Genomic DNA, 144,179 nt, shown 5'->3' on the forward strand with positions numbered 1-144,179 from the left:
TTTAATTCTAGTTTGTTTCTGTACAACGAAATCAAAAAATGCAAGCCTCTTTAATATATAATAATCACCATATCCGTCATTCTATCCTAAGCCTTGGTTAGGGGTTTGGATAAATGATTGATTTCTATAAGATTTAAAATCGTGATAATCAGTTTATAGTAGTCCGACATTTTGCCTTGGCTAACCATTTACCTACCAGCATTTTTGATATGAGATTGGTGCCTGGTGATATCACCAAGCACCAATCTCTAGCCTTATCATTGTCACCGGTAGCTTTATAAGTGCCTAGTGATGTCACCAGGCACTGATAGCTTTAACTGGTGACATCACCAGGTACCGGTCTCTATCGGTGCCTGGTGATGTCTCATGATATTCTAAAACACCGGGTTATTAGTTTAAACAAGATAAGAAATAGTCACAAAAGTTCATTTTAACTGACTTCAATAAATGGGCAAGTATTTACTCTAGGCAATAAAAAATTATGTATTTACTGCAGCATAACATGGTCGTTAATGTTATCGATACCGGACTGGTAGCTGTGAGCTTCATTCAGCCAGCCTACCTTGGAAATGTTCTGGTGAAATACAATCTCCGTTTCTATGGTACCAACTCCGAGTACGGGGAGATGTTAAACTCTACTTACACATATGAACATGAAACAGCAGGAGAAGTGAAATTTCTAATGGCTCTTGCTCCTGATTACTTTTACAGACTAGAAGTAAGTCAAGTATACAAGCAAGTCAAGTATATAAGTAATTCAAGTACATAAGTAAGTCACGTTTATGAGTAAGGAAAGTATATAAGTAAGTCAAGTATATAAGTAAGTCAAGTATATAAGTAAGTCAAGTATATAAGTAGGTCATGTATATAAGTAAATCAAGTATATAAGTAAATCAAGTATGTGAGTAAATCAAGTATATAAGTAAATCAAGTATATAAGTATATCAAGTATATAAGTAAGTCAAGTATATAAGTAAGTCAAGTATATAAGTAAATCAAGTATATAAGTAAATCAAGTATGTGAGTAAATCAAGTATATACATGTAAGTAAGTCAAGTATATAAGTAAGTCAAGTATATAAGAACCAATGTATGTTTTCAGTATTTTTGGCCTCGTACACTAAGGAAATTCACATCTTGAAAAATATTTAACACCAGCAGATAAAGTTAAAGCTGACGAAAAGCATAAACACACCTAAGCAATAGTTTTTTTATTGGAACTTTTTTTCTTAATTACTAAAATATCATGTTCCCACAACTTTTTACGTACTTGCCAAATGTGGTCTGGCTATTATATTATATAATTTTATATATGAGCTTACAAATTACTTAAAGGAAATGCGCCTGCCATAAAATAACAGTAGTTATTATTAGTCAAATATTGTATAGTATAATTTATTGCATGTACTCTAAAAATAAAAATCATTATGCTTAAAATACTCTCTAGATCTTGAAAATATTAACTTTCTAGGTTCAATTTAAGTTCATTATCAGTCAGCTAGGTTTGCTTTGATATATTTGTTAAAGTGAATGCAATAAAAAATTAGATTATGAAGTGGTAAATAATTACACCAACAATATTGGATATGAAACTTTTTGTTTTAATGCAAGCTTCGAATTTAGACTACCAATGATTTATTATGTGATTGTTTTAGCGTACTTTTATAACCCCTGTCATTTCATTATTTAAATAAACAAAACCTATTATTCAAGCAATAAAGAAAATAAGAATAGCAGAAATCATTTTTAATTTATGGAAAACATTTGCTGGAGTTGAGAAAATGCATAAAAATTGACTGTGGTTCTAGTTATTGGTCCGAAATCCCAGATTTTGCATCTGCAGGCACACTTAGAAAATAAACTTGCTCTAGTTTATCTATCAAACTGCTATCAGCTTTAGATGAGGTCTGAACAAAGTGGAGTTGAGAACAAACTACAAGCAGATGGGATAGCAGAATTTTACCTTCCAGCAGGAGAGCCTCAACTAAGGGAAAACTTCAGCCTGGAAGATTCTAAGCCGGAAATAATGTATAACAGTGCAATTCACTCAGCTTTGTGAGTATAATTCAGCTCAAAATAGTAAATTAAAGTGATGCAATTTTTATAGCACAATATGAGCATATTTATTAATTTACGTTCAATAACTAATAGTTTTTTTGGAATATAGTGATGACATTTAATTTTATGTGGTTCTATAATAATTATTCACATGAGATCCTTTTGGAGAGTAGAAGGTTTATGAAAAACAATAAAGCATTGTTTAGGTTTCCTTCTCGAAATCTATTGCAGCCTTCACTTGTTTTTACGTTTTAATTTGCAGGCTTTAGCTCATAGAAACTACTTGAAAAAATCTAAATTCATAGCAGGTGGTGATAGAAAAATTAGCTTAACAAAAGTGAGCTTCAATTATAACGGAATTAACGCAAAGTTACTGAGCTGAAATTTTTATTTTTAAACAAAAACTTAAGTCAGTAAATCTCCTTTTTTTGCAGAGCATTTGATGTTGTTATTCCTGAAGTTTATTCAGATGAGGCTGGAAAAATTCGCAAGTATTCTGTCATAGTTTGTGAGCTTAATCCTTTTGTCGATGACAGGTACTACAATTCAAAGCTCCAACGAAATCTCTTATCGTATGCAGAGGTAGGTTTTAGTCTTTTGAGAAAATTATGGTAGGCTTGTTAATACACTGGTAACGGAGGGAACGTATAGTTGACCTGGCTGATTATATTAATATTATACTCACAATTATGTGTTTTATGTTGCCTTTCAATGGGTTTGATTTTAATTGCACACGAATGACATACTGATTTATTTCAGTGAAATACTGATACCTTATGAGTAATAATTGAACAAGCTTCGTGAATTGTATTAGATACCAGAGTCATGAGTTAAGCTTAGTTTAATAAGCCTTTGAATTTCACTCTTTGCTAGAGTCTGAATATACCACTAAAATTCATATTAAGTTAGTTGGTTTAAAACACTTCGCTCAAGTTAATAAGTGCTCTGAAAGTTTGTTAACCCTATCACCAAGGTAGTAAATATTTTATTACTTCCCATTATTGACAATGGTGAGAGTAAGAGATGAGATTAGAAATGACAGATGAAATTAAGATTCGTCTCATAGATTTTTGCGATAAAATTATCTACTGGCTTATAGGAAAATGGATTGTCAGAATTTTTGCCTGTCTGACCTTTTACAAAATTTAATGAAGTGTTATCGACCCTTACATCAAACTTTAAATTTTAAATATTTATCAAAAAATCTTATTAATAAAATTTTTATTAGTACTAAATGATTTTACCACAAGCTTCCCTAATGAGATAGTTGGGTGTGGTGGTTATGAAGAAGACTTTCTGTATCCTGTAGCGTATTTGTCAATTTTAGTCTCAAGTCTCTTCTCTCTTCTAAGCTCATTTTGTTTCTCTGTATGTTCAAAAACTCAGTAACATGACTAAAAATAGCCCTCAGCATATCAGAATTTAAAAATGTCAATAAACACGGATCAACAATTTAGCAGTCTTGCATATTCTTTGCAGTTACTTCACTGCTCCACATTTCATGAAAGCTTTTAGCATTGAAACTAGATTTTGTCTCTAAATCCATGCTTAGTTTTGGCAATTTCTCCTGTGAAGTTAGATCTAAATCTATAGGTTTCATGGTAAAATTAAAAGTGAAACCTAACCAGTTGGGTGCTTTAGTTTTTACAGTATTACTAAAATGCACTTTGCTGTTTTACAAGCTTTCAAAATGACTCGTATATGTCAACAAGTCAGTTTCAGAAACAATTCCTTCAAGCTCTTGTTTCAATGCTTTTTGATTAGACAAGTATTAAAAGTTTCATCATCAAAAAAATATTTGATCAATCATTTTCTTGAAATTCAAATAAAATAGTTTATTCTTGAATCAAAATTACATTTCTCCATCGTAATCTGTTTTGCACATCAATTACATGTAGCTTGGAGAATAAATCCATCGTATAAAACAGGGGAAGTCTATGTAATTACACTTTTTTTGCAAGTAATAGTTTAATTTACTCAAAATATGTAAAAACTCAGAATATGTTTCAAAATATCAACAAGCTTTTGAAGACAAAGTTCCTTTAAAAGCTATCACACTTCTGTGTGTAAAAACAGCTGTTTAAAGTTGTCATCATTTGTCTCACACAATTCTGCAAAAAAGCTCGAGCAAAGAAGGTAAATTTATTTTATTGATTGTCTAGCTGAATGCCCAGCGTTGCCTGGGTAATTAGAAAGTCGTTGCACAGAAAATGATTTATATTTTACAAATAACAACAGTTATCATTCAAACTTTACAATTTCATATCACGAGAAGAGTGTTTTGTGTAGTTCAAATAAATTGAGAGAAAAACTAAAACAACTGTAAAGGTGTTTAAATGTAAATGTGAAATAATTAGCAATTTAAGTAATGACTAAATAAAACCTGTTTTGCTACGATTACGATGAAAAGTTATTTGAAAAGTAATTATGATGAAAAGTAATTAATTTGATGAAAAGTAACTATATAACTGATACAAACTGAGAAAACAAAATAAAAATCAATAATATGGTGAATTAGTAATAGCATTCGGTGCACAGAAGTGTGTGCATAAAAAAGTTTACTGTTGCATTAGAAGCTACCCATTAAAACTTTGAAATACAATGACACCGGTACCTCTCGATACTAGTGCAAAGGTAAAAATGAGATATCGGACTGTCTTTGTCTGATACTTTGCCTGACCGAATGAAGAGAAAATGTAGAGGCCATTACTACTCAAGATAATAAAACTGTCCACGTGAAAAGCATTTAGTATTTACAGATTTAGCCACCAAACCTTATAGGAAAAACCGGAAATCGATGTGAAATTGAAATGGCATATTTAAAAATAACAAAAAAATTAGGTAATAAGTAGTGGTACGGAAAAAAACTTTTTAAAAAGATTTCTAAAGAAAAACAAACGCAAAAGGTAATAGTTGTCAATAATAAAAAGTACATGTTTAGTTTAGTGTGTGCGATCATAATAAGGCTACATAAAGGGTTTGAAAGTTAAGAACAGCTTAGCTTTGGGATTACGCCCAATATTAGTAAACTTGCAATTTGAATGACGCGAGTTCAAATTCAATACGAAGGTAATTTATGCTAAACCTTTATCCCTATACCTGGACAAACGACAGACAGACAAACTTTGAAATTTGCATACATGTATGTTGAATGCAAACTCCCAGCAATCAAGAAGTTCCAAACTTAGGTTATTTGCAACTATATGCTCCCTATAAAAAATTCGATGAGCAACAATGGTACCAGGAATGTTCCGTATCAGTAGGGCTGAGAAGCCTCTGTACTAATTCAGAGCTTGTGCATCATCAAAAGCTGCAGCAGATATATTGTTGAGTAAAATGTTATGCATTTCATAATACTCTATCAGCGTTCTGAAAATTGTCTTGTCTCTAAAATCTGTTTTTGAAAGCTGGTAAAGTAAGAGCTCAGTTTTTTTACTCAAGTAGCTCACATTAGCCATAAGAATGCTATCAGATCCAAATTTTGAACAATTTGTTAACATATTTGAACTGGATTAGTTCTGAAGTGGCAAAAAAGAAGAAAGTGTATATTATTTGTCATTCTATCAATACATCGTTGAATTTTATTATTATCACTTTGTAATAGACATTTCAACATTAGATCAGAATTTTTTTCATAACTATTTTCATGGTTTTTTTAACGCAAGCATAATAATTTCCTCTCAAATGTATGGGTTATTCTTTGCAATTACATGTCAGAAAGAGAGAGGAAGGGAGAGAGGGAGAGAAGGAGAGAGGGGAGAGGGAAAGAAGAAGGAAGGGAGAAGGAAGGGAGAGGGAAGGGAGAGGGAAGGGAGAGGGAAGGGAGAGGGAGAGAAAGAGAGAGGGAGGGAGGGAAAGAGGGAGAGAGATAGAAAAAGGGAGAGAGAGAGGGAGAAAAGAGAGAGAGAGAGAGAAAGAGAGGGGAAGAGGGAGAGAGGGAGAAAGGGAAAGAGAGAGAAAAAGGGAGAGAGGGGGAGAGGGAGAAAGGGAAAAAGAGACAGAGGGAGAGATGGAGAAAAGAACATAGAGAGAGAGAGATGTTGTATGAAGTAATTGAGCGTCGCCTTTTTCCTAGTTTTTTTCAGTGACTTAAAATAATGTACACTTTTATCTTTTTTATCTGGATAAAGTTGCAAATATCACAGGATCACAGAATATTTTCTCACACATTAGACGCATAGGTAAAGCTTCATTTGCAAAGCTAAAAATACATGTAAATTCCAGTTTTAAATATTCTTAAGGATATTGATGACATTTTTACGCGAAGTCTGGAAGAGTAATCATGGCTGAGTGGAATTTTAATTAACTTTTGGAAGAACACTTCACAGTACTTGTATAAAACTTAAGACAGCAGTACTAGTATTGTATATGTAATGATTAAGGCAAGACGATGTTACGTATTAACAGGTTTGGTACGATTGGTCTAATACTGATTGGTCCAAATTCAATTAGTCTAATAGATCTATTTGTTCAAAGACATTTAGTCTGCAATCGATTCGTCCAATTTTGTCTGATGATTAGTTTAAAATTGAGCTAAACACAATAATATAAATACAAAAACTTAAATTCGAGACTTTTATTTAATACACATAAGTTGAAATAGCAGATCAATCCTACAATTCAACGAGTTGGTTTATAGGAACTAGTTTTGGACTAATTGCCGTTAGACCAGCTCATTTGAGAAAAGGCAGAGGGTCGCTTTTCTGTGGGTGAAAAGCATTTCACAAATTTTCATTTTTCAAGTGGTGTTTAGATTTGCAAACAATCATAAAGACAATATAAAGACTGCAACAATAACAGCAAGTACATAAGACAAAATATATATTTACTTGCAGAAATTACTTAATATTTATTGCTGTTGCCATTTCTTGTTGCGAACACTGAAAAGCAAAGTTTATTTCTCAATGTAGGCCGCAAAGCAAAAAATGCTGTCTTGTAAACCCCCTACCCAAATTGACTCATTTTAGACACTTAGTAATACATTGAACCTGTGAAATGTTTTATCCAACCCCTGGCGTCAAAATCAACTAAGTTGAGAACCTGGTTTCAGAAAATAAATTTGTAGTTTGGAATTTGGAATTTGTGATGGCAATCAGTAGTCTGTTTCAGTAAATTATAATTCAACTTTGGTACTTGGTATAAAATATTTTTGTATTATGGTTTTATGTTTTATTTTTCTTGCTAAATTTGTTTGAGTGTTTTGTGTGGTAACCTGCATAATTTATAAAGAGGTTATCAGAGACATTTGTGCTGCTAAACAAGGTAAATATTTGCAATACCGCGTTATAGGAACATGTGCTTATAAATTTAATGTTGATTCTATATTAAGCAGATTTGAAAACAAAATATCTTTAATTTTTAAGGTTTGACTGTAGGCAGTGATGGTGCTTGCATCTAGTGTCCGCATTCAAAGCTATTTAATAATGTTCAAATAAGGAAGTAAGGTGGACCATTTCTTGCTAATTTTAGCAGTATTATTTTTAAAGTGGTCAAGTTAAGCGCCAACCAGAAGTGTTGAACAAATTAAAAGTAATAATAAATAAGGGCATTAAACTCAATTTTATATTATTATACATTTTGGCAATAATATATATTAAAAAGTTGTAATTAGTTATATACAGCTCTCTGGCAACTACTACGAAATGTAAAAAGTAGCTATATAAATATTCACCATGCCTCTTGCATTAAGGAACATTAATGAAACTAAAGAGTAATCATTCTAAACTTTTGCTGGTAAATTGAAACAGTTTGTAAAGGATCTACAGTTACCCTTTTACTGTTCTCTTAAAACCATCTGCTTCGTTTGAATACAAACTATAGATTTATAATAAATAAATTGTGCAGTCAATGTATGGGCATATACAACAACTTTTTTCTGTGAGATTTTTCTGTGCTTTGGTCTGCTGATGACAAGTTTTCTTTTTTATAACAAGAAGCTCTCTCCTGTCTTTGTGGAGTTGGCCAATACTCATAGTGCCGGCTACTAGTTGGTCGGTGAATCACTCGGCCAGGCCAGTTCTTTCTTCTTTCCGTACAGTAGGACTGAGCCATTTTACTCTTGACTCATCTCATTGCCAGCCGGGCAATGCTGTAGCCAGCGAGCTGGTTTTTTGGCCCTACTCTCAGGCTTTTATAAGGCGTTGCCCATTTCAGAAAACGCAGAGAATTTCAGAGAATTTCTCCTATTCCATACAGGGAATAATAGGAATACACATATGCTCATCTTATACTGTAATAAGAGGTCAAGCCGATTCAATATTATTGGCTGCTCACTTCACATTTTATCAGGCAGAGTCAAAATTAGAACCTTGGTCAATCAAGCCAAAAAAAATGTAAAATTCATTTCACTAGACGGAAAGTTTATGGTTCTATTTAGTGGAGTAGCTTCAATACCCATAGTTTTGTTACTTTGCATTCTGCAGGCACAGAGTAATTCACGCAGTGTTTGGCATCCTTATGAAGCATTTGAACCGTGTAATATATTTTCTAACATGGAGCTGTGCGATGTGAATGGAGAAATCCTGATACAGAAGCCTTTAATAAACATTACCTCGTATCTGAAGAGAAGCCGCCGCCAACAGCCAGGTAAGCTTCATGGTGCAAAAGCTTTGCAAACCCAATCCTATCAAACTTAAAAATGAACTGACACAAAATTTTAATGATTTTTGTCAGAAACTGGCAAAATTTTCACTAGTCTGCAATTTTTTTTGAGTTTTGAGGTGATCTGACATCCAATATGTTTTACGACTAACATCAACAAATCTTTATTAGTGCCAATATGACATCTACATGAATACACTGCATTTCCATGATCTGCATAATTCGCAAACTAGAGCCAATCCCCAAGTTATCTGCGTCATGAAAACAGCATAAATCCGCAAGCTAAGCGAGTTTTGCGATCCGCAAAACTTTATCGAATCCATCGTGCTTGCGAATCATGGAAACGGTACTTGCGATTAATGCACATTAGAATATCGATGACTATTACGTTAAAAACATTTTCACGCTTCAGTCGTCTTTATTTCGATTTCAGCAGTCTCAAAGCGCCAACGTTCCGACCGATCGCTGCTAAGCTAAGCGTGACAAGAATGCTTAGCTATTTATAAAGTCATTAATTAGGCTAATACTTGACCTATGGGGTCAAATACTGGTGTTAAATCTGCATCGCCAGGTGTTCATTGAAACACTCAATTGCTAAGTAACTCAACTTGCGGATCGTTCGAATTATGTGAATCATGCAGATTATGCGAATTATGCGAGTCACGGAAACATAGTGATAGTTGCAAAGAGATCGACACAATAGAGAAGCATAACGTTGCAACTAAAACGCAATAATCGATATCAACTATAGCAATGCTAGTAACTAGTGACGTCATTTAACACATATTTTTCATCTGAGCGTTTTAACCGCCATCGAGTTTTGTAGATTGTAATTTTTCAGCATTCTTGCAGTCAGAAATATAAAAAATAATCGCAAATAATAGAAAACTGCTGATACTTTCTGATGCAAGTTCATATTTAGTTAAACACAATTTATGTGCACAGGAGCCTTTTAAAGAATTGTTTTGCTTTGAGCTATAACTATGAATTTATGCAACTACAGTTTTATTTAATTATTTTTTCATAAACAGTTCAAAACTTGACCAAGTATCAAAGCATAATTGTATAACCTTACAATGCCAATAACGCTTTATGGGGGTATCTTTTACATAAACATGTGAGCACTGTTTTGTAGATGAGATGACGGATGACCTGTTTCAAAAGGCAAAACTCACTATTGGAGAAAAACCGTAAGTTTTGCTTGTGCCAGCAACTGCCAAGTTTAAGTTGTTCATGCCTATTTGTTTATTTTTGAAGCCAACACTTAACGTCCTTCTCCTTAACGTCCAATACATTCTTTTGGTTTTTTCTTGTATTATTCTTTTCTGTTTTGTGTTTATAGTTTTTTCAGCACATCAGTTGTGGCATATCATTTTTTTATTAGTTTTTTTAGTTTGGAAAATACTTTTTCATGTGTTTCTTTTCATTCCAGTCACTCTATTGAAAACATACCAATTGTAATTAAATATGTTTTGTCTTTATCTGAATTTCTGATTTTCACTTTATCTGTTCTAGTTCCTTTTGACAACCTTTCAATCAAGCACACTGTTGCATTAAACCTTTGATTGACTGCTTTTTATACTTTTGCTACCTTTTGCAGATTTTTAGCATGATCATCAATAAGTTTATTTTGTCTTTGATTCATTAGATTTCTACACCCCTTTTGATAGTTTTGTGTTTTTTCTATAAAGCGTAGATGTCCCTACTTTAGCTAAAACTTCCTACCAATATCTGTCATGTCAAAACAGCCAGTGCCTCCTAATTACAGTTCAATTATTTATTATGTTTTTACACATCCATCCAAAAATACAAATCTTACTATTTTGTCACTCACTTTCTTGTTGCACCTGATCAATAAAGCATTACTTCATACTTTTTTTTCAATTTTAGTCTCTTAGTCTATGATAATTTTCAAGTGTCTTTTTGTGGACCCAAGCACTTCTTGTTTATCAGATTCATTTCTGTGATAAAATGTGTCAAAATTTTTACTTCCTCCAACTGTTTGAGTGCAGAGCTCAATTTTTTTCAGCTTCTTGAGTAAATGATAAGGCATGCCTTTAGCTTAGTATGACGCTGATTTCCTACTGACTTTTAGAGTACGTTTATTTAGTAGTTTCCTATCACACTGCCTTGGCCTTGGCCTTAGCCATCCTTTTTATGTAATTTTGAGAATTTTTTAAAGCTAAGTTCTGCTTCTTTTTTTAAATATTTGTACTGGGTCATTAAGATAACTCTTTATTTTGTTGTCATCTGCGAATAGGAGACATACAGTAAATCTCCAAAATGTTTGTATTAAGTTCAATTAGGATATCTCTTAAAAGGTAATATTTTAGTTTCAGATTAACCCAAGGCTATGCCTTCATGCATGGTTCTTATCGTTTATCTTTGGTTTAAAAAAGTGTACTGGTAAAATTTAAGTTTTTATTTTTCTTTTTTTGAATCAAATACTTCATGTCTCTGACAAAGATGTCTTTTTCTTTTTTCTCACAGCAATTTATGGTTTGCAATATAATATAGTGATGGCTTGAAGATATTAAAATATTATGTGCTTTTCATTCATATTTATTTTTTAATTTAATTTTTAAAATTAATTTTTGATTACATCAAACTTTTAGAGCTTATAGCTATTTATGTTGAATTTTTTGTAAATTGCACTTGTTAGTTGTTGCTATGGATAATACTGCATTGTTGTTGTTTCTGTTGTTGTTTAAATTACTCTTATCTCACACTTTATTTGATTTTTTGCAGCGCTAGCGTGTGTCGCCAAGCAAAAGAAAAATGCAATGGAGCTTTGAGACCAAACAAGTACTACTGTGTAAAAGTCCGTGCATACACTTCTGGTGACTGGTTTGATTCTCCTTGCTCTAGCATTATAAGAACAGGTAAAACAGCTATTCTTGTAGCTTTTTTATAACTTTATCACATTTTTTCATATATTAAACCTACTTACTAACGCATGATCTTATTCATTTATAAATTTATACTCTTGCTCAATTGTCTATGTTCATATCTACTCATCGATAGTTTACCTATTTATCTGATCAGTGATCTACTGAATAAGTGATTTTCTCTTTACCAATCATAGAGTTGTAATCTCTACAATTCATGTGTTTACTAACTAGCATATACTACTACTCTCTCACCAACACCTATCTACTAACTCACTAATTTATTAACTACTAACTTGTCATTCTCACTCAGTAATTTATCTATGAAGTTAAGTTAGAGAATGTTCAAGCTACTACAGTTGTTGTCTCCTCATACAAGTTGAACAAATTCAAACCTTTAACTGAAGACATACATGTGTAGATAGCTTTAAAGCATAAGAAATCTTATATTTAAACTTTGCGCAGTTTCTGCTAATTATAAATAAAAGCTGTTTTGTAGTTATAAAGTATCATTTGAGATTGAAATTCAATCTTTACAGATTTTAGCGCAGACCAGAATCAAGCCATTGACTCGCCTAATTACTGAAGTATTGTAACAAAGAGGCATAGCTTATATTTTAGTATCTATTTGGTTAGCATAATTATTAAAAAAATTGGAAAAAGATATTTGGTAGCAACGCATCAGTAACCAACCCATAAGCCGATTAAGGCTAGCAAACGCAATAGCTTTACAACCAGCCTTACATCTGGTTGTAAGGCCATAGCCTTTGCCATAGCGTTACAACCAGATGTAAGGCTTGATAACAAATGGTTCTGTAAATGGCCATATTTGTTTTAGGCTATGCGTTTGAGCTCAAGCTTGAAGAGGTTATGCCAGTGTTAGTGTCTTTGGTACCATTTGGCTGCTTCCTCCTTGTTGTCACTTATATTCTCAAGAAGAGGGGTAATCTCAGGCTAGTAAGAGCATCATCTACCAGCACTAGGTACAGAGCCAACCCAAGAATGGTTCGTCTAGTTATGACTATTTCAGTCTCTTCTGGTTGTCAGTTACGCCAAGTTAAAAAATTGCGTTTTTTCATAAATATTATGTTTTTATGGTTAAGAGTTTACTAAAACATCTAAAATGTATGTTTGTTTAAAACACAAAGATAACTTTATTGATAAATTATCTAAATCATAATAATAACACTGACTTATTTTTTGTTGTTGTAGAACTAAGAAAATGCTTGAAATTATTACTATAATTGTTTTTTAAATTGACAGCACAGTTTGGTATTTTTTGTTATTTCATCACACAGATACAAAATTTTTTGCATTTGACAAATAACTCTTTTTGTGTTAGTCCAATGTGTTATAACTTGCAGTTGCTTTCAGATACTAAATTGCGACTATTTACATCTATTTGGTTAATTTTGTTACAGGCCTTAGCCTTTGAAAGAATTTATAAGAAACATAGTTGTTACTATGGCGCTATAGTAATACTTGACCTTGGTTATTGCGGTGACCTATATGACTGTAGTTTTACTAATTGACACACAAACTTTAGAACTGTTATTGAATAATTGCGATATTATGAACACATAAGCACCATCTATATATATATAAACCCTAAAATCTGTCATTCGGCATTTTCAGCTATAGCTGTTAAAATCTAGGAATAAAAAATCTGCATCATGGTGGATTTGATCTCGAAACCTCTCGTTCACCAGGCAGCAACCTAACCAATTAAGCTACACAATATGCAACAGGCAATATTAGCCTAATCTCGGCAATCTGTGTTAAAATAAGCATAGCTCACTGTGTTACGTTACGCAATGTCACCAAAGCTTGATCTCACGGCTCTTATTAGTAAGTTTAGCAATACGGATAGTAGCATACTCAAATTAGTCACTGGCAATGTGCAAGACTAATAGTAAGTGGCAGCCAACTACATTTCTGCCATAGTTTATAAGCTGTATTAATACCCGTGCAACGCAGGACATTCAGCCATCTCATTAATAGTTGTAAGCATCCTGGTTCCGTTTTACAAGGTTCAATTATAATAGTAACAAGGCCAGACATATTCAAGTGTTAAAATTAAAAACCAGCACCATTGCACATTGTAAAAGACTGTATTTATTAACTTCAGGATATACCTGCTGTACAAACAATGTTGAAGGAGGTTGAACTGTGCGCTACTATTGAACAAAATATGAGTTGCTGAGTAGTCTTAAAAATTAAGCGTAGCATTAGTGGTCAAAGGCCTTTAAGTAATAACTTAGTATGACAGGGTCAGACTTTATTTTTGTTTAGTAGTATATGTGTTAGACAACAAACTTGCCAGAAACAAGGAGCCAATTAACACTCATCGATTTTTACTATAATAAATCCAAGAGTTTGTTGATCTGTTGTCCATATGTCCAGGTATAGCATTAACGTTATAGAAACTAAAACACCAATTTGCACTGGTGTTTAACTTGGAAGCACAGGTTTTTGCATACACGCAATCTAGAGACTATGCCAAGCAGCCACCTTTCTATACCGTAAAATATTTGTGTACATACTTATTACACTTGCCAGTTTATAATGGTCATTGTTTAAAACACTCACGTTTCAGCTATACACTTGAAGATCATGAAATTTGCATGCTTCTCCCTTCAGTAGCACACTTGAGCTACTAGAAAAAAAATTGTGCCTAGACTTACCCAAAATGCTATACATATTAAGTGTATACAACATAAGACAAATTAAGCTTATAGTCCACACAGAAATAAACAAACACCTTCATTTAAAAGTTAGAATGGTGAATGTTGTGTGAATTGATTAAAAATAAAATTTTCGTTGCAAAAACTTTTATTTATTACCTGTGCAACGCCGGACATTCATCGAGTCTTTACTATAATAAAAGCCATGTCTGTCTGTCTGTCTGTCTGTCTGAAGTCATATTTTGAGGTTGGGAAAAAAGATTGCTTTCAATAAGATTCAAACTCAAAACTTTTGTCTTTATAGACCAATGCTCTAGCCACCTTCGTACATCTCTGAATAATTGTGTACATACTTATAACACTTAAAAATCTCTCACTGCAAGTGGTGTTCCTGGGTACTAGTATTATACAAATTATGGTTTTGCTAAAACTGGAATAGTTAAGTTTTGTTTTATTTGGTTTATAGTTTGGTAGGCATCTGACTTACTGGGCGCATTTGTATTCATTGTAGCTGATTGCTACAGCCTTTGATATAATGAAAAACTATATAAAATATCCTATCATCATTACTTATCAAAAGCTATTAGCTTCTGCTGTTCTCCATTAGTACTACAGATTGATTAAATTTCTAAATTTTACAGGGTAATCATGCTATCCTCCCAACTTTTGTCCACAAAGTAAAATCTCATGCTAGTGAATCGAAGAAATCAAACAGCGGCTTGTAAGTATTATGAATTTTAGAACATTTTTTTGCTAGCTTTTCAACACCATGCTAATATTTTATCTAGATAACTTCAGCGTAAAATATAATGAACTCATTTTATTCAGGTCTACATGACAACAATCCAGCAAGAGAGCACCAAGCGCATTATATTTCACCATTCCACATAATGGTTTATTGCATAATAATAGAAAGTTACAGAGTAAATGCAGGACAATTGAATAGGATAATAGTGTGTCATCGAAATCAGTCTGGACAGTGAGTTAAACCTGGTTTCTGTGTCGACTGCCCGACGCCAGCAGTAATCTCGAGCAGCAAAACACTTGCAGGGCTAGGCTCGGCGGCTTCTGTTTACCTAAAGCTGCATCACTAATGATCGCATACAAAACCTTTTTATAACAAAAGCTTTATAGTTGCCTATTAATAAATATTTCTCGTTTGTTGTCTGCTCTTGCAATAGCATTACAACGAATTCTTGTCCTATTAAAACATTGAAAATTTAAGAAAAATTATAAGTTGCATGTTTAATTTTTTTGAATTTTACTAAAGGTTCTTGTATGTATTAGAATAAGCAGAAAAAAAATGGTATTTCAGCATGTTTAAAATGTCAAAACAGCTCTATGCTTTTTTAAGCTGTACAGCAGTAGACTAAAATGTTCAGCAGTAAGTTGCAGTGCATAGCAGTAAGTTACAATGTATAGCAACGAATTACAATTTATAGCAGTAAGTTACAATATATAGCAAGAGTTACAATCTGTAGCAGTAAGGTACATTCTAGTCGGTAGCAGATAAATAATGCAGTCTGTAAAATACACACAAAAGGGAAATTTAGAACAATTTTTTATAAAGAAATGTATACAAAGTGGTCGTTTTGATGCAATGATTGCAAAGTTTCAACAAGTCGACCAGATTTTCATACCATTGTTATGAATGTTCAATACTAACCATAATTCTATTTGTTTTCTTTTGTACAAATTGCTAGTTCTGTTACTGTTAGCCTATAATGAGCTAACAGAAACCAAACAGGTAACCACAAATATTTATTTTACAACAGCGCAAAGTAAAAATATTAAACTATTTGAACCAAAGTTGCTAGTAATATGGTTTAAAATTAGCTATTTTTACAGGTTGAAGAATACTACACTTGCAGGAGGGGACAGTGCAAAAGGTATTGTGTTTAAACTTTAAATATACATTGCTTTTAAACTCGGTTAAAATAATTTTGCGCGGTGATATACTTATGTAAAGAAACAAAACACAAAAGTTGAATATTGTATAGGTTTGCCTCGCAAAAGCTTTTCAATCTTCCTTATAATAAAATTAATGTTGCGTTCATCTATCCCAAGCCATGGTTGTGGTTTGAATAAAATATTGCTATAAATGGAATTTGAACTCACAAAGTTCAGAATGAAATACCAATACCCTAACGCTTCCTCAGTAACAGTACCAGTTCAAAATATCTGTACAGATAATCATTATCTGTGCTTTATCAGCACACCAGATGATCGCTCATGGTCTCTTCCTCTAACTTCACTTGGCTAAACTAAATAAATAAATAAATTTAAAAAGTCACAAATAAGTGAAAGGAATGCTTTATGTTACAGACTTTAGTAGCAACTGTCGTGGAAGTAAACCATCAAGAGTGGTCAGTGGTTAACAGGTTAATAACAAAATCATATTATTAAATCCATACATAAAACATTGATACAATTCAATAACAATAAACACATCAATAACAACAAAAAAGTAGGAGAATTTGTGATAATAGGTGATTATAATCATCACTCAATAATAAACAGCAAAAAACAGTGATAATATAAATAAGGGACACAATTGTGATTAAATATTTACAACAGCAATAGTAAGAGTAAGTCTAGAAATATATGTACATGTAAATAACGTGAATATCGATAAAAAGGCAAATCGATGAATGATGCGTATACTCAACATTATCAGTTGCGCTTTTGCTCATGCGCTCGACAATGTGCAAGTTTTTGAATGCTGTTCAAATTTAAAACTGATTAAAAACCTTTAAAGCTACAACAAATTGCAACCCAGGCTATAAAATCATTGTTGGGTAATTGCTTGCAATTACCCAACAATGATTTTAGTCATTTTCACACATGTAAAGTTCTCACATTCATTTTCTGCGGTCCTAATTCAATAAGAAATGATTGCTCAAAAACATTCTAAACAAAGTTGCATATTACTTTTGTAAAATTAGCATATGTCTATGCGGTGCACTTTGTGCTATTAAATCTATTGTTTAATTTATTTTGTTACTAGAGTTTATTCAAAACCATTTCTAGTTTCAACACTCAAGCTATGGTCATCATACTACATGGCAATAAAAATAGATTATTCAGTTAAGACGTACTGTTAACAGGTAACACTGATGCGTTCAAGATTATATATCTAAAGTTTGATATTGATCTTGTAGACATGAGCGTAAGTGAAAGTAGGAGACCAACAAAAAACTTACTACACCACTGCGACATATCTCAAACACATATCGAAGAATTTGTAAAAACAACATCTATAAAAGTAAGCCTCGAGCCTCACATGCTCGCTAATTTAACTTCGGTTGCTGTGCTAGCCGGCATTGCCCGGGTATTAAAAATCAGCTTATAAACAATAAGAGGCAATGAGAGTTGTCCGTCACTTGCTATTAGCCTGACATATTGCTAATGAATAATTTGCGTAAGCTTACTAATAAGAGCTATCTCATGATTACTTATGCATATCTTCATTTTGTAAAATTTTTACCGGATTAGTTGCAGTTTCGAAGCCTTAGCTTAAGGTCTATGTTGCTGTGCTACATGGCAGTGTTAAAGTGTAATATCAAATATGTGTAACAAACTTTGCCCAAAAGAGATGCTGTACGCTAACTAAACATTGTCAAACTTTTCTCAAAGTAGGATGATCTTGGAATAGGAACTGTTTTTGTCACAATTGCATTTTATAAGCCAACTAATCAATTAATCAATACAAGTTAAGTATGCATTGTGTCCATTAATGAAAAATTTTGAATGCTCATTTGAATGTGCATTAAATTAAACCATATTAAACTTTTTGTTTGGTAAATTATTAAAAACTTACATTTAACAAACTTCAGGCTTTTATTGCAAAAATATTACTTACTAATTTTCAGTTCAAACATTTCAGGTTTTATAGCTGTAGTTTTATGTTAATAAATCTTTATCCCCGTAAGAGATCAATTAGCTATATTCGATAATTGTGCTATAAAATAAGTATTTAGTAAACAACTACGCGCTTGATCGCATATAAGAAATATTTCTGCATAGGACGCACCCCCAATTGCGGCAAGTCATCAAAAGAAAAAAGTATTCATAAAGTTTTTAAACATATTCAAATAGGTTATTACAGAATCATAAACTTTAGCTACTCATTTTGAATGATTATGGAAACAATTTGGGAAAGGAGAAAAAATGATGCATACAGAAACATTACTATTGTCAAAGTTATGAATATACAATGATGAAACATAAAATACCTTAATAATTGAGTATAGAAACAGAAAACTATGTCATCAAATTTGATTTGTCTTCAAAACCAAAAAATTCTTCGACATCTTCATCACCAGAATGCTGTCACTCTCCATTTTCATCATCATCACAATTTTCTTTTTTTGTTTCTTATGATGTATTTGTTTGCAGCCACCAAGAACACACCATTTTTTTTTGTATTTCAGTCAGTATAATTTCAGCAAAATAACCATGCACTATTTTCTACATGCATATTCACTGCGGTAAATCTAGTAAATAAAACGCTTTAGCTGTAACAGTTTCAGTCTCGTTGAACGTTAAGCTATACTAAGACATCTGTTTGACATTTCTAGTTAGAGTTTTAGCCAAAATTCTCAAACTTTGAGCCTGTATAGTATGTACAAGAGACGCAAGGGATTTTAAAGCTTTTTCTCAATAAAAAGTACATCTTACAGTACCTCAAATCTGGCAATTAGGAATTAAACTTTACATGGTACTTGGTAGTTTCATATTTCAGCCGATTTACTAGATAGTAAAAAGTAACTAAAGGTTGAGGTAAAATATTTTTTAGGTAGTCTTGTAATAATTTTTTAAGTATTCAATTGTCAGCTGAGTAATAAATATTAGTGTTTACAAAGGTTTATTTTAAAACTACATAGGAGAAAAATAAAGTTAATACAGAAATCTAAATAAATTTGTACAACAGTACAACATTAGATTGTACAGCCGTAAAGTACAACATAGATGTTTTGTGTTTTCATACTCCTATGTAGCTAATATTCTACACACTAATTGCATAACATGTGAAAATTAGGACCCGTGCGCATTATCGCTCAAATCAGCGTTTAGCTCTGCAATGGATCTCAACGAATAGCTGTATTGACGTCATCACTATGAGTGACTATGACACGCTACGAGCAATTAACTGCCCGTGGGTCCTTTTGTTATCTTTTAATTATCGGATTATGAACAAAGCTTGTCGCCATGATTGCGAATATGAATTAACATCAATCTTCACAAATGTTGAAATTAAATTTGATGCAGTCAACGAACAGCCAATCAAGATGCTAACAATAGCGATCATCGGTGTCAAAATCCAACATGTTGAAATTTCATCGTTTCGTCGCTAGCAACGATTATGTTTGCAGCTTGTCGCAAAATGACGTCAGAGTAGCCCCTTTTTGTTATCAATCGCACAGCTAATCGTCAATTTGAGCGATAGTGTGAACAAGCCTATTTTCTGTTAGTGCGCTTTGGTTTATAGGTTGACAACGATAGAAAGTTTTTGGCTATGTGTTGACTCGTTACCATTAAAATTTTAGCATCAACCAAAGAAGCAGACCAAACATTTTGCAATGAAAAACCTGCAATCAGCATCAAATGAAGACAGCAAAAAGTTTAGCTCAGGTAACTACCATGTCAATTCTTCAAGCTTTCACCAAACTGGAAAAGAGTCAGCATCTAAGGTTGAAGCTGGAGGAATGTCAACTAAAGGGCATGGCAATGCAGCGTTATCGACAGCTAAGAAGAAAAAGAGGCACTCATCTACACCCAAGCATATCGATGGTCGAAGGTCTACAGCACACGAAACCAAAACTAATATTTATCATGAACCACCCAGGGCTGCAAATAGTGTTCCAACAAATAATTTTCCAAACGAAAGCAAAAAAACCGAAATGGTCAATATTGACTCAGCGCAACCTGTTGCTATAACAATCACAGGAACTGGAATGAACATTATTCATTTTGTGCCTGCATTAGAACAAAATGGGCCTTATCCAAAAGTATGAACGACTATTGAACCATAGTATTACTTGAGCAATGTTGTTGTTTCTCTGATGCAACTAAATGCAAAGATGGTTTGTCATTTTCTTGATCCAAAATGAACACACACAAAATGTTTTAAGCTAACTCAATGATGCTGGCAGCTGTTGGCAGGTGATGATAATTGTTCTAATTTGGTTTTTTTAGTTTAGTAATGCTTAGTTCATTTTATGTTTCCACATACTTCTCTGTTGTAGTGTACTATATCTACTTTTATTGTCTCTACTCTTTTATCTCAGTTGTTCAGATTCGCACAATTTCAGATTGTGTGAATCTGAACAACCTTTGCTGAAACAACATAAAGATATTGTACACAAATCTTTGTGATTTTCTATTTTAACCACACCCAGCTTGAAATATCAGTAAAAACAAATTAGAAACCACTTTCTACAACAAAATACACCTTTGGTCAAGTATAGATTACTCTATAACCTGTCAGTTGCAATCAAATAAAATCCATAGGTTCAATGAAAACTAGATTTTTCTGTTCTATAAATTACAAAGTTGCTAGTAGAAATTGTTAGTAACAGTTATTAGACGCAGTTGTTACTGGCAGTTGTCAGTAAAAGCTGTCAGTAGCAGTAGTTAGCAACAGTTACTGGTAGCATTTGTTAGTAGAAGTTGGTTGAAGCTGTCACTCTAGTAACAGCGATTCCAAAGGTTTCTGATGCATTCATAAGTATAACACCTGCAGGCCTTCCTAATAATTGCAGATCCTTGACATGAGCAGTAAGGGCCTCCATTACACATTCTAGTAAGGGTCTGTTGTCCTGTAAGTAAATCAATGCGAATATGAGACTATCGATAAATCTTTATTATTAGATTTATTGATACCAGAAGGAAAAACTTAACAAAGCCAAATATAAAGAGGCTAAAATATAATAATCCTTGAAAGTTGTTGGTGAGCAGCATTGACATATTTACCCTAGGACACTTATATTTCGCTAGTATTTAGTTTCGTGAGTAGCTCACAGAGTAAAATTTCGAAGCAACTTAATTTCGCAGCTCTGATGAGTGCGAAAATATAGTGATGTGAAAATAAATGCAGTGGAACAAACATAATTAGATTCCTCAGGTTCAGTTCACCGATAAAAAAAAATTCAATTTGCGACTAGTTTGTAATTGTGAACCGCAGGTAGAATGGTGTGGGCAAGGTCGATAATGCAATTTGATCGCTTGCTGCCATTTGTTTCTTGGACTATCAACAGGCCCGTTTTCACTGGGGCAGCTGGCCGGCTGAACCGCCCCAACTTTTTGAGAATTTTTTACGGTAAGTACAGTCCAACTCGGATAACTCGCCCTCAGATAAAATGTAACATTTCATCTCAAACACAAAGTTAACTCAAACGGATTTGTTTGGTCAGTTCCAATGCAATGATAAATTGCTTCAGATAACTCGACCTCAACATCATTTATTCGAAAAGTTATTTGCCCAACGGCCATGGACACGGTTTTTATCGCTGTAGAATATCACTTCATTCCAAGCCATAGAGACAAACATCAACTTTTAGTAGTTCTTAGGCGTCATTATTATCATCATCAGAGGCAAAATATTTTTGTTAACGACTTTTATAAAGGTTTGCAGAAGATAAGTTTTATCAAACACCCGCTTGGCCATGTCCCATCGAAAGCGTAAAAGCCTCCCAATGAACTTAAAATAAAATCCACAAAATTGATCTTTGTTAAAACGCTAAAAAAAAGATGTCTTTTTTCTGAGCGTTTTAAACATGCAATAAATAGGCAAAACATGACCGTTAACTGCGGTCATGTTTTGCCTATTTTAATTTAAAAACGTCTCGTCAGTCACATCACTTAAAACAAAACAAATCTAAAAAAATTACAAGTTATTGAAGAGGTGTCAGTGGTGAATCCAAACCTTTCCAGAGCCATGCTGCTTGTGTAGTACTGTGAGTGTCAGTGTGTCTTATTTTCTTTCAACACACAGTGCTCACTGCATCGATTGATGTTCCCAGCAAACGATAATGCTACTGATGCATGTGCATTGACATCAAATTCCTATCATTATAAATCATTCTTAATGGGAAAATAATCATAATTAATTGCAAAATAATAACGTAATAAATTTTGACAGTCAAATTATTTCGTTGGTTTATATTTTAACGATGCTATAGTGGTCGTTAAAAACGTTAAAATAAATGTCGTTATAAAATTCCATTCTACAGCATCAATGAACAAAGCTATTTAGTTTCGCTTTTTCGCTCGTTTGCTATGATAGTTTAGTTTTGCACATGAAACTTTCGCGAGAGGATGACACCGCGAAAACGCGAAAGTTAGATGCCACGAATACATAAGTGTCCTAGGGTAGCTCTAGAGATCTGGTGAACCTGTATCAAAGATCATCAGCAGGTTATCACAAGTTATTTTTCAGGTTAATGGACACACAGACTTGAGGTTTCAACTTAAAAGCTGCTATACATACCATGAAATCTCAAATTACCTTCCTACTGTTTTGGTAAACCTTTCTATTGCCTATATAACGCTGACTTGTAGTCTTGCTTGGACCCTACCCCAATGAAGGTATAGCGTAGGTAGTTATTAAAATTTAATCTCATATGTGTCTTGAACTTGTAAAATTTTGCTTGGTAGGCCACCAATCTACCACATGCACTAATCAACTGCTTGGGAAAATGTTAAATAATATTTACTATAATAAGATCGATGTTCTGTGAAGTTGAAAATGCTTGTTTGAGAAAGAGTTGCAAGTGCAGACCGCCAGAGATCCATGCATTACCGACACTTTATTTCATAAGTCCAGCTGTGGTAGAAAGCAGCAAAACACTAACACCTAGTGTTCCAGCTAAGAGGTCTTTAATTAGCCGCATACGTGATTAGTCGAGTGATGGGAAACTACCTACTCCACTGAGTACAATTGGCAGGGTGATAGCACAGCTGTAGCAGGTTAAAGGTGAAAACACACTAGGCGATATTTAGTGCGATATTACGCCGCGTGGCGCTAATCTGGGCTACAACTCACGCACCGAGCTCAGGCAGAGCGATAACGCTGGACTTTCTCTACATAACGTTTTTGCTAGCGAGATGCATTTCGATTGGTTGGTTTTTACTAGAATGTAATTTTATTATGAGTAATTAATTCTTATCAATGTTCACCCTCGTACAGCAGCGACAATTTGATATTTTGGTTACAATTGAAACATCATCGGAATGAACACTGAATTGGTAAAAAATTTAATAAAAGCATTCCCAGTCCTGTACGACATAACACACAAAAATTACAAAAAAAATCATTGCAAAACCAACATTTGGAGTCAATCGATGTGCAGGTTGACCATCTTGAGATTGGTAAATATTTAATATATTAAATATAAAAAAGTACTATAAAGTAAACTATATATAAATATTATAAATTATTACTGTTAAAATACAGGAATCGGGTTTTCTGATGTCTTCTTGTAGTGTACAACCCGTGAAATTGAAATAGGCCTAATAACTAAAGTGAAAGTTGTTTACGTCGTTGCCATTATGATTTACTTAAAAATTTATTAATAATTCTGAAGAAACTAATAATACAAAACTTTATTGGCAGTTTGTGAGAGTGCCCACTATATCATTTGCTGAGGAATCGCTCAAGTGTATCTAGGCACACGCCAGCGATATCTCATCCTTTTTCATGGCGCACGCGACAAAATTGCCTAGTGTGTTTGGACCTTAAGGTTGACTTGCAACAAAATTCACATTACCACTATTTGATATGAAAAGATTCACTATGTCTTACTATGTTGTGTTGTAGGTGCAAAGTATGTGGAAAGGTGATTACAAGCTCTTAAAAGCTCAAAAACGAACAGAAAAACGCAGCCACACGAGACCGCCGTAGTTTGGATTCCCTTTCCAAAACGGCTCAAACGTGATGTCGCTGTGAGAGATGGTTTCTGTTTACACTTTCTTGCAACCTTATTCGTCAAAATATTTTCACAAATATACTTCACGCATTCAATAAAACTATGTCTATTGTTTTTACGCGTCTGTTTTATCGTCATTGTAATGCTGTCACTTTTAGCACTGATATCTTATAACTTACCGTAAAAAATAGTTAAACTTTTTAACCTTAACTCGAAAGAGTACATATCATTGTCTGATAATCATGCCGAGCCTGTTGGTCACCTGTGATAATCGAAAAGTGCTGCAAAAATTATTTGCAAAGTATTGGGTCACATGATCAGATTACGACTTGACAATTGAATAATGCCGAAACAAAACTGTAAAGTAGCGAACATTTATATTTGATACGGGGTCTTCGGTAAAACCCGAAGTGTTTGTCAAAAACTAGTGCTACGATAAGTTTTATATTGAGCTCTCTATTGGCCTTTCAATTCACGTGAGAACATACGTGACAAGACGATAACCAAATTTCGTGGTTACGTCATCGAAATAAAGAGATTCCAATCTACGGCGGCTTTTCGTTTTTGAGCTTTTAAGAGCTTGTAATCACATTTCCACATATTTGGCACTTTCTACACAACAGAGTAAGACATGGTGAATCTTTTGATACCAAATAACTGTAATGTAAATTTTGTTGCAAGTCAGCCTTTAAGAACACCAAAGCTAGCACGGCTGAGACCATCTGAGACAAAGTCAGCTCTGCTAACGATCCTATAACCAATGCTATAACTGGCTCCGCTAAAGACAGGCATATTATCTCTTGCTGGTAAACATATTACTGAAGCGAGTCACCTGCCCACGACCAATAGATCTTGAAGGGGCGGAGCTTAACCAGCCAGAAGCATATATAACTCCAGATGAGACAAGGAAAGCAGAGCACCTAGAGGTCCCCACGCTGTGCTGCTACTTATATGTTTATTGCATATTCAATTGTACCCACATGTACGGTATTTGTGAAATACATATTCTCAATACCTTTTACTCAAGTAGTTTACTTCTTGGAGAACAAGTAGAAAAACTCAATCGGTACCTTTACACAAATACAAGCAATGTTGAGCTCAATTGGCAATCTTACAACTTTTACTTTGCATATAAATGCATCCAAATCTATCTGATTAGAAACTCCAAAATACTCTTTCGCATACATTAAAGACAATTACCTTTAATGAACATGTTTTTGAGTTTCTCTGTGAAAGCAGTTTAGCTATATGCATTTAACATGAAAAAACCTGAGCAACACAAGGCTTACTACTAGCAGGTTTGAAAAACTTTAAGGAATGGTAAACACAAATTAAAAACGATGCTAAGACTTTTTACTTGCAACTTTAAGAGCTTGATATATAATGATTAAGCAGCTGGTTGTCTGACGGTTGCGTATATGACTTGACTTGCAATAATAGTTTTCAAGTTCAATCTCCAGTGTTAGATGCAAGAGTCTTTTGCGTTTTTTTTATAGAAAATGTTTATGTTCGAGCTATTATGAGTCCTTGTTGATCTGCATAGACAATTTAAGGTATCGACCCCAGTATTGCAAAATGAATAGTCTAGCTGTCTCATGATGTCATGATTTATCTGCATAACTTACCAAAACAGCAAGGCCCCTCGTTTATAATCTCCCAAGTACACCCAGGCTGGGCACCTGGATATTCTCTCCAAAGCTCCAAGTTCAGCTGAGGAAGGCTTGAACATTCAACCCTGGTTGCGCCCATTCTTTTGAAAGTACATAGAAAAGACATTATCTATTAAACATTGACAGCAATCCAGACACTAGATAGCATACATGAAGGCTGGTTCACCTTATATCAGTGTATGTAGGAGTTGTCCTTTTGGCGTTCACCGTCAATTATATGCACCGTTAACCGATGGCATCGACAAAGCAGTGTCGATAAAAGCTTGCAGCTGTCAAACTTCCCTGATAGTTTGCCAAGCAGCAACGACAGCCTGGGCAATGTGCACCGTTTTGGTGATGGCGATTCGCTGTCTAGGATGACGTAATTTATTTACATTTATAATAGTTGCTGCAGGAACAGTATTTGATTCGATCACACAGAAACAAAAAGGCTTTTTTGAGAAAATTAAAAAGAAAAATGAGAACATTACTATGCTGACTATTTGCTGATGCAAGCACGGATAAGTTTGTGATAGTTTGACTATTGTTATTACCGACTACCACCATAATATTGTGGCACCAACACTGAAATGAAGTGTGAACCATCCTTTAAGCAAGAAGCGCTAACTTTACTATTATATTTGGCCTTTCTATAGACTTTTAGCGAAGGCCTTTTGTAAAACCATTACAATGCAAGCCTTCAACTTGGTTCAGTTGCAGGGTTGTGACACATTGGAACTGCATTGCACCATGGCAGAGCGGTACACAGTAAATTTGTAGTGCCTTACAAATTCCTAATATGCAGTAGAGATTTGCTGCTAATGCAAGTTGTCTACTGAAATCTACCGCACAATGACTGTCATGACTCATAACCTGACACCCAGCAGTTCATGCATTCTGCGAATTCGCATTCTTCAACATTTGAAACTGCATGTGTACGGCAAGTGTGCATTAGTATTAAGTTGATACTGTAGATCAACTGACACTACTGGTTTTCCAAACTCATGTACTGCATTGTGCAAAATGGTCAGACACTTTGTCTAGCAAGATCATGAACTTGTGCTCCAATTCCCCATATTATTTCAGATAAAGGGAGTCTGGCATTACCACCCTTCCTAATAACGGAATTGGTGTCTTTGTGTTGCATTTTAATTAAGATTATCTACTAAAACCATAATATATTTTCATTTCAATCATATGCAACATACTAATTATGATCAAATTGTTTACCCATTCATACACAATTTTGAACGGTATTCCCATCTTGCAATTGTGTTTGTGTTGCAATCAAATCAACCCAATACTTGATTTTGTGAAGAGTTTTCACAAAATGTGCTGTGCATTTATGTGCAGATGTAATGCAAAATTACTGCAACTGCAGTGCATTTTACATCAGAATATCAGTGAGTAATTATCAATGCACAGTTAAAAATTTTCCATAATGGCTACAACACTGCTCAGCTGTTAGCAATGTTAGAACAAAATATTAGTTGACATATTTTTAGTATGTTTAGATGTTTTTCTGCTTTTTACTTGGACAAAAATTATTAGCTATGATCTTGCTGCTAACTAGACATCCGCTCTGTATGACATTAGCTACTGAGCAGACAATCTTACTTGTTGTGTACGCATTTAAAAAACTGTTTGTTTTTTAAAGCAAAAGATTATGCAAATTTAAACAATAATAAATAAAATTCCAAAATTACACTTCACTATTTTGAATTTAAAAAAAGTTAAGAATGCTACTTTTTGTATTATCATGCTTTGTTATGTTTTATGTTTTTCAATATAACTGCACTAGAAATGGTCATGTATTCTGATTTATATCTTACGGTTGTGCAAGTGATTCTTATTCGTTTATATGAAAGAATAAAGGTATAAAATAAAGTAATAAAAGAGGAGACATAACTCTTAATTTGCTAAATGTCAAATGTGTCTGTTTGTTAGCATTTTGTTTGCTTTTAAAAAGGAAGGACTTACTTTCCAGGAATAAGGAAGGCACTGGAGCTTGTGGTCTCTGCAGCAGTGGCATCACACAACAGCTTGTTGTACTTGTATCCTTTAATTGTCTCAATTTGTGCTACAAAAAATAAAAGTTGGTGGTGAGTAAGAAAATTATATCTATACGGAAAAAAAGAGTTGTGCATAAAATACAATAACTGTAGAAACCTTATTCAAAAAGCTCTACTTGACGACTGCAATCAAACAGCCAGTTTGACCTACACCCGGGCTCAGAGCAACTGCCTCTATTTTAATAAATATATCTTGTACATGCTACTGAAAATGTTAGAGCAAGAAGTTTTATTTGAAAGCTAATTTTAAAAGCATTAAAATCATGTAAAAATGTTGTAATCATGTTTTTAGAAACTTATTTAGCATTTTTTGAAAAGTTATTAACCGGTCGTAAATAAAATGCTAACACATGGTAGTGGGAAAAAAGTTTAGGATGAGCGCAATTTTACGGTTTTGAGGTTTTAGTTTCAACAGATATTTTTGACAAGCATTTGAGAGAGTGAAACCAAAATGCTGTTTCGTGTAACAAGTCACAAAAAGATTACCATTTTTCTATCATTTGAATTTAGTTGCCACTTGTTTTAATTAGAATGAGTGTTGAAAATGTAATTTGAATTTTTAAAAATCTATTCACTTCAATTTTAAGAAAGATTATGTTATCTAGAACTGTTGCAAAGCAATTAGGTATAGTTGCAGTATTGAGTGAGGCAAGCTCCTACAAACAGATCTACAAAGCATGCCTACTTGCAAGGGTGAAATTCTGTGGCGAGTTTCTAAAAACTAACAAAATATTACTATTTTATAGATAGGCCTGCATCTAGTTTAAAAGTTTAGCAAAATCAATCAAATTAGTTTACAGGTGAATTGTGATAAACTGTGAGAAACTGTCAGTAATAATGAATTGGAACACATCTCTTTTGAAATAAAGGTATAACTCACAAGGACCGACAGATTATACAGCGTGTTGTTAGGAGATGTTATTTAGGCTGGCAAACATAGAAGACGCAACTGTGGTATTGTTGAAGCACAACAGAAAAGAGACAGCAGACATACAGCAATTGTTTATCATATTTTATTTTAGGTTTACATGTGTTAATTTTAAGGTATCTGATGTTTGTATGAATTTTGTAATTATTCATTATTTTGTAAAATTTTATTTTGCAATGTTGATAAAATTTAGTTATGTTTTGCATGCTCACAACGAGCACCAATAACATCGCTAGATTTTGGACTAGCCAAAGAATTGAACCAATCCCATCAGCAAAGTATATTTTAGGAGGGAGATTCTCAGTGCTCCTTGCATACGCCAATGTTCCCTGCATATCAGCATTGTCTTCTAACATGATAGTTTTGCGTTCCCTCTTAGGGCAACAACTGTAGATCCTTAATCCTAAAACTGGTAGACCCTGTATACCAGCTTCTCCTTCAACCTTTCATGCTTGCAGCACAAAAAACTTTGCTCACAGAATCACAAGATAAAATAACAAGTTTGATTAAATGTTGTTGAATGTTATATTTGTATTTAAATGACTCGCCGTTGTGAATATCGTTTTATTTGTATCTTGCAACTATAAATATTATGGACTGATATATATACCCATTTTGACCGGTACCACCTCTGAATGTTTATGTACAATACAAACTATTGAATTCTCAACACCATATTATGCTCATTTCTTGGAGAATACCCTGATAGAGTTGTTAATGTTCATGACTATAGCATGTTCCTTTCAATAGCAGTTGTGATAAAACTAGTGCTTACGTAGATTATTAATGTTTCCGAGCCCGTGACTAAGGTTTGTTATGAACAGAGAAATTTCAGACTAAAAAGTGGTCTAATGACAAATAATATTTAAAAAAGTGAACCTTGAATTGAGCGAAAAGTTGATTAGCTCAAAATATGTCATAAAATTAAGTTTCGTAGCATAAAGTTTGCTAAAAACAACTCTGATAATTGCGGAAAAAATCTTTGAATTGATTTACAACTCCTTTTTGTTATAATTTTTTTAATGTCTGTTTGGGGTTAATAATAATTTTAACAATTTTTATTGCTTAATGCCACTCTCAATACAAATTACTACTGAATTTTTCAAAAAAAACTCACTTTGACTAACTTTTTAAGCTAAAAAATGATGCAATATTCAATATCTTCTGAAAATCGCAAACTGAAAACATGTTGTTTTTGCATTTTGCATGAACTAATCATCACAAGTTCAGAAAACTTCAAAGTTTATCACAAAATTACTTACATGCTTTGTAATTAAGTAACAATACTGTAAAATATTAAACCTAAACCAATAGAATAAAAGCAACTACTAAAATGTAAAAAATTAAGAAAAGGCAAAAAAACCTTCAATGATTATTTAGGTAAAGAGTATTTCTCACTTCTATTAGGTACCAAGAATCAAACTGAACTATCTCTGTTGCGGATATGTAAAGATAGTTGAATTATCTATCCAATTAGATCTGCTAACTATCACATAATGCTGCTCAGCAGCCTTTATAGTTGTACCTCGAGAAAGTCCATTATCAAGGCTTTCAAAGAAAAGTCTATCTCCATCCCTTATTCTTGAGAATCCATCAGCAATGATAAGGGCAAACAACTCTCCGACAATAGCTCCTTCTTTGGGGATCTCTGTTACTCCTGATACAAATATAAATGAATTTAGGCTAGTGTGAGTCTTTTAGAAGGTAGCAGCTATTATCAGACAGTAGGTGCTTTAATCTTTGTGACTTTAACAATTTGTGAATTTTTGCAAATTTTTCAATTTACTTTTTTGTTGTTTGTAAAAACAGTCGACATGCTTTCTTAATTTTTTTGTATTTTTGCGTTTGTATTAAAACCATTATACATAATTTTAAATTTAATAACTGTGAGGTTACATAAATTGTTGCTAACAAACATAGGATTAAAAGTTCTACTAAAAATATTTTTAGGGTTCCCGCATTCATTTAGGCAAAAACAGCCACTTTAAGAGCTACATATGCTAATTACCAAGAATCATGAGAATAGAATCTTACCAGCTATATAGAGTTCAACGTCAGCAACAGTTGAGTAAACCTGCCGCAGAGCATCAATAACCTCTTGTGGATGTGTTTCACGCAGGTCATCAAAGGTTTGAGGAACACTCAATCCATAGTACTGCCTAATTAGCAAAAAGGCATTAAGAAAAAGATAATGATGCTACACATAAAATGACAAATTGATGAGGGCGGTTTGCAGAAAGTGTGAAAGTTTGTTGTCTGTCTGACTACTTACTCAAAAGAAATAATGCAAGGTTTTGCAAGTCATCTTATGAGAGCTGCTGTTTCAACCGATGAATATTGTCAAAATTGGCTGTTAATTCTGCAGAACCTTGTATTCAGAGCTAATGGTATTTTTGTGTTTTTTTAATAAGGAGTGTACTACTGACAACTTTTAAGAATGATAGTTTTCTTCTATTTAATTAATATGTTCTACTAAGCCTTAACAAATAACTAAACAGCTTTAAAAAAGATTTCTTTATTCATAACCTTGCCAGTATATTCTAGCCAAAGACATATGACCCGCATTTAAGTGCCCGAAGAGCTAAACGTGTTTCTAGATATTTACTGTTTAAAAACTCAAATCATATCGCCAATCTGCCTGACCAACTATTATATTCCAATTTTTCCCAAAAGACCACCCCACTTCATACCAGACGCAACCACTTTGCTAAAGTACATTATAGAACCGCGTTGTGCGAACGAATAGCATTTTCTTTCAATACACATAATTTACTGTTTTTGGTTTTGTTTCAGTCTAATTTGCTTTAAGCAGCATTGACTGGTGTAAATAATGTTACTATCTATATATCTATATATTTATCTATATATCTATTTATCTATTTATTTATTTATCTATTTATCTATATATTTATCTATATATCTATTTATCTATTTATTTATTTATCTATTTATTTATTTATCTATTTATCGATTTATCTATCTATTTATTTATTTATTTGTTTATCTATTTATCTATTTATTTATTAATCTATTTATCTATTTATCTAATTATCTATTTATCTGTTTATCTATTCTATATTTATCTATTTATCTATTTATTTATTAATCTATTTATCTATTTATTTATTTGTTTATTTATCTATTTATCTATTTATTTATCTATTTAGTTATTTATCTATTTACTTATTATTTATTTATCTATTTATCTATTTATCTATTTATTTATCTATTTATCTATTTATTTATTTATTTATCTATTTATCTATTTACTTACTTATTTATCTATTTATTTATCTATTTATTTATTTATTTATCTATTTATTTATTTATCTATCTATTTATTTATTTATCTATTTATTTATCTATTTATTTATCTATTTATTTATTTATCTGTTTATCTATTTATTTATCTATTTATTTATTTATTTATCTATTTATTTATCTATTTATCTATTTATTTATCTATTTATTTATCTATTTATTTATTTAAAAGCTGCTTTACTGCCTCTTAAGAATACTCCAGTGTGATTAACTATATTTATTCACTGAGATCTGAGTTTAAATTAAACCTAACCTCAAGATGTTTGTAATTTTTCTGTGATACAGAAAAAAACTAACTTATAATGCATTAGTATTGTTTAGTTATTCATATAGTGAGTGTTTGGGCTAGTATTTTGTTTCTACCAGGCTATTTTAGCTATTCACAAGCATATCCTTTATCTTAATGATCTGTCAAGCAACAGCTTGCATAGTCTGAAAACTGTTTTTATAGCATTATTATTTACATTAGTAACACAGTGGAATTCATTTAGCAACTTTTTTTTAGTTTTCAATGGTGTTTGTATAATATCTTAGGCATTGTCCTAAACTTTTCACAAATTCTTCCTCATTTAATAAGCTGTTTCTTTTGTCCTTTCCTCCTTAATATGATAGAATACTCGAGATAGAGAGAAACTTTCCATGCACAGTTAATAGCTTTCTAACAGCTATATGTGCTTCTTCTATGGCATCTTTTCTTTTCTGTTTAATATGAACATAATCCGTACCACTCACCACTAGTGAGAACTAGAGAATAAAATTATAAGCAAGTCTATATCTAGTCTATATAGTATCAATGTCTGGCATTAATTTTAAGAAGCTATGGATGTTTTCATATATGTATATGTAGATAGAAACTGGCTAATCAATTTAAAATTGATTAGTAATTGATTAGTGAAGTTGATTAGTGAAATTGATTGATTGATTGTTGACTATTTATCTGCTCTGCAATTTTTGCTGTTTAAAACTTATTTCACAGCTCACTATGTGTTTCCAGCAAAAGAAAATAATATTTTTCAGTATAAAATAAGGACTCGCTCTGAATTCATGCCGTACTGGTAAAGGGTAGTCAATAACCGACAGCACCGACATTTCATCGACATTGTGCCAACAGCAGTTTATTTGACTGAGTTGCTAGTACTCTAGTTGATTTGAAATTGTTTCATAATTTCATAAATAAATAGACCTTAAATTAGCGGTTGTTTTGTTGAGCAAGTATTTTCTGTTTGTAGCTTGGCTGCTATTTGTCAATAATTATTTTTGTTAGCATTGCATGCATCATAACCAAACATTCTATCTTATAAGTTCAATTTTTATGATTTTTTAGTGAAACCAATTTATTCACACATTAAAAAGCACTAAATTGATAATATTCATTTTAAAGGTGATTTAATTCATAAGTTATTTTGAGGCATGGATTTTATAACGGTTGAAATAACATGCTAGAGTCAGCGGAAATGGGTAAAAGTAGACAATGCAGCAACTGAAGCTAACCATGCAACTGCAAAAAAAACTAGTTTCGTGGCACCCCTGAGCACTATGAAAAATCTTCATTTGTAATAACAATACACATAATAATTCCGTGTTATGGCATGGTGGCTGAGCGACACAGTGCTTGGCTGAGATTTGGAATATTCTAGTTCGATTTCAGTGTGATGCAATCTAATATCTACTACTTTCAGTATGACTTCAGATAGACAGACAGACACAGCACTTATTTATTGGATTTCCATGCTTTGAATTAATTCGGAATTTTTTATGAATTTGACACGATTTTGTGTCGCTAAATTTGTGCCAAGGCACTCGACGTGAGAAACTTACTTTTCGTCACAGAAACCCTCTCTGTGGATGAATTAGAATTGATAATACCCGGCTAAGCTTTTCCCAGGAGAGGTGAAAAATTAAGCGCATTTCATCACACCACCACGCAGGTCTCTTCTAACTGCTAGAGCAAATGATGGGTTGCTCATACGATGATAACGTCATACGACGATAATGCGGTGATTACCTTCTTATATATTTTTTACTTTATTCATTAAATAACTGAACCTACTGATTGTGATCAAGTATCCTGGCTGAGTTAGTGCAACGAATGTACAAAAATTGAATTGAAAAGTGACCCAGGCCCGAAAGTGAGTCTACTGTAACAAGTTCTGGTTTAAGGAATGCGTCGTGAATTTTGAAAAGATTGATATCGAGCAACTTTAAATCATTGGAACGATTGGGTACGAATTCGTTGGCAGAGATCAACTATGAATTCATTAAAAACCTGAAAACCAGTAATTATGATAAAGGTTGCTAACCCTATAGGGTGCTAGTTTATTTTAATGGGACTTACCTGTAGGCAACATATGGTGGAAAACCGTGGTCTCGTCCTCGATTGATATTTAAGGCAACAATGTCCAACCTTGCAGCGAACAGGGAGTTTCTCATCTAAAAGCAAAAATTGAGCAATACCATGCAGAGAGGAATAACAATAGTTTTCCAAATACATGTAGGCAACAAAAAGTATGTATTCTCGCAAATACCGGTCGTAATAACAGATATGGCATGCATTTGAATGACACATTGATTTAATGTAAATTCATTTAAAGTTTGAAAGTATTTACGTTGTTTATAAGACAAATGTGACAAACAAACCGCAGATGGGAAGTTTCTATCTACAAGCCACGGAACATCTTTTTGAAGACCTCGTAGGAACTGTTGGTAACCTAAAAGATGCATTCATTTTGCACAAAACCTTGAAGTGAACTACACCGACCTTGCCCAAAGAGCAAACTTTAAACATATTAACATAGATGTACACAAATTAGGTTTGAAATACTCTATCAATCACTCTCAGGAAGAACCTACTAATTTGGTACAAAGACAGAAAAGTATAATGTTTTTCTGATGTTTTTTTTTTTGCGTTGCCGCCGTTTAAAAATTGGATTATGCCATGGTTTTTTTGCAGTAAAAAATGTAATGAAATCTATTGGCTTTACTCATACCCTAGGACACTTATGTATTCGCTCAATTAACTTTCGTGTTGTCGTGGAGTCGTCCTCTCGCAAAAATTTCATGAGCGAAACTAAACTATCATAACAAACGAGCGAAAACGCGGAATTAAATAGCTTTGTTCATTGATACTTGATAGTCTAAGAAACAAATAGCAGCAAGCAATCAAATTGCGTTATCTATCTTGGCCACACAATTCTATCTGCGGTTTACAATTACAAACTAGTCCCAAATTGAAAAAAAATTTCTTACCTGTGAACCTAACCTGAGGAATCTAATTATGTTTGTTCCACTGCATTTATTTTCGCATCACTATATTTTCGCACTCATCAGAGCTGTGAAATTAAGTTGCAGCAAAATTTTACTCTGTATGCTACTCATGAAACTAAATACTAGCGAAAGATAAGTGTCCTACAGTAAACGAAATTGGCTGCATGACTCCCTAACATTCATTTTTTCATATTCAAAACATAAAGCAGCAAAATCTATGGTATATCAGATGAATTTCAAAAATATTTTTTTCACAGGTGAACTCCAAGGCCATCTCACAGTAAGAGCTTAAATAAGCTCATACAAAAGCAACCAATTTTTCGAGCGTGGATGAAGCACAATAACATATTGCCAGCCTAAAAAGATGAGCCTGCATATAAATTTATTTCTTTATTTACAGGCAATCCTTTATATTTAATATTCAAGCAAAACTGTAGTTTCTTTCTGTTTCTGTCAATTATAGGGCTTGTGTAAATATATAAAAATTTCTTATTTGTATCCAAAAAATTTTTATAAATAAAGGTGTAAAAGCTATTCATAGCACACCGCAATAACCAAATATCTTCTCACCTCCATCATAGAGAAGGTCAACTTTATTAAAGTTTTCAATCAAGCTTACAAAGTCTTCTGTTCCATCATCTTTTACTGTACTAAAGAATCCACCAACAGTGGAGTGTCCAAATCTGTAAGCTGCATGTGCTAGCTCATTTCTGCAAAAGTACAAGTGCTTGCGTTATACGTAGTTTTATAAAAGAAACATGCTCACATATATATTATTTTAGGTGTATTAAAATAATATATATGTGAGCATATGTAATTCCCCATCAGTTAATTCATTGAAGTTTTGAATACTAAAATTGCCATGTAGACCCTAGTAAAACGGCTATAACCCTCAAAGAATTTCTACTCACAGAACCGAAGGATTGACATTTTTGTTGTAGCCTCGATATCTATCGAGCTGATAGTGGTATATAACGTCGGTCCCCAGTACTATTGGTAGATATTCATAGTAATGAATGCTGCTCTCAATGCCTGTTATAATCCGTCTTGTTTCCTACAAATACAGAAACAGCTTTATATCCCATTTATTAAGAGTAATACACTTGGTAAAGTGGCGACTCCTATAAACAGCTTTTAGCAGAAAATATTATTTGCAGTGAGGTAAATTTTTTATTAAATTACAATTATTTATAATACTTATATACAACAACAATTAATATAGAATTTGTAACAATTTATAATTTTTAATTTATAGTTATAATTTATAATAGTTTACTATTCTAATTTATGATTATATTTTATAGTAATTTATAATTGTAATAAATGATTAGATTTTTTAATTTATAGTAGTTTACATATATTAATAATATATATATATATAATATGATATATATTTATGTTATCCATAATTAGATTATTACCATAGTTAAACCATGTTTAAAATTTAGATTAAAAATCTGAGGATTATTTACTTCATTAGTGATTTATGGCTTCTACAACGATTTTAAGGAACTTATTTGGAAAAATTCTAATTTATTGTAAAGGTTGTAGTTGTTGTAATAAGTGTTAAAAAAGTCATTTCTATCAGCTGAAATTGCAGCAAAAAACTTGTGTAAAACCAATAATAAATGCTGAATGAATCGCTGATTGTGTAAGTGCCTACCTGGAAAAGTCGTTCATTGTCCCAGTGAGGGTTGATAGTGCTCAACTCCTCAGCTATCCGGTTGTGTTTAACAAGGAAGGCAGCATGGGTTGATGCAAGGTTAGCTAAAAAAGTGATTATTCTTTTGTCTTTATGAACATGTATTAGTTGGCAAAATTGTTCAACTCTCCATATGTAGGACTTAGAGTCTGACCTTGATGTTAAGTTTGAGCTTTATTTACTAGAAATCAGGCTAAAACTGATTGAATTTATTGACCATTAGTAGAACTTTAGAATGTAGCTAGCAGTAAGCCAGCTGTTGCCCGAGATTTTTTCATGTTTCATTTAAATTGCTACACAGCTTTCACAGCAACAATCTTCGAAAAGCTTCACTGAAAATAATTGTGATGGTGCATGTTTTAGTTTTTAATCAGATGGATAGTTGAAATCTGTTGAAAGTTTGCTCTGGTGTTTGCACAGGTTAGTGAGAGACTGGGAAAATAGTTCATTTATTAAACTTTCAATAAAGGTCTGTTTAAAAAAATTACTTTTGGTTACTTACGAGTTACGTTAATTCTTGTGTCACCTCCAAGAAATGGACATCTGTTAACAGCCTGTGAAGCAACAGGGCAGTTGCTCTGGTCAGGTGGTGGTAGCACCATACCGTTAACTGTCTGCGTTTTCATTTTACCACCACTAGAAGCTCTGAGTTTATTTTGTTCTTCTTTAGAGCTGCCGTAAACAGCTGAACCATCAAAGACATGAGTGATGGTATTAATCTGCTGCCTTTGTCCTGTATCAAACATAATTAGTTTTAAGTTATATTTAAATTAATAGCCTTAGCTCCAATGGATTTGCGGTTTGTATTGACAAAAACTTTTCAGAACTGTGGTTAACCTACTCCGTATGTTTCAGCAAGTAAGCAAGTATGTAAATAATCAGTTTTTTAATTTTTTAAGAGATCTGTTTTTGTAGCAAAAAATGCTATATGCATATGGTTGCATAATGATACCTCCAATTTGTGTAACTAACCTTGAAAGCAAAGTCAACACTTTTATGGCTTCAAACTCTCAATGAAACCGAGGTTTATATCAAGCCAAAAATTCATCTAAAAGTTTGTCATTAATTTCATATTCTAGTGCAAGGAACCAAAATTAGAAAAATTCACAATGCTTCAGAATAAATGAAATAGACATGCTGTAGTTGTCAAATTGCTTCAGCGGTATTTAATTGAAGAAAATAATTTTAAAAGGTTTAAAGCTATTTCAGTTTTGGCAACGTTAAACCATTTAATTCATTTAGTTTCCTTATCTAGCAGTTCAACAAAAACAGCTACTGTAGGAGTTTTCCATTTACAAATGCATTGACAATGCTCACCAAAATAACAGTCATGCAGCGGTGCAGACCTGGAGCGTCTTTGTGTCATACAGAGGTATCCTCCATAGTGCGCATCATCTGATGTCTCTATCTGCATGCATACGTCCTTTTTAGTCTCTCTGAGTTCCTGTCTGATGGCTTCTAGATCTTCCTCGGTAGGTTCTACCGCTGTCCCATGTCTGGCAGCAAAAATCTGGTCTGGACAGCAAGCTGTTTCTGCTATAAAAATGTAAAAGCATATTCTTAAGGCGAGTGTTCTACAAGAACAATCCTACCTGCAAGTTGGATGATGCATTACTAAATACAGAAACATTGCATTAAGCTTATAAGTGGAAGCGCTTCAAAGATGAAGCTTGCAACTTACAACACAATTGATTGTAAGTTATATTTATGGTTATTGGAATCTGGTCCAGTTATTGTTATTGAACGCGTTATTGAACATTACTAGAGAAAGTACTTGTTGCTACTTGACAGGTTCGTACCCCACAGATAAAATTAAATTCAGTTAGAATTGTTCTTCTGATTTCAAGTATTTCGGTATTTGGGTAAACTTAAAATACTAATTATACTTTTGAATACAATAATATAATATAATATAATTATACTATTGAATACTAAATTGTAAATTGTCTTACATAACAAAAATGATTTTAAACTTGTTCTCTTTGACAAAAGTATCTACCATAAAGACTAGTGTCTAGACGTAAAAGCAGCTACCATCAATTTAACAACATGTTAGTAGGATCTAAAAACTGTTTGATCAGTTATCCGTAAGTTTGTTTAAATTATACTGTAAGTGAAAAGCTGTAGCTATTTGTAGCTATTTGTAGCTATTTGTAGCTATTTGTAGCTATTTGTAGCTAGCTCGAATTTTGTTTACGATCTGATAACCTCTAGGTATGCGTTTAAGAAGCTGAATTCAAATATCTGCATGGTTCCAAAGAAATCGCCAAAGCTTTAACATTAAACATTTCAGCCCCCCTGTTGAAGGCACAGAGCCTATTCATGCAAAATTCGAATGAAAACCGGCTAAAAAATATTGAAGCTTTTATGCGAACTAACAGAAACACACAATGACAAATTGGCATTTCTTAATATAAATTATAGTATGCAGTTCACTTAAATGCTTCTATAGTTTTCCTTTCAATTCTTCAATATTGTATTCACACCGGGATTAACTAGCGCCACACATGCTTAGCTTCCCACACAAAACTGCTAAGCTAAAAACAGAAGTTGTTACTAATCATGCTTAACAAGGTCTGTCATTAGCATTTATCAGCAAAACCTATTTGCAATCGACATCGGTTGGCTTTAGTAACAGTTACCTTCTAGAACACTTTTTTGCAGCTGTCATTAAAGTCTTAAGTTTGCGTTTACAGTAACCAATCACCTACCCTCAACATCTGAAATGTGGGTGAACTCATGAGCTGAAAATTGACCCCACTGCATAATCTCTGAATTCAACCCTTCAAAGTTGAGTATAACATTGGTAGTTGTGACTGTTGTAGAGATTGTTCTTGGCGAGGTCAAAGGGCGATGAGAAGAGTGTTCAAGCTGCCTGATCTCCCCAGCACCTTTGATAAAAACATCCGATAATGTCATTTTATTATAAGTAAACATTCAAGAAGCTGTAGCAATATTTAAACACTTTTTGATTCAAAATTAGCCAATGTTTAAAGTAAATGTTTATTACTGCACACCTATGATACATACAACATAAAGTTGAAAAAATTATTTATTATTCATGTGGCAGATTAGAAGAATTGCCAGCATTCACAGTCATATATTCTCTTAAATAGTCAACGATACTGCAGACTGCATTGCTAAGTAAGTTTTCTCTTGTTCTCCAAATACCAAAAGGGCAGCATGTTCAGTTTGTTACCAAGAGGCTGAAGATAGCAGTGTCAAATTGCAGCTTTTATTAATGTAGTAAAATGAACTTTTGAGTATTTCCTTCTTAGCAATAGCGAAAACATACTCACAAAACTTTAATTATGTAAAAATCATCAATTTGGAAGACCTTAAAATGTCTATATAGATAGTAGATCTCAGTATATAGATCACAGCTGCAGATCTCTTATATAATTACTAATAGACGACTCTAACAGTTCACCAGTTTCTACTTTGTTTACAGAGATTTAATTCAGCGCTAAACTGTTGAACTTGTATTCTCATTAAATTTTCAAAAAACTTAAAGTAGCCATTTCAGTTATAACAATTAAAATAAGTATATAATTAGTGTATATTTGTGTATATTAATGTACAATAAATAATAATAAGTAATTATTACTTTTTATAGACAAGTATACATTGACAGTTGTGTTGTGAGTCTGAATGATTTGTTGTCAATACAAACATAATTTATTTACAAAATTGTAAAACTAAGAGCCTTATTAACAAAAATGTTCTTGTGACAATTGTCAAAATTGTCACTGTAATAGATTATATTTCACATATGCTTCTCCTTAGCAGGTCCTAAAGCAATAGTTTGTTTTACAGTCTTTTTATTACAAAATGTGTCAGGTCAGTCTAGTTTGTAGTCAAGGAATCTGCTTGTCTATTACCATCTATGATATGCTGATGCACAGCCTGATTCACTCCTGTATTCTTAGCTATTGACTTTGGCTGTCATACTACCTATTATGTCTATTATCCAGTAATTTTAGCCATAGTAGTTTCCTTTTTTGATACCATTTATAATAGGTAATGTATCCTTAGAAAGTACTAGTAGGTTATTTTTGTATTATATAGTTTAACAGAATTGCAGGTATATTACAGGAAAAGTAGTAGGCTGAGAGTCTTAATTTCTGAAGGCAATGTGCATTTTAGGAGGCATTTTAAGTGGTTGATATGACAACCTATTTGTTTACTACAAAATTCTTGGTAACACAGTCTATTTGAGAAACAGATGTAGGCCAGCCCATTGCCTTTTTGTTGTAGAATGAACTAGATACTGCCAGGTTTTGCACAATGTGCTTGCCTATTTGATTTGCTAATATAACCAACTATTTGTTGACAACATAATTGCTAGTAGCACATCTTATTTGACTAGTAAAAATAGGCTCATTTCAATTTTGCCGAAGAAGAGACTAATGTTTCACAGTTGAAACTTTTTAACAGCATGTGTTTCATATACATAACAACCAAATTCATCGATAGAATTAGCCATAAGAGTTTTCTGCTCTGAGAGCGCTTATAATCGATAGTGTAACAGATTTTTTAAAGATGTACTACCAAGTTATTCTTTTTCATTTTTAGCAGTTTTGAAATTAGGTGTTTAACACCACTGTATGAATCTTGCATAATAAATGAAAATCTATCCATACATAGTCTAAGAGAGAACTTAATTTCAGTAAGCACTACACTCACTAATTGAAATTGTTAAGAGCTTAGTTGTTGACGACTGAGTTGCTGGTAACGCAGTCTATTTAGTAATAGAAATAGACTGTGTTACCAGACTGCTGATCACCTTTTTGTTGTAGGATGGTCTTTCTTAATCTTTGATGTATCTTTACTATAATAATTCTTTTTTTATTTGATTTGTGATTTATTTTCATCAACAAAAATAGTTAATCAAAAGAAAAAGCTGGAAGAGTGATGAAGCCCAAAATACGCAATAGCATAGCTAGTCGTGGCACTGGGCTTGCCTGTGAGCCGTGTTTGTCTGTCTGTCCAAAACCACTCAGAGAGTGTTAGAAAAAAGATTGCCTGGCATAGAAATGTCACTCAGATAATCTATTTGGTAGTCACGCACACTATTAATTGCACTATTGATTACCTAACGAAATCACGTTATAATTGTGCACATACTGTTTACATATGCCATGCACATGCACATTACATTACCATGCACATTACTTTCCGTATACTAGGTAGTATTCAGGAACGTTTGCTCTAGCCTCCTTGTTTTATTTAATTAGGCCCCCTTTTTTTTAAATAATCACAACTGACAGTTTTTTATAATTGTTATAAATCATTATATCAACTCTACTTACTCTAAATATTTTGCCCATTAGATTCAATTAGACTATACTTGATATTAGAACATCGAAAAAGCTAATAGAATTTGACTCTGGTCAGTAGCAACTTGCTGAGTTAAAACAAAACAATCCAATAAAATGATAGCTACAACTAATAGTACACACCATCTTGATAAGCGGGAGGCAATATCCTGGTGTATGGTGTTCCAACCATACCCCATGTTTTTCTCCCCTCTTTCAGGTTAGTGCAACGAGCTGTTGGTTCTCTGAAGCTGGTGTTGCAGAAAATCTCATTGGCATCATCATACTCGCAGGATGAGAAAAATTCCGCATCAACACGCAACTTGCTCTGTAGCATCTCTGTAAAAACGAGAAACACTGAAATGAAAAATTAAAACATAAAAATTTTAGCCATAAAGATAAAAATTGGATGTTGTCACAAGTTCAGCTAGATATCAATAACTGATAATCACAATAATATTTACTACTTAAATCACCTTAATTTAGAAATTTGGTTTTACTGGGCTCGTATGTTGCATCACTTGGGGATATTTAATTAATGTTTAAACTAAAAACTTAATTTTTGAAAATACGACTAAAGTGTATATCTCTAATAAGAATTAAATTTTTTTCTCAAAAAAATTGTGTTCAAAATAATAAAATTTTAAACCATAATTTAGCTACAGTTTGTCACAGTCGGTTTCATTTTCCTTACAGTGTTTGTAGCTGCCATAAAATAAAACTGTATGCAGAAACCAGTTATTACCTGGGCTTATTGAGTTGAGATCTTCTTCAAAGTATCTTGAACTGTCAAATCCAGTCCTGCAATCAGCTAGACTTGTGTTTAAGGCTTTCAAAATTGCACAGTAAGTATAGTTTTACACATTTTGTGTAAAAAAAAGCTCTTCGTAATATTTGAATAATATTGCTCTTACGGCAATTTATAGGGAAGCTTTTTTCACACTCATCATAGTAGCAATTATTGTGTAAATTATAAAGAGCTCAACCAGTAAAATGTGTAGAGAATATTTTAAACAATATATAGAGAAATTTAGTTAGCTTAGTAAATAAGTAAATCTGTATGTAATGTTTTGTTACTATTGTCTAAGGATAAGAGATGCTTGTTTGTAACTTTAAGCCATTCAAGGTTGTTATTCTTAGCATGATATGTTACATTGGTTTTTAGTAACATGCCGATTAAGCAAAAATATGACAACTCCAATATAATTTTAATAATTTTTCTATTAGGTGTCAGTGTTAACCGATTGTTAACCTTTTATAAACTAACAGTTTTTAGTACACCAAAATGTACGTAATGCTGATTTTGCTTGAAACTAGTTTCTCAAAAATCTATAATCTATTATCTAAAAACTCCAAAACTTAATTATTATCTTTACTTGAGTTGTTGATAGTTGTCTCCACCATGCTTTGACAACTTCATGTTAAATATTTCAATAATATTTTTGATTCAGTTTCAAAATTACTGTTGTTACCATTTTTAGCCAAAGTTGTCATACTGCAAATAAAAAATTTTTTTTTAAATATTTAAAAAAAATTATGAGAAAGCTCAATATTGAAATAATAATATGTGAGAGACGTTTAGAATATATTAAAAACACAATTCAAGCTATAAAACTTGCACTTAACAAAGTTACTGTAAAATATGAAAATAAAAAATATATATTAAACTAGAAAATAAATGTTTAAACTTCTGCATTACTAAGTATTAAATCTTTAATAAATGCAAAATTCAAATGCAAAACTCCAGCTGATCTGTTGTTAATTAAGCCAGAATGATTTCCCACTAAAACTAACATCATCACCGCTGTATGAACTGAGGGTATGGGTTCTGTAGTGTATGCAAGTGCAGCCTGAATGCTGTACCTGATCGGATAAATTTAAAACGTCTTGTCTAAATCGTCCAACTGCAAAGTGGCTTTTAAAAATTTTTTTAATTTTTTACTTCAGTCTATAACACTAGGATTCTTCATAAAGTTTTAAAAGAGTTATTTTTTTGGGATTTGAACCACTTCAATTCAATGTTGTTAGTCAAACATTGAAGATATAATAAACTACAGTATAGTGATTAAGGTGAATACATACCACTTTGAGGGAACATCCTGTAAAAGAGATAAAACATACTAAATTGTATTATTCTGCAAACTATAAAATCTTAAACAGAATGTTGAATATTTCAAAAGATAAAAACTTTTTGATTATTCTATTCTGAAAAACCAATGCAAGAGTGTTCATAGTAAGTACGTGAACATAGTCTTAAAATAACAACTTAATTATTAGTTTTGAAAGCTATAATATTCTTTGTATAATTTTGTGCCTAAACTTCAAGTGTAGCTGCAATGCTAAATAAACAAACTAATAATATAACATACAAATGGGGATAAATAGCAGAGAAAATTTACACACATTAATATTATTCTAAAGCCTCAAAACTTTGCTAATCATCAGTAATATTAGCTTGAGTTGTGAAAGTAATGAAGACATTTACCTTTATGTTTAGGGCGAGAACAGCAGAGGTCATTATTAACAACCTAAAACAATTAAATGTACAGTGCGAGAACAGCAGAGGTCATTATTACCAACCTAAAACAATTCAATGTTTAGGGCGAGAACAGCAGAGGTCATTATTACCAGCCTAAAACAATTAAACGTCTACCAAACATTTCAATAATTCTAACTAAATAGTAGAATGTTGTCATAAATAAATTTAAAATCATATTTTCTGTAAGCTTGCCATAATATCATAAGCTTACTACCAAATCTCAACTTACCATTGCAAGATGCGCCATGTATAATTGGCCATGTTTACTCAAGCTATTTGCCCCGCTGTTCGATATTCAATAAAGTATCAAGCCTTCTTCAGCTTATATATGAAGTCAGAAAAGAAGTATGCCACTTGACCTGATTCTACGCTAAGAAAAGGTTGGATCTAATCCGTTGCTATAGAACCACATCACATTTTTATGGTACTTACCCCCTCAGCAGCTTACTAATAAGTCCAAAATAAAAATACATGTAGATATTGTGCAGTTTAGGCTGAGCTTATCTTAGTTAGGTTTCACATGCTTTTGAATACTTACGGCTAGGTTTTTAACACATTAAGATGTTAAGAAGAAACTAGAGAGGCTACAGTATATTTATTTGGTGACAGAATAACCTCAGGCACAGAACAGAAAAAAAGAACAACGTCAAGTGTAATGCCAGTCTTTAAATAAAATTAGAAAAGGCTCCAGACCAATTGTGCAAGCTTTTGTAAAAAAATAAAGCTATGGGTTACATTGTATTATGTAGTAGATTTTAGACAAGCAATAAATGCCGCTCTTGTTTTTATGCACAGCTTTTTAAACAGAAAGTGCAAGAATATGTATTACTATAAAAAGAATTGGCAAGCAAATATTTATACAAACACTTTCGATATCATTTCATCCAGTTTATTGTCATTGCGGTTAAATGTAGAGGTATTTTTTTATTTCAGTAACAAAGTGAAGGGGTATAGACAACTGGCTAGCATGTTTCTAAAACTATGCGTGTGCAACACTTCGGGTTTGGTATTTGAGTGCGTAGAGGACTGCTAGATTATTTGCGGTTCACCTTTTACCAAGTCTAAATACTATGTTGAAATTTTTTTTAAATAGATGTGTTTTAGCCGTAGATATAGTAAACCCTAAATATGCGAATAATCAAAATAAATGAGGCCTATAATTAGCATGACGCAACGTCATGGTGATGTGTAACGTGAATCAGCTGATCTATGAACTCCTATTGACTTAACACTAAAACCTGCACAATTATTCCATAGTTTGTGCATGTGAGACTGCATATTTTATTGAAAATAAATAAAACTTATATAGGCCTAATGACTTTGGATGAGAAAGGCAAGAATCTTACACACATGGTAATGAATAATACCAATGATTTAGAAGCTTCTATATCATTGATAATACAAAGAGTGACCAAATAGAAATTAAACTAATAACAAACTAATGAATCAAATGAGATTTAGAAGCAGTTAAGTGGGACCACTGTGTTAAACACCCATTAGACATGACTGAAAATAACTAGACAAGATAGTTTTTGTCTAAGGTTGGTTGAACTAGATTCCTGCTTTGAAGCAGCATAGTTTATTCTGATTTTAATATAACGATTTACTATAGTTTTGAGTAGACTGTTGGCATGCACTGTGCATCTAAAACCTTGATTGAGGTTATGTAATAAGACATATGTGTTATTGTCTGTGATGTTACTTGTTTAAAAGCTCTCTGTGGGATATCATAGCTCTCCATGTGTGAACGTAAGCACTTTTCTGCAGCAATACGTATTCGGCCTATCTATGGTGTCACAAATCCTCCTCAGTTTTTAACTGAGATTAGGGTTGTGTCATCACTACTTCTACTTCCAACTATTTCTACATCGGTCAAGAACTTGATACAGTCATCACATTTGAGTTAGAAAAAATTCCTCATCACCGAACTCCTCATCTTCACCTTCCTCAGCCTTTGTCTCTTCCTTCTTCTTTCTAACCAGAGAATGTAGCAGGAGTTGGCCGGTTTTTTCAGCCCTGCACACATCCAGATCAATACAGTTAGCATTGGGACTTGGTGTGATATCTGCTTTTATGAGCAGTGCTTGAAGTGCAGATCTAAAGCACTACATATCCAGGTTATTGTTATAGCCACCCTACCTTTTTCATGATAGATCGTATAGTGGAAAACATAGTCTTAATGTGATCTTGGTTGATCTTAAAGGTTAAGAAGTAGTTGATGTAAGGGTAGTTGCTGAAAAGACAGTGAGCAATGTCATGTACGTATTTGGCTGCTGACTCAAAACCAATGATAAAAGTTTTCCTAATATTTTTCACTAGCAGCTTTTCGCTTGGTGCCTTTAATTGGCATAGATAGCTTATGATATTGTTGAGAACTTCTTGTTTTGAGTTGAAGTTCTGTCTTGTTATGGGCAATTCAGGATATACCTGGGGTGTTGTAGTCGCTTCTGATGACATTTCACTGAGAATTTGGTCTTGCTGTTACGTTTATGACTTGAAAACTAGTATGACAACCATGCTTTTACTGCTAAACTCATTGCTTAATAGAAGGCTCTGAAGCTGTGATGCACATCACTGCGACGTAACGTCGTGAAAACAACAGCCAATTATAGACCTTACTTTTGCTCCATTGTAATGATAACTATTCGCCAATCTAGGGTTTACTATATCTATGGTTTTAGCAGACAAATGCTTTTTGTATTAACTTCAAATTGTGTTGCTCATCAATTGTAGTAGCTATCAATGGAATACAAGAACAATTTGTAAATGACGTATTGAAGCAATACAGAATTTTTTGCTCAATTACTTTTTTAAAGTAATGACTCAAACTGATTATGCTTGTCTACATAGAATAAAACCAGATAAACTGTCACATACCTGTTTTCAAAATCAAATTTTGTCGTAATCAAAGATATTTGTAGCTGATAAAGCAATTTTCGCACTTGTAATCTGCAGTCAAAATATTTGGACATTTAACTCAACAAACTAAAGATGTATTTCAAACTAAAAAATCAGTTCGTTCTGCTTGATGTTTTAAAAGCAAACTTGAATTACTTACTCAAAGTGCTGAAAATATATACTGGGGATATCTAGTTAACAATAGAGTTATCTTGTTCATAACTTGGTACTGACTTATGTTTCCAAGCTGTACTGAGACTACAATAGAGTTATATTGTTCATCCCCAAGTATGGACATATGTTTCCAAGACGTACTGAAGCTGTCTAGGTAGCAATAAAGTTATCTTTTTTATACCTTGGTATTGATGCATGTTTCCAAGAATATCATAACTGGGTCAAGAAGTTCTCTAAAGTGTAGGGCACCATAAAATTATAACAACACTTAATGAATATTCAAAGGTTATGAAGTATCATAAAATTATTGCAACAGCTCTGCTTCTTTGAGAACGAAGCTCATCTAAACACAGAAGATAAATTTGTTTCCCCGATATTCCGATTTAGCATGGTTAATAGTTTTTAACCTTAAACAGATGTTACTTTTAAAGATGAGCAAAGCGGTCATAGATTATTTCTGCTATAATTCAGTTTTAGACAACTAGTGTCCTATTTTTCTTTGCAAAAAGGTAGCATTTATTACACAGTTTTACTTGCTGGTGTTTGCTGGGCGCACTTTCTTGTTAAGGTATCAGAAAAGGTCAAAAGTTCAGTGCATTGAATAAGTGTGAAAAATAGAATGTGCAGCAGCATCCTTGTATTTCCTCATCAGGTCAGCCTTTGCTAAACTCTGCACAAGAATATTTTATTTTATATTTACGATATTTAAAAGGTTGGTGATTGTTCTTGCATTTGACAATGCTTATTAACTTGCTTTTAGTGTTAACACGTTCAAGTCTGGTCGCTTTTGTACAATCCTCCCCCCAGTGGCTGGCCGCTTCTGAGGTTTTCTATTTATATAATATGTCTACCATAATGCTAGTAAAGCTGGGTATGAGCACACCATTGTGAAACTGAGAACGTGATCTTTCATATCATACTAAATATGTGTTTATTCTAATGAATCTAATTTATGTAACTTTAGGACAAAGAATGCCTTTTCGAACCAAAAATGATAATTTTCGTAAACAGAGTACAAGGTATTGTTTATTGCAGTAAATACTTTGATTGTATTTTATTTACTTTTATTTATGTCTGACATGACATATTGTTATTTTGCGTTGAGCCTATGATAAGGCAAAAACAGTCAACACATAATAGTCTGTTTTAGAATTGCTCTCGCTTATTTCCGGTTCGTGGTGATCAACATCATTCATATCCATAGGCATTTCACTATCTGATTTGGATCAATCACCAACTCTCCTATCTGCTTCGTTATTGTAATCTAATACAATTATAATGGTTTTGTAGCTATTATTTATAAATTTATGAATAGCCCACAGCTTGCTTCCAAAATCGGCCGGTTGGGGCAGAAGTGGATTGGAAAAGGAGGAATATCCCCCCACACCCCACCCCTTCAATCACCTCACCCCTTCAATCCCCCACACCCCACCCTTTCCATCTTTTCATACTCCAGACCTGCCCTCTCCAACAGAGAAAAGGGGTGGGAAATATTTGCAAGTAGAATGCAAAATATCCTATTTTGCAGCAGTATACCCTATAGAAGCAGTTTTAGAACTAGTCTAGTAATCTACTACTATTAGTCAGTAGTCACTTACATACCCAATAATAGTTTGGCCAAAGCAACCAATCATATAAGAAGTGAGTGTGACCAAAGATTGGACTAACAAGATGAGTTACAACAATCAGGAGTCTATCAGTGAGTAACTCTAAATCACCCATTAGTCAAGCCATGTCTTGACAAACTAAATAAAGTGAAATTGCACTGACATCTTTTACTCACTCAAGCTGTGATTTTAATCTACTGTGACTAATTCTGAGAGTATTTTCAATTTTACTCACCTTCCTCATCGTCAGAGTCATCTACATCTACTTCACTATCACTTTCATTTACCAACTCATCAACAATTGCAGCTATTTCTTTGATGTAGACAAAATCCTACCAGTTTTCTCAAACTTTTAAAAAATTGAGAAAGTTACAATTCTGATATGGCCTGAGGCTTTTGCAAATATTTCCAGTTTCATTTAACATATTGGCAAAATTCTTTTTTGTATGCAAAGCTAAAACTCACGGCTATCAGAATATTGGCAATATTAGCTTATCCGAGGTCAAGAACTAATACCATGAACTAACATAACCTAACAAAACTAACATAACATAACGGTCAAATTAATTCGATGTCAGCCACTTGGAGAGGGCAACTCCAATCGAGATAATTCGATGTCAGTCTTGAAAGGGTTAACCGAGATGATCTATTCTATAACAGAAAGTTGCAGATATACACTATAATATTCTGACCCATCGCCATTCGTCCCATTAAAGGTTTGCAGAACTTACCTCATCGACTTCTTTTGATATACTTGGCTAGAGCGTGGCGACAGTCTGCTTCAAATTTTAGTCAGCCACAGCAGTTTCTTTTCATATTCATTTTGCTAAATTGATTTGCACTGGCTTACTGAAGACCTTTCTTGAGCACCCTCAAGCGTGTAAACAATTGCCTTCTACCCTGAAGCTAATAAAACTATCGGCACAGTTTGGCTAGCCAGCTTGAAGCAATGTTATGACCCAATACCAATATTTTTACAATTTTCTTTTCAATACAAAGTATTCAAAGCCACTCACACGTTTTGGTACTACAGGAACTAACACCGTTTGACTTCAGACCTGCGGTTGTGTTTACTAAAATGAGATCATAAGGCCAAAGCAATCGCTAAAGCATCAGATCAAATAATATTTGTTAGCATACAATAGAAACACAAGAGAAGTATTGTATGCAGTACTGTACTTAGTAATGATTTAATGAAGGCTAGGTGAAGCCATTTTTGCACACCCATGACATCAGCTTGTGGTTTAGCTCCAGGATCTCTTAAGCTTATCAACGTGTTTGAAAAGTTTGTCAATGAGTTGAATAACTTTGTACTATTTGCTAGTCTGTGTAGAAGTTTTTTTTGTGCATTAATAATATGGTCAGAGATAATTCTAAGATGCTGCTAAGTTGGAGTCATTTTTAAACATATTTCGATGATAGTTTTTGGAATGTCAGTAAAAACTAATATGAACTCTAGGTTTACTTCTTGTTTGGTTTATTTGCATTGATCATAAACAATCTGAAATTAGTAACAACAAAAAAGAAAAAAATACATATAGAAATATTTTATCAATCAAGACTATTAACCCAAAATGCTGTGAAAGAATCACTAAAAATAATGATATCGTAGCAAAGTTTTTGTGCCAGTTATAATAGCATTGAGCAGAATGACAGCTTTTTCAACCTACTCTCATTTTATGCTCTGTCAATATTTACTATAATAAAAGACCAGCCGAATGCCTAGAGTGGCTAATAAAATAATTATGTAATGACTTTGAGTAATTTACCCGGAAAGCTAAATCTTTGCTAAAACAAATCCAACAATTTGGGTCAGCTTAACAATCATTACCCGTAACAGTCAGCAGTGCTAATTATTAACCTCAAGCAAGTGCTTTAGAAGCATGAGTATCTTAACCAATGCAATGACTATTTGCTCAATTAATCCATTGTAGTCTGTGTAGCTTAAATGGTCAAGTTTGTCATGAAGACTCTCGTATAGATTAACTAGTTAATATTGGTCTGTTGCAGAGCTCATGGTACCAGAGTCTTCAAAGCCTTGTTTATGAAACAAGAGCTCTAGGAGCATCTCTATTCTTTACATATTCTGGTGAGAAAATGCCATACCTTGAGCTATGGGTACTAAGTTGTAAACAGTCACTCAAGTTGAAGTAGCTGTACACTAAACTTGATATCTCACGATGGCCTCGTCTAAATGACACTCTTCTCAAATTCTTCAGCGTATTGAGATGCTAAATTGTACTTTACAGATCAAACGAATTTGTCTGCAGTCTAGTTAGAAGATGGTCTCTGCCTTTAGGTACCTGATGACGTGCTTAATGATGACCATCATTTGATAATAATGATGATAACTATTATTTCACAATAGTTGGCTCAAGATACTTGACCTATTTGGGTCGATTTGTTTTTCCTTTGGCAATGCGCTTATTTGTTAGGTCAGGCTCTGCGATATCAACCTGCTTTTGGTAATACACGTAACCCGGTATTACATGTGCATGGGCCTGGTAGATGACAACTAAAACTTTCAACCTTCATACAAATGAAGAAGAAAAAATAAGCTCAGCAAATAACCTGTCGGAATGCTCCCTGATACAACACCATCATATTGCTCAACTCATATCTAAGGCAAAAAATTAATACTTGCTATTGTCCAATTATAAGTCAGTATTCTGTGCAGTCATTGTACAATCATTCAATCGAATTTTATATTTACATGTTTATGTACATTGATTTTGTTCACTCGCATTAGTATATAGATTATCTTGAGTTTGTTCGTTAATGCAGCAATACGAAATTGTGCAGGCTAGAGTTTAACATCAGTTGTTCAAAAGTATCAGTTGATGTTTACTTAAATTTCCATTTTTTGACAGAAATGCACAGATCGTCACCTGATGTGACCATTAAGTATCGTCACCTGATGTGATGCTGTTCTAACATCTCATTGGTTTGTTTGGTCATTCTGCAAAAAGTGTAGGCGGAACTCACTTTTCCCATTTTAATACTTTATGGCAGAGAAACCACTCAGAATATGCTAGTTCCTTCCTCCAACATATAAACTGACTAGAGCTGACACACGATCGTCAATAGCAGTGAGCAGTCAATACAGCAAATGACACTCAGAGCTCGCTTTACGCTCAGGATTGGTGGAGGATTGTCAGGATTGTTCAGCTAGCATTGTTCCTTCTCATCTTGGTTTGGGTTAGAACACAGCATGATGTGGAAATCCTTGCGGTTCATACTATAGAACTGGTTCCTATGAGTGTGATCTCACCTTAAAGGTTGACTTGCAACAAAATTCACATTACAGTTATTTTGTATCAAAAGGTTCACCATGTCTTACTCTGCTGTGTTGTAGGTGCAAAATAGGTGGAAATGTGACTACAAGCTTTCAAAAACGAACAGTTGATTGCAGCCATCACGAAACCGCTGTAGATCGGAATCAGTTTATTTCTCTGACGTAGTCATTTCATTTGGTTATTGTTTTGACACGTGATGTTCTCATGTGAATAGAAAGGCCAATAAAAGGCTCAATATAAATCTTCTCGTAGCACTAGTTTATAACACACACTTCGGGTTTTACCGAAGGCCCCGTATCAAATATAGATGCTCACTACTTTACAGTTTTGTTTCGGCTTGGTCTAATCGTCTAGTGGTAATCTGATCATTTGACCCATACTTCCTGCCAAACAGCGCGAATAATTTCTGCAGCATTTTTCGACTATTACAGGCAACCAACAGGCTTGTTATGTTAATCAGACAATGATATGTACTCCTTCAAGCTAAGGTTAAAAAATTAAACCAATTTTTCCGGTAGGTTATAAGATATCAGTACTGAAAGTGACAGGATAACAATGACGAAGAACATTAGACATGGTTTTATTGGATCCGTGAAGTACAGTATAGCTGTGAAAATATTTCAATGAAAGAGGTTGCATGAAAGTGTAAACAGAAGCCATCTTGTACAACAACTACCATTTGAGCCATTTTGAAAAGAGATTCTTATCTACAGCAGTTTTGTGATGGCTGTGATTAACTGTTCATTTTGGATACTTACAAGGCAATTACTTTGATAATTTTAAGAGCCTGTAATAACATTTTACATATATTGCACCCACAACATAGCAGAGTAAGACATGGTGAATCTTTTGATGTCAATAGCTGTATGTGAGATTTGCTGAGAAAAACAAAGATGGAGCCAGTCTTATTTGTTACAATTAACTAGTTCATTCCAGTGCAACAATTAAATTCAACACAACCGTAATTTTATGATGTTGTTTTAGCAAAACAAACATTTAAAAAAAATTTACTGAAACAATAACTAACTAAGTTTAAAACATTACTTTAAAACTTTTGATGACAAACACTAATCAAGTAGCTAGCAAGGGAGACAAATCTTTTAGTAGCAACAATTTTCAATTTACTTCCATTATGCGTTGCTTTGGGTGTGCATTTTGAACATACTTCCGCCTAAATGATTGTTTTAGGAACATCCACCACTGAAAATAATCTTTCAATGGAAAGATTTGTCAAACCATATTTTGTTAAAAAAATGTTTCTATTGTTAATCATTATTGATAGAAATAATTACAGCATTACCATTTTAAATGTCACTTTGAAAATACTTGGTAAAATTGGTTTCAACAAATTTTATTGACCGATAAATTAGTTTGCTAATTCAATGTTTATAAATAACCCAACCGAGTCAGAGTTAACAAATCAATAGCCAAGTAGGTAAGCACCATTTCATTAAACTGGTTGAAGACAAACACTAATTAAGTAAGTGGCAAGGGAGACAAATCTTCATCAAGTAACATTCTTCTCTCTGTATTGTCTAATATACCTATAGGTATAGTCTTTTTCAGGTATTTTGGCATGTTTTGTATGCTTACTAATGTGCACAATCGAGTTTGGGGCAATACTCTAACTAAAAGTGGTGATTAAAATAATGTATTGAGCAACATGTTTCAATTATTACTCATCCTAATAAAGATTACCGATTTGATTTAATTAATTTATTGAATTGATTAATGAATTAATAACTATTTGAATTAACTTTTTACTTAATCGTAATAATGCTTGAGAAGTAGGCCCTATACTAGTTTTTATGAGTGTTTTCAGTAAGACTAGGAACGCATAAAGGAAAGACAATCAATTGTTTTTCCTTCCATATGACATAATTAATAATGCGAGTGACTAAACTGGTAGAGCGGAACCTGAATACACAACAAATCTGCTTATTCCAGTGCGGATGCACTAAAACTAATTGTGTGATAGAAGTTGAAGGAACTGCACAGGATGAGAGTTGCTCCTCAGTTATCTAGTTGTACAAAAACAGCATCACTTTTACATCGAAAACAAAAGACTAGCAATAACTAAAAAAGGAAACCTAAAGCTACCACTGAGTATCTCAATGGTAGCTTTAGGTATTAGTAGCTCAATGAGTCAATCTCACCAATGAGATTAACTAAAATCAGTCATGTTCGGTATTTGGGGATTGTGCATACACACCAATCCACACTAACAAAAATAGGACACCCTGGTTATCCCAGTAGGAATAGTATCAGGGTGCTGGAAGTGTCAGACTCCAAGGAAATCCACCTTCATGATCATGGATTTCACCCTACTCGTTCCAAAGCATTACAGCTGGTGAAGCGGAACCTGATTAGACAACAAATCTGCTTATTCCAGTGCGGATGCACTAAAACTAATTATATTTACTCTAATTTAAAGTTAAATAATTAAATTTACACTTCTGTTAAAATAAGTTGTAAATTGGAACTAACAAATAATATTAGATTTGATAATAGTCAACGCTATTAAAGCTAAAATGTATCTTAAAATTCTGGTATCTCGGAGGAGATAATTACCAAATATTTCCGCATCATTTGAGAACATGAACCAAGCATCAAGTAATGGCTTACAAGCAAAAGCTATGTACCGAATCCATGATCTGTTTTCCTTATTGCCAGTGCAAGTACATAAGTCAAGTACATAAGTTAATTCAAGGCGCAAAATTCAAAGTTTATTCGCCTTATTTATGGTTTAGAAAAGAGAGTTAATCTGTCTATAAATAAACAGCCTACATTCTGTTAAAGACAGTTATCACATTTCTTTTTTCCTTTTGCCTCTTCTTCTCCTCATTTTATTTAATTATTAGCCTAAAAATCTCCTTCTCTCGCTCTTTCTCACTCTTTCTTTTTTTCTCCCTTTTTTTCCTATTTTTCCTTTTATTTCATCTTTACCGCTCTCACTGATTATATTTATTTATTTTATTCTCTCATTCTCTTTCTATTTTTCCTGATCACATATTTCCTCAATTCTTTCTTCTTCTCTTTTTAGCATATTCAACAGAAGACATTGGCTGCAAGACATAAACAGGTCATATTCAACAGAAGACATTGGCTGCAAGACATAAACAGGTCATATTCAACAGAAGACATTGGCTGCAAGACATAAACAGGTCATATTCAACAGAAGACATTGGCTGCAAGACATAAACAGGTCATATTCAACAGAAGACATTGGCTGCAAGACATAAACAGGTCATATTCAGCAGAAGACATTGGCTGCAAGACATAAACAGGTCATAATCAACAGAAGACATTGGCTGCAAGACATAAACAGGTCATATTCAACAGAAGACATTAGCTGCAAGACACAAACAGGTCATGATAAGGGCTCACAAATACTAATGTGATATACACATAAAAATAATACCATTTGTAGTTTCGCATTACGCTAAATTCAATCATAAAATCAGTCTAAAATTGATTTATGTATGTTTACATCTTTAATTCTGTAATTCATTGTCTGTATTAATTTGTTGGACAATGCAGAGCAACATCAACTTCATTAAAGTAATATTCCAGAGGAGCGTGTCAACTGATTATAGGACATCAGTAGGCAATAGATATGCACAAGGATTGTGTGCATTAAAACCTTCTCAAGTATAGCAAAGATGTTCATAGCCAGAATTTAATTTCCTTCTAATCTATGCGTGAAAAGATTTCCTTCTAATCTATCAAAAAAGCCTTCCTTTTTTGTAAGTTCATGTTTTGTTTTTTGTTAATACACTGTACGTGTAAACATTAGATGTTTACTTATTTGGGTCTTTGTGACATTATAATTCAAAGATGTTGGTAAGATAACTCCAGAGGACCTGGCCTACTGTGAGAAAATCTAATGGTAGAGTTCAACTAAATCAAAACTGGTAGCCATTTTATAAACTCAATTTTGGTTGGCACTACCTAGGCATTGATAAGATATTTTATTTAATGGCAAACAATTTTCCCACGACCAAACAAGAGCGAAGCGATTTGTTGGGAGATTTATGATAAATGCACATGTGCACACAACTCCTAAAAATTATTTATTAACCGCCGTCGCAAACCCTTGCACTAAAATCTCATCAACAAATTTAACCATTTTTGTGTAGAGTCGTTTAAATATACTAACGATACAAAACACATACAAACCTTTTTAAATATGTTACCAAGTCTTTGAAAGATTATTGCAAAACCCTGAAACTAACTCATCTGATCGGATTATACATAAATAGACAGATTAATTTGGCCAAAACTTGCCCCAAAACGCTTGAAAAGCTTGGTTTATTAATAGTTATGACCGCCATACGATACGCCAATAAGGCCGTGCGACAGATAGTAGAACTATTTACCAGTGCGTATTTCACGAGAAAAACGTGCTCATTTCACCAGTCTATGGCATTGTTTAATTGCCAAGAAGGTTTGTGTAAATAACGTAGACTGCTTGAGGCGTAAACCAATTTACAGGTACGAAAATGTGGTACACAGTTTATCAGCCTACGTTTTTGTCCAATTACCGAAGGTTTTTCAAATTATCTAGAACATCAGCCAGATTTCTTTACATCTTATCTACAAGGTAGGGCGTTGCTACAATGCCCCTTTATGACAAGAATATTTCTTTATTTCACTCCAGTCAGTATCGTATAGTGCCCTATACGACACTGACTCCAGGTTGCATAAAACTTCCAGACGCGTGAATGCCAACACTTGCTTTCTGTTACATATCGCTGTCAAAACCATTCTACATTTACAACACAACCAACTTTCAAACTGTATATTACACGGCAGCTTGCCGTTTCACTTTTAATTTTGCATTTCAGAGATATAATAAACATATTTCATTATTGCTGTTGTTAGTTAAATTACGTACAACAGTTTAGGTCTACAGCTTGAATTAATATTTATTTTAACCAACAACCAACTTTCAAATTGTATATTACACGGCAGCTTGCCATTTTACTTTTAATATTGCGTTTCAATATAATAAGAGATAAATAATAAACATATTTCATTATTGCTGTTGTTAAATTACATACAGTAGGTTAGGTCTACAGCTTGAATTAATATTTATTTTATTATTGTAAAACATAAGTTTGAGTAAATCAAATCATAAATCAATGACTTACATTACTTTTTAACAACTTTGCTAGGGATCTCATCACTCGATTAGCTATCAATGACCAATTCTTACAACGCAAAAGAGAGGAGACTAGAGTGCACGACCTGTATACGTACTTATAACAGATATTGTAATATCAACAATTTACCAATTACTCGTATACCTGGTTTCAACCCAACTTTACCTCCAAAATAAATTGTTAGTTGTGCCTTTTTTGAGTCGTGCTCCCTCAAATTTATTTTATATCATCTCAAACAAGTCTCATTTACACCATACTCAGTCAATTCCTGATGAGAACTACTGTTTCAACAACCAACAGTGCCCTTTCTTTTTTCCGTTATTACTTTGGTCGTGGGCTGTATGACAGTGGAACTTCTAGTATATTATAAATTTGTTTTAAAAAAACCTTTTTTAATATTTAAAGGTTGACTTGCAACAAAATTCCCATTACAGTTATTTAGTATTAAAAGATTTACCATGTCTTACTCTGTTGTGTTGTAGGTGCCAAATATGTGGAAATGTGATTACAAGCTCTTAAAAGCTCAAAAACGAAAAGCCGCCGTAGATTGGAATCTCTTTATTTCTCTGACGTAGTCATGAAATTTATTTATTGTCTTGTCATGTGATGTTCTCACGTGAGTAGAAAGGCCAATAAAAAGCTCAATATATAACTTATCGTAACAATGTTTTATGACAAACACTTCGGGTTTTACCAAAGACCCCGTATCAAATATAGATGCTTGCTACTTTACAGTTTTGTTTTGGTTCGGTCTAATTGGTAAGTCGTAATCTGATCATGTGACCCAATACTTTGCAAATAATTTTTGCAGCACTTTTCGATTATCACAGGTGACCAACAGGCTCGTCGTGATTATCAGACAATGATATGTACTCCTTCGAGGTAAGGCTAAAAAATTAAACAATTTTTTACGTTAAGTTATAAGATATCACTGCTAAAAGTGACAGCATTACAATGACGATAAAATAGACGCGTAAGAGCAATAGACATGGTTTTATTCAATGCGTAAAGCATATTTGTGAAAATATTTCAACGAATAAGGTTGCATGAAAGTGTAAACAGAAACCATCTACCACAACTACATCACATTTGAGCCGTTTTGGAAAGATAATCCAAATTACGGCGGTCTCGTGTGGCTGCGATTAACTGTTCGTTTTTTAACTTTTAAGAGCTTGTAATCACATTCCCACATATTTGGCACCTACAACACAACAGAGTAAGACATGGTGAATCTTATGATACCAAATAACTGTAATGTGAATTTTGAAGCAAGTCAACCTTTAAGGCTTATAAATGAGCTTGCTTCATAGCTGCTCAAAATAGTGTTGGCATGACTTCTATATAACAAACTATAAGCATTATAGTCACCTTTATCTTCATCATTATTGTTATTATTTTGCTTAATGTTAGCATTAATTTTGTAAAAATGAAGTTTGTAAATTTAGCTTTGTCTATTTTATTAATCTGGTAATATAACAATAACAACGGAGTCTCTAAGAACAGCCAACTAATAAAAGTTAGCACGAGCATAAATATGAAGTTTTCTTAGAGTCTATAGAAACATTTAGTTACAATGATTTTAGTTTATTCTGTACTTGTATGTAGATTATTAATGCACAACCATAAAAAAAACTTTATTTTCTCCGGTGATTGTTAAAACTGTTGCATTCAATATTCAGCTGTTAACGCTTGTACCTTACTCCAGCGATTGTAGTTACTATGAATGTGTCAAGCATTGCATTGAGGAGTCTAGCATCTGCTCCAAGTTTATTCTAACAGCTGACCTAGAAACCACAAATAAGTTAAAAAACAGCAATGTGAAAGCAATTAGCAGACTAATTCTCAGCATTTGGTTAAACAATATTAACTGTGAGTATGTGGGACAGCTGGCATCAAGGTCATAAGCAAAACATCAGCACAGTTGGCCGTCATCATCCAATGTATAATCATCTGCAAATTATAAACAGCATTTTAACACACCTTAAATAGATAGCATTTAAAACATGCCTCGGTTCTCGCTTAGGATGCAGAACTGATTTGCAGCCAGAGGTTTGGTAAAATGTCAGCGACCATCACATTGGTTGAGAAGTAGTGCATGGTAATAATATTGTCCATGATAGCTTGTTGAACACTGGTACTTAATGTGAACTTGCTTTGTCTTAGCATGAAGTGCAGGATTTTGAATGATTGCTGTAGTGCTTTGATTGCAAAGGTAGTAGGACTGGCACATTTCCCTTTTGAGGTCGTACAGCAATTACTTCCTCCATGCTCAGCACACCTTGAGTAGCATCACTTAAAGCAATGTGCAGCAGACGTTCATATAAACGTATACATCCTTCAATGCAGTACTTAATTTCAATATGCTTTGTTGTAGCATGAAGTGCAAGATTTTTAATTATTGCTATAGTGCTTTGATTGCCTTCCATAAAGGTAGTAGGACTGGCACATTCCCCTTTTGAGGTCGTACATCAATTACTTCCTACATGCTCAGCACACCTTGAGTAACAGCACTAAAAGCAATGTGCAGCAGACGCTCATATAAACGTATACGTCCTTCAATAAAAATTTAGCTTAATCTAAAAAATTTTTGTTAAGTTTTTGCATCATGTTTTGTAAATAATTTCAAATAATGTGAGGTGTCAAGTCATTGCAAGTCCTTAAATTGGATTTAAATAATGAGAGTCTTACAGCTAGCCGTGAAAGTATCGTTTTCTCTCTGCCACATTTGAGAGAGAAAACAGCATATAGGGAGGGGTCTCTCAAAAATATATACAGTAAAAGTTTTAATAATGTATACCTTCTATAACATAAATTCAAAATAACCTAAAAAATTTATGTAGAGTAATTGTTTAGTACTATATTAAAAGTTTCATATAAAGTAAAGCGTGAAATTGTGGCAAGTTTGAAATTCTATTTAAATAGCGCTCTTCTCATGGCTAGTCTTAAAGATATCATTTTTTCCTTGCCTCACTTGATAGAGAAAACGATGTACAGTGAAACTTTGTGATACGAATTAATTTGTTACCGTTTTGGCATCTTATGGCAAAAATGTCGTATAGAGGGGTATAAAAACCCGTAGAATATATCTAATGAAGACCCCCCTGGCGAAACAGTGAAATTCTATATACTTACTGCACATATTAAAAATTAGTAGCAAAATAGTATGTTAACCTTAGGAACTATAGTTACCTACAGTAAATTTAGTGTATTTAGTATATTGAGTGGTTATGATCTGAAATAAAATGTAGCATTACATTGTACTAAGTACAGTATGCACAGTAGAGAGTTCTTACCTTTGAAACAGACGTATAACATAAGCGCTGAATTTAACTAAATGAATTTAGCTTACTAAGCACATACTTGAAGCTAAGTTTCAGTATGTATTTTACAAAACTAAACTGTAATTTTGTCATCGTCTAAAACTGGATCACCTAACTGTTTCCGATTTCATTTTTGCTATAACTTAGAACGAATAACGAGAGCAAGCATCTTATCTCTTTCAAGCACTGTGGGAGGGGTTTTGACGAATAGCATATCAGCATTTTCGTTATTTCGACGGAATGAGCACACTGACTGCCAAATCTGAATTTTGCAAAAAAGATTTGTTGATGTCATATGACGGAAAAAATGTTGTATTGCGGAGACAAGAAACACCGTTTTCTACATCATGAGGCCAAAAGACGTATAGTAGGGTAATTGTAACCCGAGGTGCCCTGTGTATGGTTATATCTATTATGTATACTAGTACCCTGGCAGTCTATTTCCCCATGTGAAATTGCCAGATGTGTCAATAAAACACAGATAATAAGTAATGAGTAAAGTATAGTAAAGTATCAGCGCAATTATTTGGTGTATGCGTTGAAGTGTCGGTCTATCGATATGAATGTCACAAGTTGGAGTATCATCGAAAGCTATTTATTATCAAAGTCTAGAATCCTTTTTAATGGATAGACGGATAAACAAATAGTCACTGCTTTGATTATAGTAAAATTATGGTTTTGTGTTACTTCATTTGAGACATGTAAAACATTTTCATGGTTTTCCTTTCTCAAAATAGACCTTGCTGACCTTGCTGTCTAGAATAAAATGAACACTTGAGGTAAATTAACGTTGAAGGTGTGCATTCTCCTTAACTTTAATAAAATCAATTTAAAAATGCCATTGCAAGTGTGAGCTCCCATTAGTTTAACGTAAATTTATCGTAATCATGAACTCTAAGCCAAGTTTACGTGATAAAACAGAGAAAAGTTGCTGACACAAATCGATAATGCAACAGTTAATGTACAATCATTAAATTAAAAATGTAAGTCTAGTATTTTTTTCTTTTTTAAAGCACCATAGGGGTGAGTTTGAGAAGATTTTGGAACGAATTATGCAATTAAAATGCATTTTAAAGTTCATATAATGTAAAAACCAAAAGAACAAATGTTTTATATTGTAGGAGTATCTACTGTAGTAATATTCTGGTAGTTTAATAGGCCAAGAGAGGTCTTTAGGTGTGTGCCAATAAAGCTCAGGTAATAAGTAGCTGCACAAGTATTCAGAAACACCAAAAGGTGGTCTATTGGTGTAGGTGTTAGAGTGTTGGTCTACCAAGTGATGTTTCATTCTAACCTTTAATCCTAGCTCTCGATAAATGGACTAACAGACAGACCTCGCTTTTATTATAGTAAAGATGCATTTTTGTTTTACTTTATTGTTAGACTGGCATGAACAATTTTTCTTCTTCGCTGCATTGACGTTGATGTGTAGAAAAAAATAAAAGAACTGATGTAAATTGACTTTGAATGTTTGCGCCTCTCTTTAATTAGCGCGAGTTAACATGATTGTGGCGACTAAACCAAGTGGAAGTGATAAGAAAAGAGCAAAGATGTCGATACGAATCAATAATCAATAATACCACAATAACTGTACATTCGTTAAATTAAAAATTAAGTTTTTTTTTTCCTATTTGAGTTGCCAAATGGGTGCGTTTGGGGAAGATTTTGAAACGGGTTAGGCAATGTACAAGCATTTTACTGTTTGTATAACATAAAAACCTTATACTTTAAACTTTCTTTGAACGGATTATTTATGTTATAGGAGCGTCTACTGTATTATTCTGCTTCAGCAGTCGATAGCACTGCTACAGTATATTTCTTACTTCTCAACTGACAGCACCTGCTCCAATAAGCACTGCATATCCTGATGTTGATTTTCTATCAGAGTGTCAGAGATATCACCTGCCCAGAGTGTCAGAAACATCACCCACCCAGTCCGTCAGAGATATCACCTACCCAATCAGTGTCAGAGATATCACCTACCCAATCAGTGTCAGAGATATCACTTACTCAATCTGCGTCTGAGTGAGAAACCATATCATTTACATCTTCAGTTGGTGTGTAACGGATGCGTAAGTTTCTTATGGTTTTTAAGTATCACAATATTGTCTTCCAGGCTATAGCTAGTAGTGTTTACTTAGCTTTGATGAAAATCTGGCAACTGAGCTTAATGCTTGAGATATTTCTGATCTGGTTTCTCCAAACAAGAACGAAACTTCCCACTGCTCACTAATACATGTTTTGATCTACAGTTTGTTCAGAGTCAATTGATCTCTCAAACTTAGCACACACTTGATAGGAGTGGTCACTGGATTGCAATTTCCCATGTCATAATTCATTAGCACTTTACCCAAGCCAGGTAAAGCTACCAGGCACCAGCTGCAACCCAAGCCAACTGTGCCATCTTACTAAGAAGGCAAGATTAGATGTTATTAGTTGTCACTGTAGCAAGCAAATCACCGTGGCTAAGCAGTATATTACCTCCAATTATTAGCAAATATATAATTCTTTTTAGAACGCTGCTCTTCTTCCAGATAACAGTTAATAAGGTTAACAAGACATACACTTCTCACCCATACATACCTGTACATATGTATGTATTTTGATATGTTGTAAAAGTGATTATTTATCACCAAACATAATCAGTTATTTATTAAAAAGCATATATTTTATGTGCAAGTAGAGTCAACTAGTAGTAGAACTAGTAAAGGCTTGTTATGTTGTATAAGTTGCAGGTTTGAGTGAACTCTCCAAAAAGTCAGCAAAATATTTAATGTGATGACAATATCAGTAAGCTAAAAATATTTCTATAAGGTTGCATTTTTTTATGATTAAACTGAAGAATTGACTGAGTCAGTACAAAACAAGCTCAACTACTGATTTTTACATAAGTGAACATTCAAATAACCAGCATCCCAAGACTTCTGCAGCCATATAATATGCTCGTATGTGACCTTTACTGTAATAAGGGCTGTACCCATCCAACCATTTGTAGCTATTTTAAGAGCATTAGGAGAAATGATTGCCTCAAATGGAAATCAAACCCTGACCATCAGATTATAAAGTGAGCACGCTACCATCACATCGCTATGAGTTAATTATGGGTATAATGACTACACATGATGGTCTCTCACACCCACGAGATTACTAGCATACTAGTTGTCATAAAACATAATTACCTTCGTATGAAAAACAACTGCATTTACATAGTTTAATGGCTGTAGTCTGCAGACAGTGCATAACACAAGAAATCTACCAAGCAAGTTAGATTCTAAGTGGTGCTGGCCATAACAGCTAGCTACAAAGATTTCTTTTTAATTTTTTCTGTCTTTTGGTTGCAAAAGGAAAAGTTTATCATTTTTGCGCTGAAAAAAGTTTTTCCTTTTCTCTTGCCCATTATTGCTTTCTATGATCGGCACAGTCTCTGTTCTGTCTCTAGGAGGCTCTTTGGTTGACTCCAACTTTCGTCGATTTTCTCTTTGCTGCTGTCGATTCTCATCTTCAGATTTTGTCTTTGATTTTCTAATTTTTCCTACATATGGACCCCAGAAGCCACCATTTTTGCTTGGGTTACACCTAAAAAAGAGACAAGTAGTCAATTACGGTTAAAGTTCAGACATGAAAATTTCGCGATATGAAGTTGAGATCGAGAATAAATTGGTTATTTCAACAGAACTGATTGACATGATTGAGAATTTTATCGATTATCGGTTGATAGCAAACCTGCTTTTTATCGATTTAGTAGTATCATTTCTGGTACAGTTCAATGTATTCATATGTTGGTCTATTGCTATGCTAGGCAGGATTTTTAGGTGGTGAAAATTCATGGTTGTGACCTTAACAAAAAATCTTAGCCGCTCATTGATGATTATACTTACTGATGCCAAGATGTAAAATGCATTGCAGTTACAGTGAATATTTTTTTGAACATGTATGTACCGTACTTTCGGACTGCTAACCGCACACCTATGTAAACCGCATCTGCTTTATTTAAAAAAAACAATATTAAAACAATAATAAAACAAGAGTGCTAAGAGTGCAACAGCCATGTCGTATAACTAAATTTTATATTTTTACTACTGCGCAGTATACAGTGTACACACAGTACAACTATTTTCTAATACACAGAAAATAGCATATGTGCAGTGGGAGTATCACCTACTGCAGTATACAGTGCTCAATGTAGTGGGAGTGTTGCTAGCTCGCATTATGTTGGAGCCATTTCATTACACTGTATTTACATGCAAAGCATATTTTGTGAAAAATCCTAACAGAACCAGTATTGAGTTGAATTTGGTGCAACTACAAATTAATTGCAAGATTTGAATGCAGCTCAAACTGGAGTATGTGCGGGCAAACTTGATCCCAAACAGCATGTTGTATATAATGCAGATGCGAATCTATTATGGTTTATATACAATGTTAAAGAGAATACAATACAAAGACCCCAATTTTATCAGAATGGTTATAATGCCTGACTCCCTACTCTGAAATGATATATGTGTTAGAGCAAACGTTCTTGAGCTTGCTACACATAGCATCTACAATTTTGTACAAAACAGTACAAATGCTTAGAAAGCCAGCAGTGTCAGTTGATCCACACTATCAAACTTATACTTTAGAACAGTTGCAGTGCACATTCAGTTTCTTGTTTTGATGAATGCTCATTCACAGCGTACATGAATTGTTGGGCTTCAGGTGATGTGTCATAGAATTAAATGCCTAGTAGATCACAGCAGACAATTTGCAGTAAGAGCTCAGTTTCTGTGGCAGTAAATTTCTACTGCGCATTTGAAAGTTGTAATGTATTGCAGAATTACTGCTTACTGCTCTGTAATAATGCAAAGCAGTTCTAATTGTATCATGACCCTGACAATTTAAGGCAGATATCTAATTAATTCACTGAATTAATGATGAGCATGTTCAACAAAGTTTTGTAGCTTCAGCATATTCAAGGGAATAAAATAAGATACAATATAGTGCACCATGTTTTAGTTGTTCTCAGTGCTGCAGTGTTAGCTCCGAGTCTTGAGTCATATATATAATGATAGATGATATCCAATAAATAAATGCCGATTATGATGTACGTATATAGGCTGTTAGGAGGCTTCCTGTTAGGAGGCTTCCTGTTAAGAGGCTTCCTGTTCTGCATTAGGAATTCTTACCACAGTGGAAGTCAATGAGCACTAAGCAGTAAGAGTTAGGTCTGCTAGTCGAGTTAACAAATTATCAGACAAGGATTCATTAAGTGCGAGCTTAGAATGTTCTGTCCAACAGCTGCCTTTTTATTTTTATTATGCATTTACAGAAAACTCACCTTCTGTCATAAGGAGGGTTGTAAGCAGAAACAGAAGTATTTTGGTAAGCTGATAATTTTGCGAGTAGGTTAGCAGCAAGGTCTGGCATCATGTCAACAAAGTTTAACGTCTCCGCTCGGTCGAGGTTTATGTTATACAGAAAAACCGTTTCATTGAGCGCAGCTTTACGGTTTGTGATTCCTTCAGCAATTGAGTTGTCTACAAAGAAATCTGACTGACTAGCTTTAGTTTTATATTATATTAGTATACTAATAGTTTATAAAATAACAATATTCACATTATTAAATGTATGGTAGACACTTTTTGAGCCTAACAGTTTGCCCTGTGTTAGTCTTTTTTTTGTCTGTGTTATGCATATCAGTATTAAGTTGATACATTACATGCCATTGCGCTATCCAGACTCTGGGTTTTCCAGAAAGTTCAAACCTGGAACTGTTTGATTAATTTTTACAATTATTTTCTAATTCATATTTAGTGTTTTTTGAAGGGCGTATACATACAATGTATATGACGAATGTTTCTTACTGTCTCAGCAAATCAACTCATGTTAAAAACAGATCATTACTTGAGGGAAGGCTTTATGTCTTCAGAACAAGAACTTAGTAGAACTCAAGTACTAAAGCCTAACAGCCTCAAAGCACCTTTAAAACTGTTTTTTTTTGTGATTCTCGAGCTAAAAACGTTATTTTATACTCTTTAGAGTTGTATAAGACACTGTTAAAACATTTAATACTTGTTAACAGTTGAGCAAATGTTAAAACAGTTTGCTCTGTTTCTATAGCAGTAAATTTCTACTTCTTATTTGAAAGATGTAACATATTGAAAAATTACTGTGCACTGCTTTGCAATAATGCAGAGCAGTTCTAATGTATCATGACCCTGACAAATTTAAAGCAGATATCTAATTTATCCACTGAATTAATGACGGTTAAACACTAATAACAGTTAAAACACTTTGAACTATACAGACAACATTGACATTTTAAAACATTTCCAGTTAATGATTTATCTTGAAAAAAATAAGGCATAAGTTTAGTATTTAGATAAAATATTGTGAAATTCAAGAGGGTACAGGAGCATGAGTTGAAAGCACCAGTATACCGCTTACATATCATTTTAAAAAAGTTTCATGTTAATATTGGGAAATACCCGTTTAGGCCTACATGTCTTGCTTGCACAACGGCCTTACCTTAATTTATTGTGATGCTGAAAGAAATCAAACCAGGTTTCATTTGATGAGATTGAAACTTTGTTTTTTTTTACACTGCACTCTGAGCTATAGCAATACTGGGATGAACTATAAACAACATCAATGCTTTATATACGTGTATGTGGTTCATCAGAAATTATTATCGAAGCAACTATCAGGCTGAATTTGTCGCTGAAGACTAATTGAGAGGCAATGATAATGCTAATGAATGGCTATTTGTTGCAGGGACTGCATGTAATCAGATAAAAAGTAACTGTCAGTGGGTGATAGATTAACCGCTCAAAACGTATTGGAAGTGTGTCTATCTATCTATCTATCTATTTCTCAAAGTTTGTTTTCTGTGTATTCGTGTATCTGTGTATCCGTGTATATTGTGTATGTCCAACTATAGCTATTAAAATCTTGGATTTAAAATTTTGCAATCTGATGGATTGGAACTCACGGATATTGCTCCGACAAGTTTACAATCCAGACACTCTTTCAATGAGCTATACAAGGCATAATGATCTAAGTCTTTATCATATATTGTATGCACACGCTACTTGCGTCCATGCGTTACGATGCCCCTGTTATGAAATATTGTGGACCCAAGTACATGTATATGCAACACTATGCTTTTTCGTGTTTTCCTAAACTTCTATTTTTGGTTTTTCATGAGGTTCAATTGCTGCATTGCGGTCAAGGTTGAATCTTTTCACACGGATAATTGTACTATTTTTGTATGAAGAGCCTCGACAATCTCTCTCCATTCGGTGAGACAAAGATCGCTCGATATCTCATTTTTACATTTGTACCAGTATCGAGAAGTACCGGTAACATCCTATTCAAAGTTTTGATGGATATCTTCTGTTGGAACATTAACCTTTTTTTAGTAACACATTAACACACACACGCACGCGCGCACACACACCACACACACACCACACACACACCACACCACACACCACACACCACACACCACACACCACACACCACACACCACACACCACACACCACACACCACACACCACACACCACACACCACACACCACACACCACACACCACACACCACACACCACACACCACACACCACACACCACACACCACACACCACACACCACACACCACACACCACACACCACACACCACACACCACACACCACACACCACACACCACACACCACACACCACACACCACACACCACACACCACACACCACACACCACACACCACATACCACACACCACACACCACACACCACACACCACACACCACACACCACACACCACACACCACACACCACACACCACACACCACACACCACACACCACACACCACACACCACACACCACACACCACACACCACACACCACACCACACACACACCACACCACACACACTTCTATACTACAATTTTCAGGATTTTATTTTGTTTTCTTAGTCCGTATTAATTGTATCATTACCGAACCATCTTTTATTGTAATCGTAGCAAAACAGACTTAATTTCGCTATTTTTGGCTAACTATTTCCCGTTTACATTTAAACCCTTTCTTTCATAGTTGTTTTATTTTTTTTAATTTATTTCACCAACGCAAAACATTTTCCTCATGATATGAAGTTTGAACGTTACAGTTGTTTGAAAAAGTTGGAAAATCTTTACAAGTGTTTTTATTGCTTCACTTAATTTATTTCAACTACACAAAACCCTTTTCTCATAAAATAAAGTTTAAAAGTTAGAATGGCAAATGTTGTTATATGTTAAATACAAATCAATTTTTTGTCTAAAGAGTTTTTTATTCCCCGATCAACACCGAGTAATACAGCTAGTATATATATAAATCTCAGTGTTGGTCTTTTGGACATTTGGTTTTTTTGTTACACCCTGTGCCCAGTTTTAGCAATTAAAATCTAGCCGTAAAAAATCTGTTTGACACTGGATTTGATCTCAGAACCTCCAGATCTAGAGGCAGCGAATTTAACCATTGATTAAGCTACATTGGGCAAATAGTCATTACAATGGTTAATATACTCACTCTTAAAGTCCTTGCAACCGATTAACAACTAGCACTGTTGACCATTATGCGTAACGATTGTTAAACTGGCTCAAAACGCAAGTATTGTTTTAGTAAAGATTTTAGTGACGATCTATCTTTCCAGGTAAATTACTTAAATTCATTAGGTAACGATTCTATTACTCATGCAACACCTGGCTAGTAGTAAATATTTTTGTTGTTTGCAATTTCGATCCTAATTTTGAACAATGTTGTAGACTAACAACTATGCGCTTTAATAACACATTATTGTTGCAAAGTTTTTTAGTAACTAAACAATGCAAGTTTTGCATTTATCACTTTGTTGACATGCAATAATATACATAAAGTTCATTATTTCAAATGGGCTTTACAGCATTATCTATGCTAGTTCAAACTGTTTAAGGAAGAATCTTACAAAGAGAATAGTCCTGGGAGGGAGACGGCACCCAAAGGTGGTAGCCTGGGTCCCCTGTGAGTAACTTCCAGTTCTGCCATCGAATGCCAGCTTGAATACGAGTATCAAATACAGTGCTTTGACTTCTTGGATGGGAGGACACTTCTAGTTCATCCATGTTGAGCAGAATTTCCTGTGAAAGTAACAATAAAATTCATTGCAGTATGTGGCACTCACGCTTGTTGCATCGCATTTGTATCTATCGGAGTGTAGATGAAAGAAATGTCACAAAATATTATTTAAAATTCTAAGAAACAAAAATTCACACTTATTTTTATAACAACTAAGATTAAATTTAGATTTGTTTCCTCTATTAACTAATTAGAGCTGCGATATTACATTGCAGCCCAGCCAATTACATATGCAATTACCATGCAGCAGCTTATATCAGATGACATGGCAAAAGATAAACGTCAAACTGTTTTATTATTACTATTATTATCATTGGATCAACAAAAATATTTTAGCTAGCTTGGTTAATAACCCAAAATGACTGTCTTGTCATGATATTTGACCAACATTATACATAAAAATCTTGTTTGTATAATATGGCCTTTTTCAATTACTAATCCTAGCTGTTAATTCTAGCTGTTAATCCTAGCTGTTTGTAAAACCGCCTCAAGTACAAAACCTCAAGGCTATTTTTGCTGCATATATTATTATTAAAGGTCAAAGTTCAGATTGTACAACCAACTATGTTATCTTCAGAATTTATTGATGTGGTGCTAGAGCAGCATCCTCATAAAAAGGCTCTTAGTTAAATGTGCATTGGTAAAGCTCATAGCATTTTTCTTATTGTTGTTAATCTATTTATAAAAAAACAAAGAAGTCAAAGACATTTAAAATGCCGATGATTTGGAGTTTCACACCTTTTATTCCAGATTTGAAGTGTATATTTTTTATCTGTTTCTGCAGTAAAGTTATAGGATTAGGATAAATACCGTAGAAAAGTTTTTTCTGCAGGTAGATTTTAAGAAGGCAGGTCATGCTAGAAAATCTAGAATCTTAAAGGTTGACTCAAAACAAAACTTACATTACGGTTATTTGGTATCAAAAGGTTCACTATTTCGTACTCTGTTGTGTTGTATAAGTTCAAAATATGTGGAAATGTGATTATAAGCTCTTAAAAGCTAAAAAACGAACAGTGTATTGCAGCCATCGCAAAAACAACTGTAAGTTGGAATCCTTCTCAAAGCGGCTCAAATGTGATGTAGTTGAACACAATGTGCTTCTGTTTACACTTTCATGCAACTTCATTCGTCAAAATATTTTCACAAATAAACTCCACGTCTTCAATAAAACCATGTCTATCGTCCTTACGCGTCTATTTCATTAGCACTGTAATGCTATCTTTTTGAGCACTGATATCTCAAAACCTAGCCTAAAAATCAGTTTAATTTTTTAACCTTTCTTCGAGAGGTGCATATCATCCTCTGATAAACATGGGGAGCCTGTTAGTCACCTGTGATAGTCGTAAAATGCTTCAGAATTTTTTTGGCGAGAAATATGGGTCACATGATCCGATTATGGCTAGATGATTAGACCAAGCTAAAACTGGACTGTAAAGTAGCGAGCATCTATATTTGATAAAAGCTTTCCTGTAAAACCTGAAGTGTTTGTCATAAGCTAGTGCTACGAGACATTTTATATTGAGCCTTTTATTGGCCTTTCGTTTCACGTGATAACATCACATGTCAAAACATTAACCACGTCGAGTTAACTACATCATCAAAATAAGAGATTCAAAACCTATGGTCCTTTTTGTGATGACTGTTCGGTTTTTAGCTTTTAACAGCTTGCAATCATATTTCTACATAATTTGAAACTGCTACACAGCAAAGTAGGACATGGTGAACCTTTTGATACTAAATAACCATGTTGTAAACTTTGTTGCAAGTCAACCGTTAAAGTGAAAACACAAAAACAACTTGATTACAGCTCATCAATGCTTGGCTTGTTAAATTAAATAACAAAAAGTATAAACCATCATTTTTAAAACTTTTCTGCTTGACTAAATACGCCATAAATGGCTTTTTGCATTCTAGTTGCTTTTGAGTATTGCTGTTAGCCAACAAACTTACTTCTTTGTCCGCAAATAAATATTTTGTACAGCCACAATCTGACTGCTTTGTTAGACAGAGGCAGACACATTCCGTAAAACTTTCCAGTACATGTATTTGAATGCCACCTCTAATAGAGCGCCACCATAGGAGAAGTGTTGAAAAGTACAACACCACTCTTTAGTTAAATGTCACCTCTATTTGACTGCCGCTTTGACAATATTTTAGCTTTATGAACCCATAATAGAAAGTAATCAGTAAAAAGGTGTCCACAAAATAGTACTAATAATGATTAATAATGTTATAATAACTATAACAATACTAACAATAATTATAATAATAATTTTGTTTTTGCTGTGGTGGTTGCCATGGTTTCAGTGACGATATATCTGAGAACATTGATTGGTGCAATACTCAGAACTACACTCCGATTTGAAGTCATTAAGGTCTAAATTATATCCATTGTCTTCAGATTCGTTCATGATTTGGTTAAGAATCTTACCTGAAGACTTTGAAGCATTTTGATGAATGATGAGAATACTCTTTAGAAACACAGTATGATGTAATAGCAGCCATTGTTATGGCATGTCAATGTCCGTATTTTAACTCCAAAGCTTTAGGGTTTTATATTTGACACTTTAAAAGCAACAACATTGAAATAATTAATAGCTTCATCTGGCTATAGTAGCAGTTCCTTGTTTAACTCGGTCTAATACTTAGATGTGAATGGATAGCAATTTAATAAAAATGCTGAAGCTGACATCATTAATGTCGCTCTGCCCTTGAAAAGTACAGCGCCACCCTCTATTTGAACGTCACCTCCATTAAAACGCCACTATGAATAAAGAATTAAAAAATACCGCGATGTTTCATGCGAATAGAAGTTTAACGGTAATTACAGATAAAGTTCTTGCTAAAGGAGATATAAATGTAAAAGCCAATAGTGCATAGACTGTCACAAATGAACATGTAAGCACAGAATAATAAGGAATCATGCAGTTCTGGATGCACAAGAAAGCATTCAAGTCGACATGCAGAGAAACATGCATACTAAATCAATTTGAGACAAGCAAACAGACCTCCCTAGGGCTAGAGGTCCCAGAATTAATAGAGGGCCACTGGTTTACACCATCTATATCTAGTTGGGATTCATCTCCTCCTGCGAGATGAATTAGAGTTGGCATCCAATCAGTGATGTGTATCAACTCTTCGCTGACTGCTCCACTGCGAGAGAGCACAGGCCCAGACACAAATCCAACACCTTTTACGCCTGAACAATCAAAGTAGCACTTATTAATGGCAAGATGAATACTCAGTGTTGCCCGGGTAATAAAACAGTCTTTCCCCAGAAAATTTATTTTTATTTAACATATATAGCATTTATCATCATAACTTTCAAACTTCATATCATGAAAGGAGCATTTTGTGCAATTAAAATAAATTAAGATAAAAATTAGAACAACCGTAAAGGTGTTTAAATGTGAAATAATTAGCAAGTACTAGCTAGAGAAAGTATGATTTGTTACAATGATTACCATGAAAAGTGAATCGATACTGATACAAATAAAACTAGCTGATAAGTCAAAATATAAATTGTGAACATGTTGAATTGATAATAAGAAAAAGTACATAGAACTGCGTGTATAAAAAGGGTTACTGTAGCTGCAGAAGCTACCCATCAAACTTTTGATTACGACTATATTGGTACCTCTCAATAGTTGATACTGTCACAAGCGTAAAATTGAGATCAAAATTAAATACATCAGTGAAGCGCACGAGGGTATTTTATTTGACCAAACTGAAAGAGAATGTAGAGACATTTCTTACTCGAAAATGTCTATGTGAATATTTTTAGTTATACAATTGTTAGCGATTACCCTTTGTAATAATCAAAAATTGAACATTGCAGCTGTACTGATACATTTGCATTGTTGTAGAACATTTGATGTTGAATGGCACAATTGAAAATTACAAATAAAGAAAAATAATGATGATTTTTTAATTGACTTTTTTAAAAAGTTTTAAAAGAAGAACAAACGCAAAAGATAATGTTAATTCATAATTAATTGTACATATTTAGTTATAATCACAATAAGGAGACCGTAGTTAAGCTAAATAAAATAAGAACAGCTTAGTCTGCGTATTGCATACTTGTAATTGTAACCATCGCAAGTTCAATGCCAAGGTTTTAATCGCTAAAGCTGGACACATTGACGACAGAAAACAAAAGACAGACATTAAGATTTATATAACTGGTTTTCTAGGGAGTTCATGCAGAGTAAACACTATTAGAGCATTTTTAGAACATGGGCATTTTTATCATAGCTGTAAACAGTGGAAAATTCCACTATATTTATAGTCTGCTGTATAGATTTGGAGTTGCACACCTTTAACTCAAGATCTTAGCAAGAGTGTATAACTTTTCTTCTAATCCCGCGGTAAAGTTATTGGTTTAAGATAAATTAGAAATCGTTTTTTGCAGATAAATTCTAAGAAAGTAGCGCATTTATAATATACGACATAGATTATAAAATTCTACGACGTAGATTATAGAACTTTGATCTTGAAATCTTGAAACCTTCCTTTTGAATTAAAGTGGTTCGTAAAAGATTGCTATTCACTGGACTCGAACCCATGCCCATCAGTTTTTTTGACTAACACTTGTAGAATGAAGTAAGATCATAATGAGTGATAATACACAGTTTGTAATGCAAAAGAACAAGAGCACACAACTACCAGCTCAACTCAACCTATTCAAACGAGCACTGATTACTTTACGTTGTGCTTGACGTAATGCATTGCGTCAAGCCTGACCCTGTATTAAGGAAAAGCAACAAGCAATAAATGTCACATATACAATTGTGAAAAGCCTTCATATGTACAATATAAACTATTCAACAACACTCTACCACTTGTGCCAGCCAACCACATGCAAACTTAGACAAAAATGTTTAATATAATAAAACGATGTTCCGTGTTGTTAACATATTCTCGGGTGAGAATATGCAATACTACTACTACTGCTACTGCTACTGCTACTGCTACTACTACTACTACTACTACTCCAAGCAATACCAGGCCCAATCGACAATCTTAAAGCTTTCACTAATGGTATAAATAGGCCACAGTCTATTTGGTTAAAAACTCAAGCATTCGTCTTCGTATGCATTAAGGATAATTGCCCTCAATTAACGGGTTCATAAAGTTTTGTCATGAAACAATTAGTGTTAAAAGTGGTGAATAACCCGAATATCGACAGGCTTAATGCTAGTTATAGCATTTACACGAAGCTGAATATGCGGTAAATGTAAACTATAGTCACCAGTGCTTGCGCTATTTTAATTTAAAATGAGACGAGACAGACTTTTACCTAATCACATTATATATTCTCTTCTCATTGCATTTAATATGCCTCATTTGGTATTCACTCAATTAGCAGGATCAGAATGACGTAAACTATGCGCCTTAATAGACTGAATACTTGCCTGCCTCAAACTGAGTGTTTTTGTTGCCACGGAGAGGGTAGTTACTAGAACCTGCCCCAGCCTGTCCTCCATTATCTGTACTAAAGACTATAACAGAGTTATCATAAACTCCGGCATCTTTCAGAGCTTGCACCACTCTACCAACTCCTTCATCCAATGCTACAAAATGTCACAGCTTAAGTAACAGTCACCTTCTACCCACAAATATCCTTGTGAATAAATGGTTGTTATATATCTATATACATGTACATATAACTTTTTGCAGTAATAAACTCAATGTGTTTGAAAAGTATGTTGCGGGCTGACTGCCCTAAAGTCGTTAATACATGTATTATTATTAATAATATTATTATACTCGTTACTATTAAAAAATAAATTAGTATTGGTGATATTAATTTACTTATGCTGAGGTCAGTTCAAATTATATGACATCAGCTATAGTTTTCTTCATGTTAAATGCTTTTATTTAGGTCATAGCCTAAATAAAGTCATATATCAAGGTTCTCTAATAGGTTATAGAGGTTTGGCCAAAAAGCTAAACATTAGCGGCCATGTAAAACATATGATCAAACGCTGAAATGCATATAGTCTATTTGAATATTTTGAAAAATACTTTTTATTTTTAGTTAAATATCAAAAGTCAGAACTACTTTCACTTATAAAGGTAACAAAATCACCAATTCTAGTTTAGGGTTAGCTTGGGAAGCCCAAGCTTTGTCTAGGTAGGTCTTGATAAATTATTGGTCAAAATATATTACAAGTAAATAGCAGGCAATACTAAGACATATAGCCATAGACGTAGCAATGCAAGTAAATAGCAGGCAATACTAAGACATATAGCCATAGACATAGCAATGCAAGTTATGTTTGATACTAAGACATATAGCCATAGACATAGCAATGCAAGTTAAGTTTTGATTGAGAATTTACCTGAAATTATGACAAAGTTCACTTTTCTAGGTTTTCTCAATGACTTGTTGCTTAAAAACTATATAGCGGACAGCGCTGGAAACATATTTGAACAGGTGACAGAATAAGTGAATAATTTCCAACTTATTTCTATTATAAAACAATTTTAGTTCTGATCAAAAAAAGATGTACAACTTTTAAACTCTGAAAATCTCTTGAAGCATTTCAGTAGAAATGAACTCCATAACAGGAAACACAAAAATTCTGTATATCTAAATCTCCCGTAATAAAACACAAAATACTAAAACATTTACTTGTGACTAGATATTGCCATAAGGTATTACACTCTATCTCGGTAGCAGTGTAAATTTCATTAAAAATTAATTTGACTCAAAAGAAGTGATAGTTTCAGGGTAATGGTAAGAGTGTCTGGTTTAGTCTGAAAACAATTTCTAAAGAAAAAGAATCATTATTTGCCAACCTGCAACCATTCCAGCCAAACGTCTCCTGTTTTTATCGGGAATATGCCGATACATAGCCTCATAATTAGCAGGGACTTGTGTAGGAGTGTGCACTGCCTGATAGGACAACCATATGAACATAGGCTTGCCCTCGTCTTTGGCATGTAGTTTAATGATATTTTCAGCTCGTCTTGTGAACACATGAGTTGAGTACATGCCATATGTGTTGTTGAAGGGTGTTGTCCCCTCATAAAAATCAATGCCGTCTCGATTTCCATATTTCCTGGAGTAAAAAGAGTTTTAGCAAAAATATTACATATTTAGGGATATCCTTTCCTCATTTGACAAGTTTAAGGAGCCACAAAAATATACTGAAACTTTTTCTAATTAAAATGACAAGTCATAGATTTGAATTAATACTAAAAAAATACATGTATCTATAAAAGCACAAGGACAAAGGGCTTCAATTCATGAAGCATACCAAACATCTAAAGTTGGTTTGTTGTATATTTCAGTAAATACATGTATGAGTTGTGACAGACAAGAAATCATGTCTGTAAGACATCCATGTCTCCATACTAGCTTTTAGTGCATAATATTTCTATTCATATACTGTATCAGATATGGTACTAAAATATAACCTTTTTTTATGTAAAACTTAAGCTTAATTCAGAATAATTCTATGATTACCTGAGAATAGCCACCCAAACTTTCAACATGCTGTTTTAATTCAGAGTTTCTAAACATTGAAATTTCACTGATCAGTACATGTGTGTACAATTCTTCTTCACTGATCGGTACAAGTGTGTACAATTCTTATTCACTGATCAGTACAAGTGTGTACAATTCTTATTCACTGATCAGTACATGTGTGTACAATTCTTATTCACTGATCAGTACATGTGTGTACAATTCTTATTCACTGATCAGTACATGTGTGTACAATTCTTATTCACTGATCAGTACATGTGTGTACAATTCTTATTCACTGATCAGTACATGTGTGTACAATTCTTATTCACTGATCAGTACATGTGTGTACAATTCTTATTCACTGATCAGTAAATGTGTGTACAATTCTTCTTCACTGATCAGTACATGTGTGTACAATTCTTATTCACTGATCAGTACATGTGTGTACCATTCTTATTCACTGATCAGTACATGTGTGTACAATTCTTATTCACTGATCAGTACATGTGTGTACAATTCTTATTCACTGATCAGTACATGTGTGTACAATTCTTATTTACTGATCAGTACATGTGTGTACAATTCTTATTCACTGATCAGTACGTGTGTGTACAATTCTTATTCACTGATCAGTACATGTGTGTACAATTCTTCTTCACTAATCAGTACATGTGTGTACAATTCTTCTTCGCAGAGCTTTGTTGTAAGGTGTATGAAGAGCACGAATATATGCATCAGTCATTTTCTAAGTGGTGAATGATAGATCAAAGAAGGTAGTGAAAATATACGAGTGATGAAAAATACAAAAAGGCGATGTTTTTCTTGCAACTAAAGTCAAAAACAAAGATTTGTGGAAAAATACAAGCAAACCTGTTTTGATCAGCTTTTTAGAAACATGAAACTATGTAATTATTATTATAAAGATGAATGTGAAAATAACAAGACGAATAAAAGCGAAAAGACTGAAAATGATCAAAAATATTATTAAAAAGATTCAAGTATATAAAATATAAAACCAAAAATATACAGAAGCTCAGTTAGTATTTTAAGTTTTTCTTGTTAAAGTTAGATTAGATTTATATTTTTATTAATGTCTTTACCTAATTACTCTTCACCTCGCACCGCAAAAGCAATACTTTTCCTTGTCTTTTTTTTACATATAAGTCAATCGACAAAAATAATCTTTTTAATTTTTTACTTCGTTGGTTTAGTTCATTACAGAAAATTAATTATTTTGTGTTTAGTCCTTTCTCAAACTTCCGTATGACAAATTTATTTTTATACTATACATGGTTGCCTGACATATTTGCCATTAAGTTTGTGAGCTGCTGAATAAATTATAAAAAAGGTAGTTTGTTCTCAAGAAAGTATTTCATCTAATTAATGATAGTGAGAACTTTTTTTTTTTTAAATAAAAAAAAATTTGCAAAAAGGGAATTAAAAAAGAAATTTTTCTTAACCACTTCATAGCTACACCCAGCAAACTAAAACCACTGAGTACGCCAGACATAAACAGTTCGCTAGGAAATTTTCTAGTTTCTAGAAAATCCTTATATCAAAAAGTTTTTTCTATATTCTGTTGAATCCCTATACTGTTGTTTTATTTGATCAATCTATTTTTTCAATATGTCCTGATGTGCTTCTGTCGGCATTGGCAGTGAAATATAGTTCAGATCAAATCAAACCAAATATCAGAATAAACTAGTTTCATACCTTGAGGTTTATCTGCACTTGCTTGTGTTGCATAACCTATATACTACGATGAACAAAAAGAAACGAAAAATATATATTGAAGTAAAATCTAATACAAAGAGTGAGGTAAAATTGATGGAACCCAAGTAATAATTAAAAACTCACTTTGAATGTTTATAGTGATCTCCAGATCCTAAGAGAAACCCTCTGAATGTGTCAAATCCTCGATTTGTAGGCATATAGTCTTCTTTGTGGTGACCTAGATGCCATTTACCTGCGTATATGTATAGCACATTCAATTTGGTATGTATTAAATCTTTACAATATTTTCAAACACAGTAAATTAAAATTCCAAAAAATGAGTTTGTTTGCATTGAGTTGAAATTGCTTTGTTTCAAATGGAAATTTTTAAAATTATGTTGTGCTGTATTCTAAAACGATTACCAAAATTAAAAAGCCAGCTTCTGTAGTTTTTACTCGTATTTAACAATATTATTAACTAATTGCGGTCTAATGTTAACAAGATGCTGAGCATGACTAAAAATACGCACCTATCATATGTGTACTATAGTTCAACTTCTGCATCTCTTCAGCTAGAGTTGGGTATTCCAGAGAAAGGCCAACTGGTCTGCACGGCGCAAAGTTGGCATGCTGAGTCCCTGTGTGAATGCTGTATCGACCTGTTGGATGTTCAGCATCATATGGTGTTTCAAGAAAAAGTTAAGTTGTGTTAAAAAATCTTTTTGACAAATATCATTCCATTTTAAGTCTTTATGCAGATCGCTATTAAAGTGTTGGACTTATGAAATAAATGCGGACCAACTTTGAAAATTAGTTTCACTCAAATGCAGTAGTTTACCACTTATTGTACATGCATTAGTAGTGTTAAATAAGACACTAAATAGTTTATGATAACAATTAGTAACAGCAAATATGTTGAGACAACAAAGTGATTTCTAATTTATTTGTATAGTACTGGAAGAAAGTTGTTTTAGTAGATTTAGATAGCTGTTTCTTCAACTACTTACAAATAATGAAATCGTGAAAAATAATTTTCATTATGACATAAAAAGTTCCTTCTCTTTCATTTTGAAACCTTCTAGAAAGCAGGTGCGTAACCATTTTAATTGAAGGGATTTTTCCTGTTTACCGAAATTGAATATGCACTTGTTTTAACAAGTATCTCAAAGATCATTTAGTGAACAGGTCAAGGTCTTATGTAGCTGCTGCTGTTTTTCAACAATTAGTGGATCATATTTCGTAACCCATTTGGCTGTTTGTCCCAACTGACATAATTATATCTTACAATTGTTGTGCATCAAATGCACAACGTTGTGCATCCGATGTTGTGCATCAAATGCACAACATCATAAAAACACAAAACAAACCAATGCACTGCTTATGGACATTTATAGAAAAGTTAAAATTTAAAACAAATAGTCTTAAACTACAAACATGCAATGAAATAGCACTATTTATGCCTGTTAAATGCATTTTCACGTTTGCTATGATGTTTTTCGTAAACATTTGAAAAAATTGAATATGATTTTATAACGCAAAATTGAATCGTTTTGTAAATATGCATTTTGTTACAATTTTGGTTAGAAGTAAACTTCCATAATCTTCACATAATGACCATCTAATTTTGTGTTTTAGCATTAAAACTAAATCAATATTTAACTTAGGTGATAGACCACTAAGAAATAATAATTTAGGACAGACATAGAAAGGTTTTGCACACTCACCTGATAGGAATTGCGCTCTAGAAGGAGCACATTGTGGTGCTGTGTAGTAGTTCTCAAGCCTCACTCCCATGACAGCCAACTGATCTAGGTTAGGGGTCCATATCTCACTCCCATGATAGCTGACATCATTGTAGCCAAGATCATCAGCCATAATGACAATTATGTTAGGTTGATTGGACTGGTCGGCAGCTACACACCAAAGTGTGCTAATGACAGCAACCAATGCAGTTGCTTTCAGCAGCCTTTCGCTTCGAAGCATCTAAAGTTTGAAGTTTAATGTTTAAAAACAAAGTCATAATCTTCCCATTCTGTGGAAGTTTAACGTAAGTTTCAAAGACTCGTTGTGGAACGTCTTAGTTTTTAGTCAGACTAAGCGATGGCTTTGACATTCAAAGATGACCATAGCTCCCTTGTGACATCTGAGAGTAAAAAAGTTGATTCGAACTAAAATTGCTTTCAAGCTGTGATAAAAATGCATTAGGAAAGGCGTGAGAAGTATCCTGCATCTTCTCTTTAACTATTTTTCTGCTTTAAAACATTTTAGAAATAACCTTAATTTTCTAAGACCGCTTGTTAGTCAAGCCAATGATTTTTTTAACTACTTCTCGGTATATGCATGGCTTTGTTATAAATATCCATCTAAGTCTTGACTCTCAACTTCCAAAAAATGATGACGAAGCCAACTTTTTATACAGATTTGAACCTCTAAATTGAGAAAGCTTTACGAACAAAGATTATAGACAACCAGTCAATCTATTTGCAGGTGTATAGTTATACTGCTAGTTGATAGCATAATCCATTTGCAAGCGACTAGTGATGGCAGACTTCTACATCATTAGTATATGCATAGCTCTATTTATTTTCTATAGCTATTTCTCTATTTACTAATCTAATCAAAGTAATTTAGTTTTTTGAAAGTTTTTTAGATTTGATTTTTCAAAATCTAATAAAAAAAGTTTAGATTTGAAAATTCTTTTGATTAGGTTTTGCAAAACATAATCCAAATTTATGATTAGATTAGATTAGAAATGATTAGATTTTTTTAAAAATGTATCAGGTTTTTAAAAATTCACCAGAAGTCTGTATTGTAGCATTTAGAAGTAGCTAGCAGTATAACTTTTGCTTTACTTACGACAAGCCTTGTATGTATATGTAGAAGACTGCTTTTAATGTCCAAGTAACTTATCAAACTTTTTTTCTCAACTTTTTAGCTACTGTTTGAGAACAAGGATAACTCAGTAAACCTGTTTTGATCACCGTCACAACTATTTTTCAGTATGTAACATGGCTTACTTCGACCACAACAAAACTTAAATACAATCAAAAGCAGATCTATTGTAGCTAATTGAATTTTAAACTTGAATACTATTGGCTTTCAAAAAATACTACACTTCAAAGTATTTAACCTTCAAAGAACTTCAGCATTCTTTTAATTATGAGATAGGTGTTTGCTCAAATGCATACCATGGGTCTATTCATAAATACCAGATGCTCTTAGAAAACCCTGTTGATTTAGAGCTATATCAATGTGCGGGATCTTATAGCACAATAGTTCAACCCTACCATGTTAGAGATATTTGTTCACATTAGGTAGCAAATTGATACTGACAACAAGTTTGTTACAAAATTATTATATTGAAAGACTAGCGAAAGACCCAGAGTTGCACGGATATTAAAAGGCAATATAGTTTCCTGCCACTTGCCATTAGCCTGGCACATTGCCAATGGTTAATTTGAGTACTTTAATGCTAGTAAGCTTATCAAGTACTATTAGTAAGCTCTTACTAATAGGAGCTTTGAGAGCAAACATAAAATGACACTGTGCCGTAATGGAGAGAGGTATTTGTATTTGCATCCACATAGAAACGTATATCGCCCAATGAATCTATCAATCTTGCGTAGCTTAATTGGTAAGATAGTTGCCAGGCGAACAGGATGTTTCAAAATCAAATCCGACATGAAACAGATACTGCATTCCTAAATTTTAATAGCTTTTGCTGGACAAACCAAAACACATACAAACTTTGAGATTTATATACAAAGATTAAGACTGTAATTCGAATGATGAAGCGGTATAATTTTAAAGATAATATTGATGATGCATTCAATAACTTTATGCAACTGAGTTCGTGGTCTGCCAAACATTTTGTCCATTCATCTACTTATTCAGACTCACACTAAAACTGCTAGTTGTTCAAGTGCATTTTCACTCGAGTTCTTTAAAAAGTGATTGATGCGTTCTGTCAGCAACTCTATGACTTTCAAGGTTTTTTTTTATAAATACTAGTACCCTGGCAGTCTAGTGTGCCAGGATAGATCGTCAGATATGCTGATAAAACATAAAAAATCTATACAATCTTATTGCACATTAGCAAGTGGTACATGCGGTAGTGTCTCAGGCTGTTATGCCAAATGTTGCAAAATCAATTTCATTACTGAGCAATATTTTTTCTCAAGCCTCCAACTGTGACTTCCGATGAACGGACAGAACTTTTATTATTATAGTCAAGACTAATATTTTATATATGCTGTAGGAGATCACCAGGTATACCGATAAAACACAGAGCTTAACCATCTGTATAATTATTCCACAATGCCAATGAGCAGTTGATTGGTGAAAGTGTTAAAGCGAAAGTTTGCAAAACTGATTGTTGTGAGTTCTGATCCTGCATGATGCAATTTTTTTCTCAACCTCCAACCGTGGCTTTGGACAGATGGACAGACACAGCTTTTATTATAGTGAGGGTTAATAATTAAAGTATAAAGACTTTTCATTTATTTAGTATTTAACTAACTCTTTTGTGTACTGTGCAGTTACCCTTAATCTTTCACAGTTCCTCTACATAAACAAAATATTATAATGTCTGCTACAGATTTAGCCAGTAGAAAACTAACGAGGCTTATTTTAGGAATTGCATTCTCTCAAAACCTTACACAAGTTTTGTTCTCATATGGATTGATGCTCGTTAAAACAATGGTCAAACTTAGATTTTATGAAATGACTATTCCCACATTTGTCACAAGCTCGGCATGCAAATTAGTTATCTGAATTTTTCAAACGAATGGTAAATCTATTGTTATTACACAATAATGAAAAACTACTTACATTCTTCGAACCAGAAAGTTTTCCTCATTAAAGTAGGCTGTCGACTTAGCTTTATGCCTTTTGATGATAGAACTGCCAAATACAGTGTCTACAGAAATATTGAGGTAATCCTGTCATAGTTCATTGAATTGGGTAATTTCAAGGGTAAGGGCACCAGACCTGCACTAAGCTTTATGTGCGTAGTTTTGAACATGACAGCTGATATTGTATAAGAATTTAAGGTGTTGCAAAAGACAACGCCGTAACGCAAAATCTCAAAATCCCAAATGTAAAATCTCAGAAACTATCAAAAAATAATTTAGATTTTACACATAGAAAGTTATTCAGGCTACCTCAAGGTTCTGTTGCATTCATTATTTTTCCCTCAAAAAGTATTTCACAACATTTCAAGTTCATGAACCTTGACGAAAAATACTGCGTGAGTTTTGTTTTGAGCTAAAAACATATCGAGGAGTTTGAAAGGGTGCAACAGCATGAGTGTAAGCATCAATATGCTGCCTACAACTAATTTTTAAAAAGCCTCATGTTAATATTAGGAAAGGGTTATTTAGGTCCACATATCCTGTTCGCACTCTGGCTTCTCAAACTTTAATTTGATTCTAAAAGAAACCTTGCCTCATCTGATGAGATCGGAAACTTTGGTTTTTTCTATAAACTGTATTCTGACCTACACTGAAGAGCATTGTTAATGCCAAGGCAATTAAGTTAAACTACTTTAGTTTGGCAATACTAGTACTACGAACAAAGAATAAAAAAACTGAAAAGATCAGTTTGCTGAGACTGCGATTTACTCATTGAAGATAATAAAGTTTCAATGAACGACATAATATGAAATATTTTCAAGAATTAAAATGAAGAGTTTCAACATCCGCGTCAGAGTTTGCAATTCATCCTTTTTTATGTATTTATCATTTATTCAATATGTTCTATGCTAAATGATGATCTACTACTACTTATATTCAACTGGTATCCAGGCAGTTGAGTGTATCATGATAGATTTGGCAATAAATCACAGAGAATATGTGCATAATTAATCTAAAACTCTGGAATGTGAATGACTAGAGCAAGTAGTAGTGTCAGGGATTGAAACGATAGATGACTGGCAAGTCGAAAAATAGCTATGTGTGCGACCATAAAAACAACAGCTGCTACAAAAAAGCTCATCAAACACCTCAATACATCACAAAGCGAACGTAAAAACCTAGGGCAATCGCTATGCTGCTGTAAATATCAAGCATCGAAGTTGTCCAACCATCACAGCTGATGTAATATGAATACGTATATGGGTTGCATACAACAGTTGCATTGGGAGTTGTTTGACCATTATAATGAAAAACTTGGGAATAAAAAACAGCATACAATTCTAAATCATGACTATTATTGATAAACACCACTTAATATGAAATAGACTACCTGGCTACAGCAATTACTAATGAATATTCAGCAAACAACTTTACAGAGTGACAGGAACAAGTAGAGCTATATCACCAGTATTACAGGAGCCAGCCAGATTTACAACTTGTTGAAGCATTGCAGCAGTCAAAATACACCAGACCAACAACCAGTCATCATCAAGACAGATATATATTTACAACATTTTTTGGTATATTTAAATATAGCTTATAGCACCATTTTTCCAGACAATTTTGCTTTATATAGCAGTAGAAAATATAACATAATTATTTATGAATTGCAATATTGCATTTTACAAGAAAATATTGATGAAATGGCTGTGAAAAAATGGTATGGAATGAAAATACATTTCTTCTTTTATGTAAGTTAACTAAGTGGTAGTCTCTTAGGATGAGAATTGCTGCAACATTAATTTCAGAATGCTACTGCTAATAGTTTTTGAGTTGTGGGCAGTTTCGTACAAATTTTACTGGATCTAAAATATTTTTTTTTCTGCAATCGTTTTAGAATTCCAACATCAGTGAGAAATGTTAGCTCAATGCAGGGATCCTAAAATAGAAATCACACAAAACAATGATACAAGAACCACAAAGTAAAACACACCTCGCCAATGACAGTCGGCAATGACTCAAGGAAAAGTATAAAATAGGGGCAAAATCAACAAAAAGCAGCGAGCTGGCGGAGGGGAGGGGTGACCTAAAAAGCGAGCCATGAAGTAAACCAGCAAGTTGGCCAGTGAGGCATGCAAAGGGAGGTGCAGAGAGAAAGAGACAAGCCAAAACGGGAAGACTAATAGAAACCAAAGATAGCCCGAGGAGCCTGCAACAAACAGCTTGCAGAAGATTGACCCATTCATAAGAAAAAGCACAGCAAACGCAATTCACCCAAAGAGGTGGCAAGCCAGGAAGCTCGGAGAAAAATGATTTTATTCAGCTCTCTACTAACAGAAAGAGCTATCACTACACATCTAGTAGACACAGTCATTAAACCTAGTAAGGCCATAATAAACAGGGAGAAGTATAAAAGAATTTTGTTATTTTTGCTTGGGCTGGTAAGTATTGACAGAATAATTGTTATTTTGTCCTTTTGCAGAAAAAAGAGTTCACAGACACTTGGCTACAAACCATAAGTCTGTTATTGTTGAATGAATAATAAATTAATCACAGATGTTTGAGGCCTTGTAATCCTAACACTACTTGTTTTGAACATGGATACTTGAGCTCCTTATTGGCAACAGCGGATACTGTCAAAACACAATTTCAATCGAATTTATGGTAGTGCCCATTCTCAATCGATTGGTTGTTGATTCAATTTTGCCTTATAGCAACAGCCTGATTTTGTGGGGCACAAGCACTGAATTATGCTGCCCTGGAATGGTCAAAGTCATTTATCAGTGTAACAATTTGAGCGCCATCTTGAACCATGCTACATGGTAACGCCCCCATTTATAGTAACCTAGCAACATTGTACATTTAATCTCAATGAGCTTGTGGGTTCTTTTATCCATCCCCAATCTTAATCAACCTATATATCAAAGTCAAGCTAAAGATCTACAGATTCATTCAACCTACATATACTCAACCTTAACCTACAAGATCTACAGATTAATTTACAGATAATCTACAGATAATTTTTTGTTGTAGATGGCAATTGGCATGGTTTCAACAAAAGGCAGACAACTCTATACGGGCTCTATATACAATGTAATTCGCATTTCTTATCAAGATGTTTCCACTGGATTTAAGGGTATCATTGGCATTGCTCACCTTACCAACCCAGTGAACTTTAGCTTTAAAACTTATTGACTATCTAATAAGAGATCATAATAGTTGTTTACATCACCAAGAGCAGAAAACTGGTCAAAACTGTTGTATACATTTGACTAAAACTTTGCAACCTACATTGCTTTGTTCAGAGTGGTTGGATTGGCCTCGAGCTTAAATTAGCTTTAGCTTTTGCGCCAGTAGGTCCCAACACTCAATATATCTTGATTTGTGTTATTAAATTATATATTATATATATTAATATATTATTATATATTCATATGTGTTATTCGTTGAAATAGGCCAAAAGCAAACTATAAATGCTAACTACAGTATGCTTGACCACAAAACTTACTCGCGATTTAGAAAATAAATGACTTATGCATAGAAAATGAGCCAGATGCTCTGATGCTAATACAATTTCTAATAGCAATATATATAAAAAGTATATAATAAATTAAACATCTAAATGCTTACGAACTGTACAAATTGTATGCATAAATAAAGCAAACTATAAATCTTAATTACATTATACTTGTCCATCAAATTTGTTTGTGATTCAGAAAATAGATGATCTATGCATAAAAAATTAATGAGCCAGATGCTCTGATGATCCTAATTTAATGTCTAATAGCATTATAGTGTATGTAAATGATATAATAAATTGAACAACTACATGTCTGCAAACTGTACAATTTGCATGCATATACAATATAAAGAGAAGTCTAAAAATAAATACTAACTTAAACCGGCTATAGACAATTTATGTCACAGCAACATAACAGTTCACTGTCCTCTAAATAATGTTTTTGTAGCATTATGTCTCATGTTCACATTATGTAAATTTAAGTTTCTTAAGTTGGCAAAGTGGTGTTGTCTTAAATCAAAGTATTTATCAACTACTAAAGCTAGCAGTGAGAAGTGATGATTATCAATTCCTACAGAAGTGTGAACACAATGTTGCTTTAATTCAAATATACCGTATGTATGTACATGTATGTATTTATTTTTATTATTTTAATATACAACATATAAAATATAAGAAAACTGTAGAAAATGAAGGTCCATATGCGCAATAGCAGAACTAATCATGGTGCCGAACCCAAGTCAGCAGACAAAGCAGCTAAAAGTCAATACACCTAAGCTATCCCAGTAATCTAAGCAAATGTTGTTTCAAAGTCACTTTAAATTTGTGAGTATTGGCAATCAAGTGTAGACTGCCAGGCAATAGGTTCCAAGCCTGTGCCATCTGATAGGAGACCTGTATAAACGCTAAACTCACTTGGGAAATGATATATCTTTAACCCTCCATATTTCAGGGTTGTGATTATATTTCAGGGTTGTTGCAATTAATGGCAAAACACCGACTTCCAGCCGCTAAATGAGTTTTTTCTTGAGATAACTATGATCTGCCATTTCTCTAATTAAAGCCGGAAGCCCATGTAGCATTGTTCAAGATGGCGCTAAAATTGACACACAGAAGTTTATTGGTTCAGATAGGCTAATGCCATTCCAGGGTTAGTATAATTCAGTGGGCAAAAGTGCCACTTTGTTCACTGTCCGAACTTGTCCTGGGAGAAGTCAAGGTTCATACAGGCCTGCCAACTCAGGAGTGGGGCAATGCTTGAGATTTGGTTTTGGGGCAATTGATGTATCAATGATAGTATATATAAAATTGTGGAAATAGGGGCAAAAATCTCACACATTCTCATTTTTTCTTTGGGGTGATTGCGTGGGTCTCACGCCCAATGCGTGAGAGCTAGCAGGTATGGGTCCATAGTCTAACCATTACACATGGTGTAAGATAGAGGTCGAGTAAAATCTTATAGCACTTTCTCTATCATCTATCTATCTAGCATTTTCTCTATCTTACAGCACTCATATTGTTCACATAAAATACATATTTGACTCATTAGATTCATTTCAAAAATCCAGTTGGATAGTACCACACAATAGATACATTAGAGACATCTGATTAGACTACCACCACCTAAATGATGCAATAAAGACAATGACCAACAGGTGGCACATTGTTTATGAAATAGTCGGAGGAAGTCAACAATGGTTTTCCTCTCCATGTTCTTACAGTCAAATTTGTAATATTGATATGTTAATTATGGTCTGGGGTGGTCATCCTTCTTATCCGTTCAAGTGTCTTTGTATCTTGCTTCCTGTATGAACAAAGGTTTTTTTATTTAATTAATTGATATCGAAGCCACTCGGTTCTGGGACTCCTATTGTTTTGTAAATAGTATATAAAGCTGTGTTTGAGAATCATTAGTGTGCGTAAATTAGTAAGCAAGCTGTGAGAGCATAATACAATAAAGTTTGATAATAATCCACAAGCTCATCTCTTATTCGATTCGAAGATAGTTGGTAGCTCAACTACATCGCACCCAACTATTACACTGGTGTCAGAAGAAAAACAAAGGAATACGATACAAACATTAAATTATGTCGAGCAACCGATCAAGTGCTGAAGGAGCAGGAGTAGAGCCAGAAGCGCATGCATGAAATATGGATATGTCGGAGGTGGTCCAGGCAACAAACCTGAGAATGGCTTACCTGGAGATGATGTTGGAGAGAATGTTGGAAAACAATGACAGCAGAGCGCACAGGAGGTATCACGACGAAGAAAGGGTAAGTTGTGACATATTGCCTAGTAGATACAATTTTGTGCAGAGTAGTAGAGGCTCGCAAAAGGATTGGGTGCGATTTGGCCTTTCCTTTGAAGGTAAATCAGGGAAATATTTTGAATCTTTCATTTCAAAATTTCAAACATGTTGTTTGTTACATGAAGTGCCAGAGACTTCATGGGTTCTGGTGTTAAGTTTGTATGTAAAGGGGCTAGCAGCAGCATATTTAAACCATAACTGCCACGAACAACTTTTATCGTATTTACTAGGTGAATCAGACATGGTGATTCCGATTTTGTAGTCAAAATAAAGATTAGGCCACTAACTTTCAGAGTAATGAAGGATTTTTATAGCGTTTTAATATCAGTCTCGAAAACAACACGATCGGCATAACAAGCTCCGCCCATAAAGACGTGACGTAACCTAGCTTTTTAAGAACAGAAGTTACGTAGGGATGTTTAGACCGATTTAGAATAATAGAGATGGGTGTTTTAAAATCCATTAATATCTAAATTCAGCCTTAAAAATAATATCAGTCTTTTCTGAAAGGTAGATAAGCTATTTAGCATTGCATATTTAAAAAGCGCGATAACAACGCTAGCTTGTGATAAAACCGCGCTTTTTGAGCTCATTTTTCTCGGCGTCCAGCCCATTTAAACGTCATGTAACAAGCTGCGAGCAATTTTAAATAGTTTATATCCCTTTCATAAAAAACTGAAATTATTTTACAGGCTGGATTTAGATAATAATGGGTTTTAAGACACCCATCTCTATTATTCTAAATCGGACTAAACATTCCTAACTTCCGTTTCTGAAAAAGCTAGGTTTCGTCACATATTTATGGGCGGAGCTTGTAATGCCGATTGTGTTGTTTTCGAAACGGATATTGAAACGCTTTAAAAAAGCCTAAATGACTTTGAAGGTTAGTGGACTAATCTTTATTTTGAGTACAAAATCGGAATCAGCGTGTCTGATTTACCTAGAAAATATGATAAAAGTTGTTCATGACAGTTATGGTTTAAGAGAAGCTAAAGAAACGCTTGGAAACGAGGCGTCATTTTATTCAGTCAGGCGTTTGTTACGCAAAAAATTGACAGCAGTGTAAGGAGAGGAGCAAATAGCCATAGAAATCTCCTCTATTAGGCAGAAACAGGAAAAATCAGTAAAAGAGTATTATGAGCGATTTAGAATGATTGTGGCAAACAGCAGTAGTGTGGAAAAGAACCCTTTCATCCTTGTGCACTTTAGAATGGGATTCAAACCTAAGATTAGGGAAAGCATAATGGCTTTGCAAGGGAAAATGCTAGCAGAATTATTAAAAGCGGCTGTTAGCGTAGAAACAGGCTTGCAAGCAGAGCAAGCGGTGGCACCCTTGCTGAGGGGTGAGTTGTGTGAGGGGTAAAGACCCACTGCTAAATAGACATTTCGAGGTTAGAGAGAAAAAATGCTTTAGGTGTGATAGCAATTTGCATTTAATCAACCAATGCAATAAAAGGCCATTGGAGAATTTTAGGGGTGGATACAGCAACTCAAACCAGGGTGGACTTGGTAGTGGTCGTGAGAGTCGACCAAAGTGCGAAGAGTATAGCAGTTATAGAAAAGATTCGAACTCGAATTACCGGCCAATGCCAAATGAGGGTAGGTTTTAAAGCAATAATTATAGAAGGGATAATAATTATATGCCCACAAGACAGGCATTTGAGGAAGAAATGCCTCGATGTTTTAAAAGATTTTTGGCATCAGCACCTGTTGCCAATCCAGCCTGGGGGAAATAGGATGGCTAGTAACCACTCTGTGGCATAAAATGCTATTTCTACACAGCCACCACCTGCCTCAAGTATGAGGGACGGCAATAGCAATGTGATTGAAAACAGTATGCCTTTTGACATCATTGCAAGGGAACCAGTAGAAACTAATCATAGTTTGGCAGACATAGATTTTGTTGATTTTGTTTTTGTAAATGAAGAGGAGCAGTTAACTGAAGCTAGTGAAGCAGCTGCAGTTCTTAGCGCAGCTGTGCTTTCTAAACAGGAGAATATTGTGATTAATTATGTAGTTGAGGCTGATAAGGAGCCAGCTGTATGCACAGTAGAGAATGAGATGGCTAAGCCAGAAGGATTTTCTAACCGGTGTACTATAAAAGCTTGTGACAATGAGCTCATTAGCAAGCAGGACTTAATTGGCATGACAACTGACTTGGACTGTATGGATGACTGCACACTCGTGGCATGCCATAACTTGCTGTTGACAAAAAATATCTATCATAGCCGACTGACAAGGAAATTAAAAATTACTGTTTGGCCTGTTTTGCTGACATTGCCTGTACGCTGCACCACAGCTAGAGCACAAGCGCCAATGTTTTGTAAGACAGTTCGTGCTATGACACAATTTAAAATCCCAGACTTGCCACCTTGCATTTTACCTGAAACTGAAACTGCACATGAACCAATTCCTTTACTATTGATGATTTTCAAGCCCAACTTTAATCAATATCGCAGCACAGCATACCATTGCAAAATAGTGAAAACACTGACTACTACACAAGCTGGTTTATTTGGTGAAAACAAAAAATGGTCCGACGATTACATTGACCAGACAGTGACTAAAGACTCATGCTATAGTATGGTGACATGAAACACGAGTCCTCACGGTGACCTAGTGAGGGTAGGGACCATTTATCAGACTGACAATTTAGTTGAACCGACTTACCATACTTACTTCAAGTGCTGCACTGACTATCAATTTGACGTGACAAATGCATACATGTACGAGATGACCATATTTACAAGACACGGAAAATTGGAGCAGATAGTAACTCCTGTAGGGGTAGTTAGTCATTTTGAATATTTGCAAGGTTTCTGCGTATTGCGTGAGGGTTCAGTTATCTTGTGGCAGCCAGAAGGGTGGAAGGAGTGCCAGTATCTCTCTCATCGCAACATTTTCTGGTAAAGTGCAGGATGCATTTGACTTAGTGATAGTGGGGAGTTTGTGCTAACTTTTACAAAATCCAGGGTAGTATGGCAAGATGCAATATGTGGTGGTACAGTAGAGCTTTTAGATAAGGGTATGGCGCGTAGCCGCGCAAACGTTTCTACAAATAGAGGAAAGCAAGAGTTAGATGGCAGGGTCACTGACTCAGAAGTAAATGCTAAATTGCAAGCTATAGAACTGCGCATCCAAACAATTTACAACTATCTCTTTCAAAACTCAGTTAAAATCAATTGTCAGGCAATGCAATCATTAGTTCAATTAGTAGTTACAGCCGGTGTTCGAAATAAGGGGATACGCAGGGATACGGTGTATCCCTAAGAAGAAATTATGGGAGTACTCTCTAGAAAGCGTATCCCCTAACATTAGTTTGCTCATATACTATTAAAATGCGATAACATCGCTATGAAGTCAACATTCAGCAATATTCACATAACTTTTTTTCAATCTTTTAACCCGAGCCTCTGTTAAACCGAAACAGTAAGCACTATCGGAAGGGGTTACACTACGTCCGCGCTACTAATCATTGAGCAAGTTTCTTGCGTCAACAGATCAACTATGCTACTTTGTGAAAAGCATAAATTCCTTCAAGTTCTCTTCTAGCAACACAATCAACGGCATCCTTGTCACCTGACCAAAGACATCATCAAATAGCTTGAGATTATTCCATGTGAAGGCATTTTTTGGTCCTTTGCTAACCGAAGAAAACTTTCTCAGAAAGTTGATTCAAATTGTTTCTTCATTGTCATTCTTATTTGATTAATGATGAAACGTCATGAACCAATTGATAGTTACTTCAAAAGTGAGTGAGAGTATGTGATGATTAATTTACCTTACTAACATTCTACATACTAACTATCTACCTTTTGCACTAGAAACTTATAAATTCCTTACTTATCATGACCTGAACTAGAAATGATAGCTGATTACAGCCCTGCCACTAAAAATGATTGAATTATGGCAAATAAATGGTAGGATCATTTACCTTCATTGTGATGCCAACTTGAATCTCTCAGTTCATTTAAAGGTGTACCCCAAATAGCTTTCAAGTGGAAGGGGTAGCATTTTCACATCAGGTGCACAGGCAATTATGAAACCTCAATTAATCACAAAGCTTTTTCCAGAATATCTGATGAGGAGTGTATGTGTATCACACAGCTCTAAATACTTAATATCATGCAAGGCAATGCTTGTAAATTAATGTATTATGTATAACTGATCGGCTCATTACCTACTGTAAACCATGCTAATACTACATCAAGCCTAAGCTTTATCTTAGATGAATAGGAATGATGAAAGTCTGAGGTCATTAAATTTTAGACCCGCGGGTTTCTTAGCTATTTGGGGCACACCTTTAATGGGTGATATTATTGAGATTTAAAGTGATCTCTGTTTGCTAGGTTTCCTTTTGTGTCTATGTTAAAAGATGAGGCTGTTTGCGCATGCTTAAAAACTAAACCATTCTCATTTTTCTTGAGTAGTTGACTTTCTTAGAAAACTTGAAATTTCCCTTCTTATTTTTTTGTTGCGCTGATTGTTTCTTCCAAACTCATTTAATTTTTATTTTAATGAATATATCTGTGAAGTTAAGCACTCAAGATGAATTTACTGTGTAATAAAATAATACCAATTATACTATTGCAAACTATTTGTTCTTTCACCGAAAAGCTGTGGAAATTAGGTATAAGACAAACTATCTTAAAAATTTTTGCGGGGGAGTTTCCCCCGCACCCCCCCCCCCTCCCTCTACCGAGAGAACGCTCCGGCACCTCTCTCGGAGACTCCCCGCGACGCTGCGCGGCTTGAGCAAGCCGCTGGCCCGAGAGTCATCTCGCCTACCTGTCACCATAGATTAGCCCCATAACAACCCTTGCACTTCGAACACTGGTTACAGCGCTGGAACGCCAGCTCACCTTAGCAGCCAGACATATACTAAATCACACCTACCTTTATGCTAAACTGACTCATAACATAATATCTGTCTACCCTTGTGAAAAATACGGCAATATAGTATAGCTACAAGCAAAACTTGTTCAACAGCATTTCTTTGAAGGCAATGGTAGCTGGCAACTATGAATCAGTCTGGTTAGACACTCGCACTAATATCATTACGCGTGTGCCTAGCGTAGATGAATGCTCAGTGAACCAAGAAGTCCCAGCATCATTAAATTGCATGCTTTACTATTATCATTATTCCAGTGGTAACATGACTCTAATTACTGGTTTGCATGACATCAATTTGACTTACTTGAACTATTCAGCTAGCATACTGACAAATGACACAGTAATTCATGAACTTTTGCTTTACAGATAGAATGAGTTTCATAATAAATTTTCACTGGATGACATGACTGGAACTTTAAGCTACCAAACTAAGGCTCTTGAGCATTTAGGAGTGACATCAGGTTTAAGTTCTGATCCCCTAAAACAAGAAGGAATGTTATGGCTATTGAGCTATAAGGGATTATGACAATTATGAGATAATAGTTTATGGCTATAGTAATCCCTTTGCTTATAACAATTCTGTTTACATCTGAAGCAAGATAGCCATATAGCGCTCTATTGTATTTTTACCATATACTAAGCCAACATTTATAAAGCTACTTTTGGTTCCATATAAATACCCACAACATTTTCAGTTCAGGTTGTGTGTTTCCGTCAGTGAATAAACTACTTTACAATCTACACTACTTCAGGCTTCAGTTCTTTACAAGAATACAACAGGCTAAATTGGCAAAAAGGATGGGATCTTCTTGAGGGGACATCGATACCAAGGGAGTTCTCAAAGTATATATCAGCTACGTATACAGTCAGCGAGCTATCTCCAGCAGAAGATTCACATTATTCACCTGAGGAAACACACCACCCTCTACCTACAACACCGACGCTGCAGTTGTTTTGTGAGTTAATACATATGTGTTTCTAAACTTCAACAGTTGTTAAAATGAGCGAAGTAGCAGCGTTAGTTGCAATGCTTAAGGAACAACAAGTTGAAAATCGAAAGTTAATGCAAATGATGGTAGAGGGCGTATCTAAAGAACCGAAAACGCACTATGCAGTTTTTATACCTAACTTTCCTGCCTTTGATTCAACATCTGAGTTGTGGACAGATTACTGGGCTAAATTCAATACTTTTGCAGCGGCTCACACTATAGCAGAGGATCGAAAGCCTAAAATATTTCTCACGTCACAGTCAGCAGTAACATACAAGATTCTAACCAATCTTTTGGCTCAGATGACTCCACCAAAAGACATCAACCAGCTGACCATGGCAGAAATAACTGGCTTTATGAAAGAACAGTACGATCCGAAGAAATTCATCATCAGAGAAAGGTTCAAGTTTTGGGGTGAAATGCGGCACAAACCAGGAGAGACCGTCCAAGAGCTGGCTGCACGTATCCGTCAGGATGCCACCACTTGTCATTTTGCCTCCATCACCAACCCACTTGATGAAGCTATGCGGACCAAGTTCATTTGCTCTGTAAGCAATGAAGCTGTTCTGAAAGCCATGTTCAAAGTTAAAGTCGATGAGCTGTCTTTCACCCGAGCAGTAGAATTGGCTACAGAGACTGAGGACGCCGCTAAAGTAGCTAAGGAGAATGCACATAGATCCAAGGCTAAAGTTCAGTCTGAGAAGAAACCAGCAATCAACAGGCCTAGCGGTTCTTCATCTAGCGCCAGCCAGGGGAACCGACCATCTCCGAGCTGTTATCGATGTGGAAAGAACCACTTGGCTAACAGCTGTGCGCACAAGAATTCTCAATGCAATTTTTGTAAAAGGCTTGGTCACATTGAACCTGCCTGCCAAACCAAGAAGAAGAATGCAACTTTAACTCAACCTGTCAAGATAATCAAATCTACAACTGAAATAAAGACTGTAAAGAGAATTGCATCTCTACCCCGACTACAGCAACAGTTGAAGATTAAAGATACGGAATTTATTATGGAGCTGGATACCGGAGCTTGTGAAAACTTCCTCACGACAGACTTTTGGAAGAAGCTTGATAAACCGACTCTAGAGCCTACCGAAGCACAATATGAATCGGCATCAAAGCATCCAATACATGTATCGGGACAATTCCAAATGTTAGCAACAGTTCCTGATGAAGAAGCGGATGGTCAAACTTTAAACTTCGTAGTGACTGAAATTCCACATCTTAACCTTCTTAGACATGACGCTATACAGAAGCTGCAGATATCAGTCGATGATAAGATGAAACTCAGATCGTCGACCAAAGTTAACACAGTCAACATGGTATTTAAGGATCTCCAACTTGACCGGTCTTTGCAGCAAGCCTGTGAGCAACTCTGCCAGGAGTTTCCAAACCTTTTTTAACCAGAGCTTGGATGTCTCAAGGACTTCGAATTAGAAGTCAGATTCAAGCCTGACGCTAAACCTGTTTTCTACAAAGCCCGACCATTCCCATTTGACATGCAATTGGATCTAGTCCAGGCAAATGAAGCAGGAGTCAAACGAGGGATTTGGAAACCGGTGCAGTTCAACAATTATGGAATGCCAGTGGTGCCCATAAGCAAAGCTTTACTGCCAGCTCAACATAAGAGAAAACTGTGAGTATGTGGGGACTACTCAGTTTCTATTTACAGCCAACTAGAAACACATCGTCAACCCATGCCACTCCTAGGAGACTTCATGCAGAAGCTAAAAGGAGGTTACGGATTCACAAAGATAGATTTGGCTGATGCATACAACCAAATTGCACTAGCTCCAGAGAGCCAACGACGCCTGGCGTTGAATACGCACAGAGGAGTTCTTCTACAGCAGAGACTTCCTTTTGGAATAAGTTCGGCACCAGGCTATTTCCAAGAAATCATGGAGCAGCTCACTAGTGACTTAGAAGGTGTTGCAGTGTATCTGGACGATATTCTAGTCAGCGGATTTACAGCGGAGGAGCATTTAAGCAACCTAAGAAAACTAATGCAATGCTTAGATGAGAAGGGCCTACACTATTGGAGAGAGAAGTGTGAATTTGCAAAACCTGCAGTGAACTACCTCGGACATCTACTTTCTCACCGAGGCATAGCCAAGGATGAAAAGGCAGATGCAGTCAAAGCCATGCTCAAACCCACAGATATCTCATCACTTAGCTCATTTCTTGAATCTGTAGTGTTCTACAGCAAATTTCTACCGAATTTGTCCACAGTAACAGAACCACTCCATTGACTCACTCAAAAAAATGTGCTTTGGATATGGGGATCTGAAGAAGCCAGTTTTCAACAACTCAAAGAGATGCTATGCTCAGAGACTGTACTAGCTCATTTCGATCCATCACTATAAATTGGAATTTTCTGCGATGCCTCATCAGTATGAGTGGGCGCTGTTCTTTTCCATCGATACTCGGATGGTTCAGAGCGACCAGTTTTCAATGTATCAAAGACGCTGAACAGCACGCAGAAGAAGTACGGACAGATACAGAAAGAAGCACTGGCTATAGGCTTTGCACTGAAAAAGTTTCATCAGTATCTGTATGGCAGACGTTTCATATTAGTCACCAATCATCGACCATTGTTAGCATTGTTAGCATTGTTCAGGCCGATTAAAGAAATGCCAGCATTAGCGGCCAACAGATTAGCTCGATGGGCTCTACAGCTTAGTCAATACAAATACACCATCGAACACAGGAAGACCAACAAACATGGCAATGCAGATGCCTTAGTCGTTTCCCTGTTGGACCTGATCACCATTTTGATTAGGAGGAAGATGACGAAGATATGGACACAGTCTGCATGATAGGCACCATTGGTCAGCAACTAAAACCAACAGATCCAGGAGTGCTACATAAAAAGACTTTGAAAGATCCTATTCTGTCTACTATCATTTGCTACACCAGAGAATGATGGTCTAAAGCAATCGAAGAAATAAACACCGAAGCGGAAGACCAAGTTCACCACGCGGATTACAAGGTGCCATGTTTCAAGAAGATTGCTGGATTACTCTCCATTTCCGATGGTTGTCTATTATACGGATTGAGAGTTGTCATACCGCTCACCCTTCAACCACAAGTTCCACAGATACTTCATCTAGGACATTTTGGCATGCAACGCATAAAGCAGCTGGCACGATGTGCTGTGTAATGGCTGAGGATTGAGGCTGACATCATGGAAGCATGTAAGCAATGCACCTCCTGTGCCAAACATCAGAACCAACCAGCTAAGCCTCCTAACCATCCGTGGATGCTACCAGAAAAACCATGGAGTCGTATACATATCGACCACGCAATCAACTTTCTGGGATCAAGCTGGCTAGTAGTGGTGGATGCTTATTCTAAATATCCATGCATTCACCCAACCATGTCAACATTCACTAAGACAACCACAGAGCTACTGGAACAAGACTTTGCAAATTTTGGCTATCCTCACACTATAGTGTCAGACAATGCCACCACCTTCAAAACAGAAAAGTTCCAGAGATGGTGCAGAGACCGTGGAATAGTCCACCTAACCGGATCACCTTACCACCCCGCGACAAACGGAGCGGCAGAACGGCTGGTGCAGTCATTCAAAAACAAGCTCTGAAGAAATCGGAGTTACCACCCAAGCTCGCACTAACAGAATTCCTCATGCATTACCGGCGTATGCCACTGAGTGGAGGATATTCACCGAGTGAGCTACTGAATGAACGACAAATACGGTGCAAAATCGATGTTCTTCTGCCCTCACCGGCACATCAGGCACAAGGACGACAAAGCAAGGAAACTGACAAGAACGAGGAAGCTGAACCTAAAACTACAATCGGAAAGATCTACACCTACACAATTGACAGCCCTTGCTATGCTCTCTATTGCGGGCCTCGACGGGATAAAGAACCTCGATGGGTTATAGCCATTGTCACCAAAGTGTTCGGAGCCCGAAGTGTAAATGTCAAGGTGATTCCCCGAGGACCAACATGGAGGTGACACATTGAGCAGCTGCTACCCAGCTATGGAGTAGAGGAAGATTCGGAGCCAGCAGACGGTGAAAAGCAACAAGATGGTACTGGAGCTGAGCCACATGTATCACCAAGCCAGTCAGAGGTTACCAATGGCAGCCAACCATGGAAAACCCCAAGATACCAACAGGAGAAAAATATGGACCAGAAAACCCCTGACGATCTAAAAGACTAGCAGACCGCCAGACTACATAGATGTACCAATGGCTAGGAAGGAGGTGTTGTGGCTATTGAGCTATAAGGGATTGTGACAATTATGAGATAATAGTTTATGGCTATAGTAATCCTTTTGCTTATAACAATTCTGTTTACATCTGAAGCAAGATAGCCATATACCACTCTATTGTATTTTTACCATATACTAAGCTAATATTTATAAAGCTACTTTTGGTTCCATATAAATACCCACAACATTTTCAGTTCAAGTTGTGTGTTTCCGTCAGTGAATAAACTACATTACAATCTACAATACTTCAGGCTTCAATTCTTTACAAGAATACAACAAGGAACTTTTGCAAGTATAAATTAGCAAATAGCGTGGTAGAAAAAGGAACACTTACATTCCTGAGAAGCTTTGCAAAGTAGTAAATAACCGATTAAAACATTGAAATAAAACTCACATTTAACTTTAATCGTTATAAAAAAAACACAAAGTAATACGATGAGACTGCATTGGTAAATAAAAAGTAGTGTTAAATACATGTAAAACCTATTGAAACTGTAATTAAAATTGTAACTGTTAAATAGGCTAATATTAGAAAAATAGCCTACTCATAAACTACGTTAGCAACTGTTTGTTAAATATGTAGATATGTGAGTAATTGTCCGTAAGTAGCTGATAGCAGAATCAAATAGTAATAAACAAAAAAAAATGAAATTTCAAATTCAGAAATAGATGATAGTTCATCGATCTGGTCCAAAGGTATTACAGTGTTAAGAAACGGTATAGGCCTACGATTAATAATTAGATGTCTGGTGTGCCGACGATAACAAATTTTATATAAGAACATAGATAATAGTGAAATAAGAAATAACGAAATCAGTGGAGCAAGCCATGTACAATAAGAATCAGTTTTTATGTTGAGTAAAAGACCATCTGTAGCAGCCATAGTTTCATTGATCAGAGTTGAATTTCTAAATAAGTTGAAGTACATGTATAATGGAGTGCTGAGATTATCGATAGTCAAGTCTGGATAACTGTAGTATTCCGAAAGAAATATTAGTTCCACGGGCTAGCAGGGTCGCGCACTCAAGGATTTTTGCCATGCACATACAAAACAAAAACAACAGGGTAGACCCTTGTTGTTTTTGTTCGGGTTCGGTATTTCCTTACACCTTCCCCTCAAAATCTATGAAAACCTTTAAAGACATCGCCACAGCATGGGGGGAAAACAAAACTCGAAATTAGTAGAATAACAATGTTAACCACATGAAAGTCAGTGAATATAGAGACATAAACGTTATTTACAAAACAAAGAACAACCCCTCACAGGTTGAGTTTATCTGGAGGTTTTGCAACTCTCCCAGCCTGTGTCTGTTGGGTCAGTACGCTCTGACGATGAATATTAGAGGAGACGAGTGCTGGCTGAAACTGATGGCTGAGACCGGTTGATCCCTTACCCTCTTTGCGCTTTTTAGTGGGAGCCGCAGTCGGTGCCTGCAGAGAACACTCGCTTTTTGAGGGAGGTGACCGCCCAACAGTCCTATTCCTTTGAGAAGTCTGTAACTGCAGAGGTGCCGAAGCAGGCACATCCGGCACAGGAGACTGCCACGGTCCGGTCTCTGTAGAGTTCTCTTTTTTAGGTAACATGGTTACCTGACTGGTGCTCCCTTCAGTTCTAGTGTTCAGTGTAGGATGGGAGCTGTCTTCTCTTGATATACGTACATATCTTATCAGATAGGGATGACTCAGTGGGTTTATCAACTTGCACTAGTTTTCTATTTCTGCGCAGCATGGCCCCATTGTCGTTTTCCATGCAACTTCTCTGCAAGAGGACGCCATCACAACAGCTCTCAATGGTTTGGCTGGGGGGTCATTGAGAACCATTCAAGTTTCAACAGGCACATGGTCCCCTTCACTCGCTTTGTGCCGTTGATTGAAAGTATGAGCCTGCCTACCTCTGTAGTCAGCTTCATAAGCGCTAAACATCTTTACATCTACTGGACTGATGACAAGATAGCCCATTGAATTCAACCCTCTTCCCATGAGCAGCTGGGCAGGGGTATAGCCATTCTGCAAAGGACTGTCATTATAGCACATAATAGCTGGTTCAATCTCAAAACCTTTCACCACAAGCTTCTTGAATGTTTGCAACACTCTTTCTGCATGACCATTTGCTTGGGGGTCTCTAGAGGAACTGGTTCAATAAATAATGTCCCATTTCTTCATTAATTGAGCGAAGTTTTCAGAAATGAACTGTGGACCGTTGTCTGATACAATGATGTGAGGTACCCTGATGTACATATGACCTAGTTGACAGTTCTGGACAGCAGCATTGGCTCGAGGAAACCTTTCAGCGACCATGAACCAGCTATAATGGTCACTAATAACTAAATACTCATCGCCTCTCTCATCAACGGTGCAGAAATCCATTGCAAGCTGCCACCAGGGTTTCTCTGGGAGAAGAGTAAGGATCAATGGCACAGTGAGTACTTTCCTAAAGCGAATGCATGTGTTGCAGCGCTTTACCATTTCTCTGATGCCCTGAGACATTCCTGGCCACCAAATAACACTCTGGGCATTTCTGAGGCAGCAGTTCTCCCCCAGATGCCCACTATGAATGTCCTGCAGAACCCTCTCTCGTTCGCTCAGGGGAATATACCATCTGTTGTAATAAAACAGGAATCCTCCAACAACAGCCAATTCTTCTTTGAACGAATTGTACTTTTCAGACATTGAGGCAGATCGCGGTAGTTTGGCCAACCCTCTTAAATATACATCATTAATTGATTAGCTGTGGGGTCTGTTGAGAGGGCAATTTTGAGTAGCTCTCTTCTGGTTCGAGATATCGGGAGCTCTTTCATCCTTTCCTGAATGAGTAAAGGCTCCGGTTCTGACACTTGTTCTGTTCCTGCTGGGGCTCTGCTCAAGGCATCGGCAACCATCAACTTCTCTCCAGGGATGTATGTGGCATCATAAAAAAACCGCATCATGCGCAAACAAAATTTCTGAACACGAATGGGGAGTTTAAACAGTTCTTTCTCCGCCATAATTGATACCAGAGGTTTGTGTTCAATTTCGAATTTAAAGTTGCAGCCAGCTAGATGGTAGTAGAACTTTTCTGCTGCACAACACATGGTCAGAGCTTCCTTTTCTATTTGGGCATACCGCTTTTCTGTGTCCGTAAGGGCCCGTAACGCCAATGCTATAGGCTTAAAGCCATTAGCAGTTTTCTGGAAAATAGCCACCCCCAAACCTGAGGGGGAAGCGTCGGTAGAAAGCCAAGTCTCGGCTTCCATATCAAATGGGACTAGTACCGGAAAAGAGGAGATCTTTTGCTTCAGCACCTCAAACTCTTCAGTCATTTCAGCTGTCCAATACCAATAATTATCTTTCAGCTTTTTATTTTGATCTTTCAGCTTATTATTTTGATCTTTCAGCTTTTTAATCAGGAATTTGGCAGTTTGACAAAGGGGATTTCCGTGGCACCAATTTTTCTTATATAAAGGGCAGCGAGAAGTAAATGAATTTCAGTAGTTTCAACAAAGCCAAGATCTAAAACTGTAGAAAAGGTAAGGATTGCTACACTACATGCATATACATACCTGCAATATTAATTGTTCAGTTACCGATTTGGTTTGCATAAACGTATAACATTTTGACAATTTGCTCTGTAGCCTAACGTATGTATGATGTTTTGCTCAGGTAGATATTGAACGTATTCAAATATTTTTATTGCATATCCCATATTGTATGTGTTAGAAATTTCAAAGACAAAAAGACGAAAACATGATGATTCTTACCTTAACTATAGATTCACTTGTATGATTAAAAGTGGCATCGAAGTACCGCAATGTGTTTTTTGCATGAAAATGCTTGCTAACGATTCCGTGAAGCCACATTAACTTAAGCAACACTTAAGAAATAAACATGCAGAACACATGGATAAATCAAAGTCGTTCTTTAAAGCTAAAGAGAGAGAGAACTCAAGCCAGCAAAACTGAATTCCACTGGCAGCTTCCATATCCAGGCACAGGCCATTACCGAGGCATCCTATGCTCTGTTTTACTGTATCGCCAGAGATAAGAGGCCACACGCCATTGGTGAAACATTAGTTAAACCTTGTCTGCTGGAATGTACTAAGATTATTCTCGGAGACACAGCCGTTCAAAAGATAGCTGATTTATTTTTCTCAGACAGCACAGTGAAATCGAGGATCGATGATATGTCTGCGGAAATAAAGAGGCAAGTAATTGAAAAGATCAAGTCATCTCCCATGTTCGCCATTCAACTTGATGAGCCCACTGATGTTGCTAGCATTTCACAGCTGATGGTGTTTGCACGCTATGTACACAGAGAGACAATTGAGGAAGAATTTCTGTTCTGCAGTGCTCTAACAGAGACCACCACAGCTGCTGATGTTATGAACCTGGTTTCCGACTTCTTCAGGAAAGAACATTTGGACTGGGCCAAAGTAATTGGAGTTTGCACTGATGGTGCTCCAGCCATGCTTGGCTGTCATGCTGGATTTGCACAGTTGGTAAAAGATACCTTTAGTGGTGAGTACCCATTGCTTCATTCACAGACAAGCGCTAGCAGCAAAAACTCTTCCCTAAGGATTGCAGGAACACCTTTCTTCAGTGATTAAAGTAGTAAACTTTATCAAAGGCTCTGCCTTGCAAACACGTCTCTTCCGCAAATTATGCGAAGATATGGATGCTGTGCACTCATCACTATTGTTCCACACCAAAGTTCGATGGTTATCAAAGGGTAACATGCTTCTGTGTTTCTTCAATCTACGAGCAGAGGTCAACGAGTTCTTGAAAACTCATAACAAACGCAAACTACTAGCTTCGAAGCAGGTGGAAGGCTTCCATCAGTGTCTTGCTTACCTGGTTGAAATATTTGGTTCAATCAATGAAGCGAACACAAAGATGCAAGGTAGAGACGGAAATGTGTTGAATGTAACTGATAGTATCAATGCATTCAAGGACAAGCTCAAACTCTGGGTGGAAAGACTGGCTACTGGGAATGTAAGAGTTTCATTTCCAGTTCTGCATTCATTAGTTGACAAAAAAGCTCCTTCCGCTTCTTTGCTAACCGACATAAATCATCACTTGAACAGCTTAATAGCAGAGTTTGAGAAATATTTTTCAAAGTTAGATCCGAGAACAGAGCAAGTGATGAGCCTGACACAAGACCCTTTCAAGCGCAATGTCCACGAGATTCCGGGACACCTTCAGGAGGAGTTTTTGGAGCTGAAAAACAACTCTGCATTAAAAGATGACTTCAAGGAGCTATCAATAGAGCACTTTTGGGTTCAGGCCCAAAGATTGTATCCCAACATAAGCCTGGCCGCTTTCAAGACGCTCATACCATTTGCTTTCACATATCTTTGCGAGTCAGCGTTTTCAGTTATGCTAACCATAAAGAGCAAACCTAGAAACCATCTGGAAGTAGAAACTGACCTACGGTGTGCCCTATCTACAAGTACAATAACTCCTAACATCAAAATTCTGGTCAGTTCCAAACAAACACAGAAATCGCACTGTTCTACTGACTGTCTTACATTGATAGATATATTGAGTTTCAATATACATTTATTTTTAATATTCCATGTAAATATGACTGTAATAAATGCATATATACATGTATATATACATGTATATATATATATATGTATATAAGTTATATATGTAAATAAAGTTCACTATCTAGATGCAGTGCATTATTTAAAGGAGTTGGGAGGGGGGAATTTCTATCTTTAGGTTTGGAAAAAGGGGAATGGGCAAAAAAGGTTAAGAACCACTGGTTTATACATATATTTTCTGCTTAGTTCATAAGTTGTATAAACATGCTGAAGTACCAGGCAATGAACAGGCCCAGAACAGCTCTGCTCTCTACTGCAAATGTTTGTGCCTATATAGCTGGTAGGCCCGGCTTCTGTTCTACTTGGCTGGTTCCAGTTTGGCTCAGCCCGGCTCGGCTTGGACTCGGCTTGGCTCAGTTTAGGCTTAACTCGGCTTTGGCTTGGCTCAGCTCGGCTAAATGCAGGTGGGCGCCATCCACCACACACTCCCCTCCATTGGCAACTAAGGTCTCCAATTTATATCTTGATGGAGCGGCAGTTGGGCCAGGGCTTCATGCTGGCAGGCTCCGTAATGGAAAGGCTCCACCTCGTCCAGCAGCAACTGGCGCTCCTGGCCCTCCGGGTGCCCTTGCCGCAGGATTGTCTGCATCGTCTCGGTAGCCTTCGTCCAATCCTGGGTGTCCTGAGCCAACAACCGGGCCCGGCTGCGCTGAATCGGCAGGAGGGCTTGGCTAGCTGGGGCCTGTTCCACTATCTCGACCAGCGTGCGTGGTCCAACTGGGTCCAAGGCCGTCTGGCTTCTCTTGGTTGAGGTTGGGCAAACTCGGGCTGGGGGCATGACTGTGTCCTGGCCTGCTGAGCTCTTTTTCGTGGGCTACGGCGTCTCCTTCCTTGAGTAGTGGAAGTGCAGGCAGCCATCATCAGAGAGCCTCGCATGTTCTCCTGGCAGAACTGCTCCCACGGGTCCTGGTCAACCAGATACACCACCGGCTCCACTCTTCTCTGCTGGTGAGCAGTGTGGTGTAGTAGCATCTGATCCCGCAATACGTGCTGCCAGTCACAGGGGCATACAAACACGGTGTAGGGTTGCAACACGTGAAAGCGGATCCGCTGGGTGCTAGTTGTAAACTGACAGATCCGGCAGCTCCCGTCCCTCACCTGTTCCTCCACCCGCGTGACAGTCCGGAAAGACAGGTATTTGATGGTCCTCACCACTGTTCTCTTCTGTGATCTGCTCTTCCCTGGCTCCGGCTCCCTCACATGCATACTTTCTCTAATGGCAACAGCCGGGGAGAAGAGGACTTCTCCGGTGAGAGGGGGCTGATTCCTCTCCTCTTAGTGCACACAGCAGCCACCCAGTACTCCTCCTCCACTTCCTTTAGGAGGGCCTCGTTGAGCAGGTCTTCCATTCCTTTTTCTGTCAGGGTTGCATCCAATGCCTCTGTTCTTTCTTCAGTAATTTCCAACACGGCAGGTCCGGTCCTCGTGCCACGTCAAACTCCGTCCCGTTCCTCTTGTAGGCCACTACGTTTGCCGACATTGGCCTGTCCATCCCTTCTCCAGCTTCTTTCAAGCTAATTGTGACCGAAGTCAGTAAGTTCTGTAGTGATGTGTTGCCTTCACTATCTATCTTTTCTAGCGCTCTGATGTCGTCCAGGGAAAATGAGTGCTTTAAAAGGAAAGCGTTGGTTGCGTCTGTTCGAGCCGTTTTCCAACTTTCCTTCGCGACCTCCGGACCATTTTCTGGCAATTCCATAGAATAACATACACCATCTCCGTACCAGTCCGGCTTCCTACTTGTCTGGGCTGGCCTCGGATTGTGCCGGACCAGAGTTGATGGGATTGCGGGATTGATACGATCTGGTGTTGCAGTCTCTCCGGTCTCGGCCGGGTTTGATTCCGGCTCTTCCGAAACATTTTCCCGTGGGTCCGGATTAAATTCTTCGGAACTCGGAGGGTGCTTCTGGCATTCTACCTCCTCTGGTCCGGCCGAGTTTTCTCCCGGAGTTATCTCCTGCCCTTGTTTTTCTGCAGCCTCTAGCAGCAACTTTTCCCATTTGGAGGCGGCCGTATGGGTATGGAGTCAATTCTGACCTCCTGTTTTTTCTCCAGTTTGCTGGGTTGAGGTCCTTTCATGTTGGGACCCCTCCATGGTTTCAGAGTGGCCGGGGCTTGTCCCAACTACTCTGGGCAAGCATGGTAAGGTTTCAGCCTTCTCTCGCTCTAGATGGAAGACTGGCCCTGCCATTCCACTAAATGTGTGTGGTTCCCCCAGGCCTTCAGGACCTGGTATGGTCCCACAAACTTCGCCTGCAGCTTTGAATTTTCTCTCCGTCTCTGGTGTTTGTTTGTGAGCCACACCCAGTCGCCAGGGCGAACAGCAGTGTTTCTTCCTGATTCAACTCCATCTGACTTTGTCGTAGTGCCTCGTGCACCACCTGCAGCTTCCGTTGCACCATAATGGCGTGCTCGTGAGCAGGAAAGAACTCGGTCAGTGGGGGTGGCTTTCTAGTTGACCCAGCAACCTCAGCTCCAATCCCAACATCAACATGTTGGCGGTCTCTCCAGTTGCAAGGTGGAGGGTACCTCGGTATGCCCTCATCAGCTGGGGAAGCGGCAAGTCTCACTCGTCCTGTCCCCGGACAGGAGTAGGGCCCTCAAAAAGTCTCCGAGTCCTCGGTTGTTGCGTTCAATGATTCTGCTGACCTGTGGGTGATAAGGAGTCGCACGGGTTTTCCCCACGTTCCAGAGTTGGCACAGTTCGGCCATCAGTTTGCTTTCAAACTGCGCCCCCTGGTCTGTGTGGATCTGCTCAGGTAACCCCAGGTAACAAAAAACCCGCTCATCCAGTGCGTTTGCGACTACCGGGGCCGTGGCGCCAGGTAGTGCTAGTGTGTCCTGCCATCGGGTGAAGTGGTCGGTGAGGACTAGCACCTAGTTGTTCCCTCTTGGCGTGACCGGAAATGACCCCACCAGGTCCACGACCACTTTCTGCAAAGATCGTCCGGCATAGAGCCTTCTTTTCCTTCCGGCTGCCTCTGTTCCTTCATGCTTTGCGGCCTGGCACACCTCTCAACTCTTGATAAGCTGTCTGACTGTAGATGTCAGTATGGGCCAGTACCAAGTCAGCTGGAGGCAGCTTATCATTCTTCTCACCCCAGAGTGAGCCAAGGCATGCGTTTGCCACACCATGGTCTCCCGCATGACCGGGGCAGATGGCGTACCATCTGGCGTGGCCCTGCAGGGCAATGCGTGCTTCCAGCGTGCCATCCTGTCGCATGCGCAAAGAGCCTTGCATGTGATGCAGGATATCCAGTTCTTTCCTTCCGAGTTCCAGGTGTTCCGCTGGCACTTTTTCTCCTGTAGCGATGGCACAGTACTTGATGGCCACTTGCCCTTGTCCAGTGGCCTGTGTCCTTGCCAGCTTGCCCTTTGGTCCTGTCGACCCTGGTGTGGCCGGTAGCCCCTCGGAGGAACCTCTGGCACCAAGGTTCAATCCCTCCACTGTTGGCGCGGAAGTCCCGTGGGAGTTGCCGGCCGGCCCCCGAGTATGCGACGTTGCCCAGGGTCGATCCCACCCTGTCAAGAGCAGGAGACCCATCCAGGCAACTGGTTGGTACCCACGTGGCTAACGGCCTTTGTTTCCTTGCCAGCACCTTCCGTGAGAGGCCCCGTCCCTCTGCTCAATGCTTACTCATTGCCGTCAGTCCTCACAGGTTTGCTTGCTCAGCCCATCTGCGTTCTCTTGACGAGTCCCTGATCGATGTTCAAGAATGTAGTGGAACTTCACCAGGATCTCGAGCCACTGGGCTACCTGGTTTGAGGGTTCCCTCCTCCTCCTACATAGCCACGGGAGAGAAGCATGGTCCCTCCATAAGAGGAACTCCTGACCATACAGATAAGGCCGAAAGTGCTTAACTGCCTTGACTACTGCAAGCAATTATCGTCAGTAATTGCATTACGAGGGGGTGATGGTTGTGCTGTAGTAAACAATGACCCTCTCGCAGTCCTCCTGTACTTGGGACAGCATGGCCCCCACTCCACATCCGCTGGCGTCTGTGTCCAGGATGTACTGCCCCGGGGGTCCGGGTAGCCCAAGATCGGGGTGGTGCTGATACTGTCCTTCAGCTTGTTGAAGGTGACCTGTTTCTCTTTCCTTTATTTCCAGAGCTCTCCTTTTGCAGTCAGTTGGTGCAAGGAATGTACTATGGTGGCGAACTCCGGGATATACTGTCGGTAGTAGCTGACGGTCCGGAGGTAGCAGACTGAGTTCGCATTTGGACGGTTTTAGTTTCAGTCCGGCCTTGTGGAGTTTCTGGAAGACCTCCTCCAGCCGATGCAAGTGTGTCTCGACGTCTAGGGTGATGACTATAATATCATCAAAATACAGTAGCAGCGTTCTCTAGTGGAGTCCATGTAGAATGCGTTCCATGAGTTTTTGGAAGGGTGCGAACGTCAGTCCGAAAGGCAACACCTTCCACTTCTACAATCCGAACCGTGTTGAGAAGGCCGACTTCTTCTGGGGTTCTGCATCCAGGGGTACCTGCCAATACTCGCTCATCAGGTCGAGCATGCTGAAGTAGCGACTGCCCGACAGGGTGTCCAGGCTGTCGTCGAACCTGGGTAGGGGGTAGGCGGCCTGCTCGGTGACGGCGTTCAAACGCCGGTGGTCTATGCAGAAGCGCCACTTCTCATCCTTTTTTTGGACAAACACTGCGGGGGAGCTCCAAGCTCCTCCAGCTGGTTCGATAAGCCCCTCTTAAGTAAATCCTGGACCTGCCTGCTGGCCTCTGCCTCCTTCTCCAGTCCGAGTCTGTAGGGGGGGTTGCCGGATCGGCCGAGTGCCCTCCTTAAGCGGAATGGAATGTTCTACCTTGGAGATCCTCCCTACGTTGTAGTCACCCTTGCTGAACGCGGTGGCATATCGACTTAGCAAAAAGGCCAACCTCGCCGTCTGACTTGTCCCCTTGCAGTTTGGTCGGGCTGCCTGGAGCAACTCCTCAAGGTGAGCCAGCACTCCATTGATTGAAGTTGGACCGGCTTCATACAATAAGGGATCGTCCTCTTTGACCTGCAGGATCTCTACCATGTAAGTGCTGATAGTAGCTCCAGACCGGAATGGCAGCTCCAAAATGTTCATGCAGCGGGTGATGACCTGTCCCTCGGGTCCCGGCTGATTCAGGCTACTTGCTACCGAGGGTTCATCGGGAAATCTTTCAATCAGTCCATGGGGCAGTAATTCCGTGTGGTGATGCGACAGTGTATCGTCATCTCCGTCCAGGCGAGAACCACCACCTCCCAGAAAGGAGACTTCCCTTCCGCAGTGGGGCAGGGTCGGTCCCTCTAGCCATCCCACATCTGGGGTTGACCTGCGGCTCCTGTGATCGTCATCCACAAGGCGCAAAAGGGGTCGGTCTTGCGGCTTTTAAGGCAGGCTTCCAACCATCTGGTCTAGTGGAGATGGTTCTCAATGCCTGTGGTGGAGGGGATTTGGGGGTCACCTTCCTTCGTTTTGGGCTACGTCCCTGCCGTTCGCACGGAAGAGTGTAGGCGGTATCCGGGACAGTGGAAATGTCCAGACTGGCCTCACTCAAATACTGGTAGTAGTTTCGACTTTCCACAGGCCTTTCCTGTGCACAAATTTTCCTCGGACTAGTCTTTGCTGGTTGAGACCAACCGTCGACTGTCACCGAAGCCCGTGTAGACCTACTGTGTTTCCGGGGTTGTTTGGCCTTTGTTCAGCCAGAGGTTGGAATTGCTGCTGTGGCCTCTCTTCGTTTCCTGAAGCCAGTTTTAAGTAGCGAGGGCAATTCTTTCATATGTGCCTTGGTTGGCAACAGCTCTAACAAAGAGTAGCTGGCTGGTTCCTTCTCTCAGTTGGAGTGTGGACCTGTTTTTGGAGTCATTCCACTTTTCCGTGAGAGTTTGGATCAGCTGGACTAGTCGTCCAATGACATCGGTTTCAGCCGAGTTAACCTGGTCAGAGGATCCTCCCTCCAGGACCCATACCGAAGATCCAGTGGGTTTGCACTCGCCTCCCTAGATCTGGAGGTAATCATTTCCAGCCCGTACAGCGTCAGTTAATGTGGGCATATGTACGGTTAACAGATTTTGCTGCAGGGCAGGGTCCCTTGGTGAACTGCAAAAGGTCTCCATGGCCGTGCTATTCCGGTGTCGAATCAGTAGGTCCCGGTACGCAATGCGTACCAGCCTCTCGACCTCCTTAGCATGCTCCTGAAGCGTCATTCCTTCCTTTCGCCTAAAGGCGTTAAGCTGGCTTAGCGCCTGCCTAACGGGTAGCTCGAATGCCTGAAGGGCATTGAAAATGGCCTCCTGGTCCTCGGCCCGCCCACAGTCCTCAGCTTGTTCGCTCAGTGCTTCTCAGAGGTGCAACAAGGTTGCTCCTTCCGTCCACTGGTTGGTGTCGGCTACTTCCATGAAGCGAGCAATGGAGTATTCCACATCTCCCTTTCCAGTGTACTGGGGAGTCCTGAAGCATGGTGCCAGTTTTTGCGCCCTTGGCAGCAGTAATACTTGTTTTAGTGCTTTGGCTAGTTGGTCGGATCCCGGATCAGCGCTTCGTGCTCTCTTCATGTTTGGCTTTCAGTAGGTTTCTGCTCCCTTTCCAGAGAAGTGCCTCTACTGAATCCGTGGCTGTCGGCACCTTTATGGGTTTCTTCCTGTTGTCAGGAAGTTCTTCTAGTATGAGCAACGCTGCCTCCTCAGACAAGTCCTGTTGGAGCCTTCAGTAGATTTATGCTCCTGGAGCAGTGCATCTACTGGGTCCGACACTGCAGGGCTTTTCTCAGCTCTCTCTGGGTTTCTTCCTGTTGCCAGGAAGTTCTTCCAGTAGATGCAATGTGGTCATTTTTCGGGCAGCCCAGTTCATCCAGAGTCTAGTGATCCTGATGCGAGTCCTGTGGTGGAGTTCTTGGGATCGTCAGAGATCCCACTGCTTCCACCAGTGTAAAGGTTTTTGTGCGACCTTCACTTTCCTCCACTAGTACAAGACTCGGTGCATCAGTTTATACATATATTTTTTGCTTAGTTTATAAGTTGTGCAGAAATGCTCAAGTAACAGACAATGAACAGGTCCAAAACAGCTCTGCTCTCTACTGCAAACGTTTGTGCCTATATAGCTGGTAGGCCCCGCCTCTGTTCTACTTGGCTGCGCCAGGTTCAGCTCGACTTGGACTCAGCTTGGCTCGGCCTTGGCTTGCCTCGGCTAAATGCAAGTGAGCGCCATCTACCACAGTACAATAAAACTTGACAATAATCTACAAGCTCATCTTTTATTCCATTCAAAGACAGTTGGTAGTCTAACTACACCACACACAACTATTACAATAGCAATGGTTAGAATAGATGTGCATCGCTAGAGTCTAACCATTACTATATGTAATGGTTGGACTCAGAGTTTATTTCAGGAGACAATATTGTATTTCTACCCAACGGTATAGCACATTTATTAATATTATATTAACAAACTATTATTAACAAAATATTAACTAAAAAGATTTCCTGAGTTTCGCAATTTCAAAAATTATATACCGTATTCAATCTAGAGCTGTTCGATGTCCACCTGCACTATGCATTCAATTTCAGAGTGGTTTTCTCTTGAAACAAGAATGAAACCTGTGAATTGGAATACTTATCATATGCATAGTAGGATTAGGTCTGTCATTAGGTATGTGATTTATAATTGTTTTAGCACTGACTCACACTCAATCATCTGTTAAAGTAATCATGATATGTTTTCGTCATTAGTTAGTCTTGCCTAAGCTATGTTATGTTATTATAAAGCAATTATGCTGTAGATTTTGTAGCTGGTTTTGCTGTTGATGAGTTATGCTAGGAGCATTGTACTGCTGAAGTCAGTGAACTACGTATGCTTGAACAATAAAGGAGAGTATCACAACAGAGCTGAAGTTGAGAGGCATTTAGTAAGATTAGTAGACCAAGATTCAAAACTTACAAGCTATTTCGGCTCTATTTTGGCTTTATGGCATCAGTAAAGCTGTCAGAGATAATCACTAAGTGTGAGGACAGCTCCAGTGGAGAATTCAGTGAGTGGTTTAATAAGTTAGAACTGGTTGGAAAATTACAAAAGATTACAGATCTTCAAACATTTCTGCCCTTGTTTCTTGCTGGACCAGCCTTCGCAGTGTATAAACAACTGCCGGACAGTGAAAAAGAGGATTATGATAAGCTAAAATCTGCATCGCTGATGGCTTTTGGAGTTAACTGTTATGCAGCTTATGAGCAACTGCAAAAAATAGAGCTGCAAGAGGGTGAGCCAGTTGATGTTTATCTGGCGGACATCAGAAGGTTAGTAGCGTTAGTGGGGCAAAATGATGCGAAACCAATCATGGAATGGGCTTTCATGGCAGAGCTGCCAATAGATATTTCCATTCAGCTAAAATCCATGGCATCAGTAAAAAAGTTAGGCTTGAGTGAACTTATAGCTCGAGCAAGAATTATGCTGAACACCAAAGCATCTGAGATGACATGTGCAGCAGGTGCAATGATAAAACACAAACGAGGTTGTTTTACTTGTAGAGGCTCAAATCATTTTGATCGTGATTGTCCTGGTAATACCACCCCTAGGCAACAGATAAGAAAGCCCCAGGTATGTTACACATGTGGTGAGCCAGGCCTACTGGCAAAGCACTGTGCAGTTGGTAGGGAGACTGCACAACAGGGAAATGGTCAGAGGGGAGCGTCAGCACCGGATGTTCTTCCACAACGCCAGTAATCAGTCAGGTGCTGCCATTTATCACCATCAAGATGCAAGATTGCATGATGAAAACTCTAGTGGACACTGGATGTCAACAATCTGTGCTTATAAGTCGGCTTTGTTAAGTGTTGGGCTTGTCAAAACGTGGACTACAAAAGGTAGTAAAAATGCTAAATGGTGAAAGTACAAGACGCTGTGGTGAAGCATTAGTACATTTGTTGGTGAATAATAAAAATGTAACAGCTAGATGCCTGGTAGCCTCACAGCTTGTGTGTGATGCCCAGATGATTATTGGAATGGACATTATGACCATGCTGGGAGGAGTGTATGTTGGAAGTAATCATGATGTGCGGTTTGGAGGACAGCACTGTGCAGCAGGTGCGATGATGGAAAATGATCCAGAGCAATTAAAGATTGATGAAAGTGATTTCACAGCTGTGTTTGATGGTGTAAAGTGGACGATGGAGTGGAAATGGGAAAATGGTGAACCTACAATGGCAAATCAGTGCAGTGAATATGCAGTGCCCAACAATTGTAGAGAGATCTTTGAAGATGAAGTAAGTCAATGGATAAGCAATGGATGGCTTGAAAAGTCTAATCCTCATGTTCATGGCAAAGCAGATGATGTTATACCATTAATGGCTGTACGGCAGCCAAACAAGCCAAAAAAGGTCAGACCGGTTATGGATTATCGCCAGCTCAACACTTTTATAAAGAGTAACCCTGGAATTGATGTGACAGTGTGCCAAGAAAAACTACGGGCATGGCGTAAAAGAGACAATCAGGCTTCAATTTTGGACTTGAGGAAAGCACACTTACAAATACACGTGTCAGAACAATTGCAAAGATTTCAACTTATGAAGTTCAAAGGACAAATATATGTTATGAAAAGAATGGGATTTGGCTTGAGTGTTGCCCCTAAAATAATGTCAAGGATAATTGCGTTAGGTTTTCGCCCAAGACAGCCACATTTCAGAGGGAACTGATCACTATATAGATGACATTTGGGTGGACGAACGTGTCGTTACAGCTAAAGAAGTCAGACGGCTCTTGTCAAAGGAAAGCTTGGAGACAAAAGAGCCTGTGCCGTTGACCAACTCCCATGTGCTAGGCTTGAGAGTAATCAAAGACCCAGATAACCAGTACAAATGGTACAGAGATGGTGTAGTTCCTATATTACAGGAGATTCCAACAAAACGTGAGTTATTCTCTGTGTTTGGGAAGTTGATTGGTCATTACCCAGTGGTAGGGTGGCTGAGACCTGCCTGCAGTTACTTGAAACAACAAACTAATGAGATAGGATGGGTTGAATAGATTCCAGTTCCTGCCAGAGCGTTTGCCAAAGAATTCATGAACAGAATCTCGCAGCATGATCCAGTCACTGGGTGTTGGAGTGTGAGCAACGTTTCAGAAGGTGTTGTGTGGTGTGATGCAAGCAGTTTGGCAGTAGGTTGCTGTTTGGAGATAGATGGAAGTATCGTAGAAAAAGCCACATGGCTCAGAAAAGTTCATGGGTCACATATCAACGCCGCTGAGCTGGAAGCAGTAATAAAAGGACTGCATATTGCTCTGCGCTGGGGGATTGTTAAACTGAAAATTTTAACTGATTCTGCTATTGTATATGGCTGGGTGCGGTCAATATTAGTAGATAGTAAAAGACCTAAGGTCAGTGGTCTGAGCGAGATGGTGATCATGAGAAGACTCGGGATCATTTCCCAATTGGTAATGGAGTATCACATCAAAATGACTATTTAATGTGCTAGGCAAATGTGCTAACTAGGGTCCTACAAAAGTGGCTGAACAGCCCGTGCTTAGCTGTAGTGACATTAGATGATAAAACCAGGGAAATAACAAAGCTTCATGGTAAGCATCATTTGGGAGTTAAGAAGACCCTGTATTTGGCCAAGAGGGTGTGTGGACAAGATGTGGATCAGAAGGTCGTGAAGCAGGTGGTAGATTCATGGTATGGCAGAGGATGGCAATGGACATTTCGTATGTTAATAAACGAGCTTTCCTGACTCTGATTGACTGCGGATCAAGTTGATTTGCTATGTGGAGAAGACTGCCAAATGAAACTGCTTCCACAGTAGCCAAGGAGTTGCATAGAATATTTTTGGAACGAGGAGCACCAGACGAGGCGCTATGTGACAATGGACCATGCTTCAGAAGCTCTGAGATGACTCAATTTGTCAAGGAGTGGGGGATAATACAGGTGCTCTGTTGTGCATATAAACATTCAGGGAACGGCATAATAGAGCGCAACCACCGTACAATTAAAAGAATGGTGGCCTGAACTGGTGGTCGAGTGGAAGACATGGTCTACTGGTACAACAACTCACCCAACTCTGACAACATAGTTCCTGCAGCTAATGTGTATCAGTATGAGACCCAGTTATTAGGAGCGCCCAAGGCTATTGGGTTACCAGGAGGATTGCGGGATACAAAAGTCAATCCTTATCAGCCGGGTGATGTGGTTTATGTGAAACCAAGGAACATGCGAAGTGATACGATGTGGAAACAAGCTAAAGTGACAAGAGTGGTAGCAGATCATGTAGTTGAAGTGGATGGTACAAATAGACACGTGGCTGATGTAAGACCTGCCATAGCTGGCTCGCAAATATCGCAGAGTTGTGACTACCTGGTGACCAATATAACTGTAGAATATTGCGTAGATGATAGTGATGACCAAATCAGTGATTTTGATACTAGTGAGCCCAGCAATGATACTGACAGTAGCGAGAGCAATGGTGACAGTGATTTACAGGAGAACGATACTTTACCCCTAGGGAGAGACAGAAGGTTACCTCCATACTTGAAAGATTTTGGTCTTTACTGACGTTGCAGGTACATTTATATGATCTAGAGATCAGGAGAGAATGTGAATTGGAATACCTATCATAGGCCTAGTAGGATTAGGTCTGTCATTAGGCTTGTCAGTTAAAATTGTTTTAGCGCTTACTCACACTCAATCATCCGTTAAAGTAATCATGATATGTTTTTGTCATTAGTTAATCTTGCCCAAGCTATGTTATTATAAAGCAATTATGCTGTGGTTCTCGCAGCTGTTTTTGCTATTGGTGAGTTATGCTAGGGCCATTGTGTTGCTGAAGTTAGTGAGCTACGTATGCTTGAACAATAGAGTAGCGTATCACAACAGAGCTGAAGTTGAGCGACATTTTATAAGATTAGTAGACCAAGATTCAGAACTTACAAAACCAAATCTTCATTTGTTACTTTGGTTTACTCAGATAGGCATTATGAACTGCATCAAACCGAGATTTGTATATTTATTAATAAATATTAAACTAATAATTAATATTTGCAAAAAGTTTTAAGTAATGGTGACATTTTCAATTATATAAGTATTAATTACAGATACAATTTGGAAAATGTTATCTGCTAAAAAAAATACAACATGCTAAGAACAAATACAATCAATAAGGATTATTGCCATAATAAGATATCACAAATATGTCTCAACATCACATCAAAAACATCACATCACATGAGTTAATTTGGCAAGTGTCAAGACTATTGCTACAATTTGTATGAAAAAAAACTCCAAAACACGCTTGCTGACCAACCATTGCTTTCACGATAATTTGCTCAGGAAGCTGCTGCGTGGGCATGCGCAAACACTGAGTCAAACCATTACATAAAATTGAGTTCATAAGCAGTCGTCTTCTCCGTCTGAATAGATAAACCGAGAACCATCTCTTAAAAATCTGAAGCACTCAAATCGTTATTCAATCATAGCAAACCTTGGGTCTGGGGAGATTAATCTTGCACCAGCGGCGATAGATGATGCTATGCCGGTGATTGAGGTTGCTGTGGCGGCGATTAATGTTGCTGTGGCGGAGATTGAGGTTGCTGTGGCGGAGATTGAAGTTGCTGTGGCGGAAATTGAAGTCGCTATGTTGGCAATCGAGGTTGCCATGGCAGAGATTGATGCAACAACAGCGTCCATTTTATATATGTAGATGATATTTCAAGGATCTTACCTGATACCTATCTTACCTGATAAGAGATTAATCGTGAATAATAACGTGCTTCACGTGCTGAGTACTAAGTCACACTATAAAGCAGGCGCGGCAACTACAAACGTATTTATTTTTGGGATTTTTGTCTTCATCAAGTGCAAAAATTTGTAATTTGTAATTATCTATGTTTTTCTTTACATAAGTTACCTTATCTTGTTCATTTTTACAATAAAAATAAATTTAATTTTTTTACAGTTTTAACCTTGTTTTATTTCATTTAATTTTAATTATTCTTTTTCATTAAACAAGGGCAACAATACCAAAAAAGATTATGCGTTTCCGGTAACAAAACTTTAGGGGCGGTCACACGATGGCCGAAACGAACTAAACGACGCAAAACAACGTCGCAGTGTCAGTTGTAAAATGTTCGGCCGAAAATATTTCTGGCCGAAAGAAACACATTTCGCTCTGCTCGTAATTTCGGGACTGAATCTCTGCTCTTATTGGATGGTTAAAATTCTAGTGAGCCTGCTTCACATTTTTCCTTACATATGTGGGAAAATAAATGGATGACCTATTGATTTCGTTGGTTAAACAACACAAAGCAATTTACGACAAGGCCCACCCAGACTACAGCAAAAAAGATGGCATCATTTACAATATCTAGTCAATTATTTCGAATGAAATGAGAGCACAACACTATATGGAATTCGTTGGTAAGTAAAATAATTAAAAGGCGTCATCTATTGTCGAATGATGATATATAGCAAAGGATTTTGCCAGCCTTTACTCAAGCACGATCAAGCTTGTGATAAGTGTTGCATAAATGTAAGAGAATGAGTGTGGTTTTCTTTCATGATTATTAGCGAAGGAAATTCCAATAGTTAGGGAGCTTGTTACTACTGCTCTCTCATCGAGAGTGCTCCCGATATATACATACAGATTACCCGCTCCGGATAATGGAACCGAGTAAAAAGTCTCATAAAGCCTGGTTTCCATATGGCAGCGCAATGATCGTGTGTAGCCCAGTGATCGCGCGCAATTCATTTCTTGGGCTGCGATGCGGCGTTTCCATATTGCGCCTAGGCGCCATGCTTGCATTGGACAGGTTGGGTAATTTCCTTACTTTTTTGTAGGAGAGACCGATTTCTTCGGAAAAACAGCCCTTCGTTGCGGCATTGCGCTGTCATATGAAAACCGGGCTTACTCTTTCGTACGGGAGACCGATTTCTTCGGAAAACCGCTCTCTGTTTGAACTGTGTTATAGGTTAAAAAGGTTGAGCGGTGTATTGTGGGATACATCATCGCGCGCACCCGTCGCAAGGATCCATTTTGTTGGATCCTTGCTATCAGCGTACGCACGTCGCGCGATCGTCGTGCGTTGACATTTCCATATCACAGCCGGCCTACGCACGACGTTGTGCGCCCTGTTGTGCGCCTTGCGCTGTCATATGGCAACCAGGCTTAAAAGTAAGAATGACAGAATCGTGAATGCGCTGGCACGGATATAATAAACGAACAAATTATTACCAATACGATATTGTTACTAGAGATGCCCCGGTTCTAATTTCACCAGCCGATTCAGATACCGATCCGATATACCGATTCTTATTGAAAATAATCCGATTCAGACACCGATTCAGATCTTTTGTGTTGCATAGATGATTGTTAATTTTGTTATGCAAATATAAATATAATGCAACAAAAATATAAATATCGATGCATTTATTTGTTTGTATTTATGGAACAAAGATATACATGTATATATATTCACATACTGACGTACCGTGCATCTAGTAACAAAACTGGCCATGTTTCTTGTAATTTGATATTAATAATAGTAATTACTATTAGTGGTACAGCTTTCTTTGTGGTATTGAAGTCTCTCTTCTATTGCTGAGCCTATACAAACTGCTGAGCCTGTACAAGTTTAGAGCAAATCAATGTTTATTGTAATTACTGTTAGTGATTCAATTCTCTCAGTGAGACGTCTCTATCTTCTATCATTATCGATGTAGCGAGTCGTACTGAAGAAGGACTCATGTGCCTCAGATGATGGACGACAGGCTAAATACCGATAAGCCACTGAGGTTATTTTATGCAATACAAACGACACATCATATCGTCAGGATCAAGAGAGAGATAGATTAACTTTATGCATCGACTGCTCAAATTACTTTCGTAATGCTAGTAAATAGAAATATTACACCGCATTCTTGTTTCCCATCATTGTTCTCTTGATCGTGATTGGCAGCAATAAATAATATCGCTGTAATTGGGAAATACCACACTTTGTGATTACGTCCTGACTAAAGCCAAAATATTCCTCAACTGTGTGGATGTTTATTAGGCTATAGACATGAAATAGATTGTGTGTGTTAAAGTATGAATGGGATTATAATGGCAAAATGTTCACTTGATAAGTATTGTATTTGGAAATAAGCTAAGAGTTATGCTTTTTGATAGTATCTCGGCTGTTTGGTTCAAATAGCTGAACTATTATAGAGCTTTGTTTATGGATTATGCCACATTTTATTGTTAAAAGAGGATTGATAAAGTAGTCTTGCTTCATATCTGCCAAGGATCGCTAAACATATTATGGAAATGTTTACTTTTCCATATCCATTTCCATAAACATAAATATTTCCATAATTTTATGGAAATGGATATGGAAATTTTATTTTAGAATAATGGAAATGTTATGGAAATGGAAATAATATGGAAATGAATTATGGAAATGTTATGGAAATGGAAATAATATGGAAATGAATTATGGAAATATCATGGAAATGGAAATAATATAGAAATAAATTATGGAAATGTTATGGAAATGTTATGGAAATAATATGGAAATAAATTATGGAAATGTTATGGAAATGTTATGGAAATGGAAATGATATAGAAATGAATTATGGAAATATTATGGAAATGGAAATAATATGGAAATAAATTATGGAGATGTTATGGAAATAATATGGAAATAAATTATGGAAATGTTATGGAAATTGAAAAAACTGTGGAAATGAATTATGGAAATGTTATGGAAATGGAAATAATATGGAAATAAATTATGGAAATGTTATGGAAATGGAAATAATATGGAAATGAATTATGGAAATTTTATGGAAATGGAATTAATATGGAAATGAATTATGGAAATTTTATGGAAATGGAAATAAATTATGGAAATGTTATGGAAATGGAAATTGTGACAAACATGTAATCCCTGATACCTGCTATAGGTGACTACTATAGACTACTGCTAATGTAAGTTGTTTCATATGCTAAGAATTTATTAATGTAAAGTGAAGTTTATGTGTTGACAGGGTTGTTAAAAATCAATGATTTTTTTTTAAATGAAAAAAATTGATTTGTATTGATTTATTTCATTTTGTTTATTTAGATCAATTTTTCTTGTTTCAAAAAGATGTTTTGTGTTCTAATTTGCAAGTTATTTCTATCAATTTGAAATTTATGTTTTGCAGGGGTACTATGTGGTTTTATTACAACAATTAGGAAATGAAAAAACATTTACACAGTTAACACTCGACAAAAAGGACAGCATAATTTATGCGTTGGACATTAAACCCAGAAACGAAGATGAAGAATCACAGAGGACAGATCACACAACCGAAAGCATTATTACATGTTAACATTGACATTCCCAAGTAAGAAACCAAAATACATAGACCTAACTCCTTAGTTCAATAGCAATTTATCTAGAATGCATCAAATCTTAAGAATTTAAAGTTTTGAACAAAAACACTAGTTTTCCGGCCTTCTCAGTTCCAAGCCTATTTCTGAGTTTGCTATGTACCAAGCCAAATGATGAAAAAATTCTTTCCACCTTCGCACTACTGCATATGGCACCAATCATTCTCAGTACTGCCGCTTTGTGTTCCTGATCTAAACCAATAGCCGACTTCCACCAAGTTACTGCTTCAACAACTCCTTTCTCAAACCGGTAAGCTTGAAATGGCCCAGTTCTGGCTTGGTAATTCATCACCATGGGCAGCAGTGTTGGCCATTCATCAGAAAGAGATTTGGTCACACTCTGTAGTACCTCATCAAATACGAGCTGGCATACTTAGGAGTAACCATGTATGCCAATTAGTGGTAAGCTTTTAAGTCTTTAGTCATTCTTAGTTTCAGCTTCTGCATTTTTGCTGCATCAATAGTTCCCTCTAACTTCTGCTCCAATGACAGCCAGATTTGAACACCGTCAGCTATGGGGCAGTTTTCGGCTTGCGCTTGATCGATGGCTATCGCTACAGGTTTCAGGAAAATGATGACATCTTCGACATTCCGTTTCATTGACATGTCTCCGACTTTCTTAGCTATCCCCTTATCAATCTTGTCTCGATGCACTTTGCACACTGCTAAGAGCTTTGGCCAGTTTGCGATATAGGCCTCCAACGTATCTATAACACTGTTCCATCGAACATCGCAGACCATATGCAGTTTCTTTCCACCCACTGCTTTATACCAAGCATTGGGAAGATGCAAATGCCTAGACATCTAGTCTTTTACTCAAATCAGTGCGGTCATTAAAGATTGAAATAAATTTAATTATTTACCAGACGACTTGTCTTCCCTTCCATTAGTTAACAAAAGGTGCAATGCTGTTCATAGCCTCATCGTTACAAGCTAAGGACATTAGTAGGCTTCTAACCCTTCCCTACTCACTGTATTGCTGCACACAATGAGCTAGATTACTAAAATGGTCTGCAAAAGAGCTTCCAGTGAGCTCAAGATACATAGCAAGGTTTATTTCAAACATATCTACCGCGTTATAGAATAAAAATCAATAAAATCAAAAAAATCGTGATTTTTTTTGGGCGATTTAAATCAGATGAGAATCACCTGATTTAAATCGGTTGATTTAAATTGCAACAACCCTGTGTGTTGACAATTCTGTATGGACTTTATGCAAAACTTAAATTTAATATGCCACTTGCGGAATACTACTATTTTATATCAAGTGGGTCTGTAAAGCTGTTCTTGTTAATGTTCTGTAAGTTTTCTTGTTGAAAGTAATTTTCTTCTAATCAAATGATGTATGCATACATTTTTAGAGCCCTGATTCTGGCACGTGTGCGATCAATAATGTAGAGCATCTTTTTACTGATAGAGGTTAATAATCATAAGTGTGTACTATACTATGTGGTTTTATTTGAATTAATATGCAACATTGCTTTTGTGTGTAGAAATTGATGCTATCTGTTTACTTCCGTAATATTGTATTTTTGATAATTTTCCCTGTTAGTGTTATACAGATACATTTTTGTACAAAGTTTAATACTAACATCATTCAATATTACAGGGCACATTATTTTAAAATCAAACTATTTGCCAAAGACCAACACTATTACCCTTGACCGTGATGCATACGTGAACAGTGTGACAGTCCCGGAATTCATTAGGTAAAAGTAAGGAACTTGCAGCTGATGATCTTTATTAGTGTAGCAGGCTAAAATATGGTTTTCTGCTAAATATCTGATCTGAAAAAAGTATCTGAAGTTTTCGATTTTTAAGAAAAGATCAGCCGATACCGGTTCAGATACTTAACACCCATATCGGCACCGATACCAATTCCGATATTAAAATTGGGGCAACTCTAAGTGTTACAATAAAAAGAGCAAAAACAACATGGAATATACATATATATTGCATGTTGTGTTTGCAATATATGCATGTGTTTGTTATATATACATGCAATATATATATTGCATGTATATATATATATTGCATGTATATATATATATATATATATATATATATATATATATATATATATATATATATATATATATATATATATATATATATATATATATATATATATATATATATATATATTGCATATATATATATTGCATATGTATATTGCATATATATGTTGCATATATATTGCATATATATATTGCATATATATATATTGCATATATATATTGCATATGTATATTGCATATATATGTTGCATATATATTGCATATATATATTGCATATATATATATTGCATATATATATTGCATATATATTGCATATATATATTGCATATATATTGCATATATATATTGCATATATATTACATATATATACTTCATATATATACTTCATATATATATATTTCATGTATATATTGCATATATATTGCATATATATATTGCATATATATAAAATATTACAGAAAAAACATGTGTGTGAGTTCAAATCAATTTATTACTAAATAGTTTCATGCCTCTGCGAGGCAATCATCAGATAAAATGACTTTGCTCAATAAAAACAGTAAATATACACAGGGTGTGGTCACAAGCATACAGATTAAAACTAAAGCTGAATCAGGCAGATAAGTTGGTAAAAGCTAAGTTACACTACTGTTCTTAAGCAGGTATTTGACCGCGAGTCTACATGTAGAGACAAGTTCATTTCGCTTATTTAGGGATGACATGTCAAGCTTGCATAATATGAAAAACTTTTTCCCATATACATAGATTGCATTTAATAGTTGCACTGCTGTGTATGCATGGGCTTGTTTCAGTAGTTTCCACTTAATTGAGTAATGGGTGTTAGTGTTTTTCAGCTGCCAAATACATTTACTGAGTTCAGTGTTCAGCTTTCTTGCCCCGTTTCGAAAGGATGCAGTATGATTGTTGTATCGGGTCTACATATCTCTTGTATCGGGTATCGGGATACAACAATACAGGGATGCAAACTCGGGTCTCCTCTCTGGTAGGAGACCCGAGTTAGAGCAGAAATTACCACCCATATGGGTTAACCTGGGTAAGGAAATAAAATTATATATATATATATATATATATATATATATATATATATATATAAATGGTACCATCAAAGATATAGAAGAAGGGTACAAGTACTTGGGGATTATGCAAAGCAACATCAACCACGAAGCCGAGGTACATCACAAAGCCATTACCGAATACAAGAAACGCCTTCGGCAGGTCTTACGGAGCCAGCTCAATGCCAAGAACCAAGTCATGGCAATAAATACCTACGCACTGCCAGTAATAAGATATCCAGCAGGCATAATAAATTGGACTGAGGAAGCCATCAAACAAGCAGATATAACAACTCGTAAACTGCTGACCATGCATGGAGCACTCCACCCAAAATCTGATACTACTAGATTGTATCTTGATAGGAAAGATGGCGGTAGGAGACTCAAAAGTGTACAGCAGACAGTGAAAGAGGAAGAGCAAAGCATCAAAGCATATGCAGCCTCCATGGCCATCTCAGATAAGTTGCTAGCTGAATTTCAATCCGGCTGCTCTTACAACGGACCTACGCCCTGATGATGAAGAAATTGACTGGCACACGAAACCTCTTCATGGTGCTTACCACCAACAAATATCTAAGGTTGGCGATCTTTACCAGACATATATGTGGCTGAACAAAGGAAACCTAACGGCCAATACAGAGTCGCTAATCATGGCAGCCCAGGAGCAAGTGCTTTTAACAAGGCAAAACCAAACGAAAATCTATCACACTAGAGTCGATCCTAGCTGCAGACTGTGCAAAGATGCACCTGAGACCATCCAACACATCATCAGTGGATGCAAGCAGCTAGCAGGGAACGCATAAACTGAGCGGCATAATCATGTTGCAAGTTTTGTGTATAGAAGTCTATGTGATGAGTATGGCCTTAATAAACCACAACACTGGTGGGAAGCTCCTGGTAAGGTCAATGAAAATGACCGCGCTAAGATCCTCTGGGACTTCTACATCCAAACTGACAAGCATGTCCTAGCAAACCAACCAGATATAGTGGTGGTAGACAAAGAAAACAAGAGGGCTACTATAATAGATATAGCAGTACCCAATGACTACAATATAGCCAGCAAAGAAAAAGAAAAGGTAGAGAAATATCTCCCTCTTGGAGAAGAAATTGAAAAATGCTGGAATGTAAGAACAACTGTAATCCCAGCAGTCATTGGGGCACTGGGCGAAATAACACCGGCGCATAAAATGTGGCTTGCTCAAATACCAACAACAATCAACTCAGGTGAGTTGCAGAAAAGTGCGCTATAGGGAACAGCTAAGATCTTGAGGCGAGTGCTCAAACTCCCAGGTCTCTGGTAGGAGACCCGAGTTAGAGCAGAATTTACCACCCATACGGGGTATCCAGGGTGCGGAAACAATTTTTTTATATATATATGTATGTATATATATGTATGTATATGTATATATATGTATGTATATGTATATATATGTATGTATATGTATATAGATATATAGATATATATAAATGTATGTATATAGATATATATGAGAGTAATGCATCAACAGAAAGTCATGGCTCTGACGTCTACCACAATATATTTATATATACATGTAATATATATTTAATGTATAATATTTTGTATAATATACAGTGCACGCAAGATGGGTTGTTGCGAGACTTGATGGGAACGGAGTTTTCTCTACCGTATATGCCGTATACCGCACAATTTTTTGTTCCGGCTAGTTTAGCTCACATACAGAGGCGAGCTTAAATTCTTACGGTTGGCCGATGGACGCCTAGTTATTGGAAGATCAAGGTCGACTCAACTGTCATGTGTTGAATCCATGCTTTCAGTTTTCAGTAATGGCTTGCAGCGAATTACAACTGTCCGAGTTAGGAACAAAACACCAGTGAGCTGCTACATCTCAAACTGATTTTTGTTTACTGTAGGGGTGTTTATTTTTCGATGATATTTACCAGGGTTACTGACAACTGGATTTGAAGAATTTGTTCACTATTGAGAACTATTCTGATCAAGAACCATGCGTTTTTTTAAGAATGTAAATTGGTGTGTTAAAAATGTTAGTTAGTTTGCAGTTCCGTATAATCGTTCCGTGTAATTTTCCAATTTGATCTACACAATGTATTGAATGTGTAAATTTTTTTTAGAATTTTTTCTAGAAGTTTCTAGAAATTGATGTTTCTAGAAACTTTAAAACAATCCTCTCTGCTGATGACACAAATTTGTTCTATTCTTCAAATAAAATAAATGATGAGATTGATACAATAAACTCTGGACTAAACAAAATAAAAAGCTGGTGTAATCAAAATAAACTTACATGTACATTAAATATTAATAAAACAAATTATATTACTGTAATAAAAAACCCACAAAACAAATTTTCGGTAGCTGAAAATTTAAAAATGAATCATTTATCTATTTCAGAGACAAACAACGTAAAATTCCTCGGTATAACTATAGATCAAACATTAAATTGGTCCGCTCATATAGCTAATTTAAGACAACAACTCCTCAAAAGCTTAGGTTTAACCCTTTCGCAAGTATATTAATTGATTGAACCTTTGTGTACAGAGTGAATATATTTGCAAAACGACTAGCAATTTGTACATAAGGATACATAAAACGTCATAACTTTTTTATTTACAGGAATAACTGCATAAAATTTAAAATGCACGTAACTCACACACATAGAAGTCACTACATTTAATAATTTTTGAAGCAGCCACCTTTGCATAATCCCACCGTCGTCGTGGATCATGACCGTCTGCACGTTCAGATTCATCACTATCGCTATCGGTTTCTGACTGTACATCGAAATCATTGGCATCAATATCGTTTCCACTGGAACAAGATTCATCAGTTTCAACCACATAATCAGCAATATATTCCTCGTAGTTGGTTCTAGTAGCAATTTTTCAACGCGGTCGTTTCGTTTGACTTGCCATTGTTTTGTTTCCATAGTAGTTTTAGTCGTAGTAGTAGTTCGCGATAGAAGATGTTTCGGTGGTAGTTGATTGCCGTAGTGACCATAAGAACTTTGTTCTTTTGTTAGGTTTGACTGACTATTATAGCGACCACAATAATATTATGTTTAGTAATATAAAACTGAAAGAATATTTGAAGAACTAAGCAAAAATAGCCAATAACAAAATGGCTGACGAATAACGGCTTTTGGGATTTCCCAAACGACATAAATGTCTCTTTGCTCGAAACTCCGGGGGACATTAATGTCGCATCACTTACGAAAGGGTTAATTTACCTAGCTTCTAGCTATCTTCCTACTACTACCTTCATATTACTATACAGCAGCTTGATAAACAGTAAAATAATATACTGTATTGAGGCATGGGAGAATGCACCTGTTACATACGTAAATAAAATACCATACAGAAAAGATCACTTAGAATCATTTATCATAAACCTCCCACATATTCTTCTGCTTCACTGTTTAAACTTAGTAACATCTTACCTATTCATCAACTTTATACTTTACGCATTTGTATTTTAGCACATAATAAATTCTACAACCGTCCTTCATCACATCCAGCTTACCCTACTAGACATTCATTACTATCTCTTCCACTCCGGTCTTCTTCTACTATGTGTGGACATAGACAGGTCTCCTATCAGATGGCACGGGCTTGAACCTATTGCCTGGCAGCCTACGCTTGATTGCCAATGCTCACAAATTTAAAGTGACCTTGAAACAACATCTGCTTGGATTACTGGGATAGCTTAAGTCTATTGACTCTTAGCTACTTTGTCTGCTGACTTGGGTTCGGCGCCATGATTAGCTCTGCTATTGCGCATATGGACCCTCATTTTCTACAGTTTTCTTATATTTTATATGTTGCATATTAAAATAATGAAAATAAATAGAATTAGAATAGGCAATAATAGTTAAATATAACTATACAGAAATAAATAGAGCTTTATGTCTATACTATTAATGTCAAAGTCTGTCATCACCACAGGTTTCCTTTAGCGGGATATTGCCGAAGCCGAGGCCGGACCGTAGTCTACACACACAAAAAAAAACAACAAAGGTCCACGTAGTTATGAGCAAAAACAAAAATATCCACCCAAATATCTCACCAATCCGATGAGCAGCACACACAAAAACTAAACCAATCGACAGAGCCACCCATCATGTCAAAATTTTCCAAGTTTCAAGTCATGTCTTGCACAACTCACCTTATGGTTTCTCAAAACTTGTCCCAAAGTCCCTATTAATTTGAGACTGTCCGATTGCTGTTTTAGAAATGGTCGCCGCTAGCCTATTCTAATGTCATGATTCGACATCTCACTAACTATTGGGGCATTGCTAAAAGAGGGAATCAAAAAGTTCGGGAGCACTCATAAATGCCCCGATAGTTACTGAGATGTTGAATTAGGAAGTCTCAAATTAATAGAGATTTTGGGACAAGTTTTGAGAAACCTTAAGGTGAGTTGTCCAAGACATGACTTGAAACTTGGAATATTTTGACATAATGGGTGGCTCTGTCGATTGGTTTAGTTTTTGTGTGCGCTGCTCATCGGATTGGTGAAATATTTGGGTTTGGGGTATATATAAATATAGATTGGCTAATTGCTTGTGAGGGGAAGTTGTTAGGCTGCCGCATTCTTTAACTAGGAAATTTTTACTGCTATCAAGTAACAGTCAAGGACAACCTAACGAAGCCGATAAGATTAAGTGTAATGTTGTAATGAGTGCATAATGACAAGTGCACAAACAATTGATTTGCCAATATAAATAAAGTAGCATGAATTATATGTTGATGTATGGTTGTACAAAAATTAATTTAACAGTAAAGTAGTGTAGAGCGCCAGCCATTTTTTCTCTGAAGCTGTACGAAGGTAGTTTATTCCAATGTAGGATTACATCTCTCAGCTGCTTCCTTTTTTCTCCCAGTACAATACATTTCACCTTTTTAGCTATGTCAGCCACTTGTAGTATTCCTTGTCAACTATTTATTTTCCAACTTTCATCGCTTATGCCTATTCCTGTATATAGCTGTAGTATATATCCAAAAATATGATAAAAGTATTATTGCATGAAAATAGGTACTTAAGTGTGTTGTAGCAAAAAAAGGCTGTCTGCTCTTGTCAACTAGCTTTTATACTGCCTAATACTGCGTAACCCCTGGATTTGTCTACTTATCGTAATACAACATACCCTTACTTTTTTATCGGGTCATACCAAAATTATCAATGAGCACTTGCGGTAACTCCTCTTACTTGTGATCCTCATTATCTGACTTTGTTAAGGTCGTCTAACCCTGTGCAACTGCCAAAAATACTCTCCTTTTCAATGTCAGCACCATCGCCTGTATCGCTCTCTTTTCTATCACAGTGACCACCTCCATCATCGATATCGCCATGGTGACCACCATCCCTACCAGTACTTTCACCAGACCACCGTCTCTACCAACACTACCACCACAATTGACCAACGTAGATAGAGCCTGTTGGTAGGGACAATAATGACTCCTCAACTTCAGCTATCGGCTCTTTCGTTTTGACCTCAATCTCACTAATGGAAACGGGCATTACAGGCATTTCGTGGGAATACTCTTCCTAGGTCGTCTCTGTCTGCAAAGGACGCGTGGTGCCACAGACCAGTGTTAGTATAGTCTAGACCTATTTATCTCAGCCTGTTCCTGATACAGTGCAGGTCTACTCCCTGTGATTCTCTTCCAAACCTCGACCAATTGTTGTATAGCCATCCCAAATGCTTCGGCATTCTCCAATTCAGTGACTGCTGCCTCATTTATTACTAACAGCCTAACCATTCTTTCCTCAGACTTCCTCTATATCTCCCATTAATCTCAGTCTTCGCTATCTTTCTCTCATAACCATCACTGTCCATCATTTCATCACTGCCTATCATTTCATCACTGAACACCCCAACTAACAATTTTACGTTCCCAGAACGTTCCAGGGATGTTCCGAAAAGTCCCAGAAACGTTACATCGTAACGTTGTCACAAGATTATTTGTAGACACATTTTCAACGTTCCAGCAACGTTGTGGGAAAAACATTGCTGGAACGTAACTCTTAAAACGTTCCATCAATGTTGTGGGAATTACTTTGTTGGAACGTATTTCCCATAATGTCCCTACAACGTTGTGGGAACTACGTTGCTGGTACGTATTTCCCACAACGTCCCAGCAACGTTGTGGGAATTACGTTGCTGGAATGTTAGCAAATGATCCCGCATAACATTCCCACAATATTGGGAGAACATTACGTAATATTCCACGAACATTTCTTCCATAATATTGTCTCAAGGCTATTAGCTAACATCCCAGGAAGGTTACGTATAGAACATTGGTGGGACATTGATGCGGAGGGATATTCCATCTTTATTATACAATATTCCTAGCTACTGCGCATCGCTTTCCTTGCCGCGGTAATATCGTTGAGCTAAAACGAATTATAATTATAAGGGCATACAAGTTAAATGGCATTGGCTTCGCTCTTCTAACGAAATGATATACATACGCGTCGGCTTGTCGGACGACACGGAACGTTCATCAATCGGTGGATAGACTATCACCATCCATCTGACACAACATGTATATGTGGCGAACTGATCAGTTGCGATGTGTTCACACTGTCGCGTCTTACTTTGAAACGTTTAACGCATGGTCAGAGCCTAATGGACCCTAGTCATTTTTGCGATATGTCTAATGAAGTGCGAAAATATAAATTTGTAGTGACTTTTCATTTCATTTACATAAATCATTCAAATTTATTATTATTTTTTTTATTATTTTGGTTGTTTTTATATATGTAATAAAAAATCTATAACATTTTTAATTTGCTTCATTTTAAATAAATTTTTGTTATGAAAGGGGGACAACTTCCAAAAAATGAATCATGCGTTTTTGTACCACTCTAGCTAGAACGTTAGAGGAAAAGGTTTGCTGACGTTATTATAACGTTATTACAAAACATTGTTATCGAATGTCTCAGCAATGTTACAGGATTGCTACTTTGAAATGTCTGGGTATAAACATTCACATAATATTGTCTTCTAATATATTCGGAACAGTATGGCATTTCACCATTATGGAACATTCAGCAGATGATCTGGTGCAAAATTCCTGCGAAATGGGGAGAATGTTACAGAACATTCCACAAGCATGCCTTTCATGATGTTGCCTCAAAGATATTAGCTAACATCCCAGGAACGTTTTCGTGCAGAACAATAGTGGGGTGTAACTGTGTAGACAATTTCTAACATTTTGATGTTTCACAGAATGTTCCTCTAATGAATTGCGTACAATGTTACTATAATGTACTGAGCATAACCGTCGACAATATTATTTCCTTAAGCTATACAACATTCCACCAACATTATGTCTCCGAAGCAACCTAATTTTTCTATAATGTGCCATGCTTAACCTTCACACAACATCTCTTCTCAAGGCTGCCGGACATTCAACAAATATTGCACCTTAGATATATACGAAGACTTTTACTAGATTATTCTTAAAATAATCTTTGTGAGCATCTCAATAGTTAGGGCATGGTTCCGAAGCTGTATATTTTGGTACAAACAGTTGCATGATATAATAACAAAAAATAATATGAAACACAATAAAAATATAGCTATAAAATGACTAAACTCTATATATATTGTCATCATCAAAACATGGCAGAAAAATACCACAACCTTTACACCAGAATAAATTATATATCAATGATACACAGAGACAAACAAGCAAAGCAATGATCATATTTGTGAATAATGCTACAGTCCACCAAATGCATTACCACATTAGACTAAAGTTTTTCCAGCTCGTCCGTCCTTGGATTGTGGTGGCGAAGGCTGTTCTTTCATCCAACAATTCAGATTACAGTACAATCCTTTAAGCCCTAAAATGTGAAGAAGCATTTATATTAGCAGATGAGAACTGCTAAAAAGTACAGAATACAAACAAAGCAAATATGAGTATAAACTAAATATGGCAACAACCTGTTAACAATGTAATTATGAACATCGAGGTTGATCTACCACATCACAGTGTCACTTGCTAGATACATGAAATAGTACCAGCAATACTTTTCTTTTCACTATTTGTGGGCACTCTATAATAAGGTAATATTGTTCACTCATTCAAGTTTTTGGAATCGCGATTCCTCATAATAGGCACAGGTCATAGAGTTATCTCCCCCTAGAGTGATAACTGCACGAGCGTTTCCGGTGCCAACAAGGAGCGTTTAGGCCACGCCTCTTTTTTGTGCTAGTCAGTCGTAGTGATTGACTAGATCAATAACATCAGCTATGAGAAGGGTTAAACAAGGATCATGAATTCCAGTTGAGATAGTAATTAATGCTCATATTAAAGAAATGATGATTATAGTTTGTTACTTTAATATATGCTAATTATTTAAAGCAATTCAATACCTACCAGAGATTGCTAAACATATTATGGAAATGTTTACTTTTTTATTTCCATAAACATAAATATTTCCATAATTTTAGGGAAATGGATATGGAAATTTTATTTTACAAGTATGGAAATAATATGAAAATAGAAATAATATGGAAATGAATTATGGAAATGGAAATAATATGGAAATGGAAATAATATGGAAATGAATTATGGAAATGGAATTAATATGGAAATGAATTATGGAACTTTTATGGAAATAGAAATAATCTGGAAATGAATTATGAAAATGGAAATAATATGGAAATGAATTATGAAAATGGAAATTGTGACATACACGTAATCCCTGATACCTACATGACTTGCCAAGGCACTGAATAGATAGTGAGTGATAGTGAAGGTAATGCAAGCAGTTACTCATAGATAACATACATAGTCATACTGGGGTTGTATTACATTGGTGTGATGGGAAGCTAATCAACTGCCATCAACTATGAGCTGTACTACCCGGTGTTGCCCGAGTAATAAAAAAAGTATTTGGACAGAAAATTTATTTTTATATAACATTTACTATTCTAAATTTTAAACTTCATATCATGAGAAAATATTTTTAAGCAGTTTAAATGAATTAAGAGGAAAAAGAAAACAACTCTAAAGGTTTGCAAGCTTTTTCAAACAACTACAACTTTTAAATTTCATATCATGAAAGAAGTGTTTTGTTGAAATAAATTAGGAAAAAAAATAAAAACTGTAAATGTGTTTAAATGTAAAATAATTAGCAAGTAATGGCTAAATATAATCTGTTTAGCTATGATTACAATGAAAAATTATTTAATAAATAAGGTAATAAAAAAGTTTATCTATTTTTATATAATTATAGTTAGTAGAATTAAGTATAATTTATTTTTATTTAACATATAACAGCATTTACCACTTTAACTTTCAAACTACATATTATAAAAAGTGTTTTGTGTAATTGAAATAAATGAAGAGAAGAGAGAAAATAAAAACAACTGTAAATGTTTTCAAGCTTTTTCAAACAACTACCACTTTTAAACTTCATATCATGAAAGAAGTTTTTTGTTAAAATGAATTAAGAAGAAAAATGAAACTGCAAATTTGTTTAAATGTAAAATAATTAGCAAGTAATGCTAAATATAATCTGTTTAGCTATGATTACAATAAAAAATTATTGTAATCATAGCTAATTTTTATTACTTTATTTAATAAATAAAGTAATTCACAACTACTTTTTATTACTTTATTTAATAGATAAAGTAATAAAAAGTCTATTTTATTTTTAAATAATTATAATTTAGTATAATTAAGTATAATTTATTTTCATCTAACATATAACAACATTTGCCACTCTAACTTTCAAACTTTTTGCTTGCTTACATCAAGCAAAGATGTCCACTAACTAGTGGACATCTTTGCTTCAAGCTAGTCTATGTATTTGATTGATATGTATTGAAATCTAATATTACATGCAAGGGCTGTTTGTGAACTGTGGTGTCAATGAATCACTCTATCACCATACAATGTCAATACTTTCAGTTGATGGCAGTCGATTAGCTTCCCATCACACCAATGTAATACAACCCCAGTATGACTATCTATCTTATCTATGAATAACCAATGATATACAGCCCCTCATGTGTGGGGGCTGTATATCATTGGAGTAACTGATTGCATTAACTCACTTACTTAACACCATCTATTCAGTGCCTTTGCAATGCATGTAGGTATTGAATTGCTTTAAATAATAAGCATATATTAGAATAATAAACTATAATCATCATTTCTTTAATATGAGCAATAATTACTATCTTAACTGGAAATTCATGATCATTCTCATGGCTGACGTTATTGTTCTGTCGATCACTACGATTGACTAGCACAAAAAAGGGGCGTGGCCTAAACGCTCCTTGTTGGCACCGGAAACGCTCGTGTTGCTGAATGCACAGTTATCACTCTAGGGGGAGATAACTCTATGGCACAGGTGGATACAAGAGTGCACAACCACCATATTTTCAAAATTATCCTAATCAGCTTTTTATTTAATGGCTTCATAAATGAGCTTCCTATAAGGCTGCAACTTCATATTGGCATATTATGAAAAATGCACAAGCATATCATATTTGGGGTTGCGCTAATAGTAAGTTTCTTCAGAAGCAACTAATGTCCTAGTCGCATTGTTCTTATGCTGAATTATCATTTTAATAATTTGAAATTTAAAAAAGAGTTGTTGTAGAATAGCAATGCAGTAAATTAATTAGTAAATCTCATGTAGCAAAAAACACGAACTTGGACATATCCATTAAAAAATAATAACAAACTGTAAGCTAACAACTCCGCATTAGTCGAGTTATTCACTTGGAGTAAACCTTTCTGATGAGACGCTATATGTGCAAACAGCTATATACACAGGTAAATGAGAAGCACTGCTAATGCTATTGCAGATTGTTCCAAAGCTTTAAGAAACGCCGTGCAGATATTTAATGAAAAATTAAACGATAAGATTTTGTAAGTTTTAGTTGATCTAGAAGTATGCGAGCAGCCTGCCTTTTCAATTTCCTTTATAAGCTTGTTTGAATTAGCGCGTACACTCTTTTAAAAATACATAGTCAATCGGCTATTGTTGCCTCTTACATATTGTCAAATTCTTCAATCATACCTATCTTATATCACAATCAAATAGCTGAAAATCATGTCATAAAAAGAGAAAAAGAAATTACATCGCACTACTAGCTCTAAGTTGACATTTTGGTAAAAGGCAGCACGATTCTCAACCTAACATGCTTATCACAAGTTATACATAATCTAACACAATGCAAACTTTCAAGAGTTGCTTTCTTAATTATCTACACGTGCACACAACTCTTAGATTTCCATATTTTCTCTGCTTAAAATTCTGATGTGCTAGGTAGTTAGTGTTGAAATGTGCTTCCAATCTGCCAAAAAAATCTACGTTTTGTACTACAGCATTTCTAAATTTGAAACTAATTTTTCCAACTTTCAATAACAAAAATCACAGTTAAAGGGAGAGTAACTATAGATCTATCGTAAATTCAAGAGTACAAGTCGAGATCTGAAGTTTGGTTCGAAAATCCTGGTTTTGACATGTACATACCGTGACCTCTTCCATGGCCCAAATCTTTTATTCGCTAATAGTTCAATCGGGATCAGAGGCGGGCAATGCGTAGCTGAAGAAATGGCATTCAAAACACCATCAGTAAGGACGCCTTTTTTGGCGCCGTCGGGAATACTACAATTAACAAAAGCCTGAGAGTAGCATGTTATAGTGAAGATCACAGAGAACAAAAAACAAGCACTTAACCAACGTACTGGTTCACCTCAATACAATAACAAAACCGCTACCTCGGATAATAGGTATTCAACAGTGTAGCAATGCCGCAAGACAGATTTCTGTCAGAAATCGTGATTCATGTACAAGAAAAAGGTGTGAATGCCCAATAGTGGATGTGTCAAATGGATTACTGAAGTGTGGCTTTGTAGGCAGATACTACAAAAACCAACATCAAATTCAAAACATATCACGTAATTCCAGAAGAGAATCCTAGTGATGACATTTCGAATGGTGAATAATGGGGACCTGGTGTTCCAATGAGCTCACATTGAGTAGGATTACTGGTATTGCACTATTTTATAAATAAATTCCTATATGTGATATCATGTAATTTTGATTCGCAACGGTTTTTTGAAGTTGAATTTTACTAGAAATCGTGCCATGAATTACATTACCGTCGTATTTTTGTGCAGACACCGCAGCAATACTATTTAAATTCATGAAAGAAACGAAGTCACTGTTGGGATTCAAACACAAATGCTCTATGGTAACATCTTCCAGCGCAGCGAGCTGGAAGCTTGTAGGTGTAGCATAAATACACACTGGTCAGTGCGCAAGGCGACATTGCAGTAGAAGGACTGGTCTTATGTACTGAATATTATATGGTATGTTTATCGAATTTGATATGGTTGTCACGACGTTAAGGGCTTAGGGCACAAATAAACAAACTTTCCATGTAGCTGAATTAAAGCATATTGATAACATATTAGTAAGCCTACAACATGTATAATAAAAACACAGACATGGAAAATTTGCAATAGTGATGGAAAAATGCAAGAAATATGTCTAGATCTCACCTGTCCCACAGTTATTGATACCGATTCAATTGGTTATGGAGAATTTACTGTTGAGCCGAACCGGTGTATGGTTGGCAAATTGACCATAGTAGTGGTGATTGACTAGATAGCGATTAGACGATTAGTTGCAAGGATAATGGCCAGATCTTGTGAGATTCATTCTAAAAAATCGCAAACAAACTACATTAGAGATCTTGCAAACAGCAAATCGATAAACTATCAATATGGTAAGAATCTAATGGTTATGGACTTGGACTGAGATTGAACCGATAACCTTGTAGTTGCAAACCCTAAATCTGGCCACTAAAAACTGCTGGTTGGTCACTACTAATATTGCTCAACATTTTCCAACTGAATAACAAGTTTAGTAGCTCAGTGACTAACAAACATGTCTTTACTCATTTGATATATGCGTATAGATCTTCATCTTTATGAAATTTTGGAGACAAAAATAATGGCAAAGAAAGATTTCTTCAAATTAAGTTTAGGAAATGGCGTTCAAACTTGTATCAGAGTTTGTCACATCAGAGTTGTCTTATCTATTTTATGGCAGTCAAAAACTATTAATGATTCACCATTACTCCGTTTGTACACAACACACAGTCACTCGCAATGATATTTATTATCAACAATGCCTCTGAAGTAGGTAATGAAATCAAAAGATATTGCTACTACTCAGTAACATGCTTTACACATTTTTCTACGCATATATGGCTTCAAAGCCATTTCAATTCTATTAGCAAAAGCTCGCTCAACCAGCAAAAGTGTTTTTATCAGTTATTAAGACATTCGATAACATCGCTGTGATACGTGAAAAAAATCATTTTAAAAGTTGTACTTCTCTTAAAGCACAGAGGTACAGTTAAAGAACGAAAGCAATATGTGACCCTTTTAGTGCCATAGGCCTACTCTTTTTAATGAATTCCTGTTTACAGAAGCGTGACATTTTAAAGACAAATTATATCCATTCTATGACTCGCAAATGCTTTTCAAGCTGTTTTCCAACGTCAAACGCATCCAAGAACGATAATCCACTGCAGTTTACCACCATGGAGTGCAATTATTTATAAACACAGTCTTTAACACTCGGTTTTATTTACGGAGAAAAACTTGAATTTGTACCAATGCAAAAAACTTTACTCACCTGCAATAACGATCACAAAGAGCGTCAATATCATTTATTACTATATTGTGAATTTTATTGCAAGTATTGCAGATGAGTTAAGCATCGTTAAATCATTAATTGAACTACAACAACCGGAAAAATAAATCAGTATGGCGGATATTTTCTCCTCCTAGTTTTGCCTTGTCCGATATTTTCAGGCATAATACGATGTAAATGCATACCTTCGAAATCTTTCGAAGGAGTACGATGCGGATTTTTAGCTTTCCCACGCATCGAACTTCATAAATTCAGAAAAGTTATAACTGAATTCTATGTATATGCCCACAAACAATCTCGGTTGATATTTTGGTTCATTATACAGTAATACAAAAAAGCGTTTAATCTCTTTGTAAAGATTTAATAGACGTAAACTGACAAAACGTCGTAAAACCACGGTTATGGAAGAGCAAGCGAGTCATACTTAACGCCGAATACCTGTTGGAGATTCCGACAAGTTGGTGATTTTTTCTGAAACTACCGATGTGATTACCGCTGCCTATACTCATGATGTTGTGTTAAAACTGCTAAAAGAGTTCTGAATAAATATCGCCGAGTGATTTATTCACTACTAATGGACGTGATTTGACGCTATTTGGTAAGAAACCTCAAATTGTTGATCAGTTACAAAACTGCCTTACACAAAGCCACTGCACACTCGCAGACCTGCGAAAATGGTGCCCGAAGGGTTGAAATCAACTTGATATCGAATAATGAATACCATATTTGCCTTGTGGTGACCGATTTAACTCATGCACTACTATAAGCCCCTCTGTGGGGCTTACAGACAATTTAAATCAGACGGAAGCCCCTCACTGGAGCTTTTTTATATTATGTGGTTTGGTTCTCTTTTTGTAGCTACAAGTGAATGGATTCAAATTTTCTTGGTTCAAATGCTTAGTATGGAGACTATTGTAGTGTGTGCTCATGTGAAACTGACAGTAAAGGATTTTTATAAGTATTATATATATAGCATTTGAATTCATTTCATGTGAAACGTTAACTGCGGATGATTCCCAACATCTATAAGCACAAAAGCTCTGAAACGCGCTCGTAGAGAGCATACGAATTTCATCGCATCTGACGAAGACTTGCCTTGTTTGGCCTGACCCATTTTGTGAGCAGCTGTTTGAATGGCTTTTGTTGACACAAATTAATTATGTTCAACCTAAAATGAATTACGTAGTAAATAAGTTGAAGACTCTTTTATGAGAAAGAGATTTTGAGGTGATTTTTTTGTGAGCAGTACATCATGTTTATGTTACAAAACTATTTATTGTACTGACTGAAAAGAAAAACGAAGTTGCAAGTTGTCAGTCAAGACTCAATAATCATTTTTTATTTACAGCATGAAACTTTGTTGAGTCCAAAAATAATCCGTCAGACAACAAGCAAAGCAACCTTTTCACTTCTAACATTCCTTGCAAAAAACATAATTTTCAGTGATTTGTCTGCTAATATGTTACACAATTCTAAGAAAATTTATCTTTGCCAAAATTATTTAAGCATTGCCAAGTGGAAGTAACTTTATGCGGATCCATGGTCTATTCTAGCAAATACATGTAGACTAATTATTATGACATGACCATGTAGTAACTGTAATTTTTAATTTCTGTAATTTATCTAATTGTAATTTTTACAATTTGATATAAATGAGATAATCTCTCTTCGAGTTAAATTCAACAACAAGATTGCATAAAGGTTTGGAAATTTTTTTGAAGGTGCATCCCCCTTTTTCTTATTTTGTAAAGAGCAAATCTGACAATACAACAATCATTTCAACGGGTATGTGAACTGACTGTTTGATATAGCCGCGTAATTGCCTTTAAGCTGTATAAATCATCTATGTGAGAATTTTCTGCAAGTTGACAGGCTCGGTTACGATGGTTGTTTCTTGTGTCATTACTGACCAATGCCCCAGATGGGCGCAAACTATTTTGTAATTGCAAAAGGAAGATTTGTTTAGTAAATTGACAATGTCATATAAGCAAGCTAATAACAATAACTGAACACTTCATTGTTTTGTTAATTATTTGTAATATCTACTGTGACAAGCAACAACAAAAACTGAGCCAAAGGTTTCAAAAGAACAGTGAATATTACACTGTATTATTTAACACTGTTTACGAAAACCTACAATAGGTGTTCTCGTCATTTCATGAACAAAAAATAAGATTGTTATATATGACCTATTGTTAAAGGTTGACTTGCAACAAAATTCACATTACAGTTATTTGATATCAAAAGATTCACCGTGTCTTATTCTGTTGTGTTGTAGGTGCAAATTATATGGGAATGTGATTAAAAGCTTTTAAAAGCTATAAAAACCAACAGTTAATCGCAGCCACATGAGACCGCCGTAGTTTGAATTCTCTTTCCAAAGCGGCTCAAATGGGACGTAGTTGTTACAGGATGGTTTCTGTTTACACTTTCATGCAACCTCATTCGTCGAAATATTTTCACAAATATATTTCACACGTTCAATAAAACCAGGTCTATTGTTCTTACGCGTCTATTTTATCGTCATTGTAATGCAGTCACTTTTAGCTCTGATATATTATAACTTACCGTAAAAGGTCGTTAAACTTTCTATCCTTAGTTCGAAGGCGTACATATCATTGTCTGATAATCATGACGAGCCTGTTGGTCACATGTGATATTCGAAAATTGCTGCAAAAATTATTTGCGAAGTATTGGGTCACATGATCAGATTACGACTTGACGATTAGATCAAGCCAAAACAAAATTGAAAATAGCGCGCATCTATATTTGATATGGGGTCTTCGGTAAAACCCGAAGTGTTTGTCATAAACTAGTGCTACGATAAGTTTTATATGGAGCTTTTTATTGGCCTTTCAATTCACATGAGAACATCACGTAACAAGACAATAACTAAACTGTCAGAACTACGTCAGAGAAATAAACAGATTCCAATTTACGGCGGCTTTTCGTTTTTGAGCTTTCAAGAGCTTGTAATCACATTTCCACACATTTGGCACCTACAACACAACAATGTAAGACATGGTGAATCTTTTGATACCAAATAACTGTAATGTGAATTTTGTCGCAAGTCAACCATTAAGACTAAAACTAAAGCTTTGGAGGCTAAGCTGCTTTTCATCAACAACAAAAACTTCAGCTTTTTAAAATTCACTCTCAGAGTCGTAGAGCTCACTGTGTGCTATACGGCTCTGTTCACGTCTACACATACTGTTGCAACAATAAAGCTATCTCTCCTTGGAGCAGACAATTCCACATCTCCGGTAACTTTTAACTACTAAACAGCTATGGCATTCGTTAAAAAGTATTAGTCAGCCCAGCTTATAGCTCTATGGTGACAGTTTTGTCTTATTAATAGAAACGCACATGCAATAGATTGAAGGGGAGTCTATGGGTGATCGATCCGCATGATGCCACACTATCACAGTATTATCCAAGAATTGTATTTCAATGGGATTATCGCTCAACTGAGCAGTTACCGGTGTATCTTAGACTCGCAGCTTACAAATTTCTTACTCATCAATACTCTTTAAGGGTGGTCAGTGGTCACGTGAGAGCCGAAACGAACTAAACGACACAAAACAACGTCGCTGTCAGTTGTAAACTGTTCAGCCGAAGACATTTCTGGCTGAAACGAACCATTTCGATCCTGCTCGAAATTTTGTGGTCGAACCCTTGCGTTTATTGGCTGGTTAAAATTCTACCGAGCACTCGTCACATTTCTATTTACGTGCGTGTGAGCAAAGGTAAATAGAAATGGGACGATCTTTTTATTTGGTTAAATAAACAACATCAAACAATTTATGACAAGGCTCTCCCGGACTTGTGATTGTGTTGCATGAATGTAAGATGTTGTGCTTGAGTTTTGCATAAATGTTAAAGAATGGTTGTGGTTTTATTTCCTGTAGAATATAAGTAATGTGTCATACTCATCCTGATGAATAATCGTTGCCTGTTTTATTTATGTAAAACCACAGTACTATGATGAAGACTGTTTTTGTTTGTTATGTACTCAGCATAGAAAAACATTCATATATTAACAAAAAGTATAATTTTGTTGATGGAAGGTTTGGCAAAATTTTTCTATCGAGTGATTTATTCTGAGCAGCTGAACGATCTTCTGATAAGTCTGCTGTGTAATAATAATTAATAATTGTTCCTCAAAGTTTTTTGTTTACAATAGAAATATTTAGTTTAAATACATAAAAACTACCAATGAAACAGTGTCCTGTCTCCATGCGTATGGTATCTAGGAGGCGAACTGACTTCGGATGCCATGTGACATGTGGCTTAGCCGACCCAAAGTAAACTAACCTCCAAACCTAAGTCAGTTCGGTCATCGCGTGACCACGGCTTTAGCGTGTCACCTTTGCAACATTACTAAAAGGCTGTGTTTCAAGTAAGCGAATCTATTACTGGTGCACCTTCCATTACATCACGTGGTCCATACATGCATACATAGCTGAGAGGTTCTATAGAGGTCTGAAGGGCTATACAATATTACATAGCTTTTTGCAGAGGTCTCTCCAAAGTCGTTCTGTTATCGAAGATGTCATTGGCAGCTGACCAAAATTAAAGTAAAACAACCATAGTGTAATTAATATAATTATTCAATAAGTTAAAGCAATGGTAAAATAAATTGTGGCAATATGTTACAATGCAATACTGTTAGCAGCGGATGACATTCAATCTATATATAAATGTGAGCGTTTGTCGGTCGGTCCAGTTGTATATGGATAGTTTTAGTAATAAAAAATTCGCTTCGCAGAGGATTTAAACTTGCGAAGATTGTAATCGCAAGTTTGCAAACACGCATAACTAACCACAAGATTGTGATTTTCGGCCATCTTTTTTTCAGTATCCGTTTTGCGATTGTAGGTTACTAACTAAATGTATATGTATTTTTACTAT

At 35.8% G+C, this 144,179-nt stretch overlaps 4 protein-coding genes, 1 long non-coding RNA gene and 1 pseudogene across 5 annotated transcripts; 2 read left to right on the plus strand and 4 right to left on the minus strand.

The window, feature by feature from the left end:
• Positions 1-20,748: 20,748 nt before the first annotated feature.
• Positions 20,749-49,886, minus strand: LOC137400512 (peroxidase mlt-7-like). Its single transcript, XM_068086839.1, has 17 exons — positions 49,866-49,886; positions 49,433-49,560; positions 46,876-47,048; positions 42,557-42,751; positions 39,806-39,985; positions 38,412-38,630; positions 37,597-37,827; positions 37,056-37,159; positions 36,304-36,446; positions 35,963-36,102; positions 34,766-34,836; positions 34,464-34,558; positions 30,842-30,966; positions 30,333-30,464; positions 27,788-27,887; positions 25,784-25,908; positions 20,749-21,050 (listed from the first exon to the last, which is right to left on the minus strand). The coding sequence occupies exons 1-17, from the start codon at positions 49,884-49,886 to the stop codon at positions 20,920-20,922; spliced, it is 2,313 nt and encodes a 770-aa protein (XP_067942940.1). The 3' UTR covers positions 20,749-20,919.
• Positions 49,887-52,646: 2,760 nt separating this feature from the next.
• LOC137401273 (small nucleolar RNA U3) lies at positions 52,647-52,899 on the minus strand (annotated as a pseudogene).
• Positions 52,900-55,918: 3,019 nt separating this feature from the next.
• LOC137400514 (arylsulfatase J-like) lies at positions 55,919-81,626 on the minus strand. Its single transcript, XM_068086840.1, has 10 exons — positions 81,452-81,626; positions 80,258-80,386; positions 79,872-79,980; positions 77,342-77,604; positions 75,952-76,110; positions 73,546-73,736; positions 70,368-70,539; positions 66,729-66,927; positions 64,805-64,987; positions 55,919-55,991 (listed from the first exon to the last, which is right to left on the minus strand). Exons 1-10 carry the CDS (start codon positions 81,600-81,602, stop codon positions 55,919-55,921), a joined length of 1,629 nt encoding a protein of 542 aa, XP_067942941.1. The 5' UTR covers positions 81,603-81,626.
• Positions 81,627-104,148: 22,522 nt separating this feature from the next.
• LOC137400515 (protein FAM200C-like) lies at positions 104,149-105,111 on the plus strand. Its single transcript, XM_068086841.1, has 2 exons — positions 104,149-104,168; positions 104,544-105,111. Exons 1-2 carry the CDS (start codon positions 104,149-104,151, stop codon positions 105,109-105,111), a joined length of 588 nt encoding a protein of 195 aa, XP_067942942.1.
• Positions 105,112-115,095: 9,984 nt separating this feature from the next.
• On the plus strand, positions 115,096-116,808 carry LOC137400520 (uncharacterized). The gene is made up of 4 exons (XM_068086846.1): positions 115,096-115,738; positions 115,821-115,988; positions 116,112-116,455; positions 116,554-116,808. Exons 1-4 carry the CDS (start codon positions 115,096-115,098, stop codon positions 116,806-116,808), a joined length of 1,410 nt encoding a protein of 469 aa, XP_067942947.1.
• A 16,262-nt stretch (positions 116,809-133,070) lies between these two features.
• On the minus strand, positions 133,071-139,390 carry LOC137399932 (uncharacterized). The gene is made up of 4 exons (XR_010979194.1): positions 139,251-139,390; positions 138,107-138,267; positions 137,073-137,207; positions 133,071-133,421 (listed from the first exon to the last, which is right to left on the minus strand). It is a non-coding gene; the product is annotated as an uncharacterized lncRNA (long non-coding RNA).
• Between the last annotated feature and the right edge of the window lie 4,789 nt (positions 139,391-144,179).

The sequence above is a fragment of the Watersipora subatra genome, chromosome 7 (assembly GCF_963576615.1).
Source record: "Watersipora subatra chromosome 7, tzWatSuba1.1, whole genome shotgun sequence".
Taxonomy (NCBI): domain Eukaryota; kingdom Metazoa; phylum Bryozoa; class Gymnolaemata; order Cheilostomatida; family Watersiporidae; genus Watersipora; species Watersipora subatra.

Coding starts and splice junctions, on each gene's coding strand:
- LOC137400512 (XM_068086839.1), bottom strand. CDS start 49,886: ATGACTCTGACGATGAGGAAG. Junction 39,986..42,556: donor GCCTCCCGCTTATCAAGATG/GTGTGTACTATT, acceptor TTTTTATCAAAG/GTGCTGGGGAGATCAGGCAG. Junction 30,967..34,463: donor CCACCATATGTTGCCTACAG/GTAAGTCCCATT, acceptor TTTGCTAATTAG/GCAGTACTATGGATTGAGTG.
- LOC137400515 (XM_068086841.1), top strand. CDS start 104,149: ATGTATGATGTTTTGCTCAG. Junction 104,169..104,543: donor ATGTATGATGTTTTGCTCAG/GTAGATATTGAA, acceptor CTGTATCGCCAG/AGATAAGAGGCCACACGCCA.
- LOC137400520 (XM_068086846.1), top strand. CDS start 115,096: ATGACCATGCTGGGAGGAGTGTATGTTGGAAGTAATCATGATGTGCGG. Junction 115,739..115,820: donor GTCAAGGATAATTGCGTTAG/GTTTTCGCCCAA, acceptor GTGTCGTTACAG/CTAAAGAAGTCAGACGGCTC. Junction 115,989..116,111: donor ACAGGAGATTCCAACAAAAC/GTGAGTTATTCT, acceptor AATAGATTCCAG/TTCCTGCCAGAGCGTTTGCC.
- LOC137400514 (XM_068086840.1), bottom strand. CDS start 81,602: ATGGCTGATGATCTTGGCTACAATGATGTCAGCTATCATGGGAGTGAG. Junction 77,605..79,871: donor GATCACTATAAACATTCAAA/GTGAGTTTTTAA, acceptor TTTTTACTCCAG/GAAATATGGAAATCGAGACG. Junction 76,111..77,341: donor TTTGGCTGGAATGGTTGCAG/GTTGGCAAATAA, acceptor GACATTTTGTAG/CATTGGATGAAGGAGTTGGT.